This window comes from Paramormyrops kingsleyae, chromosome 11 (genome assembly GCF_048594095.1).
Source record: "Paramormyrops kingsleyae isolate MSU_618 chromosome 11, PKINGS_0.4, whole genome shotgun sequence".
Lineage (NCBI taxonomy): Eukaryota > Metazoa > Chordata > Actinopteri > Osteoglossiformes > Mormyridae > Paramormyrops > Paramormyrops kingsleyae.
The window spans coordinates 3568984-3710567 of NC_132807.1; the positions used below are offsets into that span (position 1 = coordinate 3568984).

The 141584-nt window shown below is 46.4% G+C and overlaps 5 protein-coding genes, 1 long non-coding RNA gene and 1 other non-coding gene across 15 annotated transcripts in view; 5 read left to right on the forward strand and 2 right to left on the reverse strand.

Moving 5' to 3' along the window:
- Positions 1 to 5205: 5205 nt before the first annotated feature.
- Positions 5206 to 12110, forward strand: slc28a1 (solute carrier family 28 member 1). 3 transcript variants are annotated; one of them, XM_023841983.2, is made up of 18 exons: positions 5206 to 5346; positions 5622 to 5698; positions 5795 to 5850; positions 6471 to 6562; positions 6822 to 7011; positions 7096 to 7237; positions 7740 to 7853; positions 8056 to 8133; positions 8768 to 8848; positions 8940 to 9020; positions 9228 to 9353; positions 9479 to 9609; positions 9745 to 9913; positions 10320 to 10505; positions 10745 to 10826; positions 10913 to 11011; positions 11098 to 11200; positions 11282 to 12110. In XM_023841983.2, coding segments are annotated over exons 1-18 (1923 nt in total). In that variant the 5' UTR covers positions 5206 to 5345; the 3' UTR covers positions 11397 to 12110. The 3 variants fall into 3 exon arrangements, with proteins under 3 accessions (XP_023697751.2, XP_023697753.2, XP_023697754.2); XM_023841985.2 differs by lacking the exons at positions 9479 to 9609; positions 9745 to 9913; XM_023841986.2 differs by lacking the exons at positions 5795 to 5850; positions 6471 to 6562 and having other exon boundaries at positions 5309 to 5346.
- Positions 12111 to 12112: 2 nt separating this feature from the next.
- Positions 12113 to 26126, reverse strand: LOC111859383 (alpha-protein kinase 3-like). 2 transcript variants are annotated; one of them, XM_023841987.2, is made up of 16 exons: positions 26026 to 26126; positions 25429 to 25692; positions 24408 to 24446; positions 23866 to 23987; positions 23185 to 23302; positions 21639 to 22983; positions 17047 to 18982; positions 16143 to 16290; positions 15646 to 15773; positions 15514 to 15549; positions 14950 to 15224; positions 14674 to 14762; positions 14257 to 14474; positions 14092 to 14140; positions 13663 to 13968; positions 12113 to 13124 (listed from the first exon to the last, which is right to left on the reverse strand). In XM_023841987.2, the coding sequence occupies exons 2-16, from the start codon at positions 25563 to 25565 to the stop codon at positions 13058 to 13060; spliced, it is 5013 nt and encodes a 1670-aa protein (XP_023697755.2). In that variant the 5' UTR covers positions 25566 to 25692; positions 26026 to 26126; the 3' UTR covers positions 12113 to 13057. The 2 variants fall into 2 exon arrangements, with proteins under 2 accessions (XP_023697755.2, XP_023697756.2); XM_023841988.2 differs by having other exon boundaries at positions 25904 to 26032.
- A 668-nt stretch (positions 26127 to 26794) lies between these two features.
- LOC111859385 (mucosa-associated lymphoid tissue lymphoma translocation protein 1-like) lies at positions 26795 to 38331 on the forward strand. Of its 5 annotated transcripts, XM_023841993.2 has the most exons (17): positions 27022 to 27141; positions 27863 to 27954; positions 28311 to 28395; positions 28554 to 28608; positions 29795 to 29919; positions 30009 to 30144; positions 30666 to 30841; positions 31067 to 31163; positions 31750 to 31785; positions 32085 to 32288; positions 33032 to 33209; positions 33360 to 33434; positions 33512 to 33639; positions 35407 to 35556; positions 36327 to 36481; positions 37131 to 37256; positions 37402 to 38331. In XM_023841993.2, exons 4-17 carry the CDS (start codon positions 28599 to 28601, stop codon positions 37774 to 37776), a joined length of 1971 nt encoding a protein of 656 aa, XP_023697761.2. In that variant the 5' UTR covers positions 27022 to 27141; positions 27863 to 27954; positions 28311 to 28395; positions 28554 to 28598; the 3' UTR covers positions 37777 to 38331. The 5 variants fall into 5 exon arrangements, with proteins under 5 accessions (XP_023697758.2, XP_023697762.2, XP_023697761.2 ...); XM_023841990.2 differs by lacking the exons at positions 27022 to 27141; positions 28311 to 28395 and adding an exon at positions 26795 to 27010; XM_023841991.2 differs by lacking the exon at positions 28311 to 28395.
- Positions 38332 to 38526: 195 nt separating this feature from the next.
- Positions 38527 to 38598, forward strand: trnah-gug (transfer RNA histidin (anticodon GUG)). The gene has a single exon. It is a non-coding gene; the product is annotated as a tRNA-His (tRNA).
- A 1027-nt stretch (positions 38599 to 39625) lies between these two features.
- On the forward strand, positions 39626 to 86405 carry LOC111859386 (FERM domain-containing protein 5-like). Of its 2 annotated transcripts, XM_072717846.1 has the most exons (15): positions 39626 to 39759; positions 39876 to 40005; positions 68067 to 68171; positions 71976 to 72018; positions 72480 to 72558; positions 72739 to 72836; positions 74260 to 74383; positions 75064 to 75151; positions 75239 to 75327; positions 76483 to 76546; positions 76694 to 76785; positions 78082 to 78156; positions 78614 to 78682; positions 80146 to 80252; positions 82119 to 86405. In XM_072717846.1, the coding sequence occupies exons 2-15, from the start codon at positions 39904 to 39906 to the stop codon at positions 82712 to 82714; spliced, it is 1731 nt and encodes a 576-aa protein (XP_072573947.1). In that variant the 5' UTR covers positions 39626 to 39759; positions 39876 to 39903; the 3' UTR covers positions 82715 to 86405. The 2 variants fall into 2 exon arrangements, with proteins under 2 accessions (XP_072573947.1, XP_072573948.1); XM_072717847.1 differs by lacking the exons at positions 39626 to 39759; positions 39876 to 40005; positions 68067 to 68171; ... (1 more) ...; positions 72480 to 72558; positions 72739 to 72836 and having other exon boundaries at positions 73200 to 74500.
- A 3009-nt stretch (positions 86406 to 89414) lies between these two features.
- LOC111859362 (ras-specific guanine nucleotide-releasing factor 1-like) lies at positions 89415 to 117189 on the reverse strand. Its single transcript, XM_023841940.2, has 27 exons — positions 116540 to 117189; positions 108686 to 108792; positions 106791 to 106938; positions 106174 to 106266; positions 105839 to 106092; positions 105073 to 105152; positions 104374 to 104567; positions 104093 to 104202; positions 103703 to 103821; positions 102674 to 102834; positions 102017 to 102080; positions 101649 to 101791; positions 101489 to 101571; positions 101157 to 101405; positions 99455 to 99825; positions 98871 to 98990; positions 97738 to 97908; positions 97520 to 97626; positions 97328 to 97440; positions 97135 to 97195; positions 96584 to 96687; positions 95964 to 96048; positions 95603 to 95800; positions 95000 to 95079; positions 94278 to 94395; positions 94118 to 94186; positions 89415 to 91371 (listed from the first exon to the last, which is right to left on the reverse strand). Exons 1-27 carry the CDS (start codon positions 116813 to 116815, stop codon positions 91279 to 91281), a joined length of 3771 nt encoding a protein of 1256 aa, XP_023697708.2. The 5' UTR covers positions 116816 to 117189; the 3' UTR covers positions 89415 to 91278.
- Positions 117190 to 140331: 23142 nt separating this feature from the next.
- Positions 140332 to 141584, forward strand: part of LOC111859380 (uncharacterized) — a 1680-nt gene continuing 427 nt past the window's right edge. Inside the window, exons 1-2 of the long non-coding RNA XR_002841812.2 lie at positions 140332 to 140580; positions 141286 to 141584. The exon at positions 141286 to 141584 is cut by the window's right edge and continues 427 nt beyond it. This is a non-coding gene — a long non-coding RNA (uncharacterized lncRNA). The remainder of the gene's footprint in view (positions 140581 to 141285) is intronic.

The window sequence follows — 141584 nt, forward strand, 5'->3', positions numbered from 1 at the left end:
AACACCAAATACAAGCAGACCAAGTTGTTTTCAGGATCCTCAGTGATGCAACAAAGAAGATTAGATGAGCTGATTGTTTCCTATGTTGTTCAAGGTATGCATCCACTCTCAACAGTTGAGCAGAAGGAATTTATTGATTTGATTCAGGGACTTAGCCCACACTCATCTGTGATGTCAAGGAGAACACTGTGCAGCAGAATTGATTGTGAATTTGATTCAAAAATTAGTAGTGTAAAAGACTTGTTGAAAACAGCGAAACATCTTTGCTCCACGGCTGACATCTGGCCCACTAGTGTGTCTAGTTTCATAGGAGTCACAGCTCACTGGGTTCATAATGACACATTGGAACGCCAGTCTGTGACATTGGCTTGCAGACATTTTCCAAGTCCACACACATATAACCGAATTGCTGAAGTGTTGGATGAAATCCACTCTGAATTTGGGCTGTCACATGAGTGCATTGTGGCCACAGTGACAGACAACGGGTCTAATTTTGTAAAGGCCTTTAAAGAGTTTAGCATCACTATAGAAGAGCAAAATGAGGAAGATGGTAATGAGGATCTGTCTTTTGTACACATTGATTCATCAGTTCCAGAGTATAATGAGAATGGAATTGTTTTGCCAACCCACTTGAGGTGTGCATGCCACACCTTGAGTTTAGTGGCCACCACAGATGCAAAGAAAGCCATGAGAGACAATCCTAGTCTCTCTCGTCTCAACAATGACACAATGGGTAAATGTTTTGCATTATGGAATGCATCAGGCAGACCAAAGAGTGCCGAGAAGCTCTCTGAGGTGTTAAACTGCGGGTTGATCACACCATGTCCAACACGATGGAACTCTCTCTATGACAGTCTCAACCAGTTGAACACTCAAAGAGGAAAACTTGGAGATATCATGTTGAAATTGAACCTACCTTCCTTCAGGGATGCTGAACTAGATTACCTGGAGGAGTACACCAAAATCTTGAAGCCCCTTGCAGTCGCCATTGATCGATTACAGGGCCAGTCATCCTGCTATTATGCTGAGCTTCTTCCCACCCTGTTTGCTGTGGAATCTAAACTTGAAGCTTTACGTTCCTCCAATTTCAGATACTGTTCTCACCTTTTGCAAGCCATTATGGATGGTTTCAGAAGCAGATTCAGCAGCTTTCTACAACTTAAACCAGAAGTCAATGAGGCAATCCTGGCAAGTGTAACCCATCCATACTTCAAAATGCGCTGGCTACCCCAGCAATTGTCAGGGGAAAAAAAACGAATCCATGAACTAATGATCCAGCCTTGGGCTTGTCATGGAGAGTGGGTCAAGTTCAACAACTGCTGATGGTGAAGTGGAAGACTTTTTTGTCTTTACTGAATATGTTGAGGTCTCTGGCAAGTCTACACACAGCAAAGCTGAACTGGAGACATTGCACTTTCTAGAAGATCAGAGAAAGGAGTTGGAAGTCTTGGACCAGTATCCACTTATTAGACAACTATTTGTGAGGTTCAACACAATCATCCCCTCTTCAGCTCCTGTAGAACGCTTGTTTTCATTTGCAGGCTTAATCAATAGGCCACACAGACGACGCCTGAAACCCAGTCTTTTTGAAAAGCTGGTAGTGCTAAAGGGTATCGAATAGATGGATGTCTGAAACACACAGGTACACCATCTTGAGGAGTACACCATCAGTTTTATAATTGACTTTGTGTTATTGAGTTCTTGTTACTGAGTTGAAGTCATGATGGTGATAAAACGTAATAAAAGAAAAAATAGTTTTGTTTTTCCTACAGGGCAGGGGAAGGGAAGATCATTTCTAATCAGTAGTACATATCTAAATGATTTTGTTTTGCATTCAGAATATGTCCAGATATATTTCAGCCTAATAGGGATGCCTGCACTTGATGGCCAATTTCACATGTATTTTGTGTACTTTAAAAATACAAAATACTGTATTTGTATTTAAATAAATTTTTTACACAGTATTTTGTATTTGTATTTAAATACATTTTTCCACTCAGTATTTTGTGTTTTTATTTTAAATACATTTCTATGTATTTATGCCCATCTCTGACTGTAGCCTAACTCAACAAAGTAGCTCAACAAGACAGAACACCGGCAGCAACCGGGACTGTAATGTGGTTAGGACAGTGGAAATGAGAGTTGAGTTCTGCTCCCTTCCCTGGAAATTAACGGCCAGGCCGGGTCTGTGGTTGAGTCCTTCGATTCTTTAGGACATGCAAGTCACCTCCCTCACCACAGAAGCCCAGAAAAGGCTGTTCTTCCTACGCCAACTCAACATCTGCTAAGGTATCCTACTGAACTTCCACTGTGCCATCTGTATTAGGATGAATTCATGGATGGGATGATTACGTTGCCCACGTGGCATGGAATGAATAATTTTACTGTAAATTGTCATTGTGGATTTATTCTGATCGTGTATGGGCTAATCATCCTGAAATTCAGATACATCGTCCATGATTCACCCAGAATATTGTTGAACTGCACGAGCATGATATTTTTACCGATCACCTATACAACTTATTTTTCACGAATAACTTGTGTTTCATAAAAAACCGAATGCTTATCTTGGTTTCAGGAGAGCAGGTCGGGTCGTTATGCGGGATGATTATCTCGTCCTCAGGGCAAGGGGAGGATCGGTATGCGGGACGCTTATCTTGTCTTTAAAAGGACGGGGAGGCATTGCGCAAGGACCAGTTATCTTATTAGGCCTATTTCTAATACATTTCGCAAGCAATATTATTCGGACAAAAGTGGGAATTTGAGAACACATTGCATGAGGGCATGGGCGTCGCCGCCATTAAAGCTAAGGGGGACGTGTCCCCCTCACATTTCATAATTATTCGTTTGGACCCCCCCACATTTAACATAAAATATTAGTTCACCCAGCGCTGTTTCTATTGTTTCGCGAAAAACTCCATTCCACTTGATCGAATGAGAATACACATACGGCATCTAATTCATTTAAAAAAAAATCTGGGGGAGGGTCCCCAGATCCCCCGCCAGTGTGTCCCCCCAACATTGAGAATGCTTCTGACGCCACTGCCTGAGGGAAGGGGTGAGCCAGCTCATCCCCTGCTCGCACGCAGCACTAAATTTAGTATAAAGGAAGGGGGAGATCCCAGTGTTGAGCGGTGTTCTGTCGAGTTGAGCTACTTTGTCGAGTTAGGCTACCATAGTGCTAATCGATTGCCCTAATCCTAACCCCTAAAAAACCCTAAACCCCTTACCCTAACCCCAAAACGGTGGAACTGCACATGCGCAAAAAGGCTCGAAAGTACGTCTAGATAGGTAGCTCAACACCTGTTGTGCCGAAGTCTGCACCCCTTGTCGGGAGCGCGCACCGCTATTTTCTTCGATTCTAAGGGGGAAAAGACATAGTTCCGTTAATCTAAATGTGCAACGGAAATATTAAATTGCGTTTGCACATTTAGAACGCTGCATTTGACCCATATAAAAGTGATAAACTGTGACATGTAGACGATGAACCCCGAACGAGAACGCAGGTTATTTGTCTCGTCACCAGTTTACTAGTTTGTGAACAAGGAAATCCTTGGCTTTAATAACCAAAGAAAATTACACAATATTATTCCTTATACATATTTAGTAATTTATTTTTCTCCACAATGAAGAGAATGTTCTGGTACAGGTGTCTGAAATAGCTACATAAACAAAAAAAGGTACTTGTCTTTTTGACGGCTAACTTGGCAGGAAATTCATTTCCATGCTCTCCTTTGATTCTATTACGAAATAATGTTAGCAACCAACATATTTAAAGAAATAGATAATAATTACTGAATTTCAGCTGAAGCTTGCTCCGATAACAACTTTAGGTCCACAGTGTGCATTATCAAAAAATATGATATGATCATTTAAGACAGAGATCGATGCAGGGGGGTGCTCTTCGCGGCAGGGTATACCTGCCGTGAATTGCACCCTCTTTGAATTCTGGTTCTGTTCGTGCTACGTAAATGAAACTCGCTCAGAAAGTACACTTTGCCACACAGAGTGCACTGTCCAAAGCATTTTGGGATATAATCACCAGAGACAAAGATGCAGGGGTGTGTGTGTGTGTGTGTGTGCGCCATACATGGCAGGGTACCTGCCGGGAATTGCACCCCCTATGAATTCTGCCTCTGTTGGAGCTACATAAATGAAATTTGCTCAGATATTACACTTTGACCCCCCTGCATCTTTGTCTTAGATTATCATATTATATTTTTCTGATAATACACATAGTGGACCTAAAGTTACTATCTGAGCAAGCTTCACAAATTCAGTTTCAGTGCAGCTAGATTTGAAAGGGGTGCATACACTCATGCTTAAGGACGCACCCCCCTCCACCCCTGTATGTTCCTGTCAGTTGATCTTCTCCTAATATGCTTTTTCATAAACCTGCACAATACACCAACATCAATATAAACAGTGCGAACATTGTAAGGTACTATAATAATACAGTTAGCCTACTGAGCCACTTTCTTAAATAGGAAACAAGTAAGCTGCGTGTAAAATGCACCACGCGCTGCGGTGAAATGGCATTTATGAAATTCAGTAATTATTATCTATTTCTTTAACTATGTTGGTTGCTAACAGTATTTCGTGATAGAATCAAAGGAGAGAATGGAAATGTAGGCTATTTCCTGCCAGGTTAGCCGTCATAAATACAAATATCTTTTTTGTTTAGGTATTTCAGATCGCTGTACCAGAACATTCTTTTCATTGTGGAGAAAAATAAATTACTAAATATGTATAAAGAATAATATTGTGTAATATTCTTTGGTTATTAAAGCCAAGGACTTCCTTGTTCACAAACTAGTAAACTGGTGACGAGACAAATAAATATTTTAAAAATATTTAATATTATAAAAATTTTTAGTCATTGCATGCAATGAAATGCAATTATCAGCTATGGCTCTAACAATTAGTAAAACGAGCATTTAATTGCCAATGTGGACTGAAAACCTATATTCACTAGGCAAAAGTCAAAGTACACTGAGATCTCTTACACACTATGTTACATTTACTTGTTTAAGATTATTCGGAAGCAATTAACCGATTATAAACATTCGGTTACAGGTATGAAGCTCCACCTTGGGATTAATACAGCCGCGTTTATGGCTTTGTGGGTGTGATGTGCTCGCTTTCCCGGGAACGTGTGTTATCGTTTTCGATCGTCTCTGATTTCATTGTCACGTTCTTGGAGAAAGTTAATCTACGTGACCGAGGGATTCGTAAGTAATGCCATTTACTGGGCCACTGGAGTACAGCCTCGTTAAGCTGGCAATTACGGAGGAGATTCCCCAGAGATAGTTTGTATCCTGCTGGGACAAAGGGGACTTGTCATAAGTAAGTAATGGATAATATATTGAGTACTGTTTCCAGGATTTGTTTCAATCAATTCTACCCGTCATGCGCTGTTTCAAAAGAAGAAAAACGGGAAATATAGTATTTCCGTGGAGTGTAAATCCTTTATTTATTATTTTAATTACAAATATCTGCTTGGTTTGAAGACTGTTGCGTTGTAACATTTGGAATTTGGAGGAAATGTAAAAGCAGGAGCTGGTAGAGCAACGGCGACGTCTCCCTCGGATCATTCTTCATCTAAATCCCTCTTTTTTTAGTGGACGTCTACGAGAATGAGACGGATGCAACTTATTGTAATGAACAAGGTTTAGACAACCCTGGATTTGAATTTCAGGTAAGACTTGAAAGCATGCATCGTTTGTGTGTGTCTATCGATTAAAGCATTAAAAAGAAAACGAACAAGATTTTTTACCCCCTGTTTGCCACCAAGGAAAACGAGCAGCCCCGCAATAGTCGTGGCTGGCGCCCAGACCTCACGCACCTAAAGTAAGCGGACAGCTGCCGTCTCCTTGCGCTCCTGCTTTTGCCCCATGTCTGCGTGAAGATTCCTTTCAATCCGACTTTTTATAGCCTTCTGAGGAGCGTTTGTTTAAGTGTATAATTGTTCATTTTTAATGTTTAGAATATGCTAGTTTGACATGAGATGAAGTTCACATCGGAAAGCCTTTTTTAGCAGAGAAGTCCGCGACTTGGGTGTAACCGTAGCCTGTACAGAGTGAATAATTGCACTCAGCATGCAGTGAGTTGCTGAAACAGCATAAAGTAAGTCAATGGACAGACATTAACCACAGATTCCAGAGTCCGCTCCAGAGTTCAGTGTCACCTGCTTGTTTAAGATGAGGAAATAAATGGAACTTTGTTGGCAGTATTGTGACTCATTGGTGAGCGTTAGATACTCCTCCTTTGTGGCATGTGACTGCAAGTGTCCAGCCCTCTTTGTGCTTGTCTAGCATTTCTGGTTTAGCTGGACTGGTGTCTTAAAACGGCCTTTGTCCCCTATGATGAGTGACCATTCTGAGCTCTCCCTGAACTTCCTGGGATTAGTTACTGGTTTGGATTGGATATGTGGAAACTGATAGAACTAATGGTTTTCTCTTTGTTTTCAGCAAACTATCAAAATCAATCTCCAAAGCCGAGAATTTCCTAAAATCACATACCCAAACCATAAAGTATGTGGTTCTGGGATTATTAGCCTGTGGTACGTGCCCTGCAATATCCGACTATGTGAAGGTTGTGGCATCGTACATGAACGAGCTACACACTCATCACACTCACCGTTGCCTGGATGAAGCCATAAAATCTATCAAAAGACCTGTGCAAGACTGATCTGTGGTTACTGATCTCACACATAAATCCAGATTTGTTTGTCTGATCTAGCACAGGTCAGGTTCTGATACTGATGGATGCTGGTGAGCCCTTCAGGGTCTGATGTTTTGTGCAATGGTTCTTCTTTACAGGCTATGTGGCGTATTTCATTGCTGCATGCGTGCTGGACTTCAATCGGGCCACAGCCCTAGTGGTCCTGACCTGTCTGGGCATTTCCCTCCTGATCTACAATATTGTGAGGACATATATGGGCCAGAGAATAGGAAAATGCTTCTCACCAGCCATGAGACTATTCAATGCCAACCTGAGATGGATCAAGTGGTGAGGAACTAACGGAACCTTTGTGGCAAACGCGCAGTGTGGAGCAGCAGTTCCGAAACTGACTGGTGGTTCTCGATTAATTAGGGTGTTCATCGTGGTGATCCTGGTTCTGCTGGTCACCTGGCTCGTGTTGGACATGTCCAATCGCGCGGAGCAGTTAATCTCCTTTGCGGGTGTTTGGGTTTTTGTCCTTTTGCTGTTTATCTGTTCGGCTCATCCTCGAGCGGTAAGCACACACGCATACACACATACACACACACACAAACCTGTAATGATATCTTTGTAGGGATCACTCATTAATTTTTATGGGAAAAATGCTATTGCTAACTATGACAACCTTAATCCCTACCCAGCACTGACCATAACCATGTCACCAAACCAAATGCAAGAATTTTTGCATTATTAGTTTTTTGATTGCAGTCACAGATTTTTAGAAAATTGAGTTTTCCTTTATGCTGGTCCCCATAAAGTAAAAAAAAAAAAAAGGGTATTCATCACTTTGTGGGGACATTTGGTCCCCACAAGGTATGGTATATCTGGACTAGGCACACACATACACACACACACACGCAGACACAGTTAATACCTTTTCCTCTGGATGTTTAACCAAAGTAAAGTTTTACTGTAACTGTACCTTCTGGGTCCAGCATAGATAAAGCAGTGGACTTTGCGAAACTGAGGGACGTTACTTGTGTTTTCGGATATCTGCTATGTCTCTTTGTGTCAAGGTGTCATGGCGAGCCGTCTTCTGGGGCTTAGGTCTGCAATTCGCCATCGGCCTCTTCATCATACGGACCGAACCGGGCCTGGTGGCATCCCAGTGGCTGGGAGACCAAATACGGGTATCCTCATTGATTCGTTTTGTCTCACGGAGGCCAATTTTATGCCTGTGATGTAATGATTTGACTGAAGCACCTGAATCCACAGAGTGATAAGAGTTGATATGAGTTAATCTCATCCGTGTACATGGAATGTGAGCTGCGCTATTTGGGACAGTTCCCAATACTGCCATGCATGACAGAATTAAACGCTTCTTATTTGCAGATATTCCTGGACTATACCAAAGCTGGGTCTTCATTTGTGTTCGGGGAAAATCTGATCAATGAGGCCTTTGCATTTCAGGTCAGTTTATGAGTGTTGTCGATCCCACTGCATGGGAGAGAGAGCCAGCTCTTAAGTTCAAGATTCAACATTCATTATTTCTCACATACACAGTTATGTGCATATATAAGTGCAGCATGCAGTGAGGTGTACCGCGATTCAGTCCTGAGAGTGTGCAATAAAGTTTAGCAAATTACATTAAAGATAAATATGAAAAGGCTAAGGCAGTGAAAATATTTAGAAAAAATATATCCCAAATAACATTACAGTTATGATTACAATATCTGTACAGTGTTCAATACAATATAATAGAATACATACACATACATACACATATTTGTATTGTAAAGTGCAGTGTGCTAGTTTGTTGTTGACGTAAATAGACCTAAGACATAAATATCATAACAGCAGGTGAGGTGGAGTTCCTCGAGTGTTTATTATGAACAGTTAAATAGCTGTGGTGGCATGTCCTGATGTGGTGGCATGTCCTGATGTGGTGGCATGTCCTGATGTGGTCCTCAGGATCGCCGGAGACCCAAAACTTTCTCAGCCGTCTCAGGTGGTAGAGACGCTACCTTGCCTTTTTAGACGGGACTTGTGTGTGTACAGTCCATGTCAGCTGTGACACCCCCACGGCCGTCTCTCTCTTCACCAGGCCTTGCCCATCGTTGTGTTCTTCAGCAGCGTAATGTCGGTCCTCTACTACCTTGGCATCATGCAGTGGGTCATCGCTAAGGTGAGCTGTAGCTTTCACGGGCCCGGGATGTTGCCGCTAACCCTGGGCGGTTGCAACGCTAACAGGACGTCATGTGATGCTTCTTTTGCAGATTGCCTGGATAATGCAGATCACCATGGGAACCTCCGCCGCCGAGACCCTGAGTGTGGCGGGAAACATATTTGTTGGCCAGGTCTGCTTGACTTTACGGCCGATTCAGTAACCTTGTTTCATTTCTAGTTCTGTGGAACGATCCTGTGTGGCTAATGTAGCTTCTCCAGTCTCTGGCGTGAATCTAAGGGTGTCGGTATCCCACGCTGGGCAAATGGCCACAGGAAATGAATAACCCAGGACACCTGATTTTACCTTAAATATGTTTTTCCCCCCAATTCCCTCACAGACTGAGGCTCCCCTGCTGATCCGCCCTTATTTACCACTAATGACCAAATCCGAGATCCACGCAGTTATGACCGGAGGCTTCGCCACGATTGCGGGAAGCGTGATGGGTGCCTACATCTCATTCGGGGTGAGTCTGTCCTTGAAGCCCTTCAGTGATTCTGGTCCCTCCTGTGTCTGTGATTGGTTGCCGTGTGCCGGATCCCGCGTTCTGTCCCAAGGTTTCTATGTGCTTGGCTCTCCTCCCTGCCCCAGATCGATGCCTCCTCCCTGATCTCCGCTTCCGTCATGGCTGCTCCATGCGCTCTGGCTCTTGCCAAGCTGTCCTATCCTGAAACCCAGGAGAGTAGCTTCAAGACCATGGAAAAGATCAAGGTGGACGCTGGGTGTGTGCTTAGCTGACCTCTGACCTCAGGAGGACAGCTTCTCCCGAATCCCTGGGCCCTGCAGCAGCTTCTGACTGCTGTTCAGTTCAGTGCATGATTCAATCTGAAGCTGAAATTTAGTTTTTTTTTTGTCAGAGGTGAACAGAACATCTTGGAGGCTGCAAGCAGCGGAGCCTCGGCTTCCGTAGTGATCGTCGCTAACATTGCTGTTAACCTGATTGCTTTCATTGCTATACTGGAGTTCATCAATGCTACTCTTAGGTGGCTGGGGAGCATGGTGAGCTATCCTGAGATAACCTTTCAGGTACGGCCTGCGAAATTCCCTGTCCCGAGACACAAAATCAACCTGCAGGGGAAGACTTCACTTCTTATTGAAAGATTATCTGTTCCATTGTTAAAACAGTAACTGTTATGACTGAAAAACTGAGGGCTCACTGCAGTGGTTCTTCAGAGAGTTCAAAGAGTCGAGTGACATCTTGTGTCTCTCTTCTTTTGTCATGCAACTCGGTCCTGTAACACAGTGAGTCTCTGCACTTTCATTAGCGTGACACCTTGTAACACCTTTCTGCCCTAGTGGAGAAAAAATGATTTGCTATCACCTTCAAAAGTGTCACACACCTGAATGTTACAGAAACTGTTTCCTGATCTGGGTTTCTGGGTCGCTTCTGATCCGCATTCACACTGAGCTGTGCTCCTCTGCTGCTCTGCAGATGATCTGCTCCTACGTCTTCATGCCTGTGACCTTCATGATGGGCATCCCCTACGCTGAGGCCTTTGTCGCTGCTGAACTCATTGGCACCAAGCTGTTTCTCAATGAGTTTGTTGCTTACAAGAAGCTTTCTGAGCTGAAAAACAACAGGCTGAATGACACGGGGTCAGGAGGTCAGCTCCTATCGGTGCGTCCATCTCCGCGGCTTCTCGACGTCAACAGCGCTCTTCATTTTTGTTGCTGTTTCTCTGTGATTAGGTTCAGTTACTTTCCGTACCTTTGGCCATAGGCGTATGACAAAGGAGATGCTGAGATTTCAGCATGCTCCAGTGACCATTGTTTGGGTCCATCCCTCACATGTTCCAGTGAGTGCTGTTGCTCTGCCCCTCACATGTGTGTGTAACCAGCAGCATGTTATCGCTCCAGCTCAGGTCGGAGACCATCTGCACATACGCGCTCTGCGGATTCGCCAACTTTAGCTCCCTGGGAATCATGATTGGAGGCTTATGTGAGTGAAAAGGCTCCTCGTCTTTCTTCCATGGTCGGGATTAGAGCTAAACCCCCTCCTGTCTGATGGTGCACTTCTCTTTAAAGCCTCCATCTGCCCGTCCAAAAGGGGTGACATCTCCCAAGCGGTGTTGAGGGCCCTGCTGACGGGGACATGCGTGTCACTGGTGAATGCATGCCTCGCAGGTCAGGGTGCGCCGCTGCCACCACTGCTCGCACGAAGCCGTGAAAAAGGTTCTGCTTCCTCCCGGCTAACCTCATGTGTTCTGTAGGTATGTTGTACAATAGTCTTGACTGCATAGACGTGTTCAGGAAGGTGACCTTTAACAGCACCTCTTCTGACATCAATCAGTGTTGCACGGACATTTTCGGCAGGTAAGAATCTTTCGCGGCGGTCAGCATAGTGACACTGACTTCAAAGTGCATTTCCCAAAAGCTCCTGTGATTCCATCGCAGTACCCTCAGGAACGGGACGGCCATGGACTTCACTGGATCTTGGAACGGGGTGAAGAATGCAACCTTGTACTTCACCAACTGCTGCAACCTTTACAACAACACCAAGTATTGCTGAGGATGCCTTCCTGGGACTTCAGTGTCACTGGAGGGGGGGGGGGGGCACCTTCAGTATCAGCCATTCTCCTCACTGTTGGTACCACCTATATGGGGTCCCCTTGCCAGACCAGGGGTTTTGTTAATCACCACCATTGCAATTTCTGCATTAAATGTATTTCTGTAGAAGCACAATTGTTGGAACAATGAAATGTGATCATGTGTGACATTACAAGTATGTGCCATTTTAATTGCAGAAAGTAAAATTTTGACTTTTGCCACTGTCACCTCTGGCTTACTCACTGGGGGCTTTGGGCAGGGATGCTGTAAAGCGCTTTGAGACAATGTAATGTGAAAACGCGCTATACAAAAATAAATTTGTTGTTGTTGACAAAATTTTTTGACTGCTGAAGTCTGCCAATCAGGAATACTGAAGATTCACAAATGACACCATCACGTCTTCATTTGGTGTCTTCTGGAGAGATTTTGGCTTAAACAATGACATTACCATATATTATTGTTTTATATAGGCTTTGATTCACAGAACATCTTATCATTGCAAACAGCTATGAAAGTGTTGGAAGTGAGCTTGTATTAACTCATAACATTTACTAATCAGACATTTTAATATGTGGTCACTTTTCATAAAAATTGTACTATACCTTTGTTTTTATTTAACAGTGTCTTGTATGATGTACAATTTTTTTTTTAATTAAAAACTCTTTCAGAAACCACACATACAGAGAGGTTTTTTATTACATATATATAATAAATATATTTTATAAAGGTAATCATTTTGCTTACATGATACTCCGATTATTGCATTTATCTATGTATATCCAGCATTACATTATGATGTTATTTATAAACATTTTTTCTTTTACAAAGAGAACCCTAATTTCCCAGATTACAGCAGTGGTATGGGTACGGAAAACGTAGCCCTGCACACAGAAATGCACACGAAACAGCGTCACCCTAGAAAGCACAGAATCTGTGGCTACACAGACCCTAGAAACAGACAACCCACTGGGCTGACACAAACAGCCAGTCATTACAGTAAAACACCACAGGAAGAGACCTCAAACCTGCCCACACTGCAGGAAACACAAATCGATCTCAGTCCTTTTTCTCCACATATTGAGTTTCAGCTTTCTGCTTGGTAAATGACAGCCTGGGGGGTGTAGGCCGTACCCTCTGCCTGCTGCAATCGGTATATCGTGAGATTGGGTACATACAATGTACTGCCACAATGACACGTCACTTTCATCAGACAGAGTAGCCACAGAAAGGTGAATTTTACCAGCAGACATTCTGTAGCCAGCATCGGCCAGAAGATCCATGGTGACTGGATGCCCGCGCTCGTCAGCATGTGACTGGGACCATCACCGCACGAACTCCGGACTGAACCCAATCTGTGTCCCTTGCAATATTGAAAATGCTGCTACAGTTAGCAGGGCCTCCAGTACTCAAATGGATGAATCACGGGCGGAGGAATTGTGAGTAATTTTCACAGTGGATTTTAAGGATCCTTTTTGAGTTCAAAATCCATCACTTTACCTCATTATTGCTGGGGTTAAACCAACATTTACTGTCAACGTACAAACACCCAATCATGGCACTACTACAGAGATGGCCTTCATCTTCCATCTACAACACATCTGCTCCTCAGACATCTTAGAGGCTTCAGGTCCTGGTCTGTCCATAACCCGTCATCTCCATGGGTGCAGTATCAAAAGTTTTCATTGGTAGTCTACAGTATTGAAATTGTACCATTAGCCTTTAATTAATTCAATGCAGAAAGTCCGCATCACATGTGAGTGCATCGCACAGCTGCAGGCCTGTGGTTAGCTACTCTTAGGCGCCGAAACACCCTTTCAGCATCACGGAAAGCAGCTGTCCTCAGTCCCTCCAACTGAATCTACCGGAATGACAAGCGTTCAGATGCACTATGGCTTTCTACAGTTGTACACAGTTTCCTTGCTAAGAATTCCTGCATATTCAATAAATGTCAAAAATTAGTAACAGAAAAACCATGATGGTGACTCACTTGAAAAACCTCTAATAGTAACTTAAGTCTCCTTCCTTTCCGATTGCTACTAATGTCAGACTCACTGTGTTAAGTCTGCATTGGTGTGAAGATACCAGACAATCTCTAGTAAATCCCTTAGCTCAGTTCTCAGCTTAGAGCTCATGTCGAACACCAGAAAACCACTGGTGTCGGACAGATAAGGTAAACAAAGCTGAGATGCTAGCTTTGACTCAGTCTCTCGGTAACAGTCCTGTTTTACCTCATTCTGACAATCTTGGGGGGCTCCACAGTTTTATGTTTTGCTGTTGATTCTCCTGACTCTGTTTTCCTGGCTACCTTAGGGCTAGAGGTAGCTTTTCTGGCTGCCTGTGGGCTTGAGGACCCAGGACCCAGTTTCCGTCCCTGCAGGGGACTCCGGGAGCCCTTGGGCTTGGCTGGTGGCTGCAGGGAGTCAGTGGTTTTCAGTGAGCGTAGGCCCAAGAGACCACAGTACTGGTTACACTGGTGCTGAGCGACAAACTGCTGGAACAGCTGTGGCTTTGCAATATCTGAGAAGCCCTGATACCTGGAAAAGAGAGAGTTTCAGTCAGATTTGTCTGACCAGATGGATGGTTCTCGTTTCCAGTGTACCTTGTCCATATTATGATTTTTACACAAGGCGTAGTCACAAACAGACAGAATTACTAACCCCTTTGTTTTTGTTGCTATTCCAATGTTAGTTATCTTGTGATCCACTCCTACAATATAAAGAAGTCGAATTAAGTTCTTCATTGCCACAGAAATGACCTTGCATAGCTTTGTTAAGGAGCTGAGTCTTCTGAGAAGGCCTCGGCCTAGGAGTGTGTTACTGTACCTTCCAGATGAGTAGCTAACAGGTTGCCGTTGGTCCACTGGTGGATCCAGTGCTGGAAAGCACAACACTTCTGCTCCACCAGGGACACGTTTCTCATGATCAGCCGGCCTGAACTGTCCATCAGCGAGTACCGGAGAAACACACCCTTCAGGTCAGCCTCCACAGTGCCATAGGGCACAGAGTTAGCAGGCCGGTAAATCAGGTAGAGGGGAATGATCCTGTAAGGGAAGCAAGGGTCAGAATAAGCCAGAACCAAATCAGCTAGATCACAGTCCCCCTGAGCCCCCTCTGTGGATTTTTATTCCCAGAGCAGACAACGAGCTGAAAATAGCCAAAAGAGTCATCAGCGTCCCTCAGCTCCACAGCAGGCTCCCTTTTTAACATCAGCTTAGCTTGTGCTTGCGTGTGCCGACTCACTCCAGTGCCGGGCCGAAGCCTTCTATCAGCCGCGCTTCAGCAGCAAATATCTTACAGTATTCTCGAGCCATGTTCTGCACCTTGCAGTCCTGGAACAGGAAATATGGGTTTGCATTTCACAACATGGCCACACGCCCCTCATATTTCCATTAGGACCAAACACCCTATAGTATTTATGTCACAGGCAAAAACAACTGGAGTGGTAACTCTGAAGAAGAATGTTTGAAGAAGTGCTCGCTCATAGGTCAAGGTTAGCATTAGCTAGGCAATGCATACCTCCTTGGTAATGTCTAAGTTTCGCTCAGTCAGATTGCTGTCCTCCTTTGTCCCATATGCAATGGGGTTTCGTACTTTGATGATGCAGGTGCTCCCTGAATCAAAGACGGGCTGTAATCCATAGATGACCTTTGCCCTGCAGGCCTTGTGAGTGCAGCTCTCTCCTAAGTGGGCCTCCTCTATCACAATACGTCCAAAGAACTTGTCTCCCCGGGACCTGGAGTCGGCCAGGCCTTTGTTGAAGACCATTGGTGTCATCTCCACTTCCTCCCCAACTGCTCAGGACAGACAGCAGAACAGTTACCCTCTAACAGGATGCATAGTGTGTAGAGGCATGGACAGTGTGGATCCCAGACGGATTGACCAGACCATTGGCTATGACGCCCTGGAATAGGTATGCAACACAAACAATCCCTGGATAACGTGTCTAGCCGCTGAAATAGAGACAATTGTAATTGACTTTGGGTAACTGTTGGGTGCATAATAATGTAGTGGTTGCTTTTTGTTTGGTCTTGGGTAAGATCTGTACATGCATTGATGAATGTGAGAAGGCTCGTTGCTCACTTCCCAGATCTTCTCGCAGGAAGAACTCTGACAGCACTGAAAAAAATAGAAGAGGATAGAGAAGTGTCAGCTACAACTTGACGACTTTGTCACAACCCAACATTTTAGTAGAAGTAGTTGAGTATCACATACTGTCTACACTGAGCAGGAAGTCCGTGGAGTCTGCCCCAAACTCGTTCTTGATTGAACAGTTGTACACCCCACAGTCCCTGCTGGATGCTTGGACGATGGCTAATGCCACCTGGGTCTCGTCTCCTGACCTGAAGAAAACAAAGGGGCTCAAGGAATGTTCCTTGTTAGAAGCTCCTCCAGACTCAAGGGGGCAGCACTGCACTATAATCTAGTATGGTTAAACCTTACTTGCTCACTGACTGTTCTTGTTTTTCTCCCAGCTAGCTACCTGATATTTATATGAATGTAACAATACTGTTTCTGAAAAAGATATAATTTAACATAAACAAAATGAGTTTGAGTCATGAAGTAAATTTGTTTTTGATGATATTCTGGTATTTTATGTGGGGCGTGCTGCATTGGTTCCACTGGCTAACTATACTTACACTTTACATACACCAGGTGATGTTGACGTGTTGGTAACCTTTTTTTGACCCCTGAGACAGTGCAGGTATTACCTTCTGGTCACTTCCGCGATCTCAGTTTCGTCTCGGTACCACTTGATAGTGGAGTCGCTGAGCACGTTGAAAAACTGGCACCAAAGCTTCAAGTGTCCCGCTGCGTCAGGGAAAGGCTCCCCCCTGATCTTACGGATGACCTGAGGAGCTGGTGGAGAAGAGGCAGCCCCCCGTGGGAACAACGAGTTTGAGACATGCCCTTTCTTAAGTTTCCATTTCCTCTGTGGTCATGTTTAGCACTTAATTTTAGCAGCTAATCCTGATCGTCTGTGATCACCCCTGGCAAACACAACTGCTTTCATGGGAATGTTAATGCGGCATGAGCAAGATGATTAGCACATGCTGTTGAGATCCCAGTGGTGGGTATTGAACTCTACTGAACTCTTTCCATTCATCAATCCATCCACCTAGGATGGGGTGTCAACCCATCTCAAGGCACACACACCATTCACTTCCATGGACAATTTAGCAAGTCTAATTCACCTTAACATATTTTTCTACTGTGGGGGGATACTGGTACTCGGGGAAAACCCCACAACAACTTGGGCAGAACATGCAAACTCTACACACATGGAAACATGGCAGAGTCAAAATATCCACCCATCCATTTTCTGCAACCACTTGTCCTAGTCAGGGTTACGGCAGAGTCTGAAGCCTATGGGCACAAGATAGGGAACAACCCAGGATGGAGCACTAACCCCTCGCTGGGCACATGCACACACATCTATGGGCAATTTAGTAACCCCGATTAACCTTAACATATTTCTGGACGTAGGGGGACACCAGAGTATCTGAAGGAAACCCCAGAAGTGAGAGAACAATAAGGCAACAGCTATAACTACTGAGCCACCATGCCACTCAAGCCCAAATATATATCTTGGATATGGACCCAAGGGTATTTCACCTTTGAAGGGATTCCTCTTTTGCTTCTCCGTGGATTTTATACTGGTCTCTGGATCATTAGTCTCTCCCGCTTTCTCCAGCTGTGGTGGTACATCGAGTGCAGCCTTCCTGCGAGTGACTAGGGGGGATTGTCTCTCTGGTGGGGGGGTCTGTGAGACAGAAGACCTGCGAGTCTGCCCAGGTGAACTGTAGGGTGTTTCCTGTTCCAGGGAGGACCTGCATCTCCTGGACATCCCGTCCCTCTTTGCCTGGCTGTCTGTCGTCGTGTTGTCCGCTTCCTCTTTGCCTTTGGGTATGAGGATTTTGCGGCGCGCCCCCAAAGCCAGCTCCACTGGGGTAGCTGAGGGGATGAGGCTCAGGCTGCCGGCCCTCCTCAGCTGGGGGCTACTCTCACCAGTAGCGGTAACTGCTGTGGTGTTCCTACAGCTCTGCTCCTCTCCCGTTCTCCCTGCAGGTATGGCACCCTCTATTTGAATCACAGGAATGGCTGTTGGCCCCTGAGTGTCCAAACAGGAAACCCCCTTTGTAGCAAATCGACGCTTCATTGTGGGACTCAGTGGAGGCAGCAACGGGCTTGTGGGTCTTGATGTTTTGGTTGCAGGTTCGTCTTTCTGAAGAGGCCCGTTATCAGGAAAGTCCGCTCTGCCTCCTTTGGGCTGGTCATCACTGTCTGCTTCAGTTACACTAAGGAGTGGGATTTTTCTGAGAGGGGCCTCAGGTGGACTCAGAAGCACACATGGAGAACTTGTTTGTTCAGGTGAGAGCATTTCAGTCAGAACAGCCCTAGAACGGAGTTCTTTTGGTTCCCTTGCATCTGGGTTCTTGTCAGTTGGCTTCAGAAGTGAACTGGTCTTCTCTTTTTTTCCTAAAGATGGAGACATGCTTCTGCCCTCTGTGTCAAGGCTGTTTTTGACTTCCCGGAGAAGGCTGATCAATGACGTTGAGTCCTTTGCTTCTGCTTTGGAACACCGATCATCTCCCGTGCGTGTAATCAAAAGAGGAGTATCCAAAGCGGTCACCAACTTTGGTACCTCCTCATGCATTGGTGTATCCACAGAAAACACTTCTATTTCAGGTGCACCTTCTGTTTCTCCAAGCTCACCATGATCATTAGTGGAGAATGTTTCTCTGGTACCCTCACTTAGAGTCTCTGTGGCACTGCCAGAATCTGTCTTTAATTCTTTAATCATATGTGTCATGTCTTCCACTACCCTTGGTGTTGGGGAGGTCGCTCCCTCCCTGTGACTTTTCAGAATTACTGCAGGGTGACTTTCAGTGTTTAGTGGCTCCAGGGCTATGTCTGGCTGTACCTGGGGCAGCTCCAAATATGACTGCTTAGTGACAGATGTGTTTTCACATGAGAGCTCACCACCATCATTAACTTGTAACAGTACATGCGGTGTCTTTAAATGCTCTTGGTCTTGTACATCTGGTATGAAAAAATCTATAATGGAAGGTTCTAGACTTGTTTCAGCAGATTCATTAAGTTCCACTTCAGGTTCTGTCATGCCTGTATCCATTTTAACATCTTCCTGTAGCTGTAGGTGTGGTAATTCCAGAGACATTAGTTTGTGTGTCTCTGTTGTAGTACTGGGATCTTCCTCAGATGGAAGGTCTAGTGCTGGCTTGATTTCATTCTGCTGACTATCTGTCTTTCCTACCTCTTTTACATCAGCCCTCTCTACTTCACTGAGGCTTGGTGTTGTGCTCTTCTCACTACTTTCCTCGTCACCCACACTTTCCTGAATTTCACTCGTGTTTTCCAGTGAGCCTTGGCTCATCGTTGGTGAGGTCATCCTTTCCGAAGCCTTTTCCATTACACTGGTGCTTTCCACATTTGAGTCCTCAGACTTGGTCCGCTCTTCAGGTGACCCGTGTTCATCCAGAGCACGTGAGACGAGGGATGTGTCTTGTTTAGTGGGTTCATCTTGGTTTTCCTGAAGTACAAAAAAGAGAGTTTCACTGTCCATTCACCACTGTGACCAAAAGCCTAATGTGACCCAAATATATGAAACAGCAGCCCGACCCACTGAGCACCTGTTTGGTCTGGGCAGGTTCCATGGTGTTTGGTGGGTGAGCACAAGCTGCAGTCTTTACTAGACCTTTTTAATGGAGGAGAACTATAGTATGAGGTGTCTGACTGAACTGTATGTTGAAGACGGCATCTGCAAGTCTCTCTATACTCCCTCTGCTGTTCCTTCTCACTGCTGTTTTCAATTTTGCAGTGATTTGTTCATTCATATGATGATTTTTTGGAAATGGTATTAAGATCCATCAAAGATCAAATACAGAATGCAAATACATCAACGATCAAATACAGTACATAGAGGAATAATATCAAATATAGTTTCCTGTTCACATTCTCCATTGCTTTTGGTGCGATTGGCTCAAAATTAGAAAATTTCCAGATCTCCACCCATAAAATGTGGCATCTGCTGAGTTTGGGAAAGACTGGACACGTTTTTGAGTTATGCTGACAAGAACAAGTGTCTGAGGCTTCTCATCTCTTTGCTGTTACTATGCGGAGCTGCTTCAGTTTTGGTGCAGTTTGTCCACATCTTCACCCTCACAACATGTCTGCAAAATTGGAAAAAGATCTTTTCAACATGTTTTGTTATCACTCTAATGGGATCCCCTGTCTGAAACTACCCTTTTTTTTTTACTACCACTATGAGGTGCTGCTTCAAATTTGGGGTGATCTGTCACAAAATGTTATCAGTCTTTATCAGTTTTTCACCCATACAATGCCTCTGTGATGCGACGGCGATGCGATCCCAAAGCCATATGTATTCCCCATTTAGGGAATACAATTAATTATAACACCAACACAGTGACAGAATTCGCACTATTAATGGGGAATGATGATATTCTGGTGCGAGAATATGAAAAACAGTAGCCAATGGTGAACTTTCAAATAGTGTGAATCATACATCATACAGCAGGGTGGGAGATGAGAGTCTCGAGGTGTCTGTGTTACCGGCTCTCTCCACCCCAACGCTGTGAAGGTGTGCTCAGCTGCCAAGCTTGAACGTTTGCTGAACACCAGCTCAGACTTTCCCTGGTCGCGTGCTAAGAGCGCCTCTCACTATGTACCGTGGGTGAAGACCGCTGTCTGGAGGCGGGGATCTTCCCTCGCCTGGAGGCCATTAGCCGGGATGTTTGGCAGCTGCTGAGCTGCAGGAGAAATGCATCATTGAGGCTGGAGGCTAGATTGGGGCCATGGGGGGCAGGGGGGCTCATCCTGAACGGGACCCTAGCGTGTAAAAATGATGGCAGCAGACTGTAACTCTCAAACCAACACACCATTCCCCCTCCCCCAGGTATAGCTCCACCTCTCTGAGACGAGGGGAGAGGGGATTCCCCTGTTTTAAAATTTTCTGCTCAGGGGGAAGTCCTTGAAATGTTTGTGTGATTGTCTATTATCAAAGCAGGACACTTAGAACCTCAAAAGGGGGGGGGGCGTTTTCATTCAGTCATTCAATAGTGGCTAAACCAGAATGGACCAAAGCCCTGCCTGGTCTCGCCAGCGATGTCTCTGTTAGATGCCATGATCCTGACAGAGCCTGAAATAGAAGAACAGGCCTAAGGCAGCAGGTGGGGTCTCCCTAACCCCAAAGAGGAGCCACAGAGACCCTGACGCATGTTATAGCCAAGTAAGTTAAACAACCAGCAAAATTGTATGAAGGTGGATCTATAAGGACAGGGAACATTTTTATACTGTAAACTCCAAACTGTAAGGCTGCTAATGAACAGCATAATGAATGAATCGTGAATGAGCGTAGTAATTTTAGGATCTCATTCTTACAAGCTCACAAGCCATTTACAACCCTTTAACAACCATTTCCTGGTTTTGAAACAGACGTTTTGGATGTGAGTGACATAAAGAGCCCCCAAATAAACTAGGGCTTGATCATCACATGCAAGCAGTTAGAAATGAGCAGGAAGTAGTTTGTCGTATGAAAGGAGGCACGTCTCCCTTTTCAGGTTCTAAGTGCCTATTTTCGGTAACTGATGATGTCACAGGTTTTACGAGGAGGATCCCACCCCCCAACAGTAAAATTTTAAACAGGGGAACCCCCCCCCCTAATTTGAGCACCTGTGCTTGGCCCTGGCCTCATCATACTCCCCAGAGGCAGGCCGTGTGGTTCCGCGTGTGGACCGGGACCCCAATGGACCACAGCCCTGCCTGTTCCTACCACAGTCACTCTGATGGAAACCTTATACATTAGGGCTCAGTGGAGAGCACTACAAAGAATGGGTTTATTTTAAGGGGCTGAGAGGGACTGAGAGGGGCGGAAGAATGTGAGCTATGTAAAGTGAAGGGGAGCCGTCCTCCTAACCCCCCCATCCCCATCGCCCCCCACCCCAGCCCTCCATATGCATGGCCTGCCACAGTCATGCTTGGGTAATGTTGTCTAAGGCCCATGGTGCAGCAAACCTTGCAGGCAGCAAACTCTGCCGAGACACATTTCGCTCCTCGGGGTCTTTTGGGAGCCGGATCTCCTCCCACTCGCCACTTACATGGCTCTCATTTTACAGGACTGTGTTGCAGAAACAGCCATGAGGTCACGGCATGCACTGCACATGACTTACAGCACACAGCGCTGTGGGCAGGGCCTTTGCCGTGCTCTCTGTGCCGCTGCACGTTCCCTTTGGCGTGCTTTCCGGGCTGCTGCACGTTCCTTCCACCACCTGATCAGCTGCCGCCTTTTCTCCGGGTTCTGGTGCCGCGGGCGGAGACTCCCAGCCTCTTATCCCTGTAATTTCCTGGCCATGACTTCCAGGGGTCATACTGTCCTGTTCCAGTGAATCTTCATGGGGTTCTTGTGCCGATCCTGCAGTTTGAGGTTGTCTTTTTCCACCCATGACATTTTCACAGAGTGGTTCTTCATTAATCTTTATTGTGGCTGCTTCCTCTGGTTTTTCATCCACTCCCTGCTGGGATGGGACAACTCCTTCCATTTTCTCACCCCTTCTCACATCAAGGTCGTCCGCTTTTCCGAAGGACCCCCCTCGCTCTCCCTCCTTCTTGTTCGTGCTTCCAAAGAAAATGTCTCTCAGGGAGAAGAACATGGACGTTAGGGGTGACTGTAAGTTTGAGCCCGGGGTTTGCTGAGCCTCGGGGGCCCAGGGCTCCACCACGGTACTGGTCCCAGTGTGCATGACCTCTGTCTCTGGCCACTTGCTGGCACATGCATCGGTCCCCCGGTCCTCCGCCTCGCTCTCCAGGGCCTGAGAGCGCAGGGATTCCGCCATGTACTGTGCCAGGCTCATTCTTCCCTCGCTCCCTTCCTCCGCGCTGCCGGCCTTGCTCTCGGACACGCGGGGCCCGTTCCCACTGTCCATTCCATTGCAGACATTAGTCTTCTTCTTGGCTGGCAGGTCCTTCCTCAGCTGCTTGGTGGTGCTGTTCTCTATGCCCTCATAGGTGTATGTCAGAGCCTGTTTGCTCTTGTCTTCCACAGCATCCGCTTGTACGGTTGTGCTGTCAGCTTCGTTATTTTCAGCAGGGAAGCCATTGGCTATCTCCGTCAGGGCCTCTGGCCCTGTGGCTTCTTGGGATTCATGGTCCAGCCTGTTCTCAGTCTGCCTGCCCAGTGACCACACCTGCAGCTTGTCCTCCCTGACCAGCTCCCCTGGAGACTGCTGCATCGCCTGCGAAGCCGCCTGCGAAGCCGCCTGCGAAGCCGCCTGCGAGGTCACCAGCCCGGCAGCACGCTGTCGCTCTCCTCCGCGACGAGCATCCTCCTTGCCACGCTGCCGCCCATCTTCCAGCTCCTTCCGTTTGCTCTCGGCTTTCTGCTTCAGCTTGGCAAAGAACCTCTGGTGGATCTGGTACTCATTCATGGTGCCCACCTCCAGCACGCCAGAGCAGGACACGATGCCCTTGGCGTTCCGGGCCGAGGCCTGGTAAATGGCGGCGTCTTCCTCTGTGCAGCTGCAAAGGCCAAATTCATCAGATTATATCTCCTGTCTGCTGAGAACGTAGGAGGGGTTAAAGGTCATTAAAACTCAGGCGGTCTTTCTTCAAATTTCACATTTCAAACAGAAACAGAGATCAGAAAAGGGGTCATGAAACACTTCAGAAAGGGGGGTTTTCCCACAGCTGGATCTCCGCACAGCCCTGTCTGTCCCTCACTTGTAAATATGGAGCGAATGGGTCTTCCCGTTGTGGAATATTTCATATTTTGGAAGGCCGCAGTACCGGTCCATCTCCACGTCGTCTTTATACCAGGTGAGCTCAGGCGGTGGGTGACCTGCAGGGGGAGACCTTGTGCGTAAAAGTGCACCTACAGCTCTCAGACACACATTATCCTTGACTGACTTGTTTACGGCCCTTTTATTCTCCTTTGTCTTTAAATGACAAGGGTGGGGTGGTTGTTGTTTCAGGCCATTGCGTCACCGCTCTGTGATTGACATGCCCCCCCAACCCCCCTCGTAGCTTATTTCCACCCCAGCTGCTCCCTTGTTAGATTTTATTTGTTGCAGAGGGATCATGGTACCTCACCCTCTGCCAAACGGAGTCACAGCCTCAGACCTGCTGCCACCTTGGTTTCTCTGCCTCACATAACCTTCTAAAGTTACCCACAAAATAACCTGCCTGGCTGCAGGCACCGCATTCCTGTCTTTTAATCAGTGTGTCTTTTCTGATAAGGCACCCAAATATGTGCTTGCATAGATCCCTGAAGTACATGGCTTCTTCTCAGATGAATCAAATCTGATTATCATTAATTATAAGAAAATCTTTCATTGTATGACACACACACACGCACACACACACACGCAAACACAGGGTCACATGACATACAGGTGTCTGTACCTGTAACCACACATGTGAACTTCACATTGCAAGTTTCAGACACTGCCTTGGATTTTAAGGTGGTCTCAAATGACGGTTGAGTCTCCTCTGTTAACTGTGCCATCACGCTGCACAGCGTACTCCTGGAACAGAGAGAAGACCAACTTAACTGTGGTTCTCTCTGACAACAGACATGTCCATCATGTTTCAGGGTTTTAGAGGGAAAAACGTTCGGGACGTATTGATCATATTGATTCCAGGTGCATGTCCAGTATTAAATCACACAAATATAGAGTTATTGTTATTAATGTTTGATGTGTCAAGCGTCAATTTACAGGGAAGGGGACACAGTGGTTAACACTCTAAGTTAAAAAGAAGGAAAAGATAAAGGTTTCGGGATTTTTTTTTAACTCTCTTGCTTAGATGTTAGAGTTTTAAATCCATTGCACCTTTTCTGTTAAATCAGTTCAAAATCTGTCAGGATGGACCAAGGAAATGAAAGGGATTCTTTTTGGTGTGAGCCAGCTGTTAGTTCCACCCGGTGTTGACAACATGTGAATTACCTCAGAGGTCTGTAAAGAGAAACCCTGTGACTGGAGAGGCTGGGCGGGAAAAGGCAGACAGAGGCAGCCGATCAGACAGGCACAACACGCCCTCCAGGGCTCTGAAAACAGAGCCTGCTGCCCCAGGCTTCTTCGCGACTGACTGGACTGTTGTATAGCTATTTTTAAACAGATAAGATAAGGGGAGGAACAGTGCACAGCAGTGGCAGTGGCCCCAGTGTAGGTGGCTCACTGGTTTGGCTCTGGCCGTTTCCCTGCAGCTGGTGATGTGTAGGTGATGAAGCCTGCCACTCAGAACCGCCGATTAGCTCAGCGCTGGCAGTTCATATAGTCCGTGTCAGTGCCAATGTACGATAGTCAAGTCACGCTAACGTGCAGGAATATACATTTATGCTGGATAAAATGGAGCCAGAATGAAGGACTGACCCATAGAAGTTTGGGTTTCAGTTCAACTCGACATCACAACCCCTACAGTAAAGCTGAGCTCAGAATCACCCAGTTCAATCAGTCCGCAATATACGCAACAGCGCTGGCACAGAAAGAGGAACCCGCAGATGTAAGGATTTATATACCTCCATTCTGTTAAGAAAAGAACATTACATTTACATATATTAATCAGACACTTTTGTCCCAAGCAATGTGTAAGTGAGACAAATACTACATTACAAATATACAGGTGTTGACACCATACACTAAGAAACGCACTGGATACAAATATTAGCTGGTGATTTTTATGCTGGAGATTTATTCTAACGGTCGGCCGCTGTTTCTCAGTTAAAGCGCCCAGCCCATCCAGGGCTGACCCCTTCCCCAGTCCAGTCTCCTGATGCCTCCTATCTGCTCTCTGACATTGGGCAGGTATTGTATTATTTGGGCTCAACTTTATATGCTGATTTTAAGCTTAATGCTTACATGCTATAATTTAACTTTACCTTAAAAATACTTACAGACAAAAATGTTATGGAATTAACATCTTTTGACTATACTTTGCCACAGTATGATTAAAAACATCGCCCCCTACCTGCTCTCCGACCTGACGCTAGGCAGGTAGCCTCGGCTATCGCCGCGGCTGCCCTGAATGAGGGCCTCCTCCCCATTCAGGCTGCCGGATCTCCCGTTTCCAGAGTAGGATCTGCTCAGGGGTCTCCGGGAACCCATGTCTCCTCGGGGTGGCTATCGCTGCTGCTCTGGCCCCCCGAGTTTAGTGGCAGACTGGGGTGTGCTTTGCTGGATGAAAGCCCTTTGGGTTTCGCCCCAGGAGGATTCAGCATGCAGAGGCAGTGTTCTGTATTTTAAAGGAAGAAGAGACAAGGTTGCACAGACCAGAGTGACACAGAAACCACCAAGAGGACCCTGGGCCCCGCGTTCACCCCGTGGGTCTCCCGCGAGCTCACGACACCTCAAAAACGTCTGCAGAGGAACAATCCGGGCAGAAGCAGCCAGCTCACTTGAAACGGCTGAGCGCCTCTATACAGTTAAAAATAGATTTTACTTACAGACAACAGGAATGATTCTCAGATTGAGCCTTTTCCATTCAAAGAGCTGCAGTGAACACGCCGAGTCCCAATGCGAGTCACACTGTCTGCTATTTCCCAAAGACGCCTCTTCAGAAACTTACCGTCGGCTCTTTCCCGGTGTCCTTCGGAGCCCTGCCACCTCCCTGCAAGGCTCTGCAATTGTCAGTCAGCTTTGACCACACGTTGCCTAGGACGCTATTTATAGACAGACCTCAAATAGGCACAAGCAAACATTTTTCCAAAACCAGCTTATAGGTCGGCATATACGGCAGGGGCACCAAGGCACCAGGCGCAAGGATCACGCTGAAAAGCCAAACGCACGATCGCATCGACTCGCCACTCACTGGGCAGTTATTTGTACTTTAAGCTGTTAGCTGAAACCATCCGCGCAAATAGATTTTTAGTAAAGTTTGATTCAGTGGTGTAAAGTACCTGGCCCTCTGAGAATTCTCTAAAAAATGGCATCCAACCCAGAGAGATTCAGTTTCGTCTAATGAACTATCCAATAAAAAAAATCCAGATACATAGACTGTGCCTTTGGGGATTTCTGTTATAGTATTTTATATGTTTTATATTGTATGGAGTTAACCTATAAACCTACTGTCTTAATATCATTCTGAGAGACCACGTTAAACTTTTTTTTCCCTGTAAATCTTATCATGTAATAGATTTATAACACACTACACAACCAGGCAAATATATTTTCAGTAAAGGAAATGTTTAGTTATTTAATGTTTTACAATTAATGATCTATGATGTTATTCTAATTAAGAGCATTAAGTATCAGGTTTTGCAAATAATAGACCGTTGCCTATCGCGGTGGAGAGCGTTACTATACACGTCGTGTGGACATCGATCATTTGACAGCTCAGAGACGCGCCTCGCAGTGACAGCGGCGGAGCGGAGCGCTTAGCGGGCGGTAAGTGCGCCCTCGCACGCTTGATGAGCAGCTGCACTGTCCGCAAACTCTCAGTTGATCGCTGTTGGGATGGAAGGGGGACGGAGGAGGCAGTGCCGTCTCTCTCTTCCCGGGTTGGTGGCTTCGCGGGCTCTCTCCCTCCTCTCTGGCAATTCTGTACCCTGCAGGTAAATTTTAAAGCTGAAAATGATTTTCGTCTGTGTGTTGAGGGTCGCGTAGGGTGCGCCATATCAGTGCATTGGGACAGATACGACTCGGGGATTCGCGGCTCTTTTCGGGCTTTTCCTCAGAGGACCGGGTTAGTTTCTCTTTTTAATAACAGTTGCACTACAGTAATTGTTTCTTTTCCTCTTGCTTTTGTCTTGTTTTATCATGTGTTGTTTGCTTGTTTTAAATAATCTGATAGTTTCATGATAAATCTTACTGTAGTGTGTGTATTATTCGGCCTCAACTTAATGTGCCGATTTTAAGCTTGATGCTTACACGTTATAACACTAATCTTTACCTTAAAAATACCGACAGACAAAAATGTTGTGGAATAAACGTCTTTTGACTATACTTTGCCGCAGTACGATTTAAAACAACGTTTTAAACTTGTTTTGAATACTTATTTGATTAATTAACTTAATATGGAGGATATGCACCGCCGTTACTTTCTACAACCCCGTTTACAGAAAAGTTGGGACGCTGTGGAAAATGTAAATGAAAACAGAATGCAATGATCTACAAATCACCCATATTTAATTGACAATAGAACAAAGACAACATATCACATGTCGAAACTAAGAAATCTTACTGTTTTATGATAAATATACATGCTCTGCAGTTTGAATTTGATGTCAACAACACGTTTCACAAAAGTTGGGTCAGGTGTAAAAAGACTAAAAATCGTGTAATTCTAAAACAAAAACAAACAACAAAATATAAACAATAAAATTTCTCAGTTCTATTTTCAATTAAACATGGGTTTATATGATTTGTAAATCATTTAATTCTGTTTTTATTTGCATTTTAAACAGCATCCCATCTTCTTTGGAAACAGAGTTGCAGGAAGACTAAATCTATGGTCAGAAAACAACTTTCGTTTTACCAGACACACAGGAAATAACAGGTGTGTTTTATATCTTTGGCTGTTATAGTGTGTGGCTTAGTGGACTAAATCTGTGTGCGTGTGATTCGAAAGTTGCTGGTTCAAACCCAGCCACAGCATATCTATGGGTCCTTGAGCAAGGCCGTTAACCCACAGCTCCCTGGGTTGGTGATATACTCTACAAAAAAGAGCAAGTTGAGGGAGGTTTAACGACAATTTCCACACGGGGATCAATAAATTATTGATTATTATTAGGTAAAGTACAAGGCTGGGCTTACGTCAACACTCGGGTGTTTCTTAAACACCTTCATTTTAATGTGCACATGCAGAAACCGTTTAATGCAAATGTAGTTCAATCTCAGTTTTGCCCATCATAGCTATGGATACAGCTAACAACCCATGCAATCTCCAAGCTAACCAAACCGAAGGACCTGTTAAGCCTTGTTCTCCTATCCTGCTAATGTAAGAGTCTGCTCTGACGCCTCAGAAATTGTCTGTTTTACCTATTTTTGGATTAATAAAGCTTTGGGTGTCTGTGTTATTTAGACTATAGACTGATAATTAACCTGACTGTTTTTTTTTTTTGTTTATAAACAATCGTGTGTTTCTATCTATCATAGGATGTAAAACAGTGATGACTGGTGGACTGAACTGAGGACAAAACCATGATCAGTGGTGTGCATCTACATCTGCCCCCATGGTTTCCCCCATCACTGTGTTCCTCATTATCTCTCTCTGTCACCGTATCCTTCATCATCTCCCTCTGTCACCATGTCCGTCATCTCCCTCTGTCACCGTGTTCCTCATCATCTCGCTCTGTCACTGTGTTCCTCATCATCTCCCTCTGTCACCATGTCCGTCATCATCTCCCTCTGTCACCGTGTTCCTCATCATCTCGCTCTGTGACTGTGTCCCTCATCATCTCCCTTTGCCACTGTGTCCCTCTTCATCTCGCTCTGTGACTGTGTCCTTCATCATCTCCTTCTGCCACCATGTCCCTCATCATCTCCCTTTATCACTGTATCCCTCATGTTCTCTCTGTCACTGCGTCCCTCATCATCTCCCTCTGTCACCGTGTTCCTCATCATCTCGCTCTTTGACTGTGTCCCTCATCATCTCCCTTTGCCACTGTGTCCCTCTTCATCTCGCTCTGTGACTGTGTCCTTCATCATCTCCTTCTGCCACCATGTCCCTCATCATCTCCCTTTGTCACTGTATCCCTCATGTTCTCTCTGTCACTGCGTCCCTCATCATCTCCCTCTGTCACTGCTTCCCTCATCATCTCCCTCTGTCACTGTGTCTCTCATAATCTCCCTCTGTCACTGCGTCCCTCACCATCTCCCTCTGTCACTGCGTCCCTCATCATCTCCCTCTGTCACTGTGTCCCTCATAATCTCCCTCTGTCACTGTGTCCCTCATAATCTCCCTCTGTCACTGCGTCCCTCACCATCTCCCTCTGTCACTTCGTCCCTCATCATCTCCCTCTGTCACTGTATTCCTCATGTTCTCTCTGTCACTGTGTCCCTCATAATCTCCCTCTGTCACTGCGTCCCTCATCATCTCCCTCTGTCACTGTGTCCCTCATAATCTCCCTCTGTCACTTCGTCCCTCATCATCTCCCTCTGTCACTGCGTCCCTCACCATCTCCCTCTGTCACTGTGTCCCTCATAATCTCCCTCTGTCACTGTATGCCTCATCATCTCCTCCTGTTACCATGTCCATCTTTCTCTGCATGTCTTCCTCTGTCCCTCATGGTCTCTGTGTCTGTGTGTCTCTCCTTGTCCAGTTACACATTTAAAAGATTTAGGTTTTTTTCCCTGGTTTTTCTCACACTCTGTGAAAATGACATGTTGTTTTTCAGAACTCCTCATTGTGGAGCATCCTGTATCTGTGTGCGTCCCTCCGCAGTACACGACCACACTCAGTGTCCGCGCTGTGGGACCAGGAACCTTGCAGTACCAGTGGTTCCAGTCAAACCAAAGTGAGGTAGGAGCATTCTCAGCTTTGATTTCACCATTTCCTTCTGCTTGTTTACGTCCAGAATGAATGCTCCTTTATGCATCAAAATGTTTCAGGTCCCGGGAGCCACTTCAGCAGACTTCGTAGTCCAGGCTCGAGGGAGCCAGCAGTATGCGTGCCGAGTGAACAATCAGCAGAAGTGCGTGTTCAGCCGATGGGTCAAAGTCAAAGTCATGGAGAGCGGAACGCTTAGTATGTTTCTCCTCTTTCTAAACTGAAAGTGATAGTGCCACTTCTTATGACTACATGAGTCTTTGTGCAAAGAAATCACCCTGTAGCCAGTCTACATACCCAGACTGTTTCTCAGCAATACAATCTTTGTAGTCATGCTGTGATTGCTCAGATTTTCCTGTGACGTGTGATCGCTGTTTCAGATAAATTGACAGTCAGTGAATGATCAACACTTCACCGTTAGCAGTGAGAGACATGCTTCATGGCAGCGCGGGTTCATTGAGAAACTGGCAGGTTAGCCAGTGACGCGAGTATGGAGTGTCACACTATGTCACACCATGTGATGGTGCCTCTGGTGTGAACCCTGCGAATCACAGGAGTGGATTTCACGTTTTCTCAGAAAACAAAAGTCACAGGTGACATAAACCCTGTGAAATCCCATACAGCTGTCTTCACGGTTTAGGCCTGATTGCATTTGGATGTTTCTGTGCGACCCATCGGCCCTGTTGAGCTCATGAGTCATCATGCTTGGTGGCTTCCAGGTCTCCCTGGGGGATGGAGCGGAGAGCCCCATATCACCGAGAACCCAAATCCTCAAAGGCTCTCTGTGGGGGGAACCGCCAGGCTGTGCTGCAGGGCCTTTGGGATTCCCGCCCCATGCTACCAGTGGTACAGGAATGGAAATGTCTTACAGGGGAAGACAAGGGGCATCCTGAAGGTAGGACAGATGAAGAGTAACATGCGGCAATAGCGTTTGCTTAGTATGTTTCTGGCTGACTATCCTATCCAAATGGCCAGAAGAGGGCGAGATTCCTCTCTCCTCTACAGAATGTTCCAGAGAGACGCCCTGTCATCCTCCTGGTTGTACTGTCTTGTTCTCTAGTCTCTTTGGTTCACTGTCAGTTTTGAGTGTATAATCCCACGCTCTGTGGGCACTTTACAGATCGAGGACGTGAACAGAGGGAGTGAAGGCTCGTACCTGTGCGCCGTCTCTAATGCGCTGGGGGAGCAGTGGACGGAACCGGTGGACGTCTGCATAGGTAGGGCCCCGCATGGTGGCTCAGAGGGCAGAGGACCCAGGGGCGTTGCTAAAGATTTTGGGCCCCATGAAAGCATATCATATCGGGCCACCCAGTCCAGACCAATCCAGGTATTTCCCCCCTTACGGCGCCCCTGAGAGGCTGCCGTCCGTTGTTTGGTCTCCGCCTTATGAAACTTTATCGGCCATGTTTAGGGACTGTAAACACTGACTCAGTTCAGTGCTAGTGGGTATTACCATGTCAGGTCAGGACACAGGGTACTTTCCCCGGCTGCTGTTTGTAACATCAGGAAGGCTGTTTGGTTCAGTCAGTTTAACTGAGGTGATATCATGATATTGCAAAATGCCTCTTCTCAAATCAGTCTAAGCAGGAGAAAGTCGGGGAAGGTGCTGTAGATAAGGAGGCGGAGGTGAGAGCAGGAGGGTACAGGTCATGGGGCGGCCAGCTTCCGTGCCGGCGCCTCATTTGCGGTTCCTTGTGTTCTGTGTTAAGCGTGTGAAGAGTTTGCGAGAGTCGGGCCCCCACGCGCTGCTGGGCAGTAGCCGGAGGGGGGGAGATCTGACACACTGTCTCTCTTCTTCTGTAGCGCTTCCTGGAAAACCCACAGCAAAGACTCTCTCTGGTAAGCATGAAGAAGGGCCTTCAGAGAAGGCCGACGTCAGCACAGGATGCTCACCCTCGACTCCGTTTGAGTGAGAAAACGAGATTCCGCTGCTGTTTATCTGGAACTCGTGGTTAGAATGTTAGAGGAAAAGTAAACCTGTTTTCAGTCAGACATGCTAAATGCGCTTCTGCTTTATTACTTTAATGGAATTTAAACAGCTGCATAGAGCAGGTTGCTGTGGGGGGGAGGGGGGGGGGCTATTTCACAGCCCTTATTAGTTCATTAATCTGCCCTCCACCCCCCACCCCGCTCTGCAGCCACAGACAAAGTGGCTCTGCTGATCGGCAACCTGAATTACTCGCACGTGTCCCCGCTGCTGGCCCCCATGCTGGATGTGTACGAGCTGTACAGTCTCCTCCAGCAACTGGGCTTCAGGGTGGTTTCCCTGCTGGACCTCTCCAAGGCCGAGATGCTGGCCGCCATTGGCAGGTTCCTGCAGCTCCTCAGCCGCGGTGCGTATGGTGAGTCCAGCGGCGGCTACGTGACGCTTGGGGGGGCTGGTCCTCCAATAAGTAGACAAGGCCCCCTCCCCAAGAATTCTGCACGTGCTGTGATGGATTCCCTTGCAGATCCCAGAAGGTAAGACAATTTGAAAATGAAAGTCTGCAGACAGAGCAGTCGCCGCTGACAGTGTAGGTGTCGCGTGATGGGAAACAGTCACAGGACGTGACCCGTTTCCCGGCTTCTGCAGGCCAGAAGATGTCAGGTTGACTGAAGGAGAATCACTGCGCTTTCCTGTCTTCAGCCCGAGCCGTCAGCATAGTGCGTTGTTAAAGGCGTGTTATTTAAAGCGGCCCGTATCTGCGCGGCCTCCTGACTCCGCCCTGATGCTGGGAGATGACCGGGAAGCAGGAGGGGTTTGTTTACATACAGCTATGCGCCGTGCTATGTATAGCCGCGTGTGGAATGTGTGTATGTGGGGGGGGAGGAGGCATGGGTGTTTCGGGGGAGGGACGATGTCCAGGGCGTACTCCTCCACTCACCTGTGATTAATTATACATCCTGGGTTTTACATCCTGTGGGTTGAAGGTAGTGGACAGAAACTGTACACAGTATTACCAGCTGTACTGTCCGACAGAATAATATCAGTGTTTAAGGAGAGGGCTGTGTCTATGACTGACCTGCAGGGGGCAGTGTGGAGCATGTGCTCAGATGTTTACTGCAGGCCTGTTAGAACCAGTGTGTTGCTTTCTCTCACCCTCAGCCCTCTTCTACTATGCGGGACATGGGTACGAATGCTCGGGGAGGAACTACCTGGTGCCCACCGACGCGCCGCGGCCATACCGACCCGAGGACTGTGTCAGCGTGCAACGGGTGATGCACGGCATGCAGGAGAGACACACAGCGCTCAATGTCGTCCTTCTGGACACCTGCCGCAAGTGGTATGTTCTGTGCAGTTCCTCCTGGGTTTCAGACCGGACCGTCCCACCTCACTGCTGAGATGTGATGTTTCATAATGATTCTATTTAAGTTTCGCTTCTGGTTGGAAGAGTGCATGTACTCAGCCTCACAGTGGATCTTTTTGCTCTAAGGTACAACCTGCACTGTGTAGCTTCTCTGATCCGTTCTCTGGCTCCTCTGGGGAACACGGTTTACGGTTATGCCACGTAAGTATCGTTCGGACCTGCGGGGGCTTGTGGGGAGGAGAGTACTCCACGCCGACCACCATGTGGCGCTATTGCAGGTGTGAGGACGCAGAAGCTTTCGAGGTGCAGGACGGAGAAAGGAGCTCCAGCATCTTCACCAAGTACCTCAACCGGCACATCCTGCGGGCAGAGAAGGTCACGCGTGTGCTGGAGTTGGTCTCTGAAGGTCAGAACCTTCACTGAGGTCCATCACCTCCACCTGCTGCTGCTGGTGCAAGCGACCTCACCATGGCATGCAATGTAAATATCACCCGCAAGAACGGGTGGAACAGACCAGCGAGGATCGAAGTGCAGCTTCCCAGTTTGTTCTGTTGAAGCAGTCAGATAACGTCACTTGAATTTATTTCCTCTCAGTAATGTTGTTGGCACACGAGCTGTGTTTCTACAGGGACTCATCGCGATTTTTGTAGGCACGTGTGACATAATTGCTGCTGCCTTCCTTGTTTGTTTGGGCTACAGAGAGAGCCAATTGCCAGCCTGTCAGGCAGCGGCAAGCCAGCCCAGTCTCAGCCCGTGAGGTCCTTCATGCAGTTGTTCTGTTGTGAGTCGGGTCTCTTTAGAAGAGCTCTGGGAAACTGTCCCATGTAAGCTGTGACCTCATTCCCTGGAAAGTCACATCGGTCCAGGCTTCCAAACAGCAGAAACCAGAGCGCGCAGGGCACAGGAACAGCTGCTTCTCTCGTGTGCCTCGCCCCCGTCTCCCCCCCACCCTTGTCCCAGACAGTGTGCCCTCTTTATGGCTCTGTCCAACACATGTAGCTCTTGGACCGCAAACAGCAGTTAGGAGTACAAGAAAAACCTGAGAAGATTAGGGGGGGAAGAGCTGTGAACCACTGAAGGGCAGACAGCTCGCCTTGCGGCTGCAGATATGTCAAAACAATGGGTTTGTAGGATCGTGTCTGGGGCTGAGGTCACTAAACCTGGCTGCACACTATTGGGAAGGTTTTCCATATTATATTACATGATTATACCAACATAACTCAATACATTGTGGTTCTGGAATATTCCAGACTGTTACAGGATGAAAATAGATTCTATTTGACCATTTGGAGGGGATGTGGGAAATGGTGTCTTTGGGCTTTTAGAACTGATCACATGAACTAATGTTTGATTATGGCAGGGCTGCGCAGTCCTGAAAGGTCAGAATCTCTGCTCAAACACATCTTAATCAGCTAATTACCAGGAATATTAGGTGTCTTTGAGCAGGGAAATCTGCAAATTGTGTTGGATTCTGGCCCTGTAGGACCAAAATTGGGCAGCCCTGGTTTATGGCTTCCAGTCTAGGTAATGTGTCCATTCCAGTAAAAGTAGAAACAGTGTGATTTTTCATAAAAGTGTATTTCCTCACTGGAGCCCTGTGGGCAGTACATGTCTGTTAAGATTACTTTTATGATCTGTTTTAAGTCACAAAGTAGCAAGTCTGTGTGTCGGTGCAAGAATGAAGTGAGTGACTTTGAGTTTCTGCTCGCAGTGACCACGGGCAGTCTGGCCCTTTGAGGTCAGCCCACAGAGCAGGCTTCCTCACAGAGACGCTTTGATCTTCAGCCTTGTGGTGCTCATGTGGGGGATCTGACTGATTTATAAATGGAAAAGGGGGCCTAGATGAACTGACAGGAGCAGAGTGAAGACAGCTCTCAGTATCACCGCCCACGTGGGTACTGGCGTCGATCTGGCCTGTAGTGAACCAGTTAACGACATGCCGGAAGGTTCTGATAAGCAGCTGGGCCTTGTGAAAGTCAGCAGGCATAATTATTAACGAGGTGGTCTAAGTATTACTGGTATCTTACTGCACCAGAATCAGGAAGTGGAATCTGATGAAGATCCGATGTATTGAGCAAGTGTCTTACAAAGGCTGCATTCAGAGGCTTGTTTGGGCAGCAGGTGGGGCTCTGTGTAGGTATCAAGTACCAGTTTCGTTTGTGACTCTCTGCAGATCTTGGTAGGGATCCGCTGGTGGCGGGGAAGCAGGTGATGGAGATTAGACACACCCTGAAGGACCCGCGGGCTCTCACAGATCCGATTCGGACCTCGGGACACACTCAGGAGCTCCAGATCAGGGACCTGTGCTGGATCCTGGCCAACGGTGAGACCCGTGAACATGTGTGCAGGGAGCCGTGGAACATGGTCGGGTTGACCTCCAGTGCAGGGCGTCTGGCTCTGGGCCAAACGTCTTTAGCACTGCAGTGTCTAGATTCCTCAAGCTATCGAGACGGGCTTTTTCCATTCTGTACACCTGCTGTGCGCAGAGGGAGTTTCACATGAAAACTGTGCTGTGGGAAATAGGTTTGCACTTATTAGATATGGACACCTGGATTCTTTGAGTTAATCTGAACAGATACGATAATTAAATGTGCAAATGCCACCGCTGGTCTGGCACACACAAACTGTATGACTGACTTAGGAAAGCTTAAAACTTTAATAAATTCTGATTATTTCTTTGAAAGTTTTTGAGCGATGACAATAAAAAAAAGTCATTTGGCGGAGTAGTTAAATTGGTGTAGATGGAGTTACATCTTTTACTATTATTTGACATTTTAAAAGACGGCAACCAGTCTGAAGAATACAAAGTTTCCACTCGGCATAAGAGTATCAGTTCCCCAAAGTCTCCTTGTACGCACTGCACATACGCTAAATGAGTGTGTTGCCTACTAAAAATAGATGTTATGCTGGCTTGATTTGGTCCAGGGCCTGTTGTGTAACAGGGGGAACCCCTATAAGCGGCTGATTCAGGCAACTGTCTTCACATGCATTGACATGTCTTCCCTTCGCGTGTAGCATCTCCAGGACACACCTCTTTACACATCTCCCTGATTACACATCTCCCTGATAACCATGCCTGTCTGACTTCCTCAGAGTTGCCACGGTGCCAGTTGCTAACGTTTGCATGTGGCGTCACAGTTCAGCTCAGCTTCTCCGCTCTCTTCTCCAACGTGGTTGTCGTCTTCGCCAAGGTGAAGGCCGTCGGCCCTGGAATCGTGGACTGCACCATCCGCTTGAAGACATCGCCTGTAAGGCTGGTCCTCGTGTGGTTCCTCTGTGCTTTAATGTCTTGTCCTTTCTCTCTTGGTGTACAGCCACAGATGTATGCACAGCTAAAGCTTTCGCAGTTCTGGTTTCTATGTGATGCTATGTGTCACCCGATTTTAAGTTGACAGGTTAACAGCGTTAAAAGCTCAAAGCTTATGATAAATCTCACTTTGTTATCCATGGAGGAAAAATCAAGAACATTTTTTGTTATTTTGACATTCACCACGCATCTTCCACCACATATTTTTGTATTTGCTCATACCCCTAACTCACTAGATTTTTTGTTCTGTTGAATGTTTTCGAAATGCTCGCTGGGAATCATATGCCCACACTGCACCACACCGGCCATTAACCACATAAAACAATGAACGATGAAACTTTTCTTTTTTTTTTTTATTAATGCAATAAAATTCTTGTGGAGTTCCCCTTTCAGAAGATTAGCACATACTGACCTCTGCAGGAGAGAAAATGAAATGTATTCCTTTTAAACCTTTATCAAGATAATGTATCAATAAATAAATAAATAAATAAAAATGTTAACTGTGTGTGAGCTTTGTAATGTTTGAGGCTTTTTCCTGCATGTGTCCGGAGAGGAAGCTTTCCTGAATGTCCAGTCTCTGTCTCTTCCAGGTAATGGGAGACATTTTCCCCAGCCGACATGGTTCTGACTCTTTAGACAGAATGGGCTCCTTGTGGTTTGGCAGTAACGACAGACCAGCCTGCAGTCTCAGGTTCTGCGGCCTGCAGAAACTTCAGGTACTTACAAAGTGTAAACTTGTTCTTGCTTAGGGTAGATTCAGGTCCCAGGTTAAGCTTGCAGCAAACCTAAATTATCACAGAGAGTATATCAAGGGGGACCTGTACAGGGGAACTGTAACTGAACTGGTGTGTTGGTCCTCAGGAACCCTTAGTGATTACGGTGGATCTGCATTACACAGACTCTCAGCAGAGATTACGTCTGTCTGAGAGTCTGAAGCTGGATGTCGGTCTGCCCCTGGTGGCCCTCTGGGGGCAGGGCCACCTCAAGAAGAAGGCAGAGGGGACTAGCAGGCGGCAAGACACTCCTCGCCACCATGTAGACCACGACGCCCCACCTAGACAGCCATCCAACCCGCCTGCCGTCCACTGTGATCATCCATCCACCCAGGTGTCACTGAAGACCTGCAAAGGTGTGGCCAGACACCACCCCGGACATTTGATGGACAAACACAATGAGCCAGAAGAGGTCGACGAGAATGACTTTTTGGAACATTTTGGGAAAAAATGTGCATCATGACGGCAAAACCACAACAGCCATGTTGGTTGGGATTCTGCACTACAAACATCCCAAACGCAGGTGCTCTGTTAAGTTCTCATTGGGACCAATTTGAAACATATATACAATGTTGGGGAAGTAGCCCATTACAGACAGAGGTGGAAAGTTCAGGTCCAGAAACTACAAATCCAGAACAAGGTTTTGTTTCAAGCTACTAGTTGAGTATAAAGAGTCACAGTCACAGAGTACTCAACTGGTTGGTTGAAACAAAACCGTGGTCTGGATTTGTACTTTCTGGACCTGATCTCCACCTCTGTCTGTAATGGACTGATGTTGTATAAATGTGGTGTATTAGTGCCACTAGCATTACTTCTACTTTAGATGATCCTCGTGTTAATGAGCTCACTCTGAAGGTATTTCACATGCTGGCGATCTGTTGCTGTCGGTGCATTGATGGTCTGACACATATTTCCATAAGAAATGTTTTAATTAATTTTTTTTGCCAAATCTTTCATAAAATATTTGATTCCTTTTATTTTTTGAATGACTTTATTAAAGTTTAAAATAAACCATGAAGCTTGTTTCTGAAAGTAAAATCATTTTCGACAAATCACAATTTCTTGTTTTAAATGAGCCATTCGTTAATATGCGTTATTTATTAAATTAGTCGCTACTGTTGGGGATTCCTCTTGAGTGAAATACCTATTTAGAAGCTAGCTGCACCTCCTGCTTCATTTGCATGCCGGGTTTTAACTAGCGCCTCGGTAGCTCGCCGTGATCGTATAGTGGTTAGTACTCTGCGTTGTGGCCGCAGCAACCTCGGTTCGAATCCGAGTCACGGCATTGTCAGACAATGTCACGGCATAAGGGCGACTTTATTTTTTAAGAAAAGCATTTTGCATCGCTGACCAGATAGATATGTATTATTCAGATACTCCGTCCTATACGAAGTTCGTGCACCCAACACCGCCTCCTTGAAGGCACTGATGTACTTCAACCTAACAGCTCCGCTAATGTACGACATCCTGCGAGGTCCTCGGCGTTCCTGTAGAGGGCAGTGTTACAGCACCAAGCGGGCTGTCTCCTCACTTGTGGCGCAATGCCCAGTGTGATTAAAATACGTTAATGCATTTACTGCGAAGGGCAACTTTGGCCATCCTGGTGTTGGAAAGAAGTACAGAGATGAATTAAGCTATTGAGAACCTCTGAAGCATGTGTGACCATACCATCTGAAACGTTAGATGTCTCTTTTTTCTGTTGAGTGAGGTTCTCCTAGTTCCCCACTGGAGCGTGAAACGTGAACAAAGCCTTTGATCATTTTAAGTAATGCAAAAAAAAACCCCTATCATTTTCTAAGGATGTAATACAATTTCAAGTACAGTTGACACGTTTTGTTCTTGGCCATGACGTCTGTGATAAGGTCCACTTTCGGCGAAACATTAAACGAAACGAATCTTACAATTCCTGCAATCCTATCCAAGACAGGCGGTTGGAAGATTGCTGGATGGAAGACTAATAAAAGGTTCCAGGCAGGCAACAGTCAGTAAATATTCACTGAACGCTCCTGCGTTATTCCAATGTCAAAGCATATAATAATGCTTAACACACTGGCAAATTTCCATTTTGTAAACGATATATTGCGGGAACACCGCTTCAGACCCCTTCTTTTCAGCATCCGAGAGCATCCTAGGAAGAATTTCTTATTAGTTGGGCTTCGAAGAGTTCTTTTGAGCTAGATGGTCTCCGATTGGCCGAAACGGCTAGTGATCGGATTTCCCATTGGTAGCTAGAAATGCCATTCTTTTGAATACCGGGTCTCATTGGTTCACAGCGACATCATTCGGCGCTCCGGCGCGCTCCCCTCCGTTTTGTCTCAAAATGCAAAGTGCTGGATGGTGAACGCTGAGTTGGACCGCGGCAAAGCCCTGGGAGCGGAGCTGCGGCCGTGGACGTGCTGCCGTCCGACGCTGGCGCTCAGCCTGGCACTGCACTCACGCTCTTACCGTAAGGATGCTTAGAGCCCTCATGACACCTCCGCCGCTCCTTGGCCGGCTGACCCGAGAGGGTGCTCGGTGTGATCTCGCTTCTATGTTGTGCCCAGTTTATTGTTCTGGTCCCAGGCGCAGAGCAGCGGCCGTGTAGGGGAAGATGTTGAGTCGGCTGAGGAGCGGCAGCATCAGGAATCTGGACAGAGAGTACAGCTGCACTGTCAGGCTCCTGGATGACACGGAGTATACCTGCACCATTCAGGTCAGTGCCGACCCCGATCTTCCTGCCCACAGCACAGTTACTGAGATTGCGAGCCCCCGGATCACAGGCTCAGGCGTGCACTGAACCTTTGTTGTGTCGGAAGAGACCGGACCGGTGTCGCTGGGTCCCGCAGGTCTCCCACCATTCTGATGCTGGTTCGGACCCCTAATTTTAACTGCATTGCGTACCGGGTACAGCGGGGTGGGCACGCCTGGAATTCAGAGCTGAGAGTCCCGGAGAGATCAACCTACAGGTATGGGAACCTGGAAGGCGTGGAGAGGAGCGCTGCTGGTACAGCCTGCAGCCCCAATGGCAGGATGCGTGTCTGTAGGTCCGCTGGCTGGGGCACTCTCCGGTGAGGATGGAGGAAGTTTTCGTCTTATTTTTGGTGTTTGATGTAAGTGAGAGCTCAGGCATCGGATGAAACAGGATGCAGCCACCTTGGTATAGGTACCGGCACTTTCAAACCATAAAGCGACGAAAAGAGGATTGCAACGACGGCCGTAAGACTGAAGCGTGTCTGGCCACTGTATGTAATATGCACCTGTTTGTCTATTGCAGACTCGATCAGATTGTGCCCTGCACTATGCTCAGTGGGAGTTGGCAGGGCACCTGAGTATGTCCGTGGCCCCATAGCGACCTGGCGGCCACGCCGAAGTGCCCCCGTAGCAGGAATAACTGTCACAGTCCCAGGAACGCGTCGGAAATGAAAGACGGCAATGAATCCTGTGTGTAAAAAGGGCGTCGATCGAGTGTGCAGGGTGATATAGTGCCGTCTGCGTCCGTGCTCTCGGACAAATATGTTTATATAATTAGAGTATTAAATATTTACGTGCGTAGATTGAGATGCGCTTCCTCGTGTTGTCTTTTGGCCGGAATATCGGTAAAATGAGCCGGTTGGGGTTAGTGTAAAAGCGCGGTACGGTGTGCGTGCAGTAATCTAAGAAAGTGATAGCAATCCGTTATTATTCGGAACATTAATCCGAACAGTGATAACCCATGGGGTCTATTTCTGGTTTGGACTGATCTGTGCACGTTTTTGGTCAGACCTGCTGTTGAGAAGGATAGCTGGTTTGGTTGTTGGTATCAAGCTTTCACTGCCAGGCTGGGAAGTTTGTGCTGGTGTTGGTGGTAGTGCAGGTTTCTGTTTGTGAGCAGAGTATGTTTCCCACTCTTTCCTAATCAGTAACTCTGAACATCTTCCCTAGAGACAGGCACAACAAAAGCATGTTTGAGCCTGATATTTTCTCTCTTGTAATGGGAGTGCACTTCCTTTGGGAATAAACACTCACCTTTTTGTTCTTATCTCGACAGAAGGATTATAAAATGTAAGAACATAAGAACATAAGAACATAAGAACTATACAAACGAGAGGAGGCCATTCGGCCCATCGAGCTCGCTTGGGGAGAACTTAACTAATAGCTCAGAGTTGTTAAAATCTTATCTAGCTCTGATTTAAAGGAACCCAAGGATTCAGCTTGCACTACGTTATCAGGAAGACTATTCCATACTCTGACTACACGCTGTGTAAAGAAGTGCTTCCTTAAATCCAGTTTGAAATGTTCTCCCGCTAATTTCCACCTATGGCCACGAGTTCTTGTATTTGAACTAATGCTGAAGTAACTATTCGGTTGAACAGCATCCAAACCTGTTAGAATCTTATAGACCTGGATCATGTCCCCCCTCAGTCTCCTTTGCTTGAGGCTGAACAGATTTAGCTCAAATAACCTTTCCTCGTATGACATTCCTCTAAGACCAGGAATCATTCTTGTGGCCCTACGCTGCACCTTTTCTAAGGCCGCTATGTCCTTTTTAAGATATGGTGACCAAACCTGTACACAATATTCTAGGTGAGGTCTCACCAAGGAATTGTATAATCTTAGCATTACCTCCCTTGACTTAAACTCCACACACCTGGAGATGTACCCCAACATCCTATTGGCCTTTTTTATTGCTTCCCCACACTGGCGAGAATGAGACATGGAAGCATCAACATACACACCAAGGTCTTTCTCATAATCAGCTACCTTTATTTCAGTAGGTCCCATAAAATACCTGTACTTTATATTTCTGCTCCCTACATGGAGTACCTTACATTTGTCTATGTTAAATTTCATCTGCCAGGTGTCAGCCCAGTCACTAATTAAATTAAGATCCCGCTGTAGCTGCTGAGCCGCTAGTTCAGTATCTGCTACACCACCCACCTTGGTGTCATCTGCAAATTTCACCAGTTTACTGTATATATTGGTGTCTATATCATTTATGTAAATTAGGAACAAAAGTGGTCCTAAAATTGAACCCTGCGGTACCCCACTATGAACGCAGGCCCACTGTGACATCGAGCCTCTTATAACTACTCGCTGCTTCCTATCCGTTAACCAGTTATCAATCCAAGTCGCTACAGTTCCTAAAATACCTGTCGCTTTGAGTTTAAGTGAGAGCCTCTTGTGGGGAACAACATCAAAAGCCTTTTGGAAATCTAAATAGATGACATCATAGGCCTTCTTATCATCAACTTCCTGAGTAGCTTCCTCAAAAAACTCCAACAGATTTGTTAAACAGGATCTACCTCTCCTAAATCCATGCTGGCTATCCCTCAAAATGTTATTTGAGTCCAGGTAATCTACCATTTTCTCTTTGATTATAGCCTCCATAACTTTACCAGTTATACAAGTTAGACTGATTGGCCTATAGTTTGACAAATTACTTCTATCCCCTTTTTTGAAAATGGGCGTTATGTTGGCATGCTTCCAATCAGAAGGTACCACACCTTCAGATAAGGATTTTTGAAACAGTAATGTTAAGGGTCGGCAAATAATATCCCTCATCTCTTTTAACACTATAGGTAAGATGTCATCAGGGCCCTGTGATTTATTTATTTTGAGCTTAGCTAGGCTTTGCAAAACATCAGCTTCAGTTATATATATATTAGTTATAGACGATGTTGAATTAGTAATAAGAACTGGTAAGTTACTAGTGTCCTCGACAGTGAATACCCGTGCAAAACTATCATTGAACTCATTTACTATGTCAATGTCGTTTTCAATTATAAGACCCTTACTATCCTGCAGATTAGTAATTTCAGCTTTTAGAGCTCTTTTAGAGTTAAAATACTGGAAGAAACTTTTAACGTCATCCTTAGCCTCCAATGCGATCTTCCTTTCGACATTCCTTTTAGCTCGTCTAATGTCATTTTTTAATTCAGCCTGTAGATTTAGATACTCTTGCTTTATTATGTCATCATCAGTTATTTTCCATCTCTGGAACAAAGCCCTTTTCCTCCTTACTTTATACTTTATGTCCCTATTAAACCACCTAGGTTGCAATTTCCTAGATTTATTCTTGCTAGAAACAGGTATGAAGTCCTCTTGTACTTGCAATAATGTGCTTTTAAAAAATTCCCATGCCTCTTCAACAGTTTTGTTATTTAACTCCATCCAGTTCACGGTTTCTAGTTTTAATCTCATACAATTGAAGTTAGCCTTCCTAACATTATATATTTTTGATTTGGACTTTGCTCTTCGGGCACTAAACTTAACCTCAAATTTAACCATGTTATGATCGCTACTGTCAAGTGGTTCTAAAACATCTAATTTACCAATCCTGTCCTGGTTATTAGACAAAACAAGATCAAGAATGGCATCTCCCCTGGTAGGGGTGTTAACAAACTGAGTAAAAAAACAATCCTGTACTAATTCCACCATCTCAAGTTCATTTTCAGAAGAGCCAGCAACAATGTCCCACTGTATCCCCGGTAGATTAAAATCACCCATAACTACCACATCATTTTTATTGCTCATAATCCTAATATCACTGTATAACAATCTGCTTTCCTCAGCAGCTACATTGGGTGCTCTGTAACAAACACCGACAATTAGGCTATTTGAGTTTGTAGCATCTAATTTTACCCATATAGCTTCCGTACTTTTACTTATATCAGTAAGCTCCCTTGCCTGCAAGATTTCCTTTACATATACTGCAACACCACCTCCCTTCTTACCTATACGGTCTTTACGGAACAATGTGTAACCATCCATATTATATTCTTGTCCATCCTTATCACTCAACCACGTTTCAGTTATTGCTATAATATCATAAGAGTCCGATGAGATAAGAGCCTCTAAATCATGAATTTTATTCCTAATACTCCTGGCGTTTAAATACAGACAACAAAGGGTAGGCTTATTACAGTGCCTACTTATAATATGATTTTTTTGGGCTTTCCGTTTCCCCCCAGTTACATACTTAACTAACCTCCCTGCCCCCCCAGTCCCTAGTTTAAACATTCCTCAACTACTCTACAAATACGCCTTCCCAGTACACTGGTTCCCCTCCGGTTCAGATGCAACCCATCCGGCTTGAACAGGTCCCACCTGTTCCAGAAGGTCCTCCAGTGCCCCATAAACCTAAACCCCTCTTTCCTACACCATCCTTTTAGCCACGCATTTAATCTCCTTATCTCAGCTAACTTAGCCTCACTTGCGCGTGGCACGGGGAGTATTTCGGAAAATACCACCATGGACGTTCTGCTTCTAAGCTTATTGGCGACTTCTATAAATTTATCCTGCAGAACAGCCCTTCTACCCTTGCCTATGTCGTTGGTGCCAACATGCACCACAACAACTGGATCCACCCCAGCTGGGGCCAAAAGCTTGTCCACACGATCTGGAAGGTCTCCTACCTGGGCACCAGGCAGGCAAGACACCGTACGGGACCCTCTATCACGCGTGCACACATAACTGTCTACTCCCCTAATAATTGAATCCCCCACTACCACAACCTCCCTCTTTCTGGGGGGAGGGGGCTCCTCAGTGCCCAAGGGCCCACCTGCTTCCCCAGTCCCTTCCGGCTCTAAAGCTGGAAGCACCTGAAACCTGTTAGACACAGACACCTCAGGTGATGCCGCCTCTGTAACGTGTGTACGCCTTTTCCTGCGTCTACGACCTACGGTCACCCAGCTCTCTCGACCTCTCTGCTCTTCATTCTCCCTCCCCCCCGTTAGTGGCGTACACACCGTCTCCCTAAACGGCGTATCAACTAGCTCATCTAACTCACTGTTGCATTGGATGCGAGCCAGTTGCTCCTCAAGGTCGCGAACCTTGACCATGAGTGAGTCCACTAGCTTACATCGCTCGCAGATGAAGTCCGACTGGACACTAACGTCCAGAAGGGCAAACATCTTGCAAACGCAACACTGAGCTGGCCCCATAATTAACTAACTCACTATGACCCCGTACTCCCAGCCCAGTAAATTTATATAGTGTATTTAACTATAAAGATTAATTTGCGTAACAATAAATGCAGTAACGTGCGGAGTACACTAAAATAAGTTATTACTTGTGTTAAAACGGAACTTTATTATTATTTTATTAAAAATTTTAAACCTGATAAACTTACTACTACTTACCAGAAGAACTTCTGCCTGAACCAAGTATGAACTAAAAACAAGGCGAAATCGAAGTTGCTCTTGGGAGGTCGAAAAACCACAAAAACCCCCTCACAGCAGGCTACTGCCGGAGCGGGAAAAAAGTGGAAAATGTCCTCCCGGCCCCGACTGGCGACCGAGCAAAGCTCAGGAGCAACTGTCCTTTTCCGACGCTTGGTAGCGATACCGACGTTAGATGTTATTAGTTATAATCGCCCCGCGGGTGTTTGTTACGGAGTTTAAACGCGGACAGAAAAACGCCGCGCACGCGACACCCGCAGCTCTTCTGTCGGTAATAATCGCGCTGTTGATTAACAGACAGGACAGACAAGCACTCACGCTGACCGAAATAAGAACAATAAATAGAAATAAACAGCCACCCACGTAAACAGGTAAAGCACACAAACACTCAAAACACTCCAAAAAAACAATCCCAAACAATCGCTGCAGCTCAACACCACTCTCTCGCAGCAATCGCAGCAATCCCAGCAATCCTCGCAGCAATCCCAGCAATCCCTGCGCCTCTATCGAGGTGGGATAGAAAATTTGTTCGACTTTCAAGAAAGAATGTATTTGGAGAATAATTTGTAGATGTGATGCATTGGTGCCCCACCCTCACTTGTTCCCTGCCTTAGCTTGCAGGATAGGCTCCAGGCCTCCCGCAAACCTGCATTGGACAACTGGATATAGAAAACCGATGGATGCTTGGAAGGAAGGAATAATTTGGAGAATGTTAATTTGTGGGTGGCTGGTTGTAGGATGTTGTGGCCCATCAGATAGTTCCAGAAGCCAGTGAGGGGGCAGGGAGGGGAGGTCAGCTTTCCCCTTTGAAGGTGGGGGTCACAGTCCTCACTAATGTCCTTTCCCCAGGCTGTGAGATCTCAGCACACCCTGGCAGAGTGTGAGCGTGAACTGGGTCACTCTCTCTGAGGCGTTCCCGCTCTCAGTCATTCCCTGCGGATCTGCTTTCATTATGAGCGGCACTGTTTCACTTATCCACTTAACAGCCGTGCCAGTTCCAGCGTTCCCCTCGAATCTCAGCGTTCCTGCCTCTCTGCAGCTTGATGCTGAGTCCAAGCCTCATTACATCAGCGTGGCCACAATTACGGCGCACAGTGGACTGTGATACAGCCGTTTTTCCAGTTAAGTGATCAAACGGCCCCAAAGGCTCCTGCTGACCTGCAGCTCAGATTATGGTGCTGTAGTTAGAGCAGATCCCCACTTGGGGCTGGGGGTTGTTGCCGGGGGTCTGGGGGCAGTGGGGGGCAGGTGTGTGTTTCCAGCGTGATTTAGTGGGTGTGAAACAACCACTTTGTGATTACGGCTCTGCAGTGAGGACGTATACAGCCAGTGGCAGAAACGCGGCCTCCAGTGGCGAACGGGCCCTTGGGTATACTTAAGATGCCATTTACCCCCCCACCCCCTCCCCCAGCCATACACTAGTGCACCGTGTGCTGTGACCTGTCAAGTGTCTGACCCTAACCCTAAAGTTAATGGTACGTGAGAAATTAAAACATTAATATTAATGACCCTAACACATGGGTGTGTATCCTTCACAGTAATCCTTGGCGGCTTGCTGGCCTTTTAAAGAGATTTATTTTAACTGCTCAGGCTTAATATAGAATAAAATTGGGGTGTGTCTTTGACAGGCGCTCACAGCAGCAGTACTGCTGACTTTCTGAAAGACGTGTCTCTTCACTGCAGAAAGATGCATTAATGTGAGAAATTTCACTGCACTGGCGGAGAGCAGCAAACTGGCCGGCGAGCTCTTGTATACCTGGTTAGCCTGGAACATTCTTTTTGTCTCTCCCAGCTCTCCCACATTTACGGTGAAGTTAATTCAATACCCGAGTGACTGAATTCTCTGCGCGGGTTTATTATCCAGCATCATTTAAAGAGTGTTTTTGGGGTTGGTAGATTGTGTGCAGGTTGTGGCTTTTCCATTTCCCCAAATGCTCCTCCTCACAGAGCCAGTCGGGCCCCTCACATCGGTTCCTTTTTATTAGGGATGCACCGGTACCATTTTTTTCAGACCAGGTACGAGTACCGATACTCACCGATACGGATACTGATTAGGGCTGTGTGATGCCTAAAAAATAATATGCAATATTTCAGCATAAAAATATCGGGATGAACGATAGTATTGGAACCCCCCCCACTCCCCCCCCCCCACCACTGCAGCACCAATTTTTTGCCAAAAAAAAAATGTGAAGACCTGATCAAAATGACATACAGGTATTCTACTAATCAATAATAATAAACAGTTCAAAAATAAACAGTGGATTTCATTGTTAACTTTGAAGTATTTCCATGCTGCAGAAATTTTGTTCCGCTTATTTTGCTTGGTAATGATGTCATTACATGGTATTGATTATAGCAGGGGTGGCCAGTCTTATCCAGAAAGGGACGCTGTGTTTGCGGGTTTTCGCTGCGACTCCCTAATTATATTAGTAATTAGAGGACTGATTGGCTGAAGAGTCCTCACACCTGGGTTTGAACAGCTGACCTAAAGGTTATCCAAAATTCTGCACACACGCTGGCCCTTTAGGGAGAAAAAAACCCGCCCCTGGCTTATAGGCACCAGCACAGTGTCACGTGGACATGAGCGTGCTCTCAGTATCGGTGCATCCCTACTTTATGCAAAACCTGGGTGGTGCTTTACACAGATCTGCAGCTAAGGTGAAGTATTTCACGCCATAGTTTCACCCATCAGACGCACGTGGGTCTGGTGCCCCCTGTCCTTTCCGGCTGATCCGGGGCCGGCCGGAAGCCGGCTGGACGACGTGCCACTGAAGCTCTCTGTGTTCCTGAAGGGAAACCGCGTGCTCTGCTCGGCAGGCTGTCTCCTAGGTGACCGTGGAGATGTGGGGAAGTGGGTCATAACTAAGCGTGGTGCCAGGCGTTCTGCCGTTTCTACGGTGACGCCAGAGCAACACTTGTACCGGAGTAGATGTTTCCAAGTGCAGGAAAGGGCAGAAAAGGTTTGCTCCGAACCGGAAGGGCGGGGCCCTCTGCGTAATCTCTTGACGTCCTTTTGCCGTGGTCTGGACCCCATGTGGGGAGGATTTCCTGCTTCTCCGTCCCCGAGAGATAATCTTTCAATATGTGAGGAGGAAGATGATGTCTACAGTACAACTGCCTCTGTTTCTGTTTTGGCAACATTGATACAAACCATTAATCTAATAATATTTGCCTTTGAACTGCAGTCTAATCTGGGTATCAGCTGTGAATCTGACTGGCACCTGTTAGTGCTTCTGCTGAGAGGTTATTCGGTTTTACCTGATGCAGCTTGGCTCTGGGAGCATGGCTGATCTCAGATCAGTTATTTCACTATTGCCTTGACTACTTGTGAGTCTTGTGGTCTTTGTGACATACAGGCTCTGCCAGCGTGAATCCTTACATTTATTTATTTAGAAAATGCTTTTTTCCGAAGTAAAGTACAAGTGAGAAAGCAGATCGATTAGGGTTATGGGCCGTTTTTAGGGGCCCAGTGGAGAAATCACTCTGCTGGCCATGGGATTTGAACATATAACCTTTGACTTACTGTTCAGTCTTAACCCACAGAGCCACAGACTGCTGCCATCTGTCATTATAATTCCTGATCACGTTTGGGGTGAATTTTGAAAACTGAGAAGAGTCTATCTGTTCTCAGTAATTGTGCCTGCGGTCCACATGTCACAGACGTGTCACTAAAGGATGTCAGATCGGGATCCGAAAGTACTGGGCGTTTTTGCTCCAGAAAGCGACGTACGTGTCCATCACTGTGTGACAGTGTTTGGCTCCCATCCCAGGTCCTGCACTGTGGATGGGATAAGCGCTGTGCGTGATAAACAGGGATGGTGCTTCCTGCAATATGGCTGTGCTGTCGGCTGCTTGTTGTCTGAAACACGGTGGGTGTTCGTGCTGTGCTGTTCTGCTCATGAACACCTGTGTGCCCTGCTGCCTGTTTGCCCCATTCCAGCTGCACTGGGGGATTCTGGGGGAAATGCCATCTATTAACGTGACGTCCGCCCGTCTGGCCTGTCACGCTGGCGGTCCCCACACTCTGGAGATGTGGATGAAGGAGAGTCAGGGCTCGCTCTGACCTGGGAGCGATTAGCCATCTTCCATGGCCGCTCGTCCGGTACAGGGTTACGGAGAGCCTGGAGGCCGTCCCCTGAAGCACAGGGCACAGTGCAGGGGACACTCTGGACATGTGGGCTATTTAGAGATAGCGTTTTGCTTAATCAGGTGTTTTCGGGAGTGAAAGGAAACCCCACATAACAGAGGGAGAACTGCAGGGGTGGAATTTCAAACACCCAACCCCCAGATGTGTGAGAGTATCCAATGAGGCACCATCTTCACATCAGATCTGCATTCCCTAAGTAGTTTACACACCAGACCATCAGGTGGCGCTACATTTGATAGCTTTCAGATGGATTCAGGGAATTTACCCCTTTGGCTGAGGCCCTGAGACACTGAGGGTTGTTTTAGGTACCAGATCCTTCCCTAATTGCATGATTGGATGTTGGACTGAGTAGATGGGTCAGGGAGAAGTGAACTGGCTGGCTTATGGTGATGGCTGCTGGTGATTTCCGGGCCTTTCCAGACCCGCGGTCTGTGCTATGGTGCATAAGGGTCTTCCCATGTGACCCCCCCCCCCCCCGCCCCCATCCCTTTCCTGTAGGCTCTGTCTTATCTTTCTCCAGTCTCCTCTATGAAGTCCAGGGACAAAGCCTTTGCTATTCCATAATACTGAGATATATGCCATCCAGAAATGTGTGATATTCTATTGTAATCCCATAGATCACTCAGCTGTCACCTTATACTGGGGGGGCGGGGGGGTAGCCTTCCTCGTTCATGATGTGAATCAGAGGGCAGATGTTTACTCCGTCTGCATGATGTTTGCCGCTTTTCTCTGCCCTTCCCATGGTTGCTTGAGTAAAGATGAACAAATGCTGGGGCTCATACAGTATCTGTACCATCGCTGATTGTTGCTGGGCAGATCAGCTCTACGAAACCAGTACTGCGTTCCTCTCAACCGCGGTGGCGTCCCCCAGGCGTGCTCAGTCTTCAGGCTTTGACGGTCTTCTGTTATTAATGGCTGCGTCTTCCAGTCCGAATGATTTCTGCACAGCCCAAAGGACTGCCGTCACAATGACTGTGGTCCTTTTCATGCCTGGTGTAGAGAAAGAAGCGGGCCGACCATGAAAGATCACACCTCATAGGGAAAAAAGCGGTTCAACTGTCATTGACTGCACCATGTGGGGAAAAAATAGTTCAACTGTGAATGACTACAATGGGCTGGGGAAAAAAAGCGGTCCGACCGTGAATGACTGCACCGTGTCAGGAAACGGCGGTCTGACCGTGAATGACTGCACCGTGTGAGGAAACGGCGGTCTGACCGTGAATGACTGCACCGTGTGAGGAAACGGCGGTCTGACCGTGAATGACTGCACCATGTCAGGAAACGGCGGTCTGACCGTGAATGACTGCACCGTGTCAGGAAACGGCGGTCTGACCGTGAATGACTGCACCGTGTCAGGAAATGGCGGTCCGACCGTGAATGACTGCACCGTGTGAGGAAACGGCGGTCTGACCGTGAATGACTGCACCATGTCAGGAAACGGCGGTCTGACCGTGAATGACTGCACTGTGTCAGGAAACGGCGGTCTGACCGTGAATGACTGCACCGTGTCAGGAAATGGCGGTCCGACCGTGAATGACTGCACCGTATGAGGAAACGGCGGTCCGACCGTGAATGACTGCACCGTGTGAGGAAACAGCGGTCTAATCATGAATGACTGCACCATGTCAGGAAACGGCGGTCTGACCGTGAATGACTGCACCGTGTGAGGAAACGGCGGTCCGACCGTGAATGACTGCACCGTGTGAGGAAACAGCGGTCTAATCATGAATGACTGCACCATGTCAGGAAACGGCGGTTTGACCGTGAATGACTGCACCGTGTGAGGAAACGGCGGTCCGACCGTGAATGACTGCACCATGTGAGGCAAAAGCGATTTGACTGACTGAAGTTCACATTGAGGCCTGTTGCTCCACAGAACAATGAGTTCTATAAAACATGAAGGGTACGGAGCTGCATCTGTTTATTCTGATGTGGGGTAACATGGAACATTCCTCATACCCAGGATTACATGCTTCAATTCTTACTCTATTGTGTGAAAAGCAGGGTTGTTTTTTGAAGAATAAATAAGTAAAAACGTGATGAATAATGAAAGCTGTCGAGTGGAGATGGTCAGCTGAGCACTTCTGTGCTCTGGCTGTCTCACCTGTAGCAGCACCTGTAACTCAGACTGGAATAAAAACTAACTTATTTATGTGCTTTTCTACAACCGGCATGAAGTTGCACTTTGCGACTTTATAGGCACGACCATTAAAGTTCTTTTGTGAGGAATTTGTAGTCAGCCGTAGGCACCTTTAAGCCAAAAGCCGATATGAGGCAAAATGACTTTTCCGGAAGGCTCTCTCGAGTAGTTACAGCCCATGTCAGTTCATTTTTACAACTGAGTTCTCAATTATTCAGTTACCGACTTTAGGTTTGTACCCTACGATGTAATTTATGGATTTGGACTCAGAGTAAATCTAATAGAGTAGATTGGTTGTGAGTCATCCTGAAGTGATTTGTGTTTCCAGCTGTATTGTGTGTGTGTGTCTTCTCTTCCCTGTAAAGGGTCATTTCCAGTCATGGAAGCCCACTCAGTAGCACGTGAGACCATTAACGCATAGATGCAGTAATAATTAGGGTGCCTTGGCAACGGGAGGGTGGGCTTTTTGTACTGACTTCTCGGGGACGCCGGCTTTTTCCCCAAGACCCCCGTCCTGATCCCACATGCCGGATGCAATGGCTTTTCCTTTTCTAAAAGGATTGTCTGTGTGGAACAAGGAATGGGACAACCCAGGATGGGGCGCCAACCCATCGCAAAGCACACTCACACATCAGTCACTCACACCTGCACCAGCTTGAATTTAGTAACTCCAATTAACTTCATCTTGTGTTCTGACTGTGGGGGGAAATTGGAACCTCATGATGACACGGGGAGACCATGCAAACTCTACACACGGACCTATGGTGGACACTCGAATGCTGGTCCTAGAGGTAAAAGGCAACAGTGCTAGGCACTGTGCCCCCCCCCATCTAGCTTAGAATATAATGTATGTTCCTAAGACACCATAAATGGCTGGTCAGAGCTGAACCAGGTAGGGCCGAAACGTTCTTGAGATGTTCTTCAAAACAGAAGCAGGGTATTGTTTTGGAATATGGGAGGAAACCTGCCTGCGTTGAGCACTCAACCACCACACACGCAGATCTCTGTGGCAGGAACACGCAACCCGGACCCAGACTGTTACCTTGGAGATCTGAGCGTCCATGTGAAAACCCTGGCGTGACAAATTATCATGTCGGCTTCAGACCTTCTCGTATTTGCTTATGATTTTCCATAAGTCACACACAGATCGAACCCTTTGCCATGGAGGTCACTCAGGATCTGTCATCCATGGTGGGTGGTCCAGGGAGAGCATTCCTGGAGAGATCAATATCTCTGATATTTCCAGGTGGTCATTACCCATCCGCACCCTGTCCTGTGTAACTGAACTAGATTAACACTTTAAAGTGGAACATGTAGGAGAAAAACATTTAAAAAAGAAACCATCGCAGATACTGAGACCTCAGCCTAGTTTGGCTCCTGCCTGGGGCAAGGTGAGATCTTAAATTATCTGTTAATAACTAGTGCTTTTTAATCACTGTCAGTGGCTGGCTGTAGCCTCCCTCCCAGGAGTTTGCTGCCGTCCACGTGTTTAAAGAGCCTTTTCTGGGCCTTCATCTGGCTGCTGGGCCTCTCTGCGCAGCATGCGCCTGATTACACAACTTTGCTAGATTTTTCAATGCTAGTGTAGAACTTTGGCTCCTATGCTTCCCGAGACCATTTAATGAATGTAGAATGCAGCAGTATCTGTTTCTCTGTGATGTTTATGTGTAGGTTTATGTGTAGGAATATCCAGCAGGCTGTAGGCACGGTGATTGGCACTCCAGTAAACGAAGGAATGTTTGTCTGCATTTCAGCTAGTCATGTGATGTTTGCAGGTCAGCTGACTCCTGTCTTTCCCCCTGTCTGTCGCCCTCCTGCCTCTTTAGACCCTGAAGTTCTTAGGTTGTCTTTAAGTGTTTAGGGCCTGACCTGACAGCTGAGCATTTTTAGTGGATGTGGTAGGAGTTGTCTGTAGTCTTGGAAGACCTTTATGAAACTTGGCCCAATGCGGCCTGGTGGTCTGTGAACTGGGCAGATAAAGACCAGCATGTCCACATGCGAAGCCGCTGTGGTTCCAGGTTACAAGATTAAAAGTTCAGGAATGGGCTGACAGAGGGGTGTGATGCAGTGCAGCCGGAGCTGAAGCCCACCTCCGGATCGCCGCTTCTGGAGGACAAGAGGCCATGACACAGAGCAGGACGGCAGATCTGGGGGGTGGCTGAGTCCTATCTGAGCGGTGCTGCTGGGTGACACCAGGGAGGCGAAAGGGAGAGGGAAGACAAAACCGCGGCTGACGGATCGGGTTTCACGGCAGGGAGGCGTCCGATTTAGGATCAGCTCACGTGGGACATTGTTTATCGGGCCTCTCTGTTTGCATGATGAGCTCAGCTTTTGCTGAAAATTTGTGGGAAAACTTGGGAAAATTTCTTTTATTATACTTTTTCAAGCAAATCCCCAGTCGTTCCCACTTTTCCAAGTGGATCGGCAGTCATTCAAGCCTGACTGACTTTACCACTGTCATGGCTGGGTATTTAATCTTCTACGAAAGGTTCTTTCGCTTCGGTAGTGCTCCTGAGAGCACTTTGAGGGCTGCACCTGTCTGGCACCAGTGATAGAAATCCTCTGAGTCTGGAGAACGACGGGCTGCGTGTGATGTGTACAGTAAGTGCCTTGCAGCTCGACTGCCAGCATGTTCGGGTGAGAGCTGCTTACCGCACACGTGACCAGCGCTCAGTTTGCTCGAGAAGCTGCACCTGCCCAACTGATGTTTAGCAAGGAGCTAGATGCATGTGAGCCTCCGGTTCTCACTGCGGGCTGCTCCCTGGCTTAGCGCCTGGCCTGTACTGGCTTCCTGCTTACGATCCCTTAGGGAATATGCAAAGCCAGGTACCAAACACAGCATCCTGGCACGGAATCCGGTGTCCTTTACCGGGGTAAATGAACATCTACGTCAGGACAGCGGCAGCCTGTCTGTAAGCTTGTGTGTGTGCAGTATTTGTGTGTGTGCATTATAATTGTGGTGTCAGTGCTCTTATTGCCCCTGGTGTGTGTCTGTCTGGTTGTTAGGCTGCCTGGTGAAGCCCAGAGCTCTTAGTGTCAGAATGTATTTCAGGCTGAAATGCACGTCTGTCCCCCATCCTTCACCCCTGGTGCACGGCTCCACCCCCAACCCCCCGGAGACGGCACGGATTGGGGTCTGTGACAGGAATGAGAGAGGCCCCGGCTGTCCTCTGGGACTGGTCCAAAACGCTCGACTCTGCACACTAAACCTTATTCCCGGAGCTTTTGTCGCAGGCCATGGCTGTTTTAGCAATTCCCGCTGTCCTCGGAATCTTCCCGAGATCGGCATTTCCCACATGCTGTTTGGTACATCAACGCCCCGATGTTTAGGGGTCGTGCACTGTGCTGTCCCGGGCGCTCTGTATGTGTGCGTGACTGATTGCTGATTATTGATTACTCAGTGCATCCAGAAGCACTTTGCTGGTTGAAGGCCCTCAGGGCGGGTCTCCGTGGGTCTTCGACCCACTAGTTTTTCCTAACCAAATCTCGCTGACACGCCTAACCACGCGTTCCGCTGCATTGGCGTGCTGTTCGGCTTTAAGGACGAACGTCTGGTCACCACGTTGAGCTTAGATCCTTCTGAGAAGTTTTGAAGCTGATTCCTCTTGTCCTGGGATACGCAGAGAAAGGAGGCAGTAATAATGTACGCGCAGTAAAGTCAGCCGACTTGAGCCCCCACAAAGCTCTTCCTGTCCCCGAGTGACTGATGCTTTGCCAACCTCACCCTGGTTTAGCCCTGGGTTGCATTTAAGTCCTAGCAGGATTCTTTCTACTCACTTTGGCAGATAAATCCTGGTGCTTTTAGCTATAGACCGAACTTTGGCCGATTTTAATTTGAAACCTCTGTAAAAAAAAATAAAAAAAATAAGGGGGTGGCAGGAAGCGTCTCTGCAAGAAGCCACCAGTCTCATTCAGAGTAAGAGGTGCTTCAGCAGAGCAGCGAGTGAACAGACATGGATCATCTGCAGCTCAGGTTCGTCCAGACAAACTAGAAGGTGTGAGCTACTGGCCACTTCAACCTTGAGAAAGTCCCTTGTCAGCATCGTGGCTGAAGGTGACCAGGTACAAGCAGGACAAGCCGGATGTATTCTCATAACTCCCATCTGGGTGCCTACTTCATCATGATCGAGGGCCGCTTTTGGTACAGGTTCTCCCCCCAAAGGAACCTGTCTTTCTCCTGGTCCTGATTTCTGAAGATGAGAGACCAAAGCATAAAATGAACAGTGTATAAAAGGAATCTTCCTCCATCACGGTTTGCCTCCCGTAGCTGATGCTGGGACGCTAGATGGACTGACTCTTTGCATGTGATTCTGCTGGGTGCTGCTCTTCTGCTTCATACTCATCCCGATCAGCCGGAGCACAAACTGCAGAAATGCTGGTTATGAGGAAGAACAGAAGTCAAACGAAGGCTTGAAACGGAGCGAAGGCCGAGCTAAACTCACTTCAGTGAGAAGAAGGGTAGTTCATAGTGAAATCTGCCCTCTGATTGGGTTTCCTTTGACAGGGAGGTGATCAGCCAGTGTCATGTATAACAGAAAGGTGAACTGATCTGAGCTCAGTTAAACCACACACTTCGCCTCTGCCCCGTACATAAAGGACAACCATCAGATGCTTCTCGGATATTGATTATATGTTTTAAACTGTGTTATTTTTGTCAAAGAGGCCATTTCTTCAGGTGATTTAATGAGCATGTTTAATGGTTATCATCTTTGAACCGGCTCCTCTTTTTACTGTGCTGTGAATTTCTCAGGCCTGCTGAGGTGTTTTAAGGTGTCGAGTCCTGCTGACCGCAGCTCTCCGTGCCGTTTAACCATTTACAGCTGTGCAACGCTATGATTGGCTGTCTGGCTGCCCAGCGCCCGGGCTGGATAGGGTGATGGAAAGTTCACGGAGAGCACTTGTCATCCTCAAGTCGCCGTGGCGATGAGTCACCTGACATTCATCACTTCAATGATGTCAGAGAACCTCACATCCTCGCGATTCACAGTCAGTGTTACACACTAAACCTTTTCTTCCGGCTTAAAGAAAGGCTGGCCTGCTGATATTTCTTGGTAACTGCCCAGAGGTGTCTAAACCAGTGTGACTTCACCATGGAGGCCAGTCATTAATGTTTGTGTGTGTGTGTGTGTGTGTGTGTGAGGGGGGGGGGGGGTGAAGCTTGCAGTTTTCTGGCTTTTGAACCAGATTTGCGTCATTTTACCTGGTTCTTGTGTTCAGCTCCCTGGTAACGGCAAAGCTCTCGGCAGCTGTAAATCTTCGCTCTCTACGCAGATGTTCACCTTTCCCGCACATCACCTGCTGCCGAATGACACGATTGCCCGTCTCAGAGAGGCTTCTGTAATCTGCATCAGCCTTTGTTTCCACACAGCCTATTTCCCTACCAAATATTATCTAAGGCTGCCCTGGGAGCTCATTTCATTTCCACGGTTAGAGAACCGACTTGATTAGTTTCTCTGAAGGCTTTGGAATTTTATTTATTTTTTTCCAGATGGTTTTTTAGCAAATTAAAACGCCCTGCTTTTTGGGCAGCTGACTCGTTCTGCTGGTGAATGACATTCGCCCCGCCCCTTCCTCTTCCCGCGCCGGAGAGACGCGGGGCTGGGCTGCCCAGCGATCCCGTCGCTGGCGCCCTCTGTTCCTTCCTGTGACGTCCGTGGCCGTGGACAGACCCTCAGCTTTGTGGTTTTGTCCAGTAACAATGTGCCGTCTGTCCGTTTTCATCGCGATGTCTTATACAGGATCTACTCCATCAGATTTCCTTAAGCCGCCCTGACATTGATCAATTCGTTAAAACCAGGAAATGTAATTTGATTCAGTAGGGCGAGATTGATTCCCCCCCCCCATGTTTCATGTTTTAGCAAGTCAGGGATGGTCGTCCCCCTTGACCTTCACCCTCATCTGAGCTGCTGAAGTCCCTCCCTCCCCCCACAGAAGCACAGCAGTCAGGGTTTAGCGATGTGTCCAAAATGCTGAGTGTTACATTGCCGTTACCCAATACGCTGTCTACGTTGCTTTTCTTTGTTTTGAAGCCCTTCTTCAGTGTCAGGCAGAAGGTGATTGGGCTGCATATTTCCATAGACATGTGGCCCGTGGGCCAGCTTTGACGGGCCTGGTGCTCTCGGCCGCATGGCCTGTAGGAGCTGATTCGGGTCTCCTGCGAACCTTGGGCTGGAGACATCACTGACCAGCTTCTTACTGTACACAGAAAGTACTCCTTTTTCTAAGGGGCAATTCCAACCAGAGGTGGAAAGTTCCTGTCCAGAAGGTAAAAATCCAGACCAAAACGTTGCTTCAACCAACCAGTTGAGTATAAAGAATCACAGTCACTCAAGTTGGTTGAAGCAAAATCTTGGTCTGGATTTTAACTTTATGGACTGAACTATCCACCTCAACTGCCAGTTCCTATCATTCTCCTCTTGGCTCTTGCTTCTTTCCAGTGACCCTGAGGGAGAGCAAAGCCAAACAGTCCCACGGGGGCCCTTTCTAACCCCCCCCCCCCCCGCGTGGAGCAGCTTAAAAATGAACATGCCTGGTGACTTCAGTCCGGGGGGTGTTGAGGATCCGCCCATGATGCTCAGGGCACCTCCCACTCAGACTCCCTCTGCATATCCCGTGGAGGATGATGGGATGCATGAAAGTGGGCCGTGTTCGAGCTGGCTGTCCTTGGGAAAAAGAGGCCACCCTTCAGGGTGATATCCTGTAATGTCTGTTCCGTCCCAGATGGAGGCGCTCTTGCATTGTTGGCTTCCAGCCCTCTGTGATATTGTAGGATATACGGATGCGGAGTGATCAGTGAGATATCAGCCCTGCAGTGACCCCTCGCTTTTCTCAGGAACGTGATACACTCTTGGTTAAATCCTTCTGCTCTCTGAAATGATTTTAGATCGAAGGTTCTGTCTCCATTTGTGTTTCTTTAAATGGTCCAAATGCATGTGAACAGATTGACCCAGAAGGTCCAGGATGAGGCAGAATATAAATTTACATTGCGGGGTTTGTCTGAGGGTGGATAAAAAATAAAAACACACGAGTTGATAACTCGTCTTGAAATGGTGCCTATTACCTTCGTAGGGCCATGGGGATCGAGTGTGTCTCAGTGCGCTGTGCACGTCAGGTGGAGTGTGTCAAAAGGCACAGACATGCACATGCACATGCACAGGTGTGGTCTACCATCAGCAGTTTGTCACACAACCCATGGTGAGCGAGGCACAGCGCCCCCTGTTGTCCTTGCAGATTAATTTGTTTTATGTAACATCCTTCCAAACAAAGTCCTTAATTTGTTTAGAAGTAATGAGTCAATTAGAGACTAACATAGTTAATAACATTTCGAGCAGACAGAACAGTAATTACTGTTATAAAGTTTTTCAGTTCCCTGTGCAGAGTCAGCTCTCTGTCCTACACAGTGAATTATTGTTCTAGGCTGTTCTTCTCTCCTGTAGTGAAAAGGCAGCAACAATAGCTAGAAAAATATGTTCATTGGCCCAGATTAAAGATTTCTCTGAAGAACTGGGAGCCTGGCAAGTTCCATGGATAAATATCCATCTCTCCGGGACATAAAGCTGAGGTACATCCAGCATGGGATGGTAGTCCATCACAGGACACACACATGGACACACACACACACACACACACACACACACACACACACACACACACACACACACACACACACAATGGCACTCTATGGGCAGCACCAGTTAGCCTATCAGCATGTCTGTGGACTGTACCAAACTGCATATCTGTGGACTGTACCAAACTGCGTGTCTGTGGACTGTACTCTGGAATGTTCCATGGTTCTGACTTCACGGTCTGGTTTGTATTCCTGTTATTCAACTGGAAAATTAAACTTAGACCGATGAGAAGGTGTATAAATGAGAGTCGGCCTTCAGCATATTCTTGATAACCTTCTTTTTAGTACTTCTCAATAATTTAAGCTTTAATTTTCTTGGTGACGCTCCTCTCCTGCTGTCGGGTGAGGAGCTGCTTCGCCTACAGCTTTCGCCTCCTGTTGGGGTCCCCATGGCAGACAGAGACTAGGAATCATTTTCATCCAGGGGTACTTTGTAATACCCGATTCACTCTTTCTTTGGACAAGCTTTGTGATACTTTTATCACCATTTATTTACTGTTATTTTTAAAATCCCCAGAACCACACATTCAGGCTCCATTATACAGATGAACATTAAGAAATAGATTCTGATGTATGATGAACGATGTAACACAAGTTTTCATCCTACTGCACCATTAATATCAGTGTCTTTGGCTTGTTAATTTTTTTTTAAGAGACATTGCTACTCTGTTTTGTAGATGAGGACACAGGTTGTAGACGTCTCCACTGAACAAAAAAACAAGCTAGCAGCTAGAGATGGCCAAGAGCGAAACTGCAATGAAGGATCTGGGCCAGTATTTCTTGGGGACCTGCAGACAGTCCATGTTTTTGCTCCTCCCAGCTCCCTATCAAAAATGTAGACTGTCTGACAAGGAGCTTGGAGGGAGCAAAAACATGCACTGACTGTGGGTTCCTGAAGAGCAGGTTGGGAAACACTGATCTAGACTAATCTCTCAGACATGGGATTGGAATTTCTGTGATCCTATGGATGTGAAAGCTGGACCATGAAGAATCAGGACCAGAAGGTGAGCAGTGACTTGGAACTCTGCTGCTGGTCAAGGCTTTTAAGAATAACACAGATTGGAAGGAAACCCAACAAGCAGATTCTTCCCGAATTTTCTCGTGAAGCATAAATGATAAGTTTGAAACTGTTCTGTTTCGGGCATGTTACAAGAAGACCTAAAACACTGGACAAGGATTCATTCTTGGAAAAGCTGGAGGTAACAGAGGAAGAAGACAACCAGCAACAAGACAAATGGACTCAATATTGTAAGAATGAACATGCCTTTGGGAACACTTAAGACAGAAGACGGAAGGTTCTGGACAAACGGCATCGTTATGGTTGAGTCCCGTTTTATTACCTAACGGGGGACCTTTCTGACCAATAGTAATTGATTCGCAGTTAATTACCGGCAGTTAGGCCCTTAATGATAAAGAGTTAGCTGGCTAGTAGCGCAGCCTGTGCTCCCGCTGTCAGATTGCTGCATTTCACTGTCTGCTGAGGCGTGGGTAACTTCTGTGCTGCTGACGTCGCATAATCGAGATTTGGGAGAGGCTTAATGTTCGGAAGCGGATGACAAATCGCGTTGCGTGTTGCTGGGGTTGCCTTGTCTCCCCCGATTTAATGAGCCAAGAGCAGCGGCGTCCTTGGGCAGTTATCAGAGGGGACAGTGTGTGAGCGCTCGCAGCATTGTGACTCATTGAAGCGGCCCTTTGTTTCGGCACGCCGAACCCTTCTGTGTGACATCACTTCCCAGCACAGAGCCATCATACAGGATCCCCTGGAACTGGAAAATACAGTAGGTCCTCTTTGTTGTCGCCCTGATGGCTGTGGGTGACGTGTCGGCCTGCTCCAGGGGCACCGCTGGTCGTTGCTGTGAGCCGCAGCCTCGGCCTCTGCTGAAGGTGCAGATGTCGCTCTTTATTGGTGTTCAGAATTCCTGCAAATAGCTTTGTCTTAATGATGTTTGTTGCCTCTCTTGCCCCCTCCCACACAAACAGTGCTGCTGTGAGCTTGACGTCCTATTAGGCTCTGCCGTCCTATGCTGTCAGCTCCCCGCATGCTGCCAGACTGGCTGGTTTGTCTGCATCAGTGCAGCTGCATTAGTACCGTTTCCCACCATCGACTGCAGCTTCACTCCCACTGGCTGTGCATCTGTGAGCTGAACTGATGCCCCTGGAAGTGCCTCTCTGCCTGCCTACCTGCCTGTCTGTCTGTCTGTCTGCCGACCTGTCTGTCTCTCTGCCTGCCTACCTGCCTGTCTGTCTGCCTGTCTCTCTGCCTGCCTGCCTGTCTGTCTCTCTGTCTGCCTGTCTGTCTCTCTGCCTGCCTACCTGCCTGTCTGTCCTGCCTGCCTGTCTGTCTCTCTGCCTACCTACCTGCCTGTCTGTCTGCCTGCCTGTCTCTCTGCCTGCCTACCTGCCTGTCTCTCTGCCTGCCTACCTGCCTGTCTGTCCTACCTGCCTGTCTGTCTCTCTGCCTGTCTGTCTGTCTGTCCTACCTGCATGTCTGTCTCCCTGCCTGTCTGTCTGCCTGCCTACCTACCTGTCTGTCTCTCTGCCTGCCTACCTGCCTGTCTGTCCTGCCTGTCTGTCTGCCTGTCTGTCTGTCTGCCTGTCTGTGCATCTGTCCGTCTGTCTGCTTGTCCAACAATCTCCTGCCCCTTGCTATCTCTCATTTTCCCTTCTCTCAGCTCCGCTCCCAAGGCCCCTGTTGTGTAACAGGCTAACCACACTCTGTGACCTTCCTAATGCAGATATCCTCATGTATATTCCTACATATTTATCTGCGTCTGGGATCTATCACATTTTAGGTCTTTTTTTGTCCTGTAAAAGCTCCTGGTGTCTCATCCTTTAGCAGTTACCAGCATCTCTTCACCTTACCTCGCTGAAGCGGCTGTTTAAAACTAAGTACAAGGTCAGCTTGTGCTGGCTTGCAGTCTCTGTGATGGACAGTTCAGCCCAGATCTTATGCATCTCTTGATATATGATCACACAATGGCGGCTTGGAGCGGTTGGAGCGGACAGAGCCCGACCGCTGCGGTCAGAGTGGTGTTCAGACTCACCCTGTATTTGTGGGGGTGGGTGTTCTTCGCTGTTATTTTTACAGTTCTGCTGTCCTCCTTGGTGCCGTGTTTAGGTTGTGTCACATCGGTCAGGGTGCCGTTTGTCCCCGAAAGCCCAAACAAGCAGATTCTGTCAAAGATGACAGCTGTTTAAGGAAGGAAATAGTCCAGCTGGCTGAGGAGCACTGTAGTGGAATTTTTGTAGTAGAGTAAAATGATATCAGTGAGCCAAACTTCTCCTGTGAGCTGTGAGCTGTGAGCTGTGAGCTGTGAGCTGTGTGGGCAGGATGCAAGGTGGTGGGATTCCTGGTCAGGGAGCTTCCAACATAGCAGCCCCCCCTCCCCCCCAAGGCTCCATGATGAGTGACACTGTACATCACATCAGGGACTGTAAACCACAACTGAGGCGTAGGGGCAGATTTCTCTAACTGTGACATAATGGAGATTACCGCTCACAAAAAGGGCTGCTCATTCTCGATAAACCTCCGGCTCAGGGGAATTGCATGCCTGTAAGGTGTGCGTCTGTGCGTGCGTGTTTGCACGGGCGAGCTTGCTTTTTATCAACTCACTATTCATTATCACTTTGGATTAGCGCTCGTTTACTAGATCACCAAGGCAGTTAGGTAACTGCACATCAAAGGCGACTCGTTACGGCTCAGCCAGCTTCATTAAACATGACCGGCACGCCACAGGCCTGAACGGCTGTCAGCCTAGATATTGCTCTGATTTGATGACCCAATTAGTGTTTGGCTTGGATGCCCCCCTGCTATGTGGGAATCCTCTGGGATTCTGGGTAATGGAGTTTTTGTGAGCTTAGAGACAGCACCTTCATACCGAGGGGACAGTGGTATTCTTTAGAAACAGCTTCATCTTTTATGCTAAATGTGATAAGTACAGTTCAAAAGGTTGAATGGTGTATGGGTGAGTCTGCGTGAATTTGTGTATAAATACAGAAATTTACCAAGTGAAGGAAGCGTACTGCAGCGTTGTTGGTCAGGGATGCCGAGAGCCAGGGTCGCATGCTGGCAGGAACCAAAGACAAAGACAGTGATGCCAGATCCAGTGCTCTGATTGGGTGTGAACATGCACCAGTCCAGTGAGTGTGACGTGTGTGTGCATGTCTGTGTGTGTGTTTGTACATGCGTTGTTTGTGGATTATGTTTGTATTACGTTGTGGGGACCAAATGCCCCCCACAATGTGATAAAAACTTGTTATTTTGATATTGTGGGAACCATTTTTTCAGGTCCCCTCAAAGATCTGTGAATGCAGTCAAAAAAGCAAAAATGCAGAAAGTCTCCTTTTGTAGTGAGTGGAGAGTCCCCACAAAGATATAATTACAAAACTGTGTGTGTGTGTGTGTGTGTGTGCATGTATGTGTGTGTCCAGTTCATTTATGCAGAGCTCCATTTAAAGCAGACTGATCCCTCCGCTGAAGCCTTTATGATTATGTTCCCAGGCCGAAACTACACCCCCGCACCCCGACCCCGTGCCATGCCATCTCTCTGTGTCATGGACAGCTGCCAGCAGCAGACTGCCTGCAGAAGATGGACGCAGTCTTTTATAGCATCAAGTGACGCTGCTCTGCTCCCCATGGTGTCCCCGGGAGCCGGGGGCTGGTCCCTCGAGGGCTGTGGTTTACTTTCCCTATAGTTGAGTGCATGTTCATTATAGATCAACAATCAATATGTCTGAGATAGTGATGCCGGAGGTCTGTGGGGGCCCCACTGTCTGATTCTTCATTCACTGCTAAAGCACAGTGATGCTGAGCGCTTTTGGGGGGGGGGGGGGGGTCCCAGGCTCATCCTTCACTTGCTGGTGAAGCACAGTGATGCTCGAGGACTATGGGGGCCCTGCTGGCTGATCCTTTACTTGCTGGTGAAGCACAGTGATGCTGGAAGCCTGTGGGGGCCCCACTGGCTGATCCTTCACTCACTGGCGAAGCACAGTGATGCTGGAGGCCTGTGGGGGCCCCACTGTCTGATCTTTCACTCACTGGCGAAGCACAGTGATGCCGGAGGTCTGTGGGGGCCCCACTGTCTGATCCTTCACTCACTGCTAAAGCACAGTGATGCTGAGGGCTTTTGGGGGGGGGGGGGTCCCAGGCTCATCCTTCACTTGCTGGTGAAGCACAGTGATGCTGGAAGCCTGTGGGAGGCTGAGCCAGCGGCCTGCAGGTTCCTCCCTTGTCCCTCCTGCCCTCACTGGATAGGCCAGAAAATCACTCTGAACCTGCACCTGGATCAATAAGCTTATAACTCCTCGACAAACATGATGGATTATGTTCTTCTTGTAAATTTACCAAGTAATGATATTTTCCCAGTGCAGTCCATTCGTGAGATTCTCATGGGTCATGCTTTGTGTGCCAAGGTGAGATTTAGTGCATAAACTCATGGAGCTTTCAGAGGGTGATGCACCCAGAGGCTGGTTACAGGTTTTCCCCATGAACCCTTTTTATAGTGTGACCATAAAGCAGATTACCGCCCCCCCCCATCCCACACACACACACACACACACACACACACATATATACATACACAAACCTGTACTCATTTCTATGGGCGTAACCCTAATCCCAAAAATGACAACCTTAAACCTTACCCAGCCCTAACCTTAACCATAAGTAACTATCTTTTGCATATTTTTTTGTTTTTTGATTGCATTCACAGATTTTTATATATGGGGACCAAAAACATGGTCTGCTGTTGAAACCACGGATTAGCAGGAGTCCTCTGAGGCGTGAGAGCTCTGTGCTATTTTACAGAAATTCCGTTATTGTGGGTTGCTGTGTTACTTCCCTTAAGCAGAAAATGACACCAGCTTGTATTGTTGCTGTGTTCTGTTTGCTTATATGAGACCCGTGTGAACAGCAAATCGGAAGCATGCGGGGCTTCCACAGAGGACAGCTTCCCGTTTGTATGCTGGCTTTCCGCTCAAGCCCCCCAGTCCACCTTCTTCCATCTCCAGTGGCCCCCTTCGTGATTCCTATGCCTGGATTCTTCATCTTAAGGTTGGACAGTTGTCTCCTTGTGCTATCAGGTCTTGGCTCTTCTGCTTGGCCGATATAAAGACCTCCAGGCTCCACAGGGAGTTTCATCACAGTTCATACTTAAACACTGTACCAAAATTGTCCAAAACGTGCTTGAGAGTGGGATCAAATTTCAAAAAACAGCGTCTCCTGCCTTTGCTTAGGGCAGGTAAACCCAGATGGATTACAGTTCAACTTTGTTTACCTGACTTTTATCTAGCTCACCAAGGCGGATTTCACAGCTAGGTGTTCTTCAGAGAGGTCTATGGGAACTGGGGTTTGAACATTGAGTAGTTTGCCTGTGTTACAGCATCTCTGATGGGTTCATATAGTGTTTTGTTCCAGTTTAGCCCTGTTTATCCAGGTTAATTCCCCAAAGCTGTGTTGTTTCATCCGTGGACAGTTGTGCTGTTCTGTGACTGATCACCAGGGGTATCCGAGCTCTCCTGACCTAGAAACAAACGGCAGCAGATTATGTGTGAGGCTTCGAAGGGCCTTAGCTGAGACAAAGGTTCAGAAAGTAGCTTTCACTTGGCACTCGTCACATTGCAAGTGGCTGAAGATGGAGATTTGAAGGAGAGGTCATTCCTTATTTCAGTGGTATATCCTGGAAATTTTCCCTCATAATACAAGATCAGTGAGAGTCACTCAGTTCACAGACCTTGGAGTCTGCTACAGGATCCCGTCAAAACCTGTACCTGTGGTTGTGTTTATATTTATTTATCTTGAGCATTATATTAGGGAGCCCGGGTTCATATTTCTCCCTTTAATTTAAGCAAACAGCACCTCATATTACCAGATTTTTCCATGTTATTTCTGCATCTCGGGTACAGACTGACAGTACGGGCCGCGGAGGTCCCTGCAGGGACACAGCTGAAACTGCCCTTTGGGGACATCGGTCACCTTGCCTGCCTCCGTAATTAAATACAGTAAAATCCAGTTATAATGAACTTCAAGGGACCTGGCAAAGCAGTCCGTTATATCCAAAGTCCATTATATCCAGAGTTGCTGTGTGCCCAGAACACAACTACAGGACACCATTTACTCATGCCACACCCCAGCAGACACACTTGTGGTATAGATTATTATATTGTACATGTAGTAATCCAACTTTACCTGATCAGATGTGTGACTATTAATAATCCCGACTACGTATCTGCACTGGATATCACCGGCACGCCACACGCCATGTAGGCGGAGCTGCATGTCCGTTATAGCCGAACAAAACTACAGCTAAAAGCGGCCCTGGGGACCAAACTATTAGTCCGTTATAAGCGAAATTCCGTTATATGCAAGTCCGCTATATCCGATGCTTTGTCTGCATGTTCGTAAAGGCCCACGGCCAGGACCAGCGGACCTTGTCCGTTATAGACGATATTCTGTTATAAGTGAGTCCATTATAACGGGATTTTACTGTACTCGCTGCGGTTGGTCACCTGTGCTGTTTCTGAAGAAGTCTGTTGATGGTTAACAGCTCCGTCTGCATCCTCCAGCCTGGGAAATATCACTATGCTGCTCGGCTGTGGAAGAAGATTTACAGCTTCATCCCTCTGATTAAGTTGCGACCATCAGATGCCACTATGGAGGCTTGTTGGTTTGAGGTAGAGCTGTGGTGTCAGATTGGAGCACTGCCTTGGGTTAAGGCTCTTCGGGAAAGATGGAGGGACCTGCTCTCTCCACACTACAGAAGGGGTCCAGGTCAAGTCCTTCTCCACGTTCTGTTCCCCTACCTTCATTTCTGGTGTATGTATTTTCCTGTGAGTTGGACCTATTCTCAGGGTTCCTTAGTGATTGACGGAGCCCATGGAATTATCAGATTGTTCAGATCAGGGCACCATGAAGCGCGATCTTTCTGGCTGCCAGGGTTATTGTTCAGAGCTTCTCCTTCACACACCTTCAAGCATCGCTACATTCCTTATAGCTGCCGACCAGAAATTGGTCTTGGGTTTCAAGGAAACTGGGAAACCTTTAGTTGGCCAAGAGACAGAAAGTGGAGGTGAATATGAAAGGTGAGAACTTAATGACGGTTTGAAAAGGAGCTGAGGATTTCGCAGCTGTGTCCTGCAGCGCCGTGGAGGTCCTTTTGGGCTCATGGGAGAACCAATCAGATTGTAGAGGAGGCGGGCCCAAGACATTAGATTGGTTGGTCCCGCCTTCTCTACAATCTGATTGGTTATCTCTCATGAGCCCAAAAGGTCCTCCACGGCTTGGACCTATCTCCTCTACAATTTGATTGGATATCTTTCTGAACCATCATTGTTATCATTGTTCCTTCTGCCCTCAGAACATATTTGTGTAAGTAAAACTCCCACAAGCCCTTTTTGTGCATGAGAGGCTGTTTTGGGTGCTGTCACACCCGGAAGACCAAGGTGGAGGGGCCGACCCCAGAGTCTTCACCTTCGGTGGGCTTTAGGGTGCAGGTGACCTCAGAGTCTACTGCAGGAAGAGCACCCAGAGTGTGTCAACCTTTTGGTTGAGACAGTTGTTCATATTTGAGGAAGGCCTGGGCTTCTTGAAGGTTCTGTGAAGGATGAAGCAGCTCTGAGAAGAGTTCCTGTGCAGCTCAGGCCCGGAATGTCGTCAAGCAGGTTTCCACCTGTGACCTTTCTGTTTCTGTTTACTGTTTTCCAGAGGGACTCTAAGGGACTCTACCTGTTTGAGCTCATCTGCCAACACCTGAACCTGCTCGAGAAGGACTACTTTGGCATCAGATATGTGGACCCGGACAAGCAGAGGGTGGGTTATGGAGCCGCTATTTCTCCTTCACACACTCCTCTGTCTGATCCTCTGTTCCCATCACATGTTATGGTACTAGGCTTAGGGTCATGTTCTTCTGATAACGTGGTCCTGAGTCCATGGAAAGTCAGGACCAGCAGTCTCCAGCTTCCCATCCAGGTTCAGTGAAGAGAGATCAGCAGCAGTGTGACATTTAAAGCTGCAGATGAGGACCAAGCAGAGGTGTCATGCTAGATGCTTAAGGCGTGAGGTGCTAGTCCTTAGGGCAAAAAGGCCTGCTGTTGGGCACTGTGCAGACCTCAATGCGGAGAGACGACTCTCAGGAGGGATAAAGGGAACGGACCAAACCATCTGATCAGGCAGGGGAGGCTGGGCTCTGCTAAAGCACTCAAAAGCTTCCAAAGGAAGTTCATCTACTAAATGAAAGTTGGGGCACTTTACTCTCATTACTTGCAATAGTCTTTCAATAAAATTTCTATAATAAAATAAGAATCAGTGTTATCAGTATTAAGCTTAATCCCTCAGGTAGCGTTACTGATCTCCTGACGACCTGTTACATTGTTTTGCAATGAAGAGCCTTTGCGTGCTTTAGCAGCCCCTTACTCTGTGTGAACCTTTTTACATTTTCGTGACAATGTGATTATACAAAGGGATGATGAAATGTGGATGCAACTGCCCTCTCCAGAGATTCTGCTGGGTGTTAGTTGTGTATCTCAGTGAAGAATTCATCACTCCGGAACCCTTCTGGGCGAGGTCTCTTGGGGGGTGGGGGCTTCAAACCAGCACACCTGACACAGCTCTCTGGTGGGAGAGTTGAGATGGAAAGCAATGTGGAGACATGTTCGCCATTTGTGGGCGGGCCTAGGCCAGCTACTCCACCCACCCCTACATTGGATGGAAGAGGAATTGATTGCAAACCGGCCTTAAGAGCTTCTATGTGATGTTAATTTCCTGTTCGATGATCTCTGTCACACTAGCTAGAAGAGACACCACAAGAAAAGGGGACATCAGCAGTCCCATGACCAGTAAAGCTTTGAAAGATTTGCTCCCTATTTCTGTCCATTTATGGGCAGCATTTGTTGGGTTTGACCCTATTGTTAGCTGATTGGCGACCCCTTGAACCTGCACCCTGAGAGGAGAATGGTCCCCCTGATATGGGCTCCTGGTTTTCTCTGCAGTGCAATTACAGACAAGCTGTTTTCTTGTTATCCTGTTGACTTTGTAGAAAGCTTTGTAACCACTAATTGGCACCTGTATACAGATATCAACCAGTTCAAACACATACATACAAATTATCAAGAAATAGTACAAAGCCAAAAATGGAAATAGTAAAACCCTCTGTGTAATGTTGTGTAGCCAAAACAGCTTTTACCCATTGAGGCATAGACTCCGCAAAAGCTGTGGAATGTCCTGTGGTATCTGGCACCAAGACGTTAGCAGCGCATTCATTACGTCCTGTAAGTTGGGAGCTGGGGTCTCCATGGATCGGACCTGTTTGTTCAGCACGTCCCACAGATGCTCGATTAGATTGGGATCTGGGGAATCTGGAGGCCAAGTCAACACTTTGAACACTTTTTTAATGATGCTTAAACCATTCTTGAAGAATTTTTGCAGTGTGTTAAGGGCGCCTTATCCAGCTGAATGAGGCCACCGCCATCGGGGAATACTGTTGAAGTACACTCATGATGGAGTATACTTGGTCTGCATTGCTGTTTAGGTACATGGTTTGTATCAAAGTAACATCCACATGAATTCCAGGACCCAAGGTTTCCCAGCAGAACATTGCCCAGAGTATCATACCGCCTCCGCCGTCTTGCCTTCTTCCCATAGTACATCCTGGTACCATCTTTTCCTCAGGCAAATGAAGCACACACATGGTCGTCCACATGATGTAACAGAAAATGTGACTCACCAAACCAGGCCACCTTCTTCCATTGTTCCATGGTCCAGTTCATTGTAGGCACTTTCGGGGGTGGACTGAGGTCAGCATGGTCTCTCTGACTGGTCTGTGGCTACGCAGCCCCATATGTAGCAAGCTGTGTGTTCTGACACCTTTCTGTCATAGCCAGCATTAACTTTTTTAGCAATTTGTGCTACAGTAGCTCTCCTGTGGGATTGGACCATATGGGCCAACGTCAGAGGTGGGAAGTAACGAAGTACAAATACTTCATTACTGTACTTAAGTAGAATTTTTGAGTATCTGAACTTAATTGACTATTTTTGCTTAAACTTTAAACTTTTACTACGTACATTTTAGCATGAATATCTGTACTTTCTACACCTTACATTTTCAAATCAGGCTTGTTACTCTTGTTTCGTTTCATTTAAATAAAGGCCATCCAGACAACTTGACTGATTGGTTGAGGCTTAAAGACGTTTGTAAACACGCACAGAAAAGACAATCCCATTGGTGTATTCATCTTTGCACATGATGCACAACACAATAGACATGATAAAGTGAGAGAGAGAGACTAAAACCAGGTGGCAACTCGGTGGGAAAAGATATCGTGATTGCAGTGGAAGAAAACAGCTCATTTGAAAGATGCTGTGGAGAATCAAGGTGAGACCTCTCATTCTTCAGAGGAGGACCATGACTTCATTTCTGCAATAACACAGAACCCCATTTCCCAAGAAAGGGCCAAACAGCTGGAGATTTACTTGGGATGCCCAGGTGATGCAATGAAGATACTCAAGTCTTTCCTGACAATATTCAACCTGTCATTGAGGCTTAACACTCCACTACCAGCCTCAGCTACATGCGAGAGACTGTTCAGCACTGCCAGACAGATATTTATGCCGAAAAGGGCATGCTTTGATTCCAAGAAATTTGAAACAATCAGCTTCTTTTGAAGCTAAACAGAGGGTTCTGGTGGTCCTATGGTGTGTGCCTCAGTTCTTCTGGCTTATACAAACACCTAATATATTTGCATACAAATAAAGATTTTTGAACAGCATGCACATTGAGTTTATAATCCCTCGATGTTTTACAGTACTATAATATTTTTTGCATGATGTGTTTAGGAAAAATGCAATCGTCATATATAATGATGGTTATGGCCAAGGGAGCTTTAAGTATTTATCTGACTTTATTTTTCTCTGCTTGCGTTCTACATGGAGTCCAGTCAGCTTTGCCCTAAAATGGTGGTTTTGTCCTTTGCAAGGTTACTTTATACTTTTATACTTTAAGTATGTTTTAGAGCCTGTACTTTTCACTTTAACCTGAGTAAAAAAGTGAAGTCAATACTTCAACTTTTACTAGAGTATTTGTAAAAACATGTATCTATACTTCTACTTCAGTGAAGAATGCATGTATTTTTGACACCTCTGGCCAACATGCATCTGTGAGTCTTGGGCACTCATGACCCCACCATTGGTTTACTGGTTGGCTTTCCTTGGGACACTTTTGGTAGGTACTGATCATTGCATACTGGCAACACGCCAAGACCTACCATTTTGGAGATGCCGGCCCAGGAGCCATCACAATTTGGCCCATGTCAAAGTTGCTCAGATCCTTACACTTGCCCATTTTTCCTGCTTTCACCACATCAACTTCAAGAACTGACTGTTCACTTACCTCATATATAATGGCACCCTTGACAGGTGTCAATGTAACAAGATAATCAATGTTATTCACTTCACCTCTAAGTGGTTTTAATTTTAAGGCTGATCAGTGTATAATGTATTTTCAACATATTTCTATAAATGTAATGGAATATATGCTCTATAGTCTACTTCCCTAATGTCTAACTGCAATGTGCAATGCACATTTTACTGATGAAGACCTGCTCTGTGTCTTGTTTCTAGCATTGGCTGGAGTTCACAAAGTCGATTGCCAAACAGATGAAATGTAAGTACATTCTTTGTCTGGTCTGTGTTCCTCATCCCGCTTAATGTCGTTTACATTGTTAGCCAGCAGTCTGTATGGCCGCGGTTTACATCGTTAGCCAGCAGTCTGTATGGCCGCGATTTACGTCGTTAGCCAGCAGTCTGTATGGCCGCGATTTACGTCGTTAGCCAGCAGTCTGTATGGCCGCGATTTACGTCGTTAGCCAGCAGTCTGTATGGCCGCGATTTACGTCGTTAGCCAGCAGTCTGTATGGTCGCGGTTTACGTCGTTAGCCAGCAGTCTGTATGGCCACGATTTACGTCGTTAGCCAGCAGTCTGTACGGCCGTGGTTCATGTCATTAGCCAGCAGTCTGTACGGCCTTGTGAGTCCTGAGGGGCCCTGTGTCTGGCATCTGCTGTCTAATGCTGTCCGTGGCCTCCTGCCCCACGCCCACCCTCAATAACATGTCTCTGCCCCCCAGCCCAGCCACCCTTCACCATGTGCTTGCGGGTCAAGTTCTACCCCCCTGACCCTGCCACATTGAAAGAAGAGATCACCAGGTAAAATGTGATAGGAGTTATGGGGAAGCCCTCAGTGATCAGCAGCCGTAGTCACACAACTACACCTCGGAAATGGCAGCTCAGGATGTATCCATAGAGATCATGTGGATGTGCTTTTGGAATCCAGTCCAGCTCGACTGATGTTCTTCAGGTCATTTCTTCTGTTCTGAATTCTTGCAGATATCTAGTCTTCCTGCAGATCAAGAGAGATCTGTACCATGGCCGCCTCTTGTGCAGGACTTCGGACGCAGCCACTCTGGCCGCCTACATACTGCAAGGTAACGCCATTGCCCAGCTTGGCCGGGCTTTCTGCTAGTTGTGCCTCATCCTGCAGGTTAAACACGCTCGTGTGCTTTGGACGTTCGCGTTCGGCTTTTAGGTCAAACACTGCTGCTCTTGAGGAAACGGTTTTCCACATGGGTGACCCCAATCGCAAAAATCTTGAGAGCTTCGTGGACATCCTGAACGGTTTGGGGTGGAGCCTGGGCAGTGCACGGACTGCTGTGCTCACATGTGCACGCATGTGTGAAGAAAAGCCTGGCGCTTTGGTGATGACCTCTGGACAGTCTCTGTCTCCTGCTGTTGGGTTTTCAGGTCAGGCAGACCTACAGTGGACCTTCAGAAGCAGAGATGAATGTTAGGACATGGTGTAATGGAGGCCTGAGTAGGTGTAAGGAAGCACCCTCTCCCCACCATCTACCCGGCGATGCCCCCACTGTGCTCCTCGATTAGCCGTGATGTCACCTTGTCGGGATGCTAACACAGACACCAGGAGGGAACTAACACAATACAGAATGATAAACCCCCGCTTTCGTGGCTGAACCCTGGACGGCATTACCTGAAAGATGGTTGCCTAGCATACATTTAGACATACCTGGCGTTCCGGATCACGATGACATATAGGAGTGGTGTGTCACAATCCACACATCTGTGAAGTATCCTGTGGACTGGGAATAAATCAGGAAAAAAACGAACAGCATGCAGTAAAGTGCAAAAGGAAATGAAAGTTATTTATCTGGCTGTGAGGATATATTTCCTCAGAAAAAAAGAAACATTTTAACACGCGTGCAAATTAACAGGAACACAATAAAAACTAACAAAAATTTCTTCTGTTCCCCAAAGGTACCGTTATCTTGTCGTATGGCTAAATAAACACCGCTTCAGTTCCCAAACCTCTCCTCTGGGGCACCTCAACCATTCTGGTGTACAAGGTGTACCAGTGGTCGAGTCAAAAAATACACGAGTTACTGCAAATTCGGGGGTGATATTAGATGAGGTTTTAAAATGACTAAGCCGACACACTTTGAGAGGGATAATACCATAGCTGTACACCAACATGAAGATCATTTAAACATCATTTTCATTGACTGCCTAAGACTTATTTACAGTGCTTTAGATCAGTAAGGAAATGATTTCTGTAGTCAGGCAGGAAAATCAAACATCGTCAAATATCTGTTGGGTAAGATTCATTTTTACAAATATACTTCACATTTTAACACCAACCCTTGTGGTTCAGCAGGTTTTTGAACATTATCGACAGTATCACCTAGATATATAACTATATTCATCCATTAAACGACTGTTTCTGGTGTGACTGCTGTTGGCAGACTGTATTTCTGTGACCAGGATCTCAGATGTTCACGTCTGAAGCTCCCTGGCCTGGCCTGAAGGTTAACGGGTGATGCTGTCCTCTCTGCACAGCCGAGATCGGGGACTACGACCCCGGGAAGCACCCTGAAGGTTACAGCTCGAAGTTCCAGTTCTTCCCCAAGCACTCTGAGCGGCTTGAGCGGAGGATTGCCGAGATCCACAAGACGGAGCTGATGTGAGGGCGGGGCTGTGACATCATGATCACCATGGCAATCATGATGACATCACACTGTGCTACCTCTGGGGCTACTGGCACCACTCACACTGCAGGAGACACGCTGAGATGCTTTAGGTGGATCAAGCTGCTTAAGGAAGTCGCGTCTGTCTTCAGTTTTTTAATGATTCTAGCAGAGTCCTTAATTCCAGACGTTTGTGCAGAGATTTTGTTTTAGATGCAGATACTTGACAAGATACGACACTTAATTTTTCTGCCAGTGAGGTTTACCTGCAAATATTTATCATTATATAGATTTAATTAAAGTGTGAGTGTTTGGTTTAATAAGTGTCTGTTCGAGCACTGCTTTATTCCATTTGATGCATAAATGTTTTAAATTTCATTGTACAGCAGTAAATGCAGCAGTGCACAGAGTTTCATTAGGACATTCCCACAGCTCTCTGTTTGCGTCAGTAGATTACACTTATTGGTTAGGATTGCTCATGTGCCACTGGCAATTCCCGTCTCTGACTGCCCCCTAGTGGTGATAGCATCTTGAACATTGAACAGGTTGTGGCGCTCATTTAAAATGTTGCCTGATTATTGCTGTTAGCTTGAAATACAAACACCTCCTGCTAGAAGTTAGTAAGGTGTGTGTGTGACGTGTGTCAGATAATCCAATCCTTCGCGCTCCTTCACAGAGGACACACGCCGGAAACGGCTGAGATGAACTTCCTGCAGAAGGCACAGACGCTGGAGACGTACGGCGTGGATCCTCACCCCTGTAAGGTGAGGGCATGGGCGCTGGCTCCCTCACCTCACATGTTGTATAACCTCATTAAAAGCTCACTGCTGTGTGAATGGTGTCTCTGACAGGATGTTTCCGGAAACCCCGCCTTCCTCGCATTCACCCCATTTGGATTTGTTGTGCTTCAGGGGAACAAGAGGGTCCATTTTCTCAAGTGGTGAGTGTGCATTCCAACTCTGGAACAATACTGACCGTAACCATAGAAACAGTTGAGGGACACAGACAGGCAGGGGGAAATGGTTCTATCCAAATCAGTGCTCTGCTGTCTGTACCCCTATATTAGTACCCCTCTTGCAGTACCCCCCATCAGTACTCTGCTGTCAGTACCCCACTGTCAGTACCCCTCTGTCAGTGCTTTGCTGTCAGTACCCCTATGTTAGTACCCCTCTGTCAGTACCCCTCTGTCAGTGCTCTGATGTCAGTACACCTATGTCAGTGCTCTGCTGTCTGTATCCCTCCGTCAGTACCCCTCTGTCAGTGCCCCTATGTCAGTGGTCTGCTGTCTGTACCCCTCTGTCAGTATTCTGCTGTCAGTACCCCTCTGTCAGTACCCCTATGTCAGTGGTCTGCTGTCTGTACCCCTCTCTCAGCACCCCTCCATCAGTACTCTGCTGTCAGTACCCCTCTGTCAGTACTCTGCTGTCAGTACCCCTCTCTCAGTACCCCTCTGGCAGTGCTCTGCTGTCAGTACCCCTCCGTCAGTACTCTGCTGTCAGTACCCCTCCGTCAGTACTCTGCTGTCAGTACCCCTCTGTCAGTACTCTGCTGTCAGTACCCCTCTCTCAGTACCCCTCTGGCAGTGCTCTGCAGTCTGTACCCCTCCGTCAGTATTCTGCTGTCAGTACCCTTCTGTCAGTACTCTGCTGTCAGTACCCCTCTGTCAGTGCTCTGATGTCAGTACCCCTCTGTCAGTACCCCTCCATCAGTACTCTGATCTCAGTACCTCTCTGTCAGTTTTGTGATGTCAGTACCCCTCTGTCAGTACCCCTTTCTCAGTACCCCTTATGTTAGTACTCTGCTGTCAGTACCCCTATGTCAGTACTTCTCTGTCAGTACTCTGATATTAGTACTCCTATATCAGTACTCTGATGTCAGTACTCCTCTGTCTGCAGTCTGCTATCAGTACTTTTCTAGTCAGTATTCTGTACTAACTACTGCCATGACAATAGTCTGATGTCAGTAGTCCTAAGTCAGTAGTCCTCTGTCAGTACTACACTGCCAGCCATGCAGCATCATCTCCGTTTTCCCAGACTAGTGATCTTCCAAAGTCTTGTGTGATACAGCTGTAGATATCTCCTCAACTTGTGTGCAGGAATGAGGTGACCAAGCTGAAGTTTGAAGGAAAGACCTTCCACATATATGCGAACCATAGGGAGGTGAGATGCTGTTTGACATTGAAAAAAATCAAATATGAACAGTAACCTAGTTCTCTTGCACAGAGGTAACTTCATGGTCATTTTCATGGATACACCAATTATTCAGTAGCATATTTGGTACTTGTCCTTCCTGATTCTCCTGTACAGGACAAGAAGATCATCCTGACATACTTTGCACCGACTCCAGAGGCCTGCAAGCACCTGTGGAAATGTGGGGTGGAGAACCAAGCTTTTTACAAGTGAGTCCACACACTCACACCCACACACACTTTATATATTCCTATCATTGTGGGGACTCTGCATTCATTTCTATGGGCATAACCCTTATCGTAACAATGGCAGCCTTAACCCCTACCCAGCCTTAACCCCTAACCTTAACCAAAAGTAACCAGACAAAATGCAAGACTTTTGGATTTTTTGATAGCATTCACAGACATATATAAAATTGTTTTTTATAAAATTCTGAGTTTTTTAATTTTTATTTTTATCACAATGTAATAACCAAAACATACACACACACACACACACACACACACACACACTCTCAGTGCTGCTCTGGACTGTGTCAGCGTCAGGCAGTCAGCAGGGCCAATTGGGGATATCAGAGGTGTGTGAGGTGGAATCTAAGGAATGAAGATGAGACTGGTGTGTAGAGCAGAGCTGAGCTGAACTGCGAACAGGCCTCTTCCAGCCTGCTGACTGGACTGGGGGTCAGTAAATGTGTATAGTGCCTTTGGCTTTGTCGTGTCGGTGGTATGACCCCTGTGACCGTGTAAGGAGGGACTGTCTGAACCGTACGCCTTCCAATGACCGTTTGGTCCTGATGTGACCATTTGACCGTTCTTCTGAATGTTTTGACTGCTGGGGCTATACTTTTCCTATGACTGTCTGCAGTGGAATACAGTCTGCCCATTTAAAGGCCAATTCTGGGGAGGGGGGAGGGGGGAACGACGTGAGGCAGGGCTGTGAATTATTCACTGGCTGTGTTTTTATTTCTGTTCAGCTCTGCATTAAGAGAAACGGAGACCTTGCATGTCTAATAAAGGGTCTGGAGTAAAATGCCCCCCCCCCCTTCCCAGTCACCATTTCATCTGCAATGGGGGGAGGGTCCTCCACTTTGCCCATAAATAGAACATTAGTGCAGCTAGTCCAGGGATGACAGGGATGAGAGAATGGGTTAGGTGAGAGGAGGTGAGTGTCCTTCAGAGCAAAGCCTTGTTTGAACCTGCCACAGAGGTGTAAACCCCTCTTAACCCCTCTTTTCCACACATGGTATGTTCCTCTGTAATAGGAGTAACTTTAACCTCTTTTTCCCTACATGTGGTATGTTCCTCTGTAATAGGGGTCACTTTAACCCCTTTCCCCCCACACATGGTATGTTCCTCTGTAATAGGTGTCACTTTAACCCTTTATTTCCCACACGTGGCATGTTCTTCTGTAATAGGAATTACTTTAACCCTTTATTCCCCACACGTGGCATGCTTGTCTGTAATAATTTTTCCCATCCTTTTCTGTCCTTTTTTCCTTCTCATAAGGCTGGAGAAGTCGAGCCAGGTGCGTACTGTGTCCAGCAGTAACCTGTTCTTCAAGGGAAGCCGCTTCCGATACAGGTAAACAGCAGGGGGCGCCAGCTGCTATTTTACAATTTACTATGACATCCTGAAATTGCAGCAGGAGAGGAGGGGAGGTAATGAAGGTAAAGATGTTGCTTGGAGGAGTACTGTCTGTTTTCTGTCAGTAAATTGCTGTTTGTTCAGTCATCCCTACTTTGACAGGAAAGACTGTGTGAGTATTGGGGACAACTTAAGCTGCTTCTGTATATAATCCCTGTCATCGTGTTATTCCTGTATGAACGAGAGGTACCATAAGGCACTGCACTAAAGATAAATACAGTGTGTTCAATAATATTTACGAGTTAGTTGCTGATTTTAAGATTACAGCAGCAGACGTGAGCAGTTTTGCTTGCCTTGTTTCGAGGGCAGCAGTACCTGAGTCTGTACTGAATGAACCTGTTTGTAACTGTGTTTAGAGCGTGTGGAGACTGTTTGTGTTTGTGTTGGGACACAGCGGACGAGTCGCCAAGGAAGTCATGGAGCAAAGTGCAAAAATAAAACGTGATCCTCCAGAGATACACAGGTGAGTCCAAAAGGTGCAGCTCAGCCGACCCAGAGCTGCTTTTCAGGCATTGGACGGGGAGCCGCGCTTTGCCCCATGTGTTTTCATAAGATCCTGTGTACACTGGGGGGTGTGGCCTTTCAGAGTGGGTGGGGCCTCCTGGGGTGGGTGTGGTCTCCTGGGGTGGGACAGGACAGGGCAATGTTGAGCGACACGCCCTTTTTCACAGTTGTTCCTAAGTGAAATCCTTTCCCGTCTGCCCAAACGCAGACTGTCAGTGTGCGACTGGGCTCCTGGTTCCCTCCCCCTGATAAGACTTGACCTCCCTGCCTTCCATGGCTGCTGTCCTTTGCTATTATCCCATAGAAACACAACAAAAGCCCTTCTTCAGCTTTCACAGCCTGAGCCTTGAAGATTTGTTCCTGGGCACTATGGCTGTGGCCTCTGTTTGTCGTCAGTGCCCCGCACAGCTGAATTTGCCTTTTCTATGGTCAGAATTGCTGTCCTGCCTCCAGCAAGCTAAAGAAATGTTTTTATTAAATATATAACAAATATATGACATATATAACATTAAGTAAATAAATAACATTTCATACAAAAACATCAACACTTTCAGTGATGTTAATGATTCTGTCGTTTTTCAATTCAAATTACTAAAGGGAAAAGTCAGGCATGTTCAGGTATGTATAAGCGTGTTTAAGTATGCTCCAGTATGTTCAGGTATGTGCAGGCATGTATAAGTGTATTTCATAATGCGCAGGGTTTTCAGGTATTATAGAAATGTTCAGGTGTGCACAGGTATTATAAGGATATGCAGGTGTGCATAGGTGTGTTCAGGTATGGAGAGGCATGTTTAGGTATTTGCAGGCATGTTCAGGTGTGCTTAGGTATATACAGGCATATTCAGTTATGGAAAGGTGTGTTCAGGCATGTTCAGTTATGGACAGGTGTGTTCAGGTATGGAGAGGCATGGTTAGGTATTTGCAGGCATGTTCAGGTGTGCTTAGGATATATACAGGCATATTCAGTTATGGAAAGGTGTGTTCAGGCATGTTCAGTTATGGACAGGTGTGTTCAGGTATGGAGAGGCATGGTTAGGTATTTGCAGGCATGTTCAGGTGTGCTTAGGATATATACAGGCATATTCAGTTATGGAAAGATGTGTTCAGGCATGTTCAGTTATGGACAGGTGTGTTCAGGTATGGAGAGGCATGTTTAGTTATTTGCAGGCATGTTCAGGTGTGCTTAGGCATATACAGGCATATTCAGTTATGGAAAGGTGTGTTCAGGCATGTTCAGTTATGGACAGTTGTGTTCAGGTATGGAGAGGCATGTTTAGGTTTTTGCAGGCATGTTCAGGTGTGCTTAGGTATATACAGGCATATTCAGTTATGGAAAGGTGTGTTCAGGCATATTCAGTTATGGACAGGTGTGTTCAGGCATGTACAGGTGTGTTCAGCTTTGTGTGCCTGCTGTCCCCACAGAGCTGGGATGGTGCCCAGCAGGAGCTGCCCCTCCATCACTCATGGCCCACGGCTAAGCAGTGTCCCCCGAACGCGGAGGAGAGCTGTGCACATCTCCATTATGGAGGGTAAGACACCCCCCCCCACACACGCTCTCTCTCTGCCCCCTGCGGTTTCGCTCTGACCCCCGCGGGCTCTCAGGTGTTCCCGTCACTCATGCTGCTCTATTTCGAGAGCCCCGCCCCCACAGCGTGTGGCCCCCGTCAGCGACCGTGCCGAAAGCGAGCGTACAGGTGCAGGTCCTGCTGCCGGCCCCGTCCCCACGGCTAGGCCGGTGGGACAGCAGAAACCCTACCCCCCCCCTTCCCACCCCCCCGCCCAGCTGTCCTGCCTGGGATGTGGTATTAATATCCGTCCTGGAAATAGCCGCCCAGTCAGCGCTGACTCCCCCCTCCGCCTCGCCATGTATGTCAGGGTCCCTGTCGAGGCACGAAGCCCGTAGCCATTGCTGAGGAACCCGCGAGAGGGACAGGGGTACGGGGACACGGGGACGGCACAGCGGCATCGGAAGGGGGCAGCCGGCGCCTGCACACCAGCGTCATGGTGAAGTGTCTGATCCGCATCCGCACCAAGGTGAACGTTCACCTGCGCATGGTGAACCACTGCTACCGCGATGTTAAGGTGCGCGTGCTCAGCCTGGGCCCGCGCATGCTGGGCAAGGCGCTGGGCGTGCTGCCGCTCTTCCCTGCCCTGGCCGGCCAGCCGGGCGACGCTCACGTGTTGCCGGGGGCGCCGGCCATCTTCCCGCAGTATGGCGTTCCCGCAGGTAACTGCACGAGCCCGACCGAGATCGCGGACCCCTGCATCCCCCCTCCGTACGGACCTCTTCCTCACCCCTAAAGCTTGCTGCTCCTCTGATGAGCAGCTTCTCCAGATCATTCCTGCTTACACCCTCTGTTTGGCGATTGCTTTACGCTCCTCTGCTGCGATGCACCAGCCTCCGTCTCTCGCTCTGCTCCCGTGCGCCCGCCTGACCTTCTGACCGTATTCCGAAAGCCGGTAATCGCCTGACCCTGGAATCCCCATCTGCTTGGGATTGGGGATTTCATGGAGCCCCCTTTTCTCGGATGTGTACGCGTGACGTGTGCGTAACTGCAGGGCCCCCTCTCTCTGAGCCTTTACTGATCGCTTGGCTGATTTAATTAGGCTCTTTTGCAGGTTCTTTTATCCGCATTGATGAACCTGATTTACACTTTTATGAAACTAATTCATCGAGAGTGCATGTGATCAGGGTGGGTGGGTGTCTCGCTCCGGAGGCGAGTTTTTCTCGAGTTGTCTGGCTTACTTAACTGGCTTAGTTAGCAAGGCTTTAGTCTGGTATAATGTTACGGATTGTAAAGGCGATTCAGCACGTTTCCTTAACCCGGTTTCCCAGGGTCCTGCGCTTTCAGAAGGTAGATCAGACCAAGAGTATGAGTGTAATACAGGTACCTACACGTCCTGGCAGGAAGGTTTAACGTCAGACTATCACCCTTAATGACACAGAGCCTGCGGTCCCTCCCATACCATCATCACAGCACAGGGTCGGACAACATGGAGAACCCCCGGAGCTGGGGGTTAAGGGCCTTGCTCAAGGGCCCACTGACATGTTCTGCCGAGGTCGGGGCTCAAGCTGGCGACCTTCCGATCATGGGCACAGATGCTTAGCCCAAGGAGCCTTGTGGCAAGGGGGGGTCTCTGCTCTGTCTGCGGAAACAGGAAAACAAAAAGGCACTTTTGAAGCGAATTCTGGTTTAAATGTAGCAGCCAGGTCTGAGAGCAGAGCAGGGTTCTGGCAGTTCACTTGCTGTCTGCAGGGCTTTCCCGGGGGGGGGGGGGCATTTGAGGATCCGTGGTGAACCGATCACTTCCTCCCGCCCTGTGTGGTCTGACCTCAGACTCGTGATTCTGTCGCAGCTCTATCTTCCTCCTCTTTCTCTGTCTCTCCGCCACAGGCCTGGAGTCTCTGCGGGATAGTGCTCACTCCACGCCGGTGCGCTCCGTGTCACACGGCGACTCCTTCTTGCCACGTTCCCACGGCGTGGCGGCAGACGGCAGCGAGAGGGCGTCGGTAATCGCTGATGAGGCCTACAGCCCTTCCGACAGCGTGCTGCCCACCCCCGTGGCCGAGCATAGCCTGCTGGAGCTCACCGCCGCACGGCAGCTCAACGGCTCCCCCTGCAGCATCGAGGAGGAAAAGGAGTGGGAGGCAGGGATGGCACCGGGCGGGGAGGCGGGCGAGGCCAGGCTCGGCAGGAAGCCCCCCAGCACGGCAACCCGCACAGGCGCCATCTCATCGCTAAGCGGAGTGGAGCAGCTGAACAAGCTGGTGCTGAGCGTTGTGCGGCTGCTGCTGGTCACCATCGGACTGCTCTTCATCCTCCTCCTCCTCCTCATCGCCCTCACCGAGTCAGACCTCGACATAGCCTTCCTGCGAGATATCCGGCAGACCCCGGAGTTCGAACAGTTCCATTACGAGTATTTCTGCCCCCTTCGGAGGTGGTTTGCCTGCAAGTTTCGCTGGCTGGGGGGGCACCTCATCAACAAGTAAGAAGTGGGGGGGGGGGGGGAGAGGATGACATCACCTGGCAACGCGGAGGGTGGCCCAACCCCCTGTGCTGTCTCTCCCTCACTTCTCTTACTTTACCTTTTTTAAACGACGGAACTTTCTTTCCGTTTGTTTTTCTCTCCAGAATGTTCTGGCTGTCTGAGCATTTATTTTTACAGAAATACAGTTCTTTTTTTCATCAAAATGACATCAAAGAATAAAAAAAAGGTGCACACACTTTCCTTCAGAGAGACATAATACATTTGTTATGATCAGTGGAAACAAAGCCTTTATTTTCTCTATGTCCATTTTAACGTGAATAGGAAGCTGAATGGACTGTGAGGTCGGAAAGGCAGAAGGTGCTGGTGCTTGTTAGTGGGAGGTGGTCGACACCATGGAGGTCGAGGTGGCCGATTAATGCCCTCGGTTTTTACCGTGATGTTAATCTTTGCTGTGCTGGTTGTACGGGAGCGCCACCTAGCGGATGCTGATGGGGTATAACTGAGCATGTGCAGAGCTGGACAGCTTAGAATTGCAGAGCTGTGTTGGTTGGGTTGATTTGTTTAAGGTCTGGCATGTTTTTATGAGCAGCAAACAGAGTCTTTATGCTGCCAGGTTTATTTAAGACATCCAGAGTCATTTCATAGCATCGAGGTGTGTGCAAACAGCAGCAACGAGGCAGGTTGTAGATGTCAGACTCTTTTGGTGACTTTCATAGACATTTAGGTAGCCAAGATGACCTTCTGCAGGCTAGCATAACAGCGTCCATCTCCATTAAGCAGCGATCACGGTGTACACACGGGCAACACGCCTGTGCATGGCCGAGATTAATAAATGGATGCTTGACGGACAGACCACGAGCAGAACATCCTCCCAGATTCCCGTCTTTGAATTTCTTTGAAATTTTACTGATTTCATTTTAAGTTCAGGATGTTACTGGAGGGGGCTCCATATGAGTTTTTTTTTTTTTGGGGGGGGGGGGGTGATTAGTTTGGAGTTTGGTTTGATTAAAGATGTTAAGTTTGCAGTTATGGAAATTATGCTATTAAGAATTATTAGTTTATCTGTAATAATGCTGTACTTTTTGTACAAAAATAGCTTCTTCCCTAATATATTGACAGTTTTCCATGTATATTTTTACAGAATTGAAATGTTATTTTATTATTGTATATTAAATTATGCTTTTTTAGCATTGTGGATCAGGTGAAGCTTACAGTCTGAAGGGGAAGTTGGAAGAAGGTCTTTTAAAGTGAGAGTTTATCCAGGTCCTACCTAGAAGCAGTACTTTGCCCTCGATGAAACCACCTTCAGCTTTTAAGGTCATGCTGCATTCCTCACATCTCTACCAAAGATACCTGCTACAGCAACTGGACGAACTCTTAGTTTAGTGTAAATCAGTGAACCCTGGTATTGTCCAGTCTAGTCACAGTGTATTCTATACCTACAGTACCCTCTATAGGTGAGCTGTGGTATTGCCTCCAGTGTGTGGGAGTCAGGGCTCCCCCCCATAGTCATATCCATGTGAGAGAGCAATAAAGTCAGCTGAGATCCTGTGCTCAGGATAAAACCCTGTTTGTGTTCATTTCGCTCCCAGGGTGCATATACCAGGTGCAGGAGTAACACAGCTGTAGGCCATAGTAGAGATACAGGGGAGTTGTTATTATTTTGAGATGGTGGGGTCAGGTGACCCTGCTGCCAGCTGGGGTGGTGAGGACGGGCCCGGATGTCCGGGTGACTGCACCCTGGCACCGGCGCCGCGGGGGGCGGGGCTCTGTATGCACTCGCTGCTCGTCATTCTACTTTTGTAACCGTGCTGCAGGCGAGTCCATGTCCTCACGGTGTTGGTCTGGGTAACTGCGATCCCAGGGCTGGCTTTACCCGCCGCGCCGGAAAGCCGGTGTCACCGAGGAGCGGCTGCACTGTCGGGAACAGGAAACGGAGTCATGCAGAGGAAAGCAATTTCCAGGAAAATGTGATCATGCGATTGAAGCAGAATACTATGACAAATTAGAGATGCAACTTTTTTTTTTTTTATACCGTTTTACTGGTAATTTCTTTAGAATTTCTTGAATGGGGTTTGGCGACTGCTGTTAAGACGGAGTTTTAGATTGTTGTAGAAGAACCATGGTGCAGAATCAGTGAGCGAGATTTTTCATAATTTTTAACCATTAAACAGCATTATGTAGCTTTAGTATGATGGTGGTCTTTCAATGTGCACAAACAAGACACCACTTTTTATCTCTAAGCAATACTGTTTGAACATTGTAATAATAAAAGGATAGCAGTAATAATGTGTGGATAGCGGCAGGCTGAGAGACTAGATGGATGCTGTTTACCGGAGCCTGTGTGTCGAAATGCACATAATCTTCTCTCCTCAGTTCTATTACACTTTTATTCGATAGTGCTGTAAGACGGAATAATTTCACATTAGCTGCTTTATCGTTTTTAGTTATTTCTGTCATTTATGAAGAGTATTTTGATTTTGAATTATTCGTGTAGGCTGACATTTCGTATGCACTCTGTTGTATCTGCTGTATTTAGGGTTCACCCTATGTGGGCTCCTGCTTCGTCTCCTCTCACCTCCATACAGACCGCAGAAGCAAATAAGGAGTCGAGGAGGCCGGCTGTGGAGCTGATCGCGACTGTGAAAGCGGAGTACAGGCAGTCCCCGGGATAAGAACATCCGATTTACGAACAACTCGTGCTCACGAACGGACTGCCATAAATCGTATTATATTAAAAGAGTTAAATAATAATAATGAACGCACCAACTTTGTGACATTCATGGAAATTCTGCGCGGCTTCAGCAGTTTGTTGACTCGTACATGACACAGCAGAGTATATAGTTAGCCTACTTATTATTTATTATTGTTGTGTAGCCTACTGTATTACTATTATCTTTCAATGCTGAGAGACTTGTTTTCCCGTTTCTTCTCGTCCAACACATTTCATTGTAATGTTGACCCTGTGTTAACATACATATGAGAAATAAATTGAATCGAACAATCACCTGAATTGATTGTTTCCGACTTACCTACAGATTCGACTTAAAGACAACCTTAGGGAATGGATGTCGTTCGTTACCCCGGGGACTGCCTGTAGTTTAGCTGGCTGTTAAACTCCCAAAGCCTTGCTCGATGCCGCTTTTATCCCGCTCGGGTCAGCCTGCGGAGGTCGGCGCGGTCTGTCCTCCCGGCTCGCCAGACGCTTGCCTTGCTGACGTCTCGCTCCTGGGGTCACGCACGCCTTGTGCCTGACGTCATCCAGCAGAGGAAACAAACGAGGCCAGTATGGAGCTGTGTGGAGGAGCTGGAGCGTGGCGGGGTCTTCTGTCTAACGCGCAGCGTGAAAATGTGTCTGGATGCCCTTGGTGACACACTGTTCTCCATCGGAGCTGTTCTGTCTCTGTCTGTCAGCCTGGCTTAGGACACTGTATCTCTTTATTTTAGTATTTTAGTTTTGATATGGGATTGCTGTTATGTTTTCTTATATGTGTGTGTATGTATCTGTACACACGTTTATTGAACTGTGTGAAACAAGCTTCTGTTGGGTCTTTCTCATTCTGAATTCATGTTTGTACTGTAGGAAACCCCTATCAGAAACAGTGTTTCTCTCAGATAGTCCCTTGTAACTGGTGCCATGAACATATTAAACATATTACTTGAAATAAACATCGAAACATGTTTAAAAGATACCTGTTGTTCTCTCTGTTCTTCATTACTCTGAAACCTGTCAGTAATGGTTTCGATGTTTTGCACTCTGCTGCCATCTAGAGGATTTAAAAAATGATTATAAATTATTTTTATAATTATAAGGTATAGACATGCACAGGCTTAGCAGTCCACTGCAAACAAAGATGATAAAGCTTCCAAGTAGGTTTAAGGTGTGACTGAGAGAGGCTATTGTGGCGTGGCCATGCAGACCGACCCTGGAGCCTCAGACCTTGCCACAGCTGGGACAGGAAAGACTTTGATTAGGTGTTGGCAGAGTGATGCTGCTTCTGGCACCATTCTTTAGATCAATGTTTCCCAATCCAGTCCTCAGGAACCTCCAGACAGTCCACATTTTTGCTGGAGGGTGCAAAATTGTCGACTGTCGGGGGGACCCTAAGAGCCCGATCGAGAAACGCTGCTCTAGATGATTAATCCCTTTTTGGCATAAGGAATGCCATGTAGGTCTGTCAGTTTCAAACTCCTCAAGGTACCCATGATTGATGTTACATTTCCTTAGTGTTTCTTTCAGTTGGTCTTTTTGACATATATTTTGACCACCCATTCTCCTTTTGGAAGCTGGCAGTTGTCCGTAATTGTCCACCTATTGGGGCAGATGAGCCCCAGGTCTTCAGATGACACTGCCTACCTAGCAGCACGGTCTCTGGACCAAATTAGCTTCTATGCTAAGGGTGTTGGTGCATTCAAGGATGTCATTGTAGGGGATGCGGTCCTTCCAGCAGACGTCAAGAATATTTTGAAGGCATCTGATGTTAAGTGCATTAAATGTCTGGTATGGCAGCAATAGGTGATCCAGGCTTCAACTTTGTACAGAAGGGTTAAGATGCACACTGCTTGATACACTGCAGTTTTTGTTGTTTTTTTAAGGTTTTTGTTCTCGAAGACTCAAGATCACAGTCTTCCAAAGGCAGAGGAGTCCGGATGTCATCGCCTATGGAGCAGGTGGGTGTTAAAATCAGGTTCGCTGTGGAGGATCAGGAGGTGCCTCAAGGACAGAAGGAGGGCTTACTGTTGTTGAGCAAGGAGTCAAAGTGTCCTGCAGAACACTCCTTGAATAATTGCTTATCCTTGAGAAGTATCACACCATCAGCTGATCTTATAGGTGTAATTCTCCGTTTTTTGTGGCCCATTCAGTGATTTTTTATATCAGAGTAGAAAGCCTGAGTATTAGCGGTGTCTGCATATGTTTGATGTTGTATATCCTCAACTTATGAACAACATGAGCACACTCTGTCCCAAAACACTCCCGTTAGTAAGACCAGCGAAGCAGGAAGCGCTCTTACCTAAACACGCTCAGGGTGCCCTCTGAGCCCAGCACAGCAGTGTCCCTCACGCCGCAGAGGGGAAACGGGCGTTTTGCATGTTTCAGTTACTGCCGCTAAACAAAAAACTTCTGATGTGAGTTTGTAAAGGTCCCTGAAGTTGGGTTGGGGTTTGGGCCCCTGCTGAAGGCCCACCTGACCATACAGCCCCTGCATGCCATTAGCACTCGAGTTCCAGTGCTGGTGGAGAAGTAGGCGCAGATGTGCACCTGAGGAGACACACAGAAACTGGGACCAGCGCCTGACACCCGTCCTGCAGATACGGTCCAACATTTCCCCATGATGGGGGAGGGAGCCCCCCCCCCCCCCAGGAGATGGTGACCTGCAGAGTCAGGAGGCTCATCTGCTCTTTGTGTGAAGAAATGGACCTGATCAAATTTTGAGACAAACTGCACCAAAACAGAAGCAGCACCGCACAGTGACAGCAAAGAGATGGGTGACATAGATAGGACGCTTGACCTTGTCACCAGGATCATATTATTGCTCAATTTACTGTTTGATCTTTGATGGATCTCATTACCAGCTCACAAAAATGTCACGTATGAATATCTACACCTGACAGACCTGAACAAATCGCCCAAATATTGAAACAACAGTGAGAGGTGACCAGAGAGGGCATCTTATGAACACAGCAATCTGAAATTTGAAAGTGTCTTGGTCAAGCTTCCCAGGAACGTTGTACAGGTGAGTGTTTCTCTATCTGTGGGGTGTGAAATGATTTTCTGAATATTCTTTAAAAAAAAATCACACTTTTTTTTGGTCATCAGCCCCCCCCCCCCATGACAGGGGCCCTAAAAAATTAGAACATAATTTGTCTGGGCTGGGGGCCCAATATGCTTTGATCTCCAGCAGCACGCATGCTGTATGCATGCTGATCTTAACTAGTATAGTTTAACAGCTTTAGTACTTATGCAAGTCGCTCTGGCTAATGGTGTCTGCCAAATGCAGTAGATGTAAATGTACTGACATAGATGCATATAAACTTAAAGGAGATATACGGAGTTGTACGATCCATGATGAGCTGCTGATGAACTGACAGAAAGGACATGAGCATCACATGTTGGTAGAGGATGAGCTTCTAATTCATCTGGTGCTCTTGGGTCGCTGGTTTAAAGGCTGACCATGTGCTCTGGCCCCAAGCTTTACTATCCCCTGTGTGTCCAAGCATTCCAATGAACTTGTTCTCATAGTTGTGCAAATAGCAAATAAAGCATCATTTCATTTTCATTTGATCTTCATGGTTTCTGAAGGTCCTTGTTAAAAGCCATCAGTGACCCTCCCAGATCAGCACTCTAAGCCAGTGTTTCCCAATCTGGTCCTTAGGGACCTACAGACAGTCCATGTTTTTGCTCCCTCGCAGCTCCCAGTAAATGTGAACAGTCTGGACGGGAGCTGGGAGGAAGCAAAAATATGGACTGCGGCTCCTCAAAGACCAGATTTGGAAACACTACCCTAAGCCTCCTGGAACAGGCTTCAGGTTCTCTGCAGCCCATATCTGGACGAGTGCTTCAGGGGAACGACTGAAAGGTTCTCCACACCGCTGCCCATTTTCATGTCATAATGCCACAGGGTTAGCAAGAAGACAGCAGGAAATCCACGAAAAGCATCGTGCAGCCCATTCAGAGAATAGTCATGAAGTCAGCATTCCCCTGAGATATAATATATTTATTAATAAGAGGTAATCAGGAAACACATTTTATACAAAACTGGAAACGCTTCTAGCTGTGTAAATAAGCTAACGGACTAAAGATCATTCTCATACCACAGGGTATTGCTCACAGCAAAACGTCAGTTTTATTTTTCATATATTTTGTCTAAGCGTGTGCACCTGTGTGTGTGAGTATGTTTGTCTGTGTTTGACTGAATGAGTGAAACATGCCTTCTGTTTAATCACTGGATGTGTTTCTATACTGTACATTGTAAAAATACATAAAAATATTGACAGAGTAAGCACTAAATTACTATACCCCTGCTACCAGATAAATTATAGACAGGATTACAGTATATGCAACACACTTTAAAGTCACCTTCTCTTTGAACACGGTCGATCTGAGTGTTGTGTTCTTCAGCGCGCCTGACTGGTCAGCTTCTTAGAACACAAAGCCTAACATTGCATCACATTCAGGAATATATAAAGCTGCATGTTTGTACAAAATATACAGCGTACGTTTCCTTCAGGCAGAAGTTTGTACAAAATATGTGAGATCCCACAGTCGCTAAAAGGTGCAGTATTCATTTAACCTTCAAAAAGTCACTTCCAGGAAAATACCTTCAGAACGCTGTGGGTGCAAAGCAGGTTTCCAATAATAATCTTTAACTAGAACGAAAGGTAAGAAGCAGTCTGGATTCCATCAATAGGGAGATGATGGTTTATCTTGACCCATGATTACCTGTCAAATCCAACTCAGAGCAAAGAGAAATGAAGGTTTTGCAATAAGCAGGCGACACTACAGTAATCTGAGTAAACACACCTCCCTATTACTCTGAGTAACTGAGCCACCCTGAAACGCTCTTTTCTGATGGCACTTTATTGCCACATGAAGATATACTGCATCTTCAAGTGCTTTAGCATTAAAACATCTGTGCTGTTACATAGTGATCTGAGACAGCCCCCGTTCTGCAGGTAAACGTAGCAAGAGGTCAGATATACGTTGTGGACAGATTACTGCTGTACAGATGTAAGTATCACTGAAGCCCATTGATAGCCCATTACCACATGACCAAATGTTTAATATTTTTATAACCTGGAACAAAGAGCAGACACCTAATCTAATACCACTTAATGTAGCCTATATTTCAGTCTGATCAATTCTAATTTTTATTTTTTTTTTTGCTGGAGGAAGTAATTGCTCTGTTTTAAAAATCTTGTATGTTCATATGTTACATGGTACACTTCCACTCACCAAAGGGGGGCAATCCCAGCTGACCAGCCCTTTTTTAAAAAAAAAAAAAAAAAAAAAGGATTTTATAGACATGGAAATAAGCAAAGATTCACGGACGGGCACTTGGATTAGGGTGGAGTTCACCAGCGATTACACATAATCACTCAGCGATTACACATAATCATTATCTGAATAAATGCGCTCAGCTCTTTAAGAATTATCGTAAGAATTATCATACTATTACTCATCCTGATTTTGAAGTGCATGATTTCACTGTGTAAAGAATTCAGAATCAGGAGGAGAAATGAAAATTAAGCAGTTAACAGTTGGGTAGGTAAATACCAAAATACACCAATCGGCGTGCTAACTTTTCATTAATAGGGTAGGACTTCAGTAGGAATTCTCATAGGCGTCCTGTGTTTTTCTGTATCATTTGAAAATGACTTGGTTATTCAGAGACAAAAACGTGGATAATAAAGCATCCATCTGTATACATATGAAGGCGTATTAGATATCTAATGACCAAGGACACGCAAGTCCTTTCAGGAACACATAGAGAAAGGTACGTCCAACATGGAGTCAGACAGAGATTTTATGTACAAACTGGAGCCCCCAGTGCCAGGCAATCTGCTTCAGGAAGGCACTTTAGGCTCGATTCTGAGGGATGCTTCATACAGTTCTTCTTCGTCCAGGAGCAAGCTGAGGTCAAGCAGGTAATGTGCTGTCTGAGAGACACACATAATTATCATGTTGATTGAAACAACAGTTCCTCATTTTAAAGCAAAAAAATCTGTTAATCTGCTTATTCAGTGTTTATACATGATTTGGAATGTGCTTCTGAATAATAATAATACAGTGGTACCTCGGTTCTCGAACTCACTAGAATAAACCAGTTTGACCTAGAACTCGATCTGAATATCAGAAGTCGAACCGTGAACGCTGACCTAATATAAATTGTATGCGCTAGGAAATGAGTCATACTACAATGCAATTCTGACTTGAATGCCTTCTTCACAGACTGGACGATTAAACAAATAAAGCAGCGCAACATTACAGTAACTAACAATAAATAAACCACTAACTTACGTGTACTATTAGAGCATTTATGTCATTTATTTAAACTTTATTTTACCAGGTAAATAAACTGAAAACCTGTTCTCACTGCTTTACGTGATATTCGGGAGAAATAGCAGATTACGCATTGGAACTGCCTGGGATACAAACGTCATGCGTGTAACTAAACTCTTCAGCCAATAAGGGCTGAAGGTGTGTCGTCACGGAGGCGGTTCCAGTTTGTGCAGTTGGGTGAGAGGTCGCAATGCATCTAACCGTAATGCATTGCGTCAGGATCAGAATGCGTTGCTTTAAGCCAGCGCTGTAAGCAATAGAGCTTAGATCGGGCCCAAAAAATTAAACCCGATCCTACCCGAGCCCGTGCACCTTGTGTCCGAGCCCGACCCGGTCCGACACATTAACTGTAATTATGAGCCCGAGCCCGATTTAAACCCGACTATTTTTTAATACGTGAGCCGTTGTAACACACGTTCTCAACTACAATTCTAAGTTGTTTGAACTACAGAAATTAGTTTAGATTTATCTTAATGAAAAATGCAACAAGGACGAAGCATGTAAACTGCATTGTTTGTTTATTCAGAATGGATCGCAAATAGATCCGAATGAAAAAAAAACGTGAACAATGATAAACACAGAAAATGAACAAGTAATTAACTTTGGATGGCATATTTAATAAATATGATAACTTTAAGTAAAGGGTTAAGAAAAAGGTTAAATCCTTCCGTAAGCAGCCAACGAGGTATGTGTTAATTAAGTTTTAGTTAAGTTTGTTGTATTTAGCCATGTAAATGCTAACTGAGGTTCGTGTTAACTGTATATGAATTCTCTAAGCTGTCTTTATTGTTATTTATGTTTATATTTCATTTGAATTTCAATGTTTGTTAGCTAATATTGTAAGTAAATGTGCTTGATTTTGTGTTTCCGTATCTGTATTTAGTTCTCACGTCTGCCATGATGGTGATAATAACGAAGCCACTGTCTTTCGAATAAACCGTCGGCTCAGTTAAATGCAAAGGACTCTTGTGCTCTTGTCTTACGGGAGGGAGCTACATTTATAATTATGGCATAGCTCTCCACCCAATTAGGCTAATTAAGTAATGATTTTAAAAAAAAACACACACACAAATGCTTGATCATGGCCCCGCCCAGCCCTGCCCGAAGATAGTGGCAGAAAATATCGGCCCGACCCGGCCCACGGGTCGGGTCGGGTCAAGTCTGGGCTCGGCCTCGGGCAGAGAATCTAAACTCTAGTAAGCAAGTCGAATGCACCCAATGACCGGACTGGGGAAACAAACTGAAACGCAGACTTAATACAGAGGACTAATGACAACAACCAGAAACAGCTTATCACATGGGGATCCCACACGAGGTTAACGAGGGGGCGTGGCACACGGAAGGAGCGGACGATCGGGGCAGGACAGGGGTAATGTTGGGATAAGATCTTTATTGTTTTGGAAGCCATTAAGAAAAAAATGCTCTTCTTGTTTTATCCTGTTCATTTTGTGATTAAATGCTAAAAAAAAAAACATACACTACCCGGCCAAAAAAAAGTCGCCATTTGAATTTTTAATTGGACCGCCTTTAGCTTTGATTATGCCGCACATTTGTCATGGCATTGTTTCCACCCTTTTCCACATCTCACCCTTTATTTTAATCCATATTTGCATTAATTTCTCACCGAGATCCTGTATTGACAAGTGAGTTGAACCTCCATAAGGCCTCCTTCAGCACATCCCAAAGACCTTCAATGAGGTTAAGGTCATAACTCTGTGGTGACCAAGTCGTGCGTGAAAATGATTCCTCATGCTTCCTGAACCACTCTTTGACAATTCGAACCCAATGAATCTTGGCATTCTTGTCCTGGAATATGCCCATGCCAACAGGTAAGAAAAAAATCCATTTATGATGGATGGAGGTGTAACCTTCATCATTCAGGAGATTCAGGTACTCAGTTGGCTTCACTTTATTGCTGCATAACGTAGCTGAGCTGTAATAATGATCCAGTCATTGGCTCTTAAGTATTTGCTGATATAAATTCAAATGGCGACTTTTTTTTTGGCCGGGCAGTGTATTTAGGTGTAATTTTGGGGGGCCGGGAACCAATTAATTGGCTTTACATTATTTCTTATGGGAAAAATTCGATCAGAACTCAAACTTTTTAGGATTCGATCCGGAGTCCGGAACGGATTAAGTTCGAGAACCGAGGTACCACTGTATTATTATAACATGTCTGTTGGAAATGAATGGCAAATCAAAATCAATATTAATAATTCTGAAACCCAAGACTGACTCCATACACAAAGCAATGAAACATTTGCTGTTACTGTTGGTTCCATGTGACACAGTTATGACTTTCAGCCCACACTTGTTCTCAGAGAAGCCGGTCAAAAGCATTACCTTTGGCTGGTACTCAATCTTGTAGGCTGTCTGCTGGAACTGCCGAATTTCTCTGATGATATGGGAAATCTGACAACACAATGAGCGGACATGGGTAACTTCTCCAGAACAGTCAACATGTTCTCTCAACTTCTCCATCGCCGCTGGAGACAAGACCCACCATCCTCATTTTGGAGAAGTTGACCAGGTTGTCCTCAGTGTAGTTTGGGGTGCCTTCCTCGATGAAGGCCAAATCGGTGAGGTACATCCCCAAGTAGGGCACGCAAGGGGGGTCACAGCTGACAGGCAACATCGACAGAGCGAGAGGGAGGAGTCAGAAGATGCCTTCATACTCTGTCCAGATGTTCAACCATTCCAGATTACAACCTCATCTAGTTTGGCAGGGGGGAGAGGCGGCAACTGTACGGTAATATCTTAAGGGAATTTTAAAATATGACCACCGTCAAAATACAGCACAAAAACCTACCCCTGCCGAAGCGCTCATGGGAGTTTTACTTACACAAACATGTTTTGAGGGCAGAATGACAAGTGATTGATTCAGATAGAGAACCAATCAGATTGTAGAGGAGACAGGTCCAAGCAACTAGAGGAGGCGGGACCAAGCAATCAGATGTCTTGGTCCTGCCTCCTCTAGTTGCTTGGACGTACCTCCTCCTCTATAATCTGATTGGTTCTCTCTCTGAATCAATCATTTTTTATTCCGCCCTCAGAACTTGTTTGTGTAAGTAAAACTCCCACGAGCAGCCAAAGCACGGTGTGTGTGTAAATCGGACATTTCGTATCCAGCTGAGGAGTCAGTATCAGAAACATGCTTTAACTCCCCAGAATTAAACATTTCAAGGAAAAGCTGAAGTTCAGGTTTGCTTAATGTGAAGCACTTACTTCTTCAAAGCCTCTCTTAGGTTTTTAAACCTGCCCTCAGAGGAGACCAGCTTCTGCAGCTTGTCAATCACTGCCTTTGTCTAGAGGTGGGAACAAATTAAAAAATTACAAACACAGCAGCAGCATCAGAATGTGGATAGGTCACCCTGAAGGTTATTCAGGATTATGTTGACAGTGACAACATAACTGAATGATGTTAATGAAAGGAAGTCTTCGCAGTTTTGTAACTACAGCGCATTGTTCACGGTCACGTGACCAATTGAGAACTAAATACCTATTGTGGCGATTATAGAGCACACACATTGCAAGAAGTTACACTGAGCACTGCTTTCTGTGTGACATTCATAAGTATTGCCGTACACCGGGGTACCACAATGTGACAATAACCCTCAACTAATTTAACACACTGGTTACTCCCAGATTCGCCGTATCGAAAGTGCCCTCAAAGTTTGTATCACCTCAGTACGGGAAAGCAACCATATAATGTCCAGCTGCGAATTTTGTTCCTGTTGCTAAAGGGGAAACAGGATTCAGTCGAGTTTCATGAAGGACAGAGATGGAGAAAAGTGGTGGTGCTGGGGCGAAACAGAGAGGGCCGCCCACCTGCTTGGACACCTTCAGCCAGGTCTTCTTCAGGCGGAAGATGGCGCTGCGGTTGAGGGACGAGGTGATCTCCAGCACGGCGTTGTAGTTATGCAGGCAGCGGCAGATGTCGGCCACCGCCACCCACTTCTCCATCACCGCCACCCGCGTGGTGATGTCATCACAGCGCAGGATCTCCGTGGCGATCAGATTGCTCATCTGTCAAGGGGGCAGCCATTTCACGTCACCTCTCCGCTCCCGCCTCAAATCAAAACATCGTCCAGAAGGAAGAGCACTTCCCAAGGACTGCAGATCTCAAATCTTAACCGCGCTGGACCAAATGACCGTCTGCTAGCTTCTCTTCTTTCCAGGCGTTACTCACGTCATTGAAGTGCTTGGTCGTCCTCATTATGTATGGTGTTTTCTCATTCTTGTCATTCTTCATCCACCCTTGGCCAAAAAATTCCCTGCAGAGTGATTTACATCTCAACACGCAACATACTACATCCCCATGTAACTGTCTCCAAAGAAGCACCTGACTGTAATGAATCATAGGCAACACTTTACTTGAGGGGGGACAAGTAGCGTAATAACTCAGTTACTACTCAAGTACAAATCATAACAAATACAGTAACTGCATGAAACACGTGAACTGTTATGATTGATTAATGATGAAGGAACATGGGATCAGTAAATAACTAATACTTAGTTTCTGGTTAATTAGTACATTAAGTAAGAGTGCACTACTACATTATTTGTGCCCCCAAGTAAAGTATTATCCATTCTAAAATTCACATCTTCTACTGGAACTTGTTTCAGTTTATTCTGCAATTGAAATATTTACATATCTTGAGTTGCGTAAAAGCTAACTATTTGTAAATAAACACTCAATTTGTATCTAAACTCATTAGTATATAGCTAGACTAGTTCATGTTCCATGCTCAGTAACTAGTTCACTCTTTATTACCCAGGATTTCCATCTTATCCTCCACCCTCACTCACTCATAAGGGATGACCTTGAAGACCAGGTGGTCCATCATGGTGAGCTGCTCTGCGATCTCCAGGGCAGAGTGGTTCTCGAACGGCTCGGCCTTCACCTCAGCGGCCTTCCACACAGACACACACATCCACAAATAGCCGTGTCATTCAGTTAGACACCAGAACATTGCCCAGGTCCTCATAAAGCTGTTCCTTGTGTATTGCTGTTTGCCCTGATTTTACAAAGCTTTATAAGCCTCTTACAGTCCTCATGTTTAAAGAGGAAAGCTAAACTAGTCCAGAGAAAATCACCTGCGCACTGAATGCATTGTTCTTTCAGAAACACACTGTAATTAGATACTTCTAAAGTCACAGATAAAGGCAGCAGGTAATTTTGCACATTGAACAAAAAAAAAGACAGAGTGACCAATCAAGTCTTTGCATCAGGGCTAAATCCACTTTTATATTTAGCAGGTTCTGTCTTTATAGAACAGATCACTGTCACATTTGGATAGTCTTTGCGAGCGAAAATATACTGTGGTGCATCTGTGCAAGTCCAGATGAGATCATCTTACCTGTTGTCTCATCTCCTCAATAGTCACCTGGTTATCTCCCGGATCCTCCTGGGTCAGGGTTCTGCAGAGACGATGCAGACAGAGAGCTCTGTGCATGCAGTGACATGATGTGTCCAGTAGTATGGAGGTCAGCAGCAGATCCCTGCCCTCTGCTAACAGGCGGCCTTCCAGATGGCCACTGCGGTTCCGGTACCTGATGATGTTGGCTGCAGCCTTCCTCTCCTGGGTCAGCAGCTCGGGATCATGCATGACTTCCTCCAGGAAACCGATCACCTTCAGTTTCAGTTCGTTGCTGTCCTCAAAATCCTAGGTTGAGTCACCAAAAGAAGATTAAAGCCTCCATACTCGTGTATATGGGAGGTTCTGCGTGGTCTGTGAGCTGTACCTGTGAGTGTTTGGATACCCAGTGCCTCAGAACATTCAGAACCCTGTTGGTCGCTGCCCTACGGATGACAAACTCCTTGTCACCATTCCTCTGGTCAGTGGGGAACCCTGGGAATGGAGAGCACACTCTGGTCATATTTCTCCACGTTGTCATTTCGTGACGTGTTGTTATTGGGCAGCCAGATGCCCGGTCTCCCTGCACAGGCACCCGCAACTCACCCGTGCTGGCCAGCGACATGCGGCGGTACTTCTCCTTGGTGGGCGTGCCCTCGTTGGCGCCCGCGGTGGCAATGGCGAAGGCCGAGGCAGCGGACAGGGCGCTGCGCGTGGCGTCCAGCTCACGGCAGGGCGACATCACCAGCCCGTTGTTGTAGGAAAACAGAGAGAAATCTGGGGGGGCAAAGTATGGGTTACTGAAGGTGAATTACACACACACACACACACACGGTGCAGCAGATTGAAACTGTTCCTTGTGAAAACACAGGTAATTCCAAGCTCCTGAGTACATGAATGACGTGAGACAGTGTAAGACCAAGCTGCCTGATACTCTGAGCCTGAGAGTGTGAAACACATGGAACACGCACATCCCTGGGTTACTGTATAACTTAAATTAAATAGAAGTGACAGTGGGCTCTGCTTTTATAATTAATGGAGTCACACACTAACCATGCTTAGTACGGCCAGATTACTGCATAGCTCTGCCGGATAACTCATTGATACATAAATACAGAGATGTGTTGCTTTTGATGTGCTCCCAGCAGAGGGCAGAGTAACACCCAGACTCTGGGAGAGGTCCTCGGGTGTGCAGCCCTGTTAGGGTCCCAAGGAGGTGCCTACCCTGCTGTTCACATATATGAACAGTGAACCTTGTGCTGTTTTTTTTTTGTTCTGCTGTTATCGAATAATTGGTTTGGCAGGGATTTCAGTTTGTTCATTTTTGAATGTAACTGAATGAAAGTGAGGGAGCTTAGCTGTTCGGAAAGCACAGTACACAGGGGCTGGGAATGGGGTTGTGAGCAGGAGGCTCTGAGCTGGGGATCCTATGACCTGGGGGCTGCACTGGGATTTCTGTGTTCCCTCAGTGCAGCCAGTGAACAGTAAAGCACAGGCTGTCCTCGAACTCGACAGCTGTGTCCATCCTGGTACACTGACCTACAGGTGCAGAAACAGTGTTGCCATCTCACAGAGCCCTGTTACCAAATGCTTGTTTGTCTTCCTCAGCCAATCCAAAGCCTCTGCTTTGAATATTTTACAGTAGGAGCTTTTGGCAGAGATACGCATGCAGATGGTATCTTAGTGTGCAGCTCAGGTTTGTGGGGTGAAATGCCCCCCCCCCCCCACCGGGGGCCTACCTGAGGCATTTTTGCATCTCGTGGTTTTGGGAGTCGTGGGGGACTTGTTAGGCGACGTCTCGGTTTCGGCGTCGTCGCTCTGGACCTTGCCGTCGTCGCTCTCCTCCCGCACGGCGGTGTCTGCATGTGATGGAGAAGCAGACGGAGGCTGGAGGAGCCGAGCTGCCAGATCGGGTTTCCCACGTGCGGCCGAGGCAGAGACACCGTGATTCATTCAGCCTGAGAGACGTTTGCGCACAGGCTGCTCGCCTACACTTCCGAAGGCTCCGCTCGAGACACATTTTCCTGAATCTTCAGAGTTTACTGGGTTAACACTCTCAATCTCGAAGTTCCCTTTCCAATGGAGACCTACCTGGAACCAACCATGAGTTCCTCATAGTCAGTCTGATGCAGCCACAGGTAGCAAAGGCAGAAATGAGAGTTCATACCCACAGTGAGTGGGATTATCATACACTGTCATTCACCAGTAGGTTAACTTGCTTCCTATTGGTTAGAGCAAGCAGTGATTGACAGATTTTGATGATCCCACCGACTGTGGGTTTCAAACCCCTACCAGGGGTTTGCCGTATTTCGGGGAAGCTGACCTGGCTTATAGAGAGGTGGCTCTTCACCTCTGTCGGCCCTGGGCTCGGGCTCGTCTGCCATTTTGCCTGACATGGCGCTGGAGACATACAGCTTGCTGATGTCCAGCGTGGTCTTGCTGAACGGGGAGACGGAGGAGTACATGCTGGCGTAGCCGTTGGTGGAGCAGCTGAGGGCGGCCAGGTCCAGGGCCTTGCCGCCCGTAATGATGGGGATGTTGAGCGAGAGCTTGCGGTGGCGGTTTGGAGACGAGGTCTTGCCGATGGAGAGGGGCGGCGGAGAGGAGAATTTCCGGCTGGCCCTTGGGGATTTGGGCGGCTCCCCGTACAGGAGCTTGTTATTCTGACTGCTGGCGAAGAAAAGCTCCAGGGATCTGAGGATAGCAGTAAGAAATTAACGGTCCCACCTGGATTATTCTACACAGAGTTAAAAAAATACAGACATACAGCAGGTAATATGTGGACAGTAACTGTCTGGCATAGAGATGAAGGCAAACAGCCTGACACCTGTGTACTGAGATGTATCTCAAACACATAGTATGTCGAGAAGGTCTTTCTGCAGAGCTCCCCCCCCCCCAGAGGACAGACACCCCTCACTGAGCCTTATTAATAGGCCATGATGTGACAGAGCGGGCAGCCGGGGATACGACATCTGCGGGGGGCGGCGGGTACTGGGGGCACCGCGACGCAGATCAGCGTGCTGAATATTTAATGATGCAGGCGGAGCAGGAGGAGGGTGGGGTCCTGCAGCAGAGCAGCTGGCTGCCATGGCGACAGAGCGGCAGGGAGCGGTGGCCAGACCAGGGATGGGCAGAGACATAGTTGCTGATGTTTTGCAGAATCAAAGACATACTCTCTCTCCCTCTCCCTCTCTCACTCTCTCTCTCACTCACACACACACACACACACACACAGACAGACATACAGCCATATACTCACACACAGACACACACTCATGCATAGACACACACACGCACACACACACAATGAACATATACTAACACACAGAAACACTCACGCAAACATACACTCACATACGAACATACACAGACACACACTCACGACACACAGACACACAGACACACACATTCACACACAATAGACACACACTCACACACAGACACACACTTAGAGATGCACCCATGCTCTGCCATCCAGACCACACATGAATATTCTCTCCCAGGCAACACTACTGTTTACATACAATGACCAGCACAACATTAGAATCTACTCCAGAACCCTAATGTGAACATCCAGCCTACAGATCCACACTGATACAATCAACTGACCCAGTGTACAGATCCATTCTACAGATTCAGCCAGCTGACCCAGCCTACAAATGCAATCTACAGACCCACTAAATAACCCACAGTAAACATCCTGTCTACAGGTCTGGCAAACAATCCAAACATTTGATTTAATCATTAGAGCCACCTGTATTAGCTGACTGATCAACAAAATTATTGGCTGACAAGTGAACTGCTGAGTTGACAGTGATTTATTGGTTGGTTGGTTGATTGATTCATTGATTGGTTAGTTGATTGATTGCTTGGTTGGTTTGTTAGTTGATTGGTTGATCAATTGATCGACTGATTGATTGACAGATTGGTTAGTTGATTGGTTAGTTAGTTGGTTGATTGTTTGGTTGGTTGGTTGATTGATTGATGGGGTCTCTGACATTTGGGTGGCGGGAAGATGGACTCACCTAGCTGGGATGGCACTGATAGGCTTCTTGTAGATGGCGATGAGCTTGTCCAGCACCACATCGGCGGTGGTGAAGACGCGGTAGGAGTGCAGGAAGGTGTTGAGGAAGTCGATGGAGAGGAAACGCAGGTCCGTCAGCCGCTCCAGCAGCCGCTCCACGCTGGCGTAGCGGATCTGCAGCACTTTGCAAGAGTTCATCATCTTGCTGAAGCGGATGTCCACGTCATCACAGTACAGGCTGGTGTCCGACCTGGTCAGAGAAGAAGCACGGTGCCGCAAATGCACACAGTGACATATAGAGGTGCGGAGGGTCTGCCACATACAGCCACTTACTTGATCATCTGAGGCACCGTGACCTTTGAGTTTTCCTCGAAGGCATTCATCATGAGGCCATTGCACCGGATGTTATCTATGCACTGCGGCAGAGATGGACAACGTGAATGTCGACTCTACATCAAGGACAAGTCACAGCTCTAAGAAAAATGGGACGTGCCTGACTGATGTCACTGGTCCAGGCAGATTTCTCCAGGCGTGAGGAAGCCACCAGGATGACCGTGAAGGCCTGACTATCTTTGGGCTCCACCACGATTTTGAAATCCAGGTGCTCCGTGTCCTGTCCGGTCTTCTCAGGTTTTGCTTTGGATCAAAACAGACATGCTTTTTTCACAAAACGTTCATCTAGTCAAGAATACACTTCATTTGTTAAAGTCCAGTTTCCAAACGTTTCCACACATCACAGTTTCCACACATTCAGTTCAAAAAAAGCTTTGAACTGAATTCAGCAGGTCAGACTTTGAAAATGTATAAATATCCCTGAACCTGCTCTTTCAGAAAAGCAGACACAAATCCCCCAGAACTGACCTTCATCATCCGTTCCTTCAGCATCCTCCATCAGCGTGCAGTCGATGAGAGACAGCACGCCATTCTGGGGACGAGTGTCAGAGCACAAACGCATATGTCAGCATTACCATTGATCAGATTCCATTTTATATACTAACTTATATAGTTAGTATTTGCATCTTATGCATGAACTAGCGGTGGTGCTTGGTTCAGCAGGTTAGGGCACCGTACCAGTGATCAGAAGGTCGCTGGTTCGAATACCTTGATCAGCAGAGTAATTTCACTGTTGGCCAATAACCCAATTTGCCCCAGGGACTGTCAGGCCCAGCTTTCCCAAAAATACATGTACATGACTTTAAATAAAAACGTCTAAATAAATAAAATGTAAACTAGCGCCATCGTAATCATTGATTTTGATCGAGTAAAGGAATCAACAAAGGAGCAGAGGGTCCCCTTCCAAAATGTCGTCAGAGCTGATTTTAAAGGGGTGGCATTTTGTCAGGTCAGTTAAAATCAAAAAAAGCTTATAATAACCAGCAACAGCTATTTCAGGAAATAAAGTGATCCTCCAGGCATCGTTAAGCAGGCACATTATCTCCATGGCAGTGACGGCATGGGGACAGGAGCATGACTCATGTTTACGTGTCGAGGTGAAGAGAGGGACAAGCCAGACGTCACCTTGGTCAGGTGCAGCTTCCCGCCAGAGCCCCTGGTGCAGATGATCAGGTGCTTTGAGAAGAGGAAACACTGCTTCTCGCCCTCCCTCCGGAGCGTTAGCGAGCCCAGCCGCCCTCGGGTGATCTTCCCCTTCTCCGTCATCGGGATCTGAATGAGGGACCCTGTGGACAGACAGGAGAGCGTGAGGGGGGGGGGGGCTTGGGGAAATGGGGGGGTGTGGGCAGTACAAGATAAAATACAGCATATGTACAAAGGCGTAACACGGCCGACTCAGCACAGCAGCCTGAGCACTCCACCCCCTTCTCACAACATGTCTCCTACCAGGAAATCTGTTACTTACACTGTATGTCACAACATATGTATTACCAACACAGTCCCTGAGTCAGCATTCGGAGAAGTAACTGTTCTATTACACCTGGGAACGGACACTCCAGTAACACTTTCTTCGAATGCCTTGTCTATAAGAATCAATGAACACATTCACCATTATACATTACAATGCATTCATAAAGCATTATAAACATAGATATAAATATTTATAAAATGGCATAATACCATCACAGGTTATTGCCATGGTTATTATGCATTATGACCGCCTTATGAAGTTCTCATCTATAATGCAATATAGATATATTCATAATGCAGTACAAAACATCCTTCATTCTTATACCGACCATTAAAATGCCTTATAAAGGTATCTATAGTGCATTATAGATGAGAGCTTCATTGGAGCTTATGAAGTATTATAATCAACACTATAATGCCTTATGACAGTCAATTGAAGATGCTGTAATGCTTTATTAATTCTTAAGCTGACCATTATAATGCATTAAATGTGACAGCTGTATGAAAAGTATTACCGAAATTCCTTACAATCATGTGACAAACCACAAATATTTCTGGGTAATTATCCTTGCTTGCAGTAATACTAGGGGGATGTGGTAATGCAAGGATCTGAGAGCCAGGGATGTGGAGAGCTGACTAGGACACAAAATCCTGTCAGTAGAAAGTAGAAAAAATGGAGCTTACCCTGCCTGACGAACGTCTGGCTGGTGTCCAGGAGAATCTCGCACCCTTCTACAATCATGCGCTCGATGGCCAGGTTCTTTCGGATGTTCTCCGTCTCGCTGACCTCGTCATGCATAATTCTGTGGGATTCGGCTTTACGTCAGTCATTTTAGACAAGGAATGATCATACAAAATATTTGGTGTTACTGTACTGTATTTACAAGGTCCTTTTTGGTCTCCAACCAATTCTTCAGGCTTCAAAAATGCTCATTTCTCCCAACAAACACCTTGATCACCGTACATATTCGGTTGTAGTGTACATAGCACTCCACTGCCAGTGGCATTGCCCCACTTGAGACTGAAGCCTCGACCCTTCTACATACGACGCGCCGCCTTGCACCTGGGTCTTACCTGGAAAGCTCCTCCAGCTTTGACTTGGCGTAGTCCAGGCTGTTCCTCTCTATGTGTTCATGTGGCGTGTGGGCTAGCAATTCGTGGAGGGTCAGGATGTAGCGAGGGATCTGTCGGAGGGGACATGGAGGACAGAGGAGATATGGGACCGATGCCCCCAACACCTCAGTGGTTTTGGTGCAGACTGTTAAAGTACGCAACCGCATTACAACATGGTATTTCACGGCAAAAAATGATCCGGCATCCGCCACTTTTTGCGGTGAGAGCGACAGGAACATCACCTGGAACATGGGGTAGGTGAGGAAGGTCTCCAGCGTGCGCTCCTCACAGTCCGGCTTGGCCTCGTACTGCTTCAGCAGCTTGTCAAAGTCCCGGTTCTGCTTGCAGTGAGCCAGAATCTGCAGGCTGTACTGATGGTTCCTCACAAACTCCTGGTAGATGTTCAGCATGGGCAGGAGGATGTCGAAGAGGTCAGCTTGGGAAGGAAAGACCAAAAATGGGGGCGATCAGGGCAGGGTATTCATATTCAGATACTTAGCTGATCATTTTAATCAGGGCACAAATCAGGGTAAGTGCCGGGTTCAAAGGTGCTGTTGCAAAGCCCCTCCGGACAGCAAGAGCCATGAATCTCTTTATCCGCTACGCCACCTACTGTCCCAATCTTGTATTTCCTCAGTCTTTTCTTATGCGATGTGTGTCACTGCACACTAGCCATGTTTGAATTTATGCGTGAAGGCATCTTAAAAGGCTGCTTCGGGCTGAAAAAATTATCAGGTAATAAAATAATCACATCTACGTCATCAATATAAAGTGTCTCAACACCCTGGCTGACGGGAAAAATGTGTAAAATACATGGAAGCCAATTGTAAAATGAATTGCAATAAATACTGTAGCCTAGAGAAATAGATCTTAATAATCTAAAAGCTCTTTGGAAACCCCTCACCTGTTGTTTTTACCCACAATGGCCCATAACTCCTTACCCAGCACCAGTGTTGGCCAGCTCGCTATCCTGGCTTTCAGGCCCTGATAGAAGATCTGGTGCAGGAACATGATAGTTTCACTGCAAAAAAAAAAGGGAACAAAAATGGATCCACCTTCAGCAAGTGTTTTAGCACATATGTGCGTGAGTGATTCTAATGGTCAACACGTAAAACTGTCCGTGCATCATATGCTGTGTTATCAAGTCATGAGGCAAGCAGTGACACTCCAGGAAAATCACACGTCTTGTTATAGCAGATGCTCTGTAATACTGTCTATGAATTTCTGGTCATACTGGCCGCACCATTGTTCTGCATCCATGTTCTAGCTGGCCACAAGGGGGAGCCACTCACAGCGATGCCGAGGGAGCCGGGGGTGAAGGGCCTTGCTCAAGGACCCACAGATGTCCTGAGGCTGGGCTCAAAGCAGTGGCCTTCTAATCACAGGCACAGAAGCTTAGCCCACTGAGCCACACACTGCGCCGCTGGATATTCCAGGAAGGCTGGAAAATTAGCAGTGCTTGGACCTTGAGAACCATAATTTGAATAGCCCTCCTCTAGCAGGTTGAGGCTGCAGTAGTTTGGTGTCCCAGTGCTTTTGATAGTAATGTGGTTTGAAAACGGCTGTGACTGAGTTACTGGGCCGCCACAGTGCCTTTCATTAGAAGATGTTTTGGAGAAGATCTCAGATCCGGTCCACTCTCCCCTGTGCTGCCCACGCCGTGGACGCTCCTCGCTCTCTGGGCTGTGGCGCGGCACCCAGGCGTACCTGTTGAGGAAGATGCTGCTGACGTCGTCGTGGGTGATGGGCGGCTTCTTGGAGCTGGCGGCCATGCGCAGGGGCCGCAGGAACGTGTTGACCAGGATGTGCAGCTGCTGCACGTACTCGGCCTCGGCCTCCAGCATGCTAAACACCACCTGGTTGCGTTTGCGCATGCTCTCCGCATGCGGCGAGCGGATGTAGTCCTGGATGATGGTCTTCCACTTCCGCCGGCACAACCAGCCGCGCAGGAAGCTCTGCACCTGGCGACAGAGGGTTTCAGACGCTCAGCTGCCACCGGCCTGTTGCCCGCGTGGCCGCATGGGCTGAGTTCAGCTCCTTACTTTTTTGATCTTCTTGATCTCACTGTCCTCATCACTCGGGGCTACCGCTGGGGCATACTGAATCTTCCCATTGTCTTTCAGCAGGCCTGCTATCTGCGACAGATGGCCATAAGAGAACAAAGTCAACATCCTCATGCTTATAAGTGCACCGGGGTGAAGTCCGACCCAGTGGACGAGGCGGCCAGACTGCCGCTCAGGCTGTCCTTGTTCTACCTTTCTGTCCTTGTTTACTCCATACGGACTGAAAGAGTTTATTATCTTGCTTCAGAAAAGGCTGCAACAGGTACAATGATGCCTCATTCATGCATATTCAGGGAACCACTTTTACAGCTCTGGATTTGCACATTAAAGTAAAATAACCATTTGATCTGGTTTACAGGGAACACAGTGGGGAAATAACCTGATTGGAGGGATTTTACATTAGCAGGCTCCCATATGACCTATAATTACTCTTCTACGCTTGAAAACATCTCTGTTTCACCTGAAACCTAATTTAAATGTTATTGATCTGGTTGAACACGCTAAAAGGGTTTAATTTCTTGTGTATTCAGCATATTTTCAATTTAATGTTAGAACATTGTAGAAGACAGATCAAGCCTGCGGAAATCCCACCTTACCTCCGATTTTAGGCGCTCGATCTCTATCTCCCCATCCTCTATCTGTTGTCGGAGTTGCTTAGCAACCGTTTTCTCTGTCTCCACAATCTGGAGTAGATGGAGGTACTTCTGCATGAGGGTCTCATGCTCAGTGGCCAGGTTCCTGTAACTGGACACAGCACAGACAGACCACAGGGCCCAGTTACATCCAGTTGCTGCGCAGACACAAAACATAAACAGCTGCAGCACAGACATGCACTGATACAGCTGCAGCACAGACACACACTGATATTACATCAGCACCAATACATACTGACACAGCTGCAGCACAGACACACATTGACAAAGCATCAGCACAAACGCACACTGACACAGCTACAGTACAGACACACATTGACACAGGTACAGCACAGACGCAAAACGTACATCAGCAGCACAGACACACACTGACACAGCTGCAGCACAGACACAAAACAAACAGCTGCAGCACAGACACACACTGACACAGTTGCAGCACAGACACACACTGACACAGCTGCAGCAGGGACACAGCAAAAAAACAGCCACAGCAGGGACACATACTGACACAGAATAGAAATTTGTCATGCAATTTGTGTCATACCATTAATTAATTTTCCCATTATATTAGCTTAAATAGGTTAGTTTCTTTAATGCTAACTAACCTGTCTCAGAGATACACAGAGAGGGGACACCAGTAAGAGATACCACATTAGACAACATGCTGCATGGACATGCATTAAAACTGTAAGACTTGGTGGGGGAAGAAGCACTGCTCAGGACAAAGGTGTCAAAGACCCTCCACTGTCACCAAGAATGGTCTAAAGGACATGGGGTATGTATGTCTGCTAACCTCTGGAAGCATCCTGAACTCACAGTGGAGGGAACAAACCCAGACAAGCTTTGCAGATGGGATGCCTGGAACCGTGTCTGAAAAATGGCTCAACATCACGGTTCATTGGAGGTGAGAAAGAATCTACGCTGAGAAGTTCAGAGGGATTAGGCTGGTACTCATTATGAGATCACCGCCCTGCCATCCGTAGGCTGGGTATCAGGCAGTGCAGAGACCATGAGCAGGAAGGTATTTTGTCAGCCAGTACTGAGACCAATCCACTAGAGCAAGCCTTCCAAGGATGATGCAACCTTCTGCAGAAGAGCACCGATGTCAGCTGGCAGGAACCTCAGGGAACGTCCCATGAAGGACCTTTCTCCTGGTGCTTCTGTACTCTGCATATTTGAAGTACCCATACACTTTATTACCCGATTAGTCTGTGTTTTTGCCCTTTTCCACATTACTACCTCTAGGTATTATACTCTGGATGAAGCTTTAAAGTCCCAAACAAAAACTGTGTTAATTATTGTTAATGAGAGTTAGGCAGATCGTGTCCTGTTAATATTCCTGGCGCTTATGTGTGAATTGCAGTGAGCCCACCGTCTCTGAACGCTTCTCACAGATGGCAGCTTCTGAGGTGGTGAGCTGGCTACACTGCTCTTCAGGGAGAGCTCCAGGAGAGCCCCTTTATTCCTTCTATCCTCGTCATCCTTTAGCACAAAACAGGCTCATCTCTGCCAGTGATATGTGCTCACTGTTGTCCCATAAACCAGTGTTTCCTAATCTGGTCCTTGAGGACCCACAGACAGTTCACGTATTAGTCCACAAAAATGTGGACTGTCTGGCAGGGAACTCAGAGAGAGCAAAAACGTGGACCGACTCTAGGTCCCAAAGGACCGGACAAGGAAACACTGGGCTAAAGGTTCCATTTACAGAATTCAAGCAGCTCAATTTTTCACACAGAACTGCCAACGTGAACTCGGCATGAAGTCTTGGGCCTTCCTAGATTCGTGAGGCCAGTACTGGACTTGCAGAGAAACAGACAAGACGGAGGACAGCCCCATACCTGGCGTGCGATATTGCTGCCACCCATTCGTCACAGTCCTTCACATCCTCAGTCCTTAGTTCCAGTGCTTTCTGGTTGTCGTGGTTAAAGCTGACGGTGAAATAATACTGAAAGGTGTGGAGAAGATTCTCCGTTAGCGTGAGCACACAATCAGACCACCGACGGGCTTGACTCACATGTTGACACCTGCAAAGACGTATGACCCAATCGGCAGTACACCATAGTCTCCACCTTTGCTTTTCATTAGGTGTATCTGTTTTCCAGCTGGAGCTCGTGAAACCTGGACCATACAATTCAAAATTCAAACACTGATACACACCCCCACCACAGAATAGCTGAACTGCAGTGACCGTGTCACCCGCCATCTGAAGTGTAATGATATGGCTATGCTTACTGTCTCACATACTCGGTGTGGTGTGAGGCCTGCTCTAGCTGGCCACCCACGAGCTGCTCTGTCCTTTCTCCGCTGCCCTTAGGGCAATGGAAAGCCAACCAGTCTATAGATAGACATTCAATCTTGAATGGAATGTATAACCTAAATAGGGAGTGATCTGGAAAAGTGCTGCATGGGCGATTGTGTGTGATTTGTTGTGAAGTTCTTAAGGTCTTCCTCAAAGCTCAAACTGTCCAAGTCTTCTTTGTAAACAGAGTTCCTTGCAAAACTGTTTGGTATTTAACTTAATACTAAATCATATGTCAATATGCATAAAGTATTAAAGAGTGAATAGCAGCAGAGGGGTGTGAGGATTGCCTACAGATGCAGGGAGGTACTGTATGAGACACCGAGCAGGAATATGAGCTGCTGATAATCCCTTATCAGGCTGCAGCAGACAGGGAAGCAGCACTGGAGAGCATCAGGCCGCATGGACCTCCAGAATATGGTACTAGGAGACCTTCACTGGAGGGAGTGTCTGAGAAGAGCGCATCTCTTTAGAGGAGCGGGTGGATCTTCCCTATGAGGGAATTCTCAAGATGCTCGATTACATAACTGTATGCTCCCTGTTGCCTAGCAACCGCTCTCAGTGCTGGTGGGTCGGCCTTCTCCACTGGCTGCCCGTCCTGTTTTACACAGGAAGGCTCCTTTCGCACTCTGCTTTCCATTGATCATTTCATTCAGACCTCTGCTCATCTCCCAATAGCACAACCTAAAGAACATGTGCTCTTCTCCAAGGGGATGGTGTTTACTAATCTTCAGTGATGGGAGCAGGTTGTGGGTCATTGTTTGTCTTTTTAGATCAGTGAGATATCATCAGTGCAGTTTATTGTGGACCTGGGCCATCTGGCTTCACTGACCTATCACAGTCAATGGTATCTACATCCTTGTGGCCAGACTGGTCTCTGTCTCACCTGTCCTAAGTGTAATACTGCAGGATCCCATGTCTGTGTATAAATCTTGATCCCCCATGCTGTGTTTGGCTTCCCCTCACTGTATTTTCCCTCTGCGCCCCCAATTCAGGTATCACTGTTTGTCCCATATCTAATCACTGGACTGTTTACCATTGTGCTGTACCTCTGTGTTACAGATATTTCTTTAGGGCTGAATAAACTCACTTTGAGATATTTTTTGGGGGGTTATGAATGATCACCATTCATTACAGTAAATTTAGCTATTTAACACGTTTTCGTTAAGACAAACAAAAGCACGCTGCGTGTTTTTCATTATGTATCTGTGCTTTACTGGAGCCAATTCATTAAAGATAATAGTCCTATATCAGACACAATCATTTTATCATATGGATCAATAATATTTTTTGTTAAGTTTAGTACAGAAACTGTACCCTAAACAGTGTTAATCTTATTTAAATGATAGAATCCTTATTATTTTAAAGTCTTTCTTACGTCACATCCATGCATTATGTGATTTTTGCATGTGTGCCCATTGTGATGGTGCAACATACATCACGCCCCTCCCAATGTCAAAGCCCTCCTGACACCTCTGTTGACAAGCATGTTGTGTGATGCAGTGGCTTGAATCCCAAGACATGCGTCTTTCGAGACAATAAAGTTTCGCCTCCTTAGCTTACCATTACTTAGCTTAGTTTAGCTTACCTTGGACTTAGCTTAACTTAGCTAACCTTAGGCTATTTTACTGTATCTTAGCTTAGCTTACCTTAGCTTAACTTAGGCTATCTTAGCTCAGCTTACCTTACCTTACCTTAGCTGAGCTTAGCTTAGCTCAGGACTTCCATGCCCCCCCCCAAAAAAAAACTTCTCCCACCTGACTCTCCTAGGACTCCATGCCCAGATTCTCTCACTTTTCTCACATATAATATTTTCAGGGTCTCTCCTAAAATAGTCTGGCTGTCTACTTCACTGCAGACTCTAATTTGTATGGTGCTGGTCCTGTGATCTCATCTCACTCACTCAATGCACATCAAGGGGAAGGAGAGAAAACATTCCGTAATCTGTGCGCTGCAGATTTTCCTGAAACACTGTCCTCCATTAGCCAGTACTCAGCGTGTCCATCCATGTCTTTTTCATCCCCATCTTTCTGCCGTGTCTGTTTTCCCATCCGTTCATTTAAAGAGGAAAGTGAGCTGGTTGCAGAAAGCTTGTTTTAGTGTCAGCCTGAATGTCTTTATTCTGCCAGATGCTGCATTTGGTGCTAAACAGAGTCCACGGGATGCCTCCTGCTGAGAAATCGCCATGTTCTGTGTGTGCAGTACCTCTGCGGGCCCCTACAGACTGCAGCATGCTGCTAACACGACAGTGTAAAACCCCACACGGTTCAAGGGGAGAGCAGGCAGATATTGTTACGTTTATCAGTAGTGGTGGTGAAGTTTGCCACATTTTAATATTCTCATTTTCATTTTCACCTGTCATGATGTGACCTAGACAAGACCAATCAAACTTCAGCATGGCTCTTCAAAAACTGAGGCCTGGTTATACTTCCACCACAGTCACAAATATGGCATCGATCAGCTCCTTCCACAGTACATACTCTAAAGAGAGTATTAAAGATAAATCCCACATTAAACGTCCCTGATGATGTGTCACGCCCTGCTCGTTCGATCCTCTTGTGTGCCACGCCCCCCTCGTTAACCTCGTGTGGAATCCTTGTGTTTACCAGCTGTTCCTTGTTTCTGCCATTAGTCCTTTGTATTTCAGTCCGCGTTCCAGTATGTTTCCCCAGTCCTTTCATCGAAGTCATTGCCGTTTTGTGCCTCGCCTTGTTGTTTTCCTTAATAAACCCCTTGTTCCTGATTCCCCGTCTTCCTGCTCCTGATTCCCTGGTCCGTACTCACCTTCGGTCACGACATCATGTACCTGGACAGGACAATACCCATCAGAACAGCCATTTAATTCCACCGCATCCTCACAATTGCCACACCCATCCTAGGCTTCACAACACAACCTCAGAGAACATTTCTCAGCTCTGGAGGATGTGAAATGTACATGAGCACCTTCCTGGTCAACCCAGCAATGCTTTTCCTGTCTCCCAGAAAATGGGGTTCTTCAGCAGGAATTCTGGAATGAGCTCTAAATGGCTTAGACTGTCGGGATGTGGGCTTTCTGGGTGTGCTGCTAAATGGCTTAGACTGTTGGGATGTGGGCTTTTTAGGTGTGCTGCTAAATGGCTTAGACTGTCGGGATGTGAGCTTTCTGGGTGGGTTAAGCCACATGAGCTGAACTGGCTAAGTTTTCAAAGACCATATAATCCACACATCCATCCATCTTCCAACTATATCCTGGTCTGAGCTGTGGTAGGATTGGAGCCCTTCCCAGGCAAGAAGCTTAGGACGTACCCTAGACAAGAAGCCAATCAAGAATATATAACACTCTATATCTATCTATCTATCTATCTATCTTCTGTAATTGCTCATCCTATTCAGGGTCGTGGGGAGTTCAGAGCCTATGGATGCAAGGCAGGGAACGACTCAGGATGGGGCAACAACCCATTGCAGGGTGCACACACACCATTCAATCATACCTATGGACAATTTTGTAAGTTCAGTTAACCTCAGCAAATTTTTGGACTGTGGGGAGAAACCAGAGAACTCAGGGGCAGCCACATGAGGACACAGGGAGAACATATAAACTCCACAACATGGAGCCACGGCGGAACGTAAGTCCCAGAGGCATGAGGCACCAGTGCTAACCACTGTGCACCAGGCAGCCTATATAACACTTCATGTGTCCAACTGTGTGTTTCTCCACGTCTTTGTGCACTACAGAATTTCTAGTAAAAATATTTCGCCCTCAGCCGTGCTGTCAGGTCACTGATGCTTGGTGTGATGATCACCACGATACATCATGTTTCCCTTTGGCTCCATTCCAGCCTCTTTATCCTCAGCAAGACTTTTCTGGAAGGGTAACCAACGTTCTGCTTGAGAAGGGTGTCCCTTACCGTGAGCACAATGACCCCACTGAGGTGTTAAACTGGGTGACCCGGCCCAGACGGCCGCAAAGACTGCGCTCAATTTCACGTCCGCATTACGCGTCTTTAAACTTTACTTTTTCAAGTGCAAGTACTGGTTGCCATAGTAACCGCCCATTTCAACACAGTTATTTTTAAATGGAGTGTAAGGACCTTTAAAAGGTACAGCACTCAGTCTAAGAAGATGAGGGTGAAGACTGAAAGAGGAGCTCCGTCTGCCACTCCACGTATGGCTGTTTCTGACCCACGAAGATAACACCCCCCCTCAAGACTCTGATAACACAGCTCTCCCAGTTAAGCTGGTTTACCGGCTAATTCCATACAGCCAGTAAGGGACCTAGAGGTCTATACTGTCACCGCTGTAAAAACATCCCATAATGAGCATGTGCCAGCCTGTGCCACCTGGCCTGGACTTTTCTGGGAATCCCCACCCTGTGGTGAGACCTTAGGCCACACTGATTTACTTCCCAACAGGAAGTCAGGCATGCGATTCTGCCCCCGCAGCATGCAGGTACCGCTTCCTGTAACTAACACTTATGTACAGAGTGCATAAGGACAGCAGCTCCAAGTGGATGGAAGCTACAGTCCACATTGAGATCATGACACCCAGAATGTATAAAATGTGCATCCTGTGCCTGAAGTACAGACACGCAGAAAAGCATAACCAGTACAAAAATTGGCTCTGCAGTCACCATCCACACAAGCAAAGCCAAACACACCATTCAATGATGCGGTTTGTTATAGGAATGACGGACTACATCCATTTTCTGAAACCACTTATCCCATTCAGGGTCTCAGGGGGTCCAGAGTCTATAGGCACAAGGCAGGGAACAACCCAGGGTGGGACGCTAACCCATTACAGGGCACACTTACAGACCATTCACACCTATAGCCAATTTGGAAATTCCAATTAGCCTCAACATGTTTTTTGACTGCGAGGGGGAAATTGGAGTACACAGAGAAAACCCCATGATGATATGGGGAGAACTCCACACATATTGAACCCTGGCGGAGACTCAAACCCAGGTCCCAGATGACAGTACTAACCACTGCACCACCGTGCAGCCCCTGACAGACTAAATATGAGACACAATTTCAGACGTGACCCTTAACTTGGGTCTTGTCTACTCCGTAAATGCTCTGCTTGCCCATCTCTTGTGTGCTAACTCTTGGCTACTAATAAGACTAACACTTCGTCTGATGTCAGATTTCGCAGAGGACATACCTGTATAAGATGTGAGAAACCTTAGGTTTACATAAAATGGGGGGTTCAGAACTGATGTTGAATAAAAGGCACACTCCCCATCTAAAGATACTCTATCTGAAGATACTCTCCCCGTACACATCTCATATGAACAGGCACACTCCCCATCTAAAGATACTCTATCTGAAGATACTCTCCCCGTACACATCTCATATGAACAGGCACAGTCCATATCTGCAGCATGCACTCCCCTCACATAAAGCAGGCACACTCCGCATCTGGAGCACATACACTTCCCATCGGAAGCATACCCACTCCTCCTTGAAGCACACACACTCCTCCCTGAAGCACACACACTCCTCCTTGAAGCACACACACACTCCCCATTTGAAGCATATACACTCCCCATCTGAAGCAGGCACACTCCCCTGATAAAGCACACACACCTCCCATCTGAAGCACGCACACCTCCCATCTGAAGCAGGCAGACTCCCAACTGAAGCAGGCACATGCCCCATATGAAGCACACACACTCCCCATCTGAAGCAGGCACACTCCCCATCTGAAACAAGTACACCTCCCATCTGAAGCACGCACACTCCCCATATGAAGCACGTACACTCCCCATCTGAAGCACACACACCACCCCTGTCCATAAGCTGTGCACCCTGTATTCTGATCATCCCAGGAATAATCACAGCCTGGTCTCCAGCCTTCAGGTCAGCTATCAACAGGCTTCTGGTCAAGATATATATTAACTTTTACAAAGTTACATATTCATTACCTTTAAACACAGTATTATAGCAATTAAGTTATCCTAGTGTTTTTTCTGTGTATTACTGCCAGGTACATGCATACCTTTGAACAATCTTCAGAACAATCTTCATAAAAAAACTGGTAAAAGACCGAAACTGAAGGCAGTGTAACAACAGCCAGGTGCTGCGACCGCGACTGCTTCACGTTGCCCCATCAGCACTGTTCTGCTATCGGCAAAACCTGGATTGATACAGCGAGGAGGCTGAGGATGCAGACAAACCCAGGAACGGTATCAGGAAAAAAAACAAGGTCCCCTTTGTCTATAGATAAAACATCCATAACCGGTCAATCGCGCGGACATGAAGACTTTGTGGAAATTAATTAATCACTTCCGTAAAATTAAGGCAGCATGCCCTATTCAAAATATCATTTTTTATATAATACAATAATTTAAACAGAACCTGTATGCTTCACTGTGAAAATGTTGACTGGAGTGTTAATAAGATAAACTTTATTTATTTATTTATTTGCTTGTTTGGTTGTCTTTTTATTTAACTCTATAGTACTAGTCCAGAATTAGAATAGGCCACACGTAAATACAAGTGTTTAATATAAACAACTAAATTCAGCAATGACCGTGACAGCACATTTAGACAATATTTTGAATTAAACAATAAAGAAAACTTGGGGTTAAAGACGGCGAGAAGACGCGGTTGCCAAGGTAGGATGCTATTAATATCGATTGGCAGAATTAAATCAACACGGCAAACGGGTTGTGGCAAGACTTTTTCTCCGCAAGGTGGCGCCGTACAGGCCCTTTCCGAACAGCTCTGTATATTCTTATTTCCTTAAAAAACATTAGAAAATAACTTTGTTAGCTGGATTGCTAAATTGCCGCATCTCATAACTTGAACCAATGTACCTTGTTCTGCATTTTTCGTGACAGTGCTGCAGAAAAAAAATTAAAATGTGCGTTTAATTAATAAAGATTGGATAAATAGTGGTCTGCCGCATCGGTTAATTAGTTATCTGCGATACTGTAACGCTAATTTAGGTTACAGCATCGCAGTGTTCCTACCAAATTGTATTTAAAAATAATCTGATAAGATGTTACATAACCGCGCACACTGTATAACTTGGTCTGAATTCAACTTATTTTTGTGTCATTCTATGCGTTTGATAAACTACAAATAAAGGCTGTAAATACACAAATTAACACATGAATAATTTCATTCTACTCGCTTACAGGTGCATCGACACGCTTGTGTTAGTACCGCGGGTCTCCTGCGGTTCTCCTCCAGGCTGCTTCTCCAAAACAACATTTTTTACATTGATCGCCGGACGCAGTCGCGCCTGCAGAGGGGAGAAATCTTGCGCTATACTCGCTTATTACCGATTGATTTTTCACTCTTTGTTGCGCTTATAAATGTTAAACCTGCCCGGTGTCGCGGATGCCCACATATCCAAAATAAAATCTATGAAGTTGCCATGAAACCTGGACGCGGTGACTCCCTACCTGCTTCTCTAAACACTCCTTGCCTGAGAGAGGGGGTTTTGGGGACGGTGCCCTGTCGCACACGCATCCTTCCAACAGGTATAATCCTGATGGCCGGGAGCTCGAATCGTTCTCGAAATAAAACAGCATGTTCTGCAGTAGCGCAAACCACTTCGTGTGCCATTTCGTGTTATCCGAGCTCTTTTTGCTCAAGCAGCCGCGTCGGGTGCCATCCTTCTTTGCCAGAAGACCCAGATAAGTGATGTGCCCATCATTGATTCGCATTCCTTTCTGCATTTTGCTCCGTAAACCCGCCGAGGGAGAAAAGCTTGCGGCTCCTCACATTTTCTCAGCGCCAGACCCACAAACACATATGTACTTTCCCATCAGCGGCGGACCGCAGCGCGGCGTTCCCATCCGCTGCTGCAATCACGCTGCTGCCTTGGACTGAAAACGGAGCAGAACCTACAGTCCTTAATATAAAGGGAAAGCCTGGTACTGTATATCAGTCACTGGTATACATGATGTGTGAACGCTGGGGACTGCCTTTGAAATGATCAGACATGCATTAAGGTGAGCGGACAGCGGCGCAGCCGGGCAGCCGAGTCACATGACTCGCAGCTTGAAAAGCGCGTCTCGGAGCCTCGGACCCGCAGGACTGGGGTCGGTTTCCTCCCATCGGCTCCCATAAAATGAAATCATGAGCTAAAAAAAGCATCACCGTGTGTGGTGTCGCGGCTGCGGACCTTTCTCGGCTTGCACCAAATTTCTCTCCAGTTTTCCCATCTAGTTTCAAGAGTTTTATGTCGGTTGACGTTTTTTTGTGGAACATTTAAAAACACTGAACCGATAAACACAATTAGATCTGCAGTCAGATCTTTTTTTTAAGAATCATTTGTAAAATTTAAACCGAAGGCCTATTCACAAACAGCGTGCATTGCAATTATAGACGTTACATTACATGCACAAAGATATTTCACATAGGCCTAATGTATAAGTACCGCATAGACGGATTTGCACGCCTTCCTCCTTTGAGAATAGTTGCTTTGAAAATAACAGGTGGTATGAAACAAACAACAAAAATTATCATGTCAGGCTTTGAAAACTTTAGGTTTTCTATGTTCTCAGTGTTTATCTGGGTTATATAAAAGTGCATTGTATGGGTTTATAGGTCAGACAGGTCACTAAACAGCTGTTACATCCCCTTGGTTGTACCAGTAAATTCAGAAAAAAACCAGGGCAAAATGATGTGGTTGTGGCTTTGGGTTTGCACTTTTCTATAGAATCACACTGTGGTCTTCAGTAAAAGGTTAGCCATGGGTTTCCCCGCCAAACATGTTTCTGTTTAATGAAATGCTCTGTTAGTATCACTGAGAAAGCATCCATGAGATGCTGGTTGGTCCGTAACCTATGGGCAGTTACTCAAAGTTATCATTAATTATACCACACAGAAACCTTACACTCAAATCTAAAGGAAAAACGACACATTCGTATTAATCTGCTGTATTGGACTTTGATTTGTTTTGTTGTGTTTTCGTATGAAATAAAGAAAACATAAATTTAACAGCCCAATGAGAGGAAATCCACTGTTTCCAGTTCATTCCTGAAGCCCAGTCCGTACGTGAGGAAGCCCCCCTTCACTCCGGCTGCCGTCTGAGATTTTGGTGACGAGTCCTCCTCAGCCGTTCCTTAACTCATCTTCTGTAGACAGCTGGCTGTGTTCACACCAGGACAAGGACGGATTGTTCACCCCAGCGGCTGTTTCCTACACTACATACATTCACGCTGCATAAACTGCCTACCCACACGGGCCACACTCAGACCTCATGGCAAACCGTTTGGCTGCTGCACCCTTGTCTGTTCTCCACCGTGCTCCACTTGGTAGTTATGGTAACTGTTGTAGGTGTTGAGAGGGTTGATAAAGATTTTCGGATATTTTTTGTGGTCACATTCTTGCGGGTGGCCATAATTTGTTCTGTTGATTCTGGAGATGAAACTCACTCATATTCCACAGGGAATTTTCTAACACACCCACTGTTGTGGGCTTTCTCATAAACAGCCTCAGAACCCTTAGCGCATGCCAGTGTCCTGGGACAGACGAGATCCCCATTCAGGATGGACCCTGTGAGGTGTGATAAGTGGTTAAGGAAAGTGTTGCGTTTTCTTTATATGCAGACACTGTCCTTTAAAAGCAGCATGTTATCCCAATGCAATCCTGGGGACTTCCAGAAAGTCCATGTTTTTGCTCCCACCCAACTCCCAGACAATCTAATACACCGGCTCCATGGTTTAGGTGTGTTGGCAGTTGGGAGGGAGCAAAAATGTGGACTGTCTGGGGTCCCTGAGGGCTGGACTTGTGAAACACTGCTATATTCTGCACATTTGTTTCAGACTACAGGGATCTTCACTCAGCACTTACATCCTGTAGGCTTGCTTCTGGCTGTAGCTATTGGCCTGATCCAGAGCACACAATGGCCTCGGCCCTACTTCCAGTCTGTCCTTCCATGAAATGGTTTGGAGTCAGATACCTCAGCATAAAGGTCGTGGTCGGGGATAAACGCAGGATTTTCAGCCTCAGAACAGAGAGTGTGTTGACAGTTTCATCATTGCTCCTGAGCTGGAACACGTCATGTTGCTTGAGGAACCCTTTCTTGTGTGACCACTGTTTCACTCGCTCCCTGAGTCCCAGTCCCCCTTCGGACAGACTGCCTCAGCTCCGGCCTCACATCTTCCTTCATTTCAGTGAAGTTTTTATGCTCATGTATTTTTATCATTCAGCAACAAAACAAAATCTACCAGAATGCCCAGTGACCACAGCCAAATTCCCACAGCTTTTGTTCATAGGAGTTTCGCTTAGAGAAATATGTTCTGAGGGCAGAAGGAAGAATGATTGGTTCAGAGAGATAACCAATAAGATTGTGAAGGAGGTGGGTCCAAGCAACTAGAGGAAGAGGTATCAACCAATCAGTTGTCTTGGTCACACCTCCTCTTGTTGCGTGGACCCATCTCCTCTACTTTCTGATTGGTTATCTATCTGAACCATTCATTTTTCCCTTTTGCCCTCAGAAGTAAGACTCCCACAAGCACAGCTCTTGTACATCAATGGAAATGAGGCTTCAGAGCTTGCAGTGAGTGGGACTAGCATGTTCTGTCAATCATCTTCTTCTATTCGATAGGAAAGTTGAAAAGGGAATGGCAGTTCTCAGTAATCCCAAACAGTCAGTTTCAAAGCCTCTGTATTCTAACTCTTACATCCCATGTCACTAATTATTACACGTTAGTCACATTCTGCTTCATTTTCAGACATACAGACATAATATGATAATAATCTATTTCTCTGATAGCTTTATTTACTTAAAGGGCTCAGCCTTTCTGATATATCCAGCCTGTTAGTGTGTCACTGTAAGTTATTACAAAGTACATCCATTTGCTATCTAGACTTCCTCAGATGCAGTAAATGTCCTCTTTTTAGAAACAGGTTAAATATCTAAATTCACTGTATTCATTGTGATATTCAGAATACAACCGCATTCATTATAGCCCTAAAAATTAAGCTAGTTCTAATACCATAAAGCAGATATATCACAATACTCTGGAGTAGATGTCCTTACAAAAAAGACGTCTCTAAACATTTTGTTGCTATGATACCGCTGTTGCGACAGGTCCCAGGTTCCAGCCCTATTGGAGGTCTTCCAAAGAACCTGAGTGTGCAAATCCAGGCACCTGCAGATCCATTGGTCTTCAGAATATCAGACAGGGAGGTTAAATTACAGCTTTCACTTACTCTTCCAGGTGAAAACACTCGTGTGTGTGAATGTTCAGAGTGTTGAAAATGCCCAATCAGGAATACATTATGCATTCCTGTTGTTCCAAACGTGTTCCGAATGTCTCATGATTGTTATGTGACTTCTGGATGTGTTCTGGATGAGTCCTGAATGTTCTACAAGTTCCAGATCGGTCCTGGATGTTCTACATGGGTCCTGAATGTTCTGAGCATTCCAGATGTGTTCTCTATATTCCAAATGTGTTATGAACATGTGAGTTCTCTGAATCAGCATTCTTCCAGTAACTAAGGCAACCAGTATGGCAGCTGTGCAGTCAGGCAGACTCTGAATCTCTGAGGCAGAGAAATGGCATGGCAACCTCACAGGAAACACCCCCAGCCCTCCCCCGCCAGGGCTCACCACGGCAGACAGCCGCGTGTATGAGTTACGAAAGCTTCCCCCGTTCCCTGTTTAGACAGCGGTGCCATTAAGGACTGGTAACATTAACAAACCCAGGACACAGGAAAGCTGGGTGCCAACTGCATTACTGATCAGCTACCAGGTTCTGGATGTCAGCAGACCCAGATGACAGTGTTCTGTACTGTTCAATATCAATGCTGGAGTGGATCTCAGCGTTTGCTTTGTAGCCATTCTGTTCAACAGCAATGGAGACCTCTGCCCTGGACCTTCTTTAAAATACGCTGAAAATGTTGATCCCAGCTGCTTGACTTCCATGTGAGGCTGGCCTGAATGAAAGCTCCCCACAATGTGGGGACGCCTGTCAGTGCTGCTGTTCCCCACAAGCTCCGTCTGCCGTTAATTACATGATATAGAGGCCCTTTAATTTGCCCTTCTCCTCTCAGACGATATTCACTAATCACTACCTTCTTTTTAGTAATGGCTCTCTCTTTCATTACAGCCACTGGCTTGATTTTACTCACATTTTTCTACAACTTAGTTTTCATGCACCAGGAGTTGCCTCTTTAGCTACTGATTGTCCTAATATACGTGTTAATAAATGAACCACACATGTATGAACCACACAAGTATTGGCTGAATGGGTAAAGCATATTTAGGCAGGCACTGGTGAGAGACCAAAGATGTCATGTGTGCTTAAAATTGAGCGAGAGAGAGAGAGAGAGCGCTCATAATTAGGTCACATGACCTCTGCTGTATTGGTAAATATCCCTGTTGAATTTCCCAGTTACAGTTTTTTGAGGTCTATTTTCAGAGGATTTCTAATGGGCTTTGGGCACCTCATCATACTTACTACACGTGTGTGTGTGTGTGTGTGTGTGTGTGTGTGGAATAGGTTTATATTACACTGTGGGGACCAAATGTCCCCCACAATGTAATAAAACCTATTTTGTTGACGTTGTGGTCCCCACAAAAATCTGTAAATACGATCAAAAAAGTAAAAATGCCAAAAGTCTTGTATTTTGTTTGGTTACTTATGGTTAAGGTTAGGGGTTGGTAAGGGTTAAGGTCATCATGTTGGGATTAGAATTTTCCCCATAAAATGAATGGAGAGCCCCCACAAAGATATACTGTAATTACAAACCTGTGTGTGTGTGTGTGTGTGTGTGTATAAATGCCTTTGAATTGTCGCAATTGAAATCACATACATAATAAATATGCAGTATTGCATGTTTATTGCATATTCATTGGTCCACTCCTTGTATTACACTGTCACTGTCTTGTCGTTCCTGTGCCGCTGTTTTGCCCTTTATTGCACTATTGTCGCCCTGTTTGTGCCCCACTTACCTGTCCCCTCCCTGGCAACTGTCACACAAGAACGTCATGGTGTTCCTGGGAACACAGCACCATACGTGTCTCTGTCTGAACCCATGTGGACCACGGCATGTCTGGTTCTAGCTGGTGACCCAGGGAACACGGGTTTGGGTCTCAGGCATGCAGAATGATTTGTGGTTTTCTACTGACCCACGTTGGGTTGGAAGCTGGAAAGAGAGAGACCGATAATGAGGATTTAAAGAGGAAATTCAGTAAAATTATGTCATACGATGCTAATGATTACTATGGTGAAAAGCTGCACAGAATTGTGTGTGTGTGTGTGGTTTTGTATTTTGTTTGGTTACTTTCGGTTAAGGTTAGGGCTGGGTAGGGGTTAAGGTTGTTATTATTGGGATTAGGGTTTTGGCCATAGAAATGAATGGATGGTCCCCACAAATTTGGTGTGTGTGTGTGTGTGTGTGTGTGTAATCCAACTCCAGGGCTAACATACTAGAACCTGTGTGATGTCACATCCTGTTCCTTTCACTCTCAGGGTTTGATTAGAGGTCATTCTTGCAGCTGCAAAACAGGGTTTTGCATCCATCGAAAGATGACAGAAGAAAAGTGTTTCACCTTGTTAAGGACATTCCGAAGAGGTCCCTACTTTATAAGAGTGGTTATTTTAGCATGTTATTTATGCACATTCAAAGCCTGCGTACAGTGAGCTGAGTTTCTCAGTGCAGCTTGTGCTGTTTCAGAATTCGGAGTTCTCATGAGAGACCCACTAACCCTGATCACCCCCCCCCACCCAGCACCCCGCCGTCTGACTGCAGACTCGGGGGTGCTGTTGATATAACACTCGGCACCACGTGATACATATCCTCCTGAGACCCAAGGAAAAAAGTGTCCTTCAATTTTAGGTTATTTGTCTTTGGATGAAATAAGACATCTTACAATTTAGATTTTTTTCTAATTTATTTTTAATTTCACAGCATGTCCTCTTTAGTGTACAACAGGAATAAATATGTTTCCTTCATCCATCAGTGAAAAGATAGATGCAAAAACAAAATGTCTACTACAATAGACATAAATGAATGGGTGGGGTCTCAGGAGGATATCACTGGACTCAAACCATGAGCTTGGCAGAGTCTCTCATCGCACTGGGTGGAGGTACCATTAGTAAACAAAATGACAGACTTTAAAGCTCAGGGAGCAAAGTGGATGAAGAGCTGTCAGCTTTACTAGAAGGGGGCCATCTCAGGAAAGGCTAACAGCGGCGGGGGCCACACCAGGGCCACGCGTGGTGCCAATGGGCTGGGGGGGGAGGTTAATGAGCCTTGAAAGGTGCATCCTGACGAAGGCCCGCTGCCCCATACATCCCATAGGTCTCTGTCCTGGCTTATGCAGCGGTTTACACACAACCAAACAAACACAGTCACCCCTGCTGACCAGCACGTGGAGTCCCTGCACTTCCTCTGATTTTGCATCCACCAGGACAAATTTGACTCCTTGCCTGTTTCTCCCACTAAAATGCTCCACAATTTTTATTACTTTTTTTTTTTTACTTGTAGTATTTTCAAAAAGATCTGTTGCTGATCAGAAGTGATCTTGAGGCATTTAACAGTCAGTTGCACAAGACAGGATAATCCTGTTTCCAGGGAGGACTCCTCCGTAAACAGGATGGAACCATCCTCTCCTGGCAAAGATCCTAACAAAGATCCCTGACACAGCGATCGCTGGCACATGTGCCACCTTACAGCCTCCTGTCTCAGATGCTCTGTGCCTAGAAGCAGGAAAGGACCTGAGATGTGTGTCCTGGTTAGGGGTGTTGGGGTCTTTGCATTGCAGGCCTTCCCTTCCACATGAGATAATCCACATTTAGAAATCTATTTACAGCGTCAGCTCCCCCCACAGGAGGCGAGGTGCAGCGCCAGGCTAACAAGGCCTGACAGTCAACCCCAGTTAGGCTCAAATCTGCAGGGAAGCCGCATGTTCACTGCGCACACAGAGGGAGGTGCCTCACAGTCAATGGGATCCGACAAGTCGGAGCGAGTCCACAAGTCTCTCGGAAGAAAGACCCAGGAATTCTGGGTCTCCTTATTTAGCCAAAATTCCAGGTAGTAATGTACAAGTGTAACTGTGTGTAAACGCTTGTGCTCTGTGTATTATTGCATGTAACGGCAGCGGAATCAGAGTTTACCAATGATTGCAATGAAGCCCAGTTTCAGTTCAGAGTAATAACAACAATGCAAGTTAGTGGTATGAGGAACATGGATGGATTAGTTTCAAGGCAAAGCTCTTTGTTCAGGGTAATAGTGTAACTAACTGCAAATTGCATTTCTCTATAACAGTATCAAGGCCCTTCAGGGACTTTGTTGATTGTGGCTCTTTGATCATTTTACACATTTAAACCTTTGATCCCAAAGTTTCATGATTTACCTAATGATGACCAATTGAAGCTTCATGAACCATTTTCTGTATTTTTTGACCCCACTAGATGGCGCACTTGGTTTGCTCTTTTTTTGAATAGAGAGCACCATCTAGTGGTGTCAAAAATACAGCAAATGGTTCATGAAATTTCATTTGGCCATCACTAGTTTTACCTGTTTGCTCACCAAAGTGGGAGCAAAGATCATAGATCCTCAGCAGCACTCATATTTCTCTCATGGTCTGTCTTCTCCACACAGAACACTCACTGCTCCTTCTGCATTAATGTAATTGTAGGGTTACTGGGATGTAAATATTGCTCACAATCAAATTTCTGATCCAAAGTATTTTCAGTCTCTGAGGCACAGCCACCGTAGAGCTGTGAAGACCATATGTGATTATCTTCAAGCTTGGAAGAGTGGCAGGTCTCAGAGATTGGACCTCAGGTGTTCCATCTAACATGGATTCTCCTAAAGGGCCGGAGATGTCCTGGAAAACAGACATCATAGTAACACAGATTTTTTAGCAACATGGCTGTTATCCCACCGATTCGAAGTTTAGGTGTCATATCTGAATGTAGAAGCTGGCCAGCAGCGGGTGTCTGTCAGGACTGGTATCCCATCAAAACACCAAAAGCTGTGGCTTCTGGTCTCCAAAATGCACCATCTCTTTGACTTATACCAGACACACGCCACCCATGTCAACGCAACTGTACAACACCAGCGCACAGTGTGCCCTGTCGCCTCTGTCCGTGCACCTGCAGGCGGATGCAGTCTCCATAGCAACAGGCCGTGGCAACTGTAAGCAGGCTGCACTTGAGACTGAGATCTTAAACAATGGAGTTCTGCATGTGGGGTGAATCACGGCAGCAACGTTGGATGTTCATTCCGCCTTTGGGGGACCTCCTCTAGATGGAAGCTATCCTTCCTTTACAAGTAGGATGGCCAGACAACTTGTTTAAAGTTCCACACTGAACACCAGCAGCTCCACTTTTCATAGCTGCCCTGCAAAGCAAATGTAAGTGACAGGTTTGATGTGGTTTTGCTGCTGTTTATCTTATCCAATCAGTATCCTGCTTACAGATTGAGTGGCAGGGGCAGCGGTGGGGGCGGGGCCATAACACTCATAATAGGACTGGGATCTGCAGTGATATCAGCATCTGGTGGGTACCTGCAACCCCCCCCCTCCACATTCACACTCATTAAACTGAATGTTTGATTAAACTGTTTTAATCCTTACATAAATGCGCAGCTAGAGAGATCTGATATAGTCTCATATTTAAACACTCACAGTTTTTCATGGACTTCAAATTATCCCCAGCAATATGTCTAAAAAGATCTTCACCATCTACTGAAATACTCCAATAAAGTCACACGCACACAAATGTCTTTATGTCACACTGCCTCTATATTGCAGACACAAAAACGTCACACACACAACTGTATCTAAATCACACACACTTTACTTCTATGTCACACAAAGAGACCAAGAAGAGATCTTGTGGACTAACTGCCATTTCCTATTATGCTAAATATTTTTATGTTGTTTTTTATTAACCCAAAAGTGAGCTGTCTGTGATATTCTAGATGTGGAGGATTTCTAATGATTTCTCAGTTTTTCATGGTCTAGGTTGCACTAGAAATAACTTTAGAGGATCTTGATGAAAAGTATCTTCGTTCTGAGAATAACCAATAAATGAACTTGAGATGGTGGAATTAGTACAGGATTGTTTTTTTACTCAGATTGTTAATACCCCTACCAGGGGAAAAGCCCTTCTTGATCTTGTTTTGTCTAACAAACAGGATAGGATTGGAAAATTACAGGTTTTAGAACCATTGGACGGTAGTGATCATAGCATGGTTAAATTTGAGTTTAATTTTAGTGTCTGAAGAGCAAAGTCCAAAACAAAAGTATACAATGTTAGGAAGGCTAACTTTAATGGTATGAGACTGAAACTAGAAACTGGATGGAGTTAAATAGCAAAACCTGTTTTCAGCAAAACTAAATCTAGGAAACTACAACCAAGGTGGTTTACTAAGGAAATTAAGAATAAAGTCAAGAGGAAAAGGGCTCTGTTCCACAAATGGAAATTAACTAATGATTTCAAAACTAAGCAGGAGTATCTAAGTCTACAGGTTGAGTTAAAAAACAACATTAGACTCTCTAAGAGGAGTGTGGAAAGAAAAATTGCATTGGAGGCTAAGGATGACAGTAAAAGTTTCTTCCAATATTTTAACTACAAAAGAGCTCTAAAAGCTGAAATCACTAATTTGCAGGATAGTAAGGGCCTTATAATTGAAAATGAAATTGATATAGTAAATGAGTTTAATGATTATTTTACACGGGTGTTCACAGTAGAGAACATGAGTAACTTACCACCATTTAGTACGAATAAAGCTTCGCCTTTGACTAATATATATATAACTGAGGCTGATGTGGTACTAAGCCTAGCTAAGCTCAAAATAAATAAATTGCAGGGCCCTGATGGCATCTTACCTATAGTTTTAAAAGAGATGAGGGATATTGTGAGTCAAACTTTAACTTTAATATTCCAGAAATCGTTATCTGCGAGTGTGGTACCTTCTGATTGGAAGCATTCTAATATAACACCGATATTCAAAAAAGGGGATAGAAGTAATTCAGCAAACTACAGGCCAATCAGTTTAACTAGCATTACTGGAAAAATAATGGAAGCTATAATCCAAGTGAAAATGGTAGATTACCTGGAAGCAAATAACATTATAAAGGATAGCCAACATGGATTTAGGAGAGGTAGATCCTGTTTAACAAATTTACTTGAGTTATTTGAGGAAGCTACAAGTGAAATTGATCACAAAAAGGCCTACGATGTGATCTACTTAGATTTCCAGAAGGCCTTTGATGTTGTTCACCACAAATGGCTCTTGCTTAAGCTTAAAGCTGCAGGGATTTTAGGAACTATAGCAGCTTGGATCGAAAACTGGTTAACTGACAGGAAGCAGCGAGTAGTTATTAGAGGCACAATGTCACAGTGGGCCTGCGTTCATAGTGGGGTACCACAGGGTTCAATTTTAGGACCATTATTGTTCCTAATTTACATGAATGATATTGACACCAATACATACAGTAAACTGGTTAAATTTGCAGACGACACCAAGGTGGGTGGTGTAGCAGATACTAAACTAGCAGCACAGAGGCTACAAGGGGATCTTGATTTAATTAGCGATTGGGCTGATACCTGGCAGATGAAATTTAACATAGATAAATGTAAGGTAATCCATGCAGGGAGCAGAAATATAAAGATATTTTATGGGTTGCACTGAAATAAAGGTAGCTGATTACAAGAAAGATCTCAATGTGTATGTTGATGCTTCCATGTCCCACTCTTCCCAGTGTGAGGAAGCAATAAAAAAGGCCAGTAGAATGTTGGGTTACATCTCGAGATGTGTGGAGTTTAAGTCAAGGGAAGTGATGCTACAATTATATAATTCCTTGGTAAGACCCCACCTAGAATATTGTGTGCAGGCTTGGTGACCATACCTTAAGAAGGACATTGCTGCCTTGGAAAAGGTGCAACGGAGGGCTACGAGAATGATTCCTGGTCTTAGAGGAATGTCTTATGAGGAGAGGTTAGCTGAGCTGAATCTGTTTAGCCTTGAGCAAAGGAGACTAAGGGGGGACATGATCCAGGTATATAAGATTCTAACAGGTCTGGATGCTGTTCAGCCAAATGGCTATTTCAATATTAGTTTAAATACTAGAACTCGTGGCCATAAGTGGAAATTAGCGGGAGAACATTTTAAAACAAATTTGAGGAAGCACTTCTTTACACAACGCATAGTTAGAGTCTGGAATAGTCTTCCTACTAGTGTAGCGGAAGCTAAAACCCTGGGTTCCTTTAAATCAGAGCTAGATAAGTTTTAACAACTCTGAGCTATTAGTTAAGTTCTCCCCAAACGAGCCTGATGGGCCGAATGGCCTCCTCTCGTTTGTAAATTTCTTATGTTCTTATGTCCTTAAAACACTGTATTGCCTGCAGCTCTGAGCAGTGAATGTGAGCAGCTGAAGGCATGTCTGCGCACACCCCAGACATTTACCTTATTCTTTGCAGAACAGATCCACTGTGATTTTCTCTATCCAGCTCTATATTTTTTAGTTTTAGACTCAAATCTTCATGCTTTGGCTCTGATTTACTTACCAAGAATCTTGCAATCTGACCAGGCAGAAATGCAGCAAAACTCTCCGTCCTAAACAACTACAGTGGAGTCTAAAGAAGAAACGTTGTGTCATATTATAGGCTGTTATAAAGGGATAACAGGTCATCTAATGCAAGTTACCTGGGGCAGTAAAACGCAGACATAATGGCTTCAAGCCTCGGGCGTCGTCGTCGTCCTGTACACCGTCTCCTGCTGGTCCACCCGCCTTCAGCAGGAGCAGCGCTGCCTGCGGTAATCGGTAGCTGGCCAGGCTCACCGGCATTGTAGGCGATGGGCGGCGCTGCAGTGCCCTCCATTGGATATTTTTAGGAATAACCAGTTCACCGAGTACACCACAGTCTCCTGCTGATGAGCGGACAGTTTTCTGTCCATAGTGCATAACTCCGAGATGCAAGTAATGTCAATTAAAACGTAAAAACTGAAGACAAGTAAGGCATACATTACTGTTGTTAATGTCTTTACAAGGCTGAAGTGGAAACTCTACGACGTTCATGCTTGAATTCGACGGCTCTAAACGAATCTGCTCAAAGGAAAATTATGCTTCATTCTTAAAGCCAGGCTCGCCTCTAAAAAACGGACGGAGCGAGCGGGCTTACACGGCTACATAATGCAGACTGACTGCTGCACATGTGAGACACAGCCGGAGCGAAGGAGCTGCACCGGGAGAGACTACTCTGTCAAATCCACTCACGGAAGCGTCTGCAGGAGCTCCCTGTGGGTTTGTGAAACTGCCACATCAATATGTCAGCGTCCTAATGATGCCTTCCTAATGTTTTCCGCCTGCGTTCCACTGTCGGTCACTATTAGTGCCGACGGTGGCTTCACACATTGTGTCCAGGGCAGAAGCAGCGCTGAAAGATGCTGAGACCCAGGTTCGGTGCTGCTTACATACAGTACCGTCTTCACACTGTGATGTAGTCTATACCCCGGAATCCGGCAAATAAACTTAATCTCCATGGCTTCCAGTAAAATCATCGGCACTTAAAAATGCGAAGGGAAAAGTCATCAGTGAAAACTTTAACTGAAATCGTGTTCTTTAAGTGAGGTTTGTCGGTGATTATATAGTCTACACTCAACTTAAGTCCATATAGCCCCAAATATTTTAGCCTCGATGCTAAATCTTCCTAAAAAAAAAAAAGAAAAAAATCAAGCCGCAGGTAAATTTGACTTAGCCCCTGATTTTTACCAATAGCTAGCAACGCCCCTGTTCAACTTCAGATACATTCCTGATTTACAGAATGCTTAATTGCACAGATATAAAAAGCTTGGATGGATTGATGGATGGAGATCAGCAGCAGATACAATGGGCGGACCCACACCTGTATATTGCATACCGTGTGCGTGTGTGTGTGTGTATGTGTGTGTGTGTGTGTGTGTGTGTATATATATATATATATAGCTCATTTTGCTCCCACATGCCGATTACATACTGCATTACGTACAATACATCAGAAATGTATTACATTTACGGACTATTTTTTTGTTCTATTTCAAATCTTCAGTCTCTTTGCAATAACTGCTTATCCAGTTCAAATTACCAGTAAGCATGAAACCTATGCCAGGAAACGCAGGGCACAGGGCAGGGGACGCCCTTGATGGGATACCAGTCCGTCACAGGGAACTCAACAATACCACCATGCAAACTGCATGCACACATCTCGGATGGCTGAGGCCAAAGCACTGTCCTCTGGGCTAATGTTTTACCTATGAAATCCTGTGAATTCAGAATTCTGTGCAGCTTTTCACCATAGTAATCATTAGCATCGTAAGACATAATTTCAAAGAATTTCCTCTTTAAATCCTAACCCAACGTGGGTCAGTAGAAAACCACAAATCAATCTGCATGCCTGAGACCAAAACAAGTCAGAAGTTTGGACACACCAAACTGCCTACAAAGGAGATTGATTGTGTCACATCACATGACCTGGCCACCTGACCTAAACCCAATTGGAATGGCTTTGGCGGAGTTCAACCAGAGAGTGAAGGAAAAGCGGCCAATGAGTGCTCAGCATGTGTGGTACCTCCTTCAAGACAGCTGGAAAAGCATCCCAGGAGGCCACCTCATGAAACTGGTGTAGAGGAGACAGCAGGGTCAGCCAGTCCCTGGAGCAGTTAGGATTAAGGGCCTTTATCAAGGGCCCAGTGCTGGGATCTCTATGCCGGCCATGGGATTTGAACCAGCAACCTTCTGAGTCCCAAACCACAGAGCTGCCCCCACCCCCCGACACTCTTTTGGTGGTCAGTGCATAATTCCATATTTTATTATTTTGATGTCTTTATCATTATTATAAAATATATAAAATAATACAAAAAGAAAAAATTATATGGATAGGTGTGTCCACACTTTTGACTGGTACCATAGAAATACACACACTGATGGTAATTTGTACGGACATTTTTCATCAGAACATGGGAGGTTCATTTCATCTCTACACCCAAACAGAAACTGATGTTAGTAGAACACATGCCAGATGTTTACAGCCAGAGCTGCAGGCCTGGTTCTCAGTGTCCTTGTCTTACCTGGAGCGCCTCGCTCTGCTGTGGCCCGGATGACTGACCATGAAACTGAACTTAATGCTGTATTTGCCTCCCTTTTGATTAAAAAAGCAACTATATGTTTGTATACTTGTGTTTTAATTTTGAAAAGCAGAAACATGCAGTCTGTGTTGCTTTTATTCACAGCAGAAACAGGTTATACCTCAAAGAGAGCGAAAATTATTTAAATCCCACCGATTTATATCCAGGTATTAACTTCCTGGGAAAACACACAGCGGTATCTTTGTCGTTAATAGCCAGTTTGTTGTCATGGACACATTTTTCTAAAACCCACATGATCGGTGACCATAGCAACGGAGCGCTGTCGCGAGCTGCTCGGGTCTGCAGCGTGCACAAGCTTCTTCGTATATGAAGTTATTCCAAACCGATTGGCTCCAGCGTCTTATTCAGAGCCTCTAGTCCCTTTTTGATGGCAGAAATTAGAAGGAGTTTTGGATTTCTACCGAGAGAACGTGAATAGTGACCCAATGCTCCTCAGGGGCTGAAAACCTGTTTTCGGTGCTTTTGTTACTGTGAGAATGAATTTAAGATCTTTTTTTGAAGAGACGCTGAACATCCAAACACTGAAAGATGACACAGTTATGTGAAGCTAATCTGAGAGTAAGTTTGGCAATTTTACCGGAATAGATTCTTAATTAAAAAAAGACAGAAAATTACCAATGCATGCTGAAAAACGTCGTGTCAGACTACTGGGCGAACCCTCAAGGCGACCACATCTTTGTTCGTTTTAGAAATTAATTTTTAAATTCCCACAGTTATTATACTTAAACAAGCAAAAGAAAAGTATGCATCATCCTTATTTTAATTTGCGAAGCTTGTCCCACGTCATTTAAATCCCTTGAAAAAACTTTTTACGAAAGGGAACAGAGAACAGCAACAAGTGGGTGGAATATCTAAACATCCGGTTTGTTCTGGAAAGTAACTAAATGGAGGTTTGGAAGAATTTCCTAATGGTATATAACAGTATATCAAGTCCAAAAAAAAAAAACAACGCGATGTAAAAACAATAGAAAATTTCTAAATGATTTCATATTACCTTCGGAATAACAATAAAATTATAAAAATAAATCAGGTAGAAAATTACATCTGATGAATGCTTATTATGGTGAATTCTAATTTAACTATTAAGTATCAGATTCATACAATTTACCACCAAACAGTAGTAAATAAGTTTGCCACCCGTCCCTTTTAATAAAGGGTTCATCCCGCATTGGAAAATAAACGGGACGGGTAGCAACCCTAGTGGTAAATACTGCGGTACTCACATTAGAAATGTTAGTTTGTTTACGCAGCGCGAAATGAGCAAGAAGATCACGGCGTTTCCATTGGCGTTCAGCGCCCCCTGCAGGACAGCCGCTGGATATGATATCTATACAAGTCCGAAAACAAAGTAATTCAGGAAATTTAGGCCCTGTTTACACTTGATTTTAAAATGCGTCTTGGTCATTCGGATCAGAAGTGGAGAGTGCTAGATTTGACCACCAAGACACATTGTAATCCAATCACTCGAACCACTTGCCAAGACGCATTTGACCACATATCTTATGTGGTATATACGCTAATGTGTCCTGATGCGACCCCAAGAAGGGTGTCACAGTGGCTGTGTCTGAATTCAAGGGCTGCATCCTTCTAAGGCTACATTTGAAGACGGAATGCATTGCAGCTGCGATGAGGTCGTCCCATTTCAAAGGCTCTTTAAGTGCAGCCTAGAAATGCTTGCTTCTTTTAATGAGTCGAGTTTTGTGAGTCAATTCACCTTCTAGCGGAAGTGATGTTGGTATTTAAGAAGTGTGAACACATCTGGTCAGCTGGACACCTAGGAGACGCTTGACAAACACAGGTGTAAACGGCGATGTGTCTCAGCTGTCTGCTTGTGATCCGATCACTCAAGACGCACTTTAAAAGAGTAAACTGGGCGTTGTGGGGAAAGTTTTTTTCAGAATATATACTCACTGAAAAATAACAAGCATTATAACGTTGAATAATATTTTATATAACTAGATGGATAATAATTTTTTAAAAACTTATATTAGTGAACATGGGGGTATTAAGATAAGTATCAGTATCACAGTAAACTAGTTATGCGTGATGACATGGCCAGAACACTCTCAGGCAGCTAACAAATGCATGGTGGCATCTGCCTCAGTGTGGAAATGAGAGGAGGGTATAGTAAAGGGTCTCAGTTGTGAACCCAGCTCACGGCGATGAGGACAAGCTCCTGGAGAGAAGATCCATCCAACATGTAGCAGGATTAGCGTAGTGCCGGCCAGCCTGAAAATGTGCTGACAGTCAGCGAAGCTGTTTGCATACGACTTAGAGCTGGGACCATTGCCAGGGCTCCACGCCGGCCCCCGGATCAGACGGAGGACAGGGAGAGACCGTATGATGGGAGCACCGCGCCTACAGCACAAGCTCCAGCCTGATAACCGCAGAAGGCGTGGGGTATCATATATTATTCACAACAGCACTATAATGATCATAACACGAAGCATCTCTTATTTTGTCAGACACAATTAAATGAATTATATTCAAATAGTCTGTAGGGCGCCCACATTTGTTCACTATTTGTTTAGTTACTTAACAAGGGCAGCTTTTAGAGTGTAAACGTTACTGGGGGGAAAAATGTAAGAAAACGAGTAAAGTGAGCGGGTTTTTTATTATCTGCACATTTCTTTAAATTGTGAATGTAATCTCTGAAGACACATTGCAGACCTATTTTCACAGATAAAATCATTCAGGCCCCTCATCCAGGGGTGTCCTGTACAATCGTGTTACATCAGACAGGAGAAGAGTTGTAAGAATCAGGGAAACCAGCTGTAACTGTAAGCAGACTAAACACATTTTTCTTGTATTATTTCTTTTACATATTTCCATTAACGCAAACATATTAAACAGTGAGCACTGTAAATACAAACATGTACCTCAAACTCAGTACTAACATGGGTACATATGAGGTCAGTGATACCTGAAGGTGACCTTGGGAAGGTTTGTATCTAACAGGCAGGTCAGCATCGTGAAGGTCAGCGTAGCAGCGTAAACAGAGCCCTCGGTGGAGGCAGAGAGCTGAGCACAGCAGCGCGGGGGGGCGGGGGGGTGGGTTTGCCCTGACAGCACTGGCTATGCGGAGCCTTTAATCCCACTTTTAGCCCCCCGCACCCCAGAACTGGCCAGGAATTGGGCGAGACGTGTTTGCTTTGGCTGGGATGTTCATACTGTTGGGAGGGGCTTGGCCCGTGGAGTGACAATAAAGCCCCCCCCCCCCCCCCCCCCCGACACCAGCATGCCAAGATGTCAGAGAGCATCAGGGGCACAGCGCCAACCAGGCGGAACAGCACAGCGGTGCCTCCGTCAGCCTGCAGGTGCCGTATCTCTGCAGCTGTACATGTGGACATAGAGGGCCAATCACCTCTGTTTACACATAGCCCTATAAGAAACTCCACCATCATCATCATCATTATCATTTGGGGCAGTGTGTAGCTCAGTGAGCTAAGTCTGTGTGTCTGTAATCAGAAGGTTGCCAGTTCAAACCCAGCCTCAGTATGTCTGTGGGGCCTTAAGCAAAGCCCTTAACCCCCAGCTCCCTGGGTGCCACAACAGGTGGCTGCCCTTTGCAGACAGCTTACTCTACAAAGAGCAAGTTGAGGGAGGCATAAAAACAATTTCCCCATGGGGATCAATAAAGTATCCATCATCACCCTCATCTAGGCTGACCACCATGAGCTAGGTCAGGGTTTGTAAACTACCATTTCAATTAACAGGCCCTAGATTTCACTTTAGCACTGAGTTATACCATGAATATCAGCAGAGGTTCCTTGCAGCTAGAGACCTGCACTCCCGCGGGACCCAACGCACTGAGTGCAGCGCGGGACAAGATTTGATGGGTGAATGCGGGTGCGAGCGGTAAGGTCCTCATGTATGTGCGGGTTGCAGGAGAATAGAATTAATCGCGGGACTCCCGCAAAATGGAATTATCTTAAAATTAATTTATTAAAAACAAATAGGCCTACTCATTTATCTACTGCACAAAAGCAACAAGAACGACTAAATTAAAATAACAATTTACAGGCGAATCGTTTACAGAAACTATACAACTGCCGCGCTCTGAGTGCCGGGGGACGTAACCGGACACCCCAAGAAGGAATCAGCCTGGTGCTTGGACGGGATGGCATGTTCTGAAAAGCTCCTCGGTCGTGTCCATGTTCATCATGCCATTTAATTAAACTAAAATAAAACAAAACATATTTGTTTATTTTCCGTTTCTTTTTTATATATACTCAAAAGGGAAGCAAGTGAAACAAATAACAGAGTAGCGGGAAGAAGCGGTAAAAATAAAACTCCTTATATGTTTACCTGCGGGATTTTGCGGGCGGGAGCTGGACAAAACTTGAATACTGCGGGCGGGAGCGGGAAAAAATAATATATATTTTTTGCGGGAGCGGGACAGAATCTTGCGGGAGCGGGACTGAAAAATCCGTCCCGCGCAGGTCTCTACTTGCAGCCTTTGATGATTTTCGTAAAGCGTTTGACTCAGTTGATCGAGTTGCCCTGTGGGACATCCTGAGACTTCGCGGGATCCCCCCCAAAGTTTCTGGACGTAATGGCCGGCCGATACACTGGTACTGTGTAGAGGAGGCACAAAGACAAAACAGAGGGGTTCACAGGTAGCCGCATGCTCAGCTTGTTGAACCATGTGGCCAACAGGAAGCAGAGGAAACACTACAGACTAGGACAATGGGGAAGACAGGATGGCCAGTGATACCTGCTGGCCAAATGGGGAGAAGACGCAAGACTGGGACAAAACAGGTGCTAACCCTGACAGCATCAGCGCATGCTCCCCAACCTGCCCTGACATGACTGAATTGTTGCTGTGTGCTGATTGGTCAGTCTCCTACAATCATGCATGTGTCACTTATATTAATGTGAAACAGCTGGATGAGTCTTTCAATCAAGGAAACAAACCAGTCAAAGCACAAGAAGAACTAAACTATTTAGCCAAGAACAGGAGCCTTTCAGTTTTAAAGTAGTTTGTAAAACCTGATGTAACTCAAAGTGTCCCCTCTGACATGGATTAGGTGGTTACACTACCCGCATCCTCAGCATTAAATGTCGCCATGATTCATTTTATACGCATACATGTTATTATTTTGAATAAACACCTGTAGATGCTATTCAGCTTGTTACTGTCTGTCTTTGCATATTCCATTTTCAGTCTGATATTAATATAGATATGTTTTTAGTAAGTAATGAGTTTAAGTTCAGGGTTTGGGATAGGATTAGATTTAGAAACTTGAATTTGAGGATTAGGTTTAGGATTAAGTTTATGGTTACGGTTACGTAAGAAAGTATTGCTGGTTGTTTCCATGGGGCTGAGAGAAGGGTTCATATAGAAATAAGGGCTTGACGTTGTCCTTAAAGGACTTCATAAATTAATACAACAAAAATGTGGATTAAACTCTTGCCACAAATCCAAACGTAATTGTGTTGAAAAGTGCCATCACTGTGAATCAGAGAGCTGTGTGCTGCGAGTTTTTTTAGGTAACGTTGGGTGACGGGGCTGGTGGAGTAAAGCAGGTGTAAGCATTTGTGATTATTTCTGCGTGTGTGTGCGCAGTGTGTTAGTGTGTACGTCTCTGTGTCTGTGCTCTCTTTCACTGTATTTCTGTGCGTGCGCACAGTGTGTTTGTGTGTATGTCTCTATGTCTGTGCTTTCTGTCACTGTATTTCTGCGCGTGTGCGTGCAGGGTGTTTGTCTCTGTGTCTGCTCTCACTGTATTTCTGCGCGTGTGCGCGCAGTGTGTTTGTGTGTATGTCTCTGTGTCTGTGCTCTCTTTCACTGTATTTCTGGGTGTGCGCGCGCAGTGTGTCTATGTGTATGTCTCTGTGTCTGCGCTGTCTTTCACTGTATTTCTGGTTGTGCGCGCGCAATGTGTTTGTGTGTATGTCTCTGTGTCTGTGCTCTCTTTCACTGTATTTCTGTGTGTGGCGCACAGTTTGTTTGTGTGTATGTCTCTATGTCTGTGCTCTCTGTCACTGTATTTCTGCGCATGTGCGCGCAGGGTGTTTGTCTCTGTGTCTGTGCTCTCACTGTATTTCTGCGCATGTGCGCGCAGTGTGTTTGTGTGTATGTCTCTGTATCTGTGCTCTCTTTCACTGTATTTCTGCGCGTGTGCGCGCAGTGTGTTTGTGTGTATGTCTCTGTATCTGTGCTCTCTTTCACTGTATTTCTGGGTGTGTGCGCGCAGTGTGTTAGTGTGTATGTCTCTGTGTCTGTGCTCTATTTCTCTGTATTTCTGGGTGTGTGCGCGCAGTGTGTTAGTGTGTATGTCTCTGTGTCTGTGCTCTCACTGTATTTCTGCGCATGTGCGCGCAGTGTGTTTGTGTGTATGTCTCTGTATCTGTGCTCTCTTTCACTGTATTTCTGCGCGTATGCGCGCAGTGTGTTTGTGTGTATGTCTCTGTATCTGTGCTCTCTTTCACTGTATTTCTGGGTGTGTGCGCGCAGTGTGTTAGTGTGTATGTCTCTGTGTCTGTGCTCTCACTGTATTTCTGCGCATGTGCGCGCAGTGTGTTTGTGTGTATGTCTCTGTATCTGTGCTCTCTTTCACTGTATTTCTGGGTGTGTGCGCGCAGTGTGTTAGTGTGTATGTCTCTGTATCTGTGCTCTCTTTCACTGTATTTCTGGGTGTGTGCGCGCAGTGTGTTTGTGTGTATGTCTCTGTATCTGTGCTCTCTTTCACTGTATTTCTGGGTGTGTGCGCGCAGTGTGTTAGTGTGTATGTCTCTGTGTCTGTGCTCTCACTGTATTTCTGCGCATGTGCGCGCAGTGTGTTTATGTGTATGTCTCTGTATCTGTGCTCTCTTTCACTGTATTTCTGGGTGTGTGCGCGCAGTGTGTTAGTGTGTATGTCTCTGTATCTGTGCTCTCTTTCACTGTATTTCTGGGTGTGTGCGCGCAGTGTGTTTGTGTGTATGTCTCTGTATCTGTGCTCTCTTTCACTGTATTTCTGGGTGTGTGTGCGCAGTGTGTTTGTGTGTATGTCTCTGTGTCTGTGCTCTATTTCTCTGTATTTCTGCGTGTGTGCGCACAGTGTGTTTGTGTGTATGTCTCTATGCCTGTGCTCTCTTTCTCTGTATTTCTGGGTGTGTATGGTGTGCTTTTGCTCACCCACCAGTGATTTTATCTCCCCTGACATGTCCTGCCCCAGGCTCCCTGCCTGTTGATTCTCTTGACACCCCTGGCTCCCTGCCCACCCTCCTCAGGGGCCCCCAGCCTGAGACTGTCCTCTCCTCTCACAGCGGCTGAGGTAGGCCTGGAGCCTCAGCATTCTGGGACATGTCTCATCATCTCCTCTCCCAGTTCATGCTCCCTATTCCTGGCTCCCTCCTCCCTGCTCCTTGTTCCTGGTTCCCTGCTCTTTGCTCCTGGTTCCCTGCTTTTGACTCTCTGCATCTGGTTCCCTCCTCCCTGCTCCTGCCTCCCTGATCCTTGTTCCTGGTTCCCTGCTCTTTGCTCCTGGTTCCCTGCTCCCTGTTCCTTGTTCCCTGTTCCTTGTTCCCTAATGTCCTCCCTGCTTCTGATGCCCCCCCTGCTCAAAGGCTACTCAGATGTGAAACATTCTGCTCCCACCCCCGAAATCTTCCAGCACCCGGCTGTCCAAAGAAGACTCTAGGAGTCTCTGCTATAATACAGTTTGCAAAGGGACCACAGCCCCAACAGCCCAGTGTAGATGAGTGAAACAGCCAATTTAATGATCTGAGAAGCTGGAGGTGAGGGTTCTAGGGAGAAGGTCCTCACGTTGGCTTTAAATGATCTTTGATGAGGAATCTTCCCTGCAAAGAGGTTTGAACGTCGTTATTCAAAGAATCCCAGGATCCTCTTTCTGTGGCACAGTTTTTTAACCGTCTTCTTCCTTTTTGGGATGACAGTGCCCTCTGGGTAGAGGGAGTCAGCTTAGTCACTGGGGCTGCAGTGAATCAGAGCTCTTCTGCTGGGGCTTGCCTGCACGTAATCTCCATAGCGGCTGATGGGACCCCGGAATGCTGCCATCCTGCATTCTCGCGGCTGCCAGGGGCATATGTGCAGAACCCTGCCAGTCCACTGTCCTCATTTACCCGCAAGGAGGCAGCAGGCCTCTGGGATCCGCCCTGCCCCGCCCTCGCCAGCACCCTCTACAGGCATGATGGAGGGCCTGCAGGAGGACACTCTACAGTGGCCCAATGCATTTTGGGTGCCGACATTCTGCTGAAGCTCCTATTTATCTCAAAAACACTTAAAAAGGAGTGTGGCTCACAGATTTCATGTTGTTTTATTATTCGTGCACATGAAACACTCTTTCAGCTCCTTTGTTGTGCAGAAAGAATAGATTAAGGAGGGTGTGAAGGCAGTTGATGCAGAAACTGTAGAGAAACTTGCTTTTCTGCTTCGAGTAACGGCTTCTGTTCTGCGCAGCCTCTTATTAACGAATGACCCCGGGATGGGCAGCGTGTAGCGCAGCTGTTGTGTTGTGCTGATGTCTGGGGTCCTGCCATCCCCCCCATGCACTGTGAACGGGGATGGCCTGTCCCGTGAGAGAGGCACAGGCGGCTGCTGGCCGCCCTCAGGGGAACCGGGAGCGGACGGATCACGCAGGTATGCGAGTGCTGGAATGCGCTGCTCAGCCACACCTGCGTGACTCGTAGCTTCCTGCCGTTGAAAAAGCCCAGCAGCACTGGGCGTCTCCCAGCTCATTGGCTGACTCCATGGCGACCAGCAGCTCAGGTGGAAACGGCGCTCCAATCAATAGACTCTGAAAGTAAAGAATGGTGAGAGGGGAGAATGAGCCAATGGGAGGTGACATGAGGAGTAGGCGGGGCCACAGGGGGATAAAACTCACCAATGGGGTGTGTCCACAAAGTTGGTCGGCGGCTGACAGTGAAAGGTTAGTCTGGGGAGGCCCTTCATGGCTAGACCATGCTCTGCTGTACAGAACAGCCTGGCTCCTTTGGACAGCTTCTTCTGAGAGCATGTCCACAGTCGGATGAGCTGAGCGACATCTCTTCTGCCACCTTAGGCCGGGTTTATTCCTCAACCGACGTTCCATGAAGCTCCGGACCTCCCGAGAAGCGCAGCGAGCTCGTGGTGGGTTGGTGTAGCGAGGAACCTCTGGACTCCTTGCAGAACCCTGCCGCTTCCAGGACCCCGGGTCGTGATGTGGTCCTTCGCTTGTCCTTATCACTTTTCCTGCCCAGCTAACGATGCTGTATCCGTTGGACGGAGAACTGATAAGGGCGCGCGACTGACGCTGTCTGCGTTTGGTGAAGACACCCGGGCCCGGTGTACGGCCGCTTCAGACCACAATTGCAGGACCATTAAAATACTGGGAGGCTCCTCTGAGTTCCCCTTAAAAAGGTGTGAAAAATGTGCCATTGTCTACTTACGCTTACATGCTCTAACTCCGTTTAACCCTTTCACTGTATTTCCCCCTTGGGGCTTCACTCTGGTTGACACAAACTCCTGCCTAGTGAGTAATTACTTTTAGCTGCAAATGCATTGTTTCTTTAATTACATTTTGCTGGAAATGCAATTGTGATCTGAAACTCAGTGACAGATCACATTACTGTGCCTGTCATGTGAGCTACTTTTCTGAAGAGTTTAACCTCAGAAAAACAGCATGATTCTTATGACTATGATAAGTTCGTTGACTAGCTATCCGCTGGGTGTGAGGATGCGACTGACCTTCACACAGAAAACTAAAATATTTGAATGAACCATAAATATATAGTAAAAAACAAGCATAATAAAAATACATAAAGTGGCATTTATACTCTGCTTCAGTACATTAAATGTGTTGGATGGAACATTTTAAAAAATCTGGAATATGCTAAATTTTATACGGTCACTTGGATATTGTTATTGATGAGCAGCGTACTTATTGGTTTATAAAGCTACAGTTATATGAGCAAACACAAGAGGTCGCCACTAACACTTAGCGATTGTATTTATCATATGCACCATTTAATTAGGATAAATGAAAACCGAAACTGTAAGTACACATCTGTTAAGCTGAAATGTGTGACCCACTTACAGCTAATACACTGCACCTTGCACTTTTAGGCTTCTGAGAATTTCTCAAGTCACCAACCTGCTTTGAAATATATGGACGACTATATTACCTCCAGCCAGAAGGGGGCACTGTGACTCTTTCTTATGGAGAAGCACCTCCCATAACTATGATACAGCTTCACGTAGTATAGCCGTCCTGCTGGATCAAGCTTCACATGGAGTCCCCTGGACATTGCTGTTCCCTCCAGATCATATAGTCAACTTGTCTGTTCATAAATTTAATAGTTATTATAAATGTAAATACATTTATAATGCATAATTTATTTGAACCAAATTCCATTGCACATAGA

Excerpts from the sequence above, each read along its gene's own strand:
- slc28a1 (XM_023841983.2), top strand. Across the intron at positions 9,914-10,319 it reads ATCCTGAGATAACCTTTCAG|ATGATCTGCTCCTACGTCTT; the intron begins GTACGGCCTGCG and ends GCTGCTCTGCAG. Across the intron at positions 10,506-10,744 it reads CAGGAGGTCAGCTCCTATCG|CTCAGGTCGGAGACCATCTG; the intron begins GTGCGTCCATCT and ends TTATCGCTCCAG.
- LOC111859383 (XM_023841987.2), bottom strand. The coding sequence starts at position 25,565 with ATGGGTTCCCGGAGACCCCTGAGCAGATCCTACTCTGGAAACGGGAGA. Across the intron at positions 23,303-23,865 it reads GTTCACATGTGTGGTTACAG|GTCACCCACCGCCTGAGCTC; the intron begins GTACAGACACCT and ends CTCCCCCTGCAG. Across the intron at positions 15,225-15,513 it reads CCTGCGAGAAGATCTGGGAA|TTGGGGAGGAAGTGGAGATG; the intron begins GTGAGCAACGAG and ends TGTCCTGAGCAG.
- LOC111859385 (XM_023841990.2), top strand. Across the intron at positions 29,920-30,008 it reads TCCAGTCAAACCAAAGTGAG|GTCCCGGGAGCCACTTCAGC; the intron begins GTAGGAGCATTC and ends AAAATGTTTCAG. Across the intron at positions 31,164-31,749 it reads ACCGGTGGACGTCTGCATAG|CGCTTCCTGGAAAACCCACA; the intron begins GTAGGGCCCCGC and ends CTTCTTCTGTAG.
- LOC111859386 (XM_072717846.1), top strand. The coding sequence starts at position 39,904 with ATGTTGAGTCGGCTGAGGAGCGGCAGCATCAGGAATCTGGACAGAGAG. Across the intron at positions 75,328-76,482 it reads AGGGTCCATTTTCTCAAGTG|GAATGAGGTGACCAAGCTGA; the intron begins GTGAGTGTGCAT and ends ACTTGTGTGCAG. Across the intron at positions 76,547-76,693 it reads TATATGCGAACCATAGGGAG|GACAAGAAGATCATCCTGAC; the intron begins GTGAGATGCTGT and ends TCTCCTGTACAG.
- LOC111859362 (XM_023841940.2), bottom strand. The coding sequence starts at position 116,815 with ATGCAGAAAGGAATGCGAATCAATGATGGGCACATCACTTATCTGGGT. Across the intron at positions 108,793-116,539 it reads AGGAGTGTTTAGAGAAGCAG|TATTATTTCACCGTCAGCTT; the intron begins GTAGGGAGTCAC and ends CACACCTTTCAG. Across the intron at positions 96,688-97,134 it reads TTGAGGAGATGAGACAACAG|GCCGCTGAGGTGAAGGCCGA; the intron begins GTAAGATGATCT and ends TCTGTGTGGAAG.